Genomic DNA, 115,000 nt, shown 5'->3' with positions numbered 1-115,000 from the left:
CTTAAAAACAAGCATCACCAACTACGCCTTGCATGGATCTGGAGCGGTAGGCGCACTGGCTAGTCACCGATACGACGAAGAGGAAATGGAGAGAATAGACACTTTAGCCGAACTAGATCAAAAAGCTTTCTGGAAAATTGTCAACTCCAAATGCTCAAAAAGCAAACAAAATGGTCGTGAACTCGATTTCGATGGGAAGCGGGAGACAACCATCGATGGGGTGCTCCGGGGTTGGAACTCCCACTTCAAGCGCTTATACTCATTGGAAGGGAACCCCAACTTCGACCCTTTTCACAAAGAACTGAAAATTCAGTAACCAAGTACCTCAAAACTCCAGACGTCGATCATGACTACACAGAGTTTGCCTACGAAACGAACATTACGGAATTGGATCAAATAATCAAGGAACTACCAAACAACAAAAGCGCATCACTCGACAACATCACATATGAACACCTGAAATATGGCGGCCCAACCTCAACAGAGTGTATTGTCAAAGTCTTCAACTCGATATTGACCCACTGTCAAGTACCTTACGGTTTCAAACATGGTCTTATTGTCACCCTGCATAAAGGAAAGGGGAAGATTACCGACTGACCCCAACAGCTATCGGGCTTTATCACTTATTCCAGTGATCGCAAAACGTTTTGAAAAGCTGCTAATGAAACGCATAGAAAACACCTCAGCATGGTCTCAACACAATAAGCTACAATACGGGTTCAAGAAAAACAAAAACTGCAAAATGGTATAATACATGCTACAAGAGGCTCGCGACTACTGCTGCGAACGTGGAAGCAGTCTCCACGCGTGTTATCTGGACGCTCAGTCAGCATTCGACAAAGTCTGGATCAACGGGCTGGTTTACAAACTTCACCAGCTTGGTGTCCGTGGGAAGTTAATCCGAGTTATCTTTGAGTCAATCTAAAATTACACCAGTCGTGTACTCTCACGTGGATTTGTCTCGGAACCTTCCCGCTGAACAGGGCACACGGCAGGGAAGCAAATGTGCACCATTCTTTTACATCGTCTACATAAATGACCTGCTTAATGAACTCACGACATCCCCATACGGCTTTAAGATCGGCGACCAGTCTTTATGTTTCCCAACCCAAGCTTTAAACCAACAGTTTATTCCCGTCAAAAGAGAAATGGAAATCTGTATGTAAAAAGGCAGTGTGTCAATACGAAACCAGTCACTGGCGAATGAGGCTCGAACAACATAAAGATTTTTCGCTTTTCAAAGAAGTTCACAAGAGCCTGGAACCGGCTACCATATGTAGAGTCGCGAAGATCCGCCCAGACAGCCTATCGCTAATAAAGTTCCTGTCTCGTTTATGTTGCAATAAACCTTCTGAACAACCCGTCCTATGCTCAAAGTACACACACCAGTACATGCACATCGAAGTGGTACACGCACTTTTGAGTGCCCCTTTACCGACTCGCGACACGTCTACAAACGTTCCTAGAAACCGTTCGGCTACTAAGCGCACCGCTGCACGAACACTTAAAAAACGCAGAACCTGCAACACTGGTGTTGTACCTCATATCGATGACGTCATATCAGACTTGATGCCTATAGAACTCTTCCCAGAGTTTCTGATTAACTGCGCCAATTTTCTACAATCGGTACTCGCGGTATAGTCATCAAGAGAACTCCACGCATGTCGTCGAACCCTAAACCTGGCACTTCCAAATTTCGCTATATTTTTATTAGTGAAGTGCACAGGACGCTGATTAGGGTATCAATATGACGCGTTCAAAGAATTGAGAAATAAAGTACACCTTTGCAATAACCAAGGGTCATGCTTGGAAACTATCTATGTATTTACATGTTTATATATATTTATAACAATATGACTTAATATCTACTTATTTACATTGAATGTCTTTTGTATGTGTGCTATGGTTGTATCGTTTGTTTGTATCATGTACATCTTCAGAAAATGGAGGCAATAAAGATATATATATACTTCTACCAAAAAGATATATATATACTTCTACCAATTACACTACTATTTCAACTACTACTTCTACTATTACTTCAAATAATGTTGCTATTTATAATGATAAGAGTATATTGTTTATAAACATAACATCATAATCATCTTAGTAGGCATTATCGTAATAAAAAGACAAACGTAAATAGTCGTTATCACGTCTACAATCATCAGTATTGTTATTAACATAGCATTCATAAATATAATAATAAGAGACAATCATACATCACGCTGGTAATGCGGATACTTCGATAACAAATGGCACTTCGATAACAGAGAACATCAAAAGCCACACGCGAGAGATAAGTTCCTCAGTTTTTTTTTTCAAAAGTTATGTCCTAAAGATTAGTTTTTGGGACAAGGCACATGGTTGAGTTAATAAATGGTGTATCCCTGTATATTTGGAAGAAACAAATCACGGTAAAATTGTAGATTTGTGCACCAAAAATAGAAAGTTCGGTCGAAAAACAGCATAAACGGGGTGAACAGTAAACATTTCAACACAATAAAACTACTTAGAAATATTTCAAGAAATTGTTTGCTATTCCAGCATGTGGAGTAATCAATGTGCTTCAAATCCTGAAATTTTGATAGTATTCAATGAAATATAAACGAAGATAGAGCATTTTTAATAGGTGGTATTCATGAAGTGGCGGATACTTTGATTCCCGATATAGGACACGTCGGATAACAGAGACTTTCAACAAATTGGGCACTCTGATAACCGAGTTTTACCTTCTACCTGAAATGCATTTATGTATATGATTGCTATTCTTACTAAACATTTTGAAGTACGAATCAATTTGAATTGTCCAGCGCTACACAGTTGGAATCTTATAATGCATAACGTAATTACATACACATGTGAAATATAACCAATGGCGTTGTTTCATTTCAAAAATCTCATTACTATTAATTTATACAATTAATATTATAATTGCAATTTTTAAATAAGCTTCAAATGCTTATTTTTGGAATAATATATTTCAAGTGACAACCAGAAAGAATTTTCTACATAATGAATTAGTTTTTGGTGGTAACTTGAGATTCGGAGATGAAAACACAAAGGATCATGTGGATTAAAACGATTGGGTTTAATTTCTATTATAGCAGGCCTCTATATAACGGGAGCAAAGGGATCCTACAGTGGCAAATACAAATGTGTTCTTCATAAAATCCTATGTAAAGTAACACTAAACTTGGTGAATAAGATGCAAATACAAAAATGTCGCTACTTGTATACAAACTGCGCCTTAATTAATAAAGTAGACTTTTTAAATGTACAAGTATATACTGGTAAATAATGATGAGAAAAGCGATTGCGACTTAATAATGCGGTACACATGTGTCTTCACGATTGTCAGATCTTGTTTTGAAAATTAAAAAAAACTTGAAAAAAGCAGAAAAAATACAAACAAGCATGCTTAATTACATTTAAACCTGATCTCAGTAACATCATATTGAGCTGACTAAGTGAAACAACAAAACAAAAAAGTATTAAAGGGGCCTTTTAACGTTTTGGTAAATTGACAAAGTTTCAAAGTTTATTGGCAATCGGCAATAAAAACATGCCTTTAGCCATTTACAACATAATTATGGCAAAGACAAAAAGAACGGTTAAGTAGTATCATCACACACAACAAAGTACATATATACATATTCAAGCATAATATACATGCATACATAAAATTTATTTATGTAACGAAACGTTGATATACTTTGGATTAAGGAACAGATAGTTCAGTAAGGGTATTATTTCTATATAACATAGCTTCTTTTAGGTATTTACAAATTCCTAATATTGACAACATTTAAAAATCAAAGCGCTGTAGGCGCTGAAAGCCTGTGGCTAGGTTTAGTGTGACGTAAAAAGCATTTACGATGTTTTGTCCGAATTTCTCCCTTTGTCCGAATTTATACGGATTGACCCTAGTGGCTGAGTGCAGAAGCTCAAAGACTGTAGACAAGACAATAGTTGTGTATATACTACAGTGTACATAGACGATGGAGGACAATACGATACTGGTTGTGGGAACGATAACCTTTTGTTCAACCCTACAGATCTGGTAGAGGTTCGTCTACATAGGCGGTGAAGATATACAACATAAACAACATGGCCGCGAAAAACTGTTATTGTTGGCGTCAAATACATCACTTTCAATAGCCTAAAATAGCTTTCTATTATATAATTAACAGATCAGGAAAACACTCATACTTCCTTTGCAATGTGTATACAAAAGAAAATCCACTTAAGCCCAAGTCTCACTTTTGCCGGTAGAGCCCCGGTCCATCCCGGTTTGCTAACGCCGGTCGACCGGCGAGGACCGGGATGATTTGTAGAATTTTTTTAACGCAGTCAGACTATTTCCCGGTGCCGCCCCGATTGAAGCCGGTCAACAGCCCGGCAGAGTCCCGGTCAACCCGAACTGACTACGGTTTATCCCGGTGAATCCCCGGCAGAGCCCCGGTTGTCGCCGGTAGTGCCCCGGTGAAAGCCAGCAGCGTCCTGGCATAGCCCCGGTTGTCGCCGGTAGTGCCTCTGGTGAGCCCCGGTGAAAGCCGGCAGAGCCCCGGTATACCGTATTACCGCCGGCACTCACCGTGTCTATACCGGCATCAGACCCCGGCAGAGGTACGGCAACGCCCCGGTTTTACCCCGGTCGTCGCCGGTCATGCCCCGGTGGAGCCCCGGTGAATGCCAGTGGTGTTCCGGCAGAGCTCCTGTTTTCTTATATACCGTAGCTATACCGGGACTCTAACGGCATTCACCGGGGCGTTGCCGTAATTCTGCCGGGGTCTGTATGGGCCCCGGTGGAGCAACGGTGCCGTCCCGGTTGTTCCCGATGCCGTCCCGGTTGTTCCCGGTGCCGCGCCGGTTGGTGCCGGTCCTTCCTGGTGACTCCCGGTTCATCCCGGAGGTATTAAACATTTTAAGGTAGCGCACCTCTAATGGGCACATATCCAAATAAAATTGAATTAATTATTTTCCTAATCAGCATCATTTCACTGAACAACATGCACATTTTTAGGTAGGCTTTCCATGTGTTTTTTTAAATATACCGATTTTTTCAAAACCACCCTCACGCTTGGCTTTTGTCCAGTTTATTTTCACCTCTGGGGTATATAAATGTTCCATAATTCATTCAAATTTCCAAATATGGGCATGCAGTTGATGTGTACAGATGCAGTAAAGGTGTTTAAAATTTAAACAAGATGAAATAAGTATTCTTTTACAGACATTTATTTTTTACAAATTTTTATCTATGGAATAGCGCCAAGAAATTTTAGTGATTTCAGCCAAGTAAAAATTGGGTCGGTTAAAAACAAAGTGTCATAAAATTCAAAATAGTATCATTTAAGTTATATTTTAAACTATTTTTTTTATAGAAACACTATACGTGTATACAGCAAAAATACCAATCAATAGACAGATTTACCGTTTACGTTTTGAATAAAAATAAAAATGCAACATGCATCATTCGTATTTTCAGCAGTAAATTTGCCAATTTAGCCATAACGTTGTTTTAATTTTAAAAATTGAAGGATGTGCATACAATTTTCAACATATTTAACAATAAACATAGCTTATATGCTATATTCAATCAAATTACGTTAGAAAAGAAATAAAACGCGTCGCAAAAAGTTTGCGATGTCGGCAGGATTCGAACCTGCGCGGGAAGATCCCAAAAGATTTCTAGTCCATCGCCTAAACCACTCGGCCAGGCCATCTGCAAATCAGTGCAACCTTAAATTAGATACCCATAAGTAAACAGGTAAAAAGGCTCGTCGAACTTTGAAGAAATCGCGAAATCGTATTTTTCAGATGATAATTGGATCAAAGTCAATATTTATAGTGAAAATAATGTATTCTAAATAAATTAGGTAAACACATATCAAAATTCGAAGTTAATAAAATTAAAATGCATCTCTTGGAAATAACCGATCATTGAAGTTCGCGGCAATGATCGTAAAATAAATCGCGGGGAATCATTAGAGTAGCGCTACCTTAATACTTTCCCGGTGGAGCCCCGGTTTTCCCCGGTTTATCCCGGTCGTCCCCGATGGAGCCCCGGTTCATCCCGGTAGAGCCCCGGTTCATCCCGGTAGATTCCGGATCACGCAAAGGGCTCCGCCGGCATCATAGTGAGACTGGGCCTTTATAGGGGTATTCCACTACGACCCGATTCCCCACGATTTGTCCCGATTTCCAATATTTTGAGGTCGGGGACATTTGTAACTCAATCGGCGAAGGTCCTAACTCATTCGTAGCTAGTCGTGGGTCGATCGTAAGTGATTCCTGCAACTCGTGAGCTCCCGAAAAATCATGGCCAGATTTTAAACGTGTTTAAAATTTGGCCAGGACCTCCAAGACTAAATTTAATCGCAGTTGACTCGTAACAGCGTCGTAGTGCGTTCTTGGGCGTCGTAATGGAATCGTTGGTAATTCGTGACTCAATCGGGAAATCGGTGATCACGTGATCTGTCTACGAATCAGCTACGACTTTGTCAAGACTCTCACGAGTTGACTCCGAGTGAGTTGCGAGCCAGCTAAGTTTCTCGCGATTTAGTTACGAAACAGTTACGATTTTCGGAGAATGGGTGTGGTATATAAACAGAGCTTCTCGGTTTTCAGTCATTCAGTTGTTAGGGCTTTGTATAAATAACATGCAATTTGTTTATAATCAAAAATGGCAAGAAAAGGCAAGGGCAGGGGGAAGATAAGAAATAATACAATAGAAAAATACTACAGCTGCTCTTCGTCGAACTTCCAATTTTGATTTGGCGCCAAAAAAAAAGTAACGGAGGCCATGTAGACAGAAGAATGTAGGTCACATTGTAAATAATGATCAATATCAATAGATATTGGCGCCTAATTCGTTGGTGCGTTCGGTGAGGTCCTAGCTTAGTCGTGACCGATCTGCATCGTTTGTAGTACAGTCGCAGTAGACTCTTACACATCGTATTGAAGTCCCGACCCTATTCGCAAAAGTTCAACCAAACCCCACGATTCGTCGTAACACAATCGTACCAGTGTAGTAACTGAATCGTAGACTGTCACGAGTCTTCCCGTTTCAATAAATGTGATAAATCGTAGCGAATCGTGGGCTTGTTTTCGTAGTGGAATAGGGCCATTACCTATGACGTACCCTTTGGGTCAAAAGTACAGATACGCCAACAGCTTAAAATAGATATCACAGCGGTGACAAAATTGTTACCGCGGTGACATTTTTGTCACTGCGGTAATAAATTTATCACTGCGGTGATATATTTGTAACTGTTGTGATACTTTGTTTGACCCAAACAGTTTGATAAGAGCTAAATCGAACTAACCAATGAAACAACGTCTTGCAAAAAGGCAAATCGGCGAATATTTACTGCGAAGTTTTCAAGATGTCTGCCTCCATGGATACTGTAAACAACTTTTCAGATCATGAGTTTGGTAATTTTAATCTTCGGACACAAGAATGACGACAATTAAGGTATACTTACATAATCATTTATCGATTAACATTCCTAAAGTATTTCCCTAACCTAATCCTTCAATACAATGGGCCCTTACCATAAATACGACACGATAAACTCTTCGTTAGTAGGCACGTCCAACCTCTACGAGGACAACAGCTTGACTACCCAGAGTGACGTCAATCCTGGGATAAAGTCCGAGCCAATCCAACTATGAGGTTACACCGCACCAACTATTAGTGGAAATCTACTTTCCACTACACTCCCTCCCTCTTTATCTTGAAGGATTCGTTGATGTCGCTAATTTTCTTTCCAGCCTTAGACTGAATAAGTATTCCTTTTCATCGTTGTGGATCCTGTCGTATTATGGACAGAATAAATGTTAACTCAGACTGAAATTACTCAGAACTGATCTGAACTGGAAAAGAAAGACAGAGCTTAGGCGTTATATAAACGTCTGGCATTGGTGTTAGCCAGCGTTAAGACGTCAGTCCAGTCCATCCCCCGTATCCGACTGACTCCGGCGGCCACACCTCCCAGATGACATGGGCAGCTATATTGGCCCCTGGAAGAGAAGTATGGGGAGTCCGTTTCAAGCAGAAGCTTGTCGTCTGGAATGCGACAAACTGCCTGCCTCTCTGCCTCACTCCTAGCAACCTTGGTCAATCCAAAGTGTACATTGGGGAACTCTTTGATCCACAATTCCACAGCCATTATACTGCCGGTAAAACAGTGGACATGGATCTTCTGTTCTCTGGGGATCACTCCTTTGAGATGATAAAGGAGCTGTAACATATCGTCTCCTTCTTTATCTTGGGCTCTTCGGTTATGTAGCACCAGTACCTGATCCGGTCTCAGGAATCCCAAAGCCTTGTCTAACACAACGTGTTGTTGTGCCCAATGGGTGGGATCTTCTGTATGGTCTATACCGACCTCCCCGAAGACTGTGATTTCAGGCAGAGATATCATCTTCTCAAAGGCTTTCCAATCAGCTTCGCTAAGGGAAGCTGCCCGACGTGGATGAATTCCAACTGCGGATATCACCCCCTGGGATTTTAACCGGGTAACTTCCTCCAGAGAAGGATATGATGGAGGATCGCAGAAGACGGCTACTCCTCCACTTTGACTTGGTAGGATTTGTCACCAGGCGTCAGGTTAGCAGCTGCTGCCAGACTTAATTCCGTCAAACCCGCCCTAGCAAGGGTTCGATCCATATGGAAGTGACTGTCCCATGCTTCCGGCCATTCTAGTGGTTCAGCTGCTGGAAAAGCATCTCTTAGCTCCTTGGCTCTGCGTTCCCCTAACAGACCGCATATGACCACCTGAACTCTCCAATGCATCAGAAGTCCAGGTGCAGACATTTGGGAAAGGGAGAATGGATTTGTACCTGTAAAGTCCATAGCAGTATGAATGTCCTCAATACTTTTCTTGAAATTCAAGCCTACTTGAACTTCCCCCTTTCCAATATCTTCTGAGAGGTCAACGAATCTCATTAGGGCCTTCAAATCAGGAGTGTGGTTCAACCACTTGGCGCACAGAGTTAAAGCAGTTAGACGTCGTGTGGTTACCTTTGGTGTAAGTTGCTGCCCTTCATCAAATATTCCTGCTACGTGCTCAGCCATAGCATGAGCGCGTGTCAGTTTTTGTTGACAACCTTCAACACAGCAAAGCCTCGATGACTCTTTATCCATAGGTCTAATTCTTTTTGCCTTTGAAGAATCTACCGGACTAACCCACCTTTTGTAATGATAGGAACGAGTCTTCTCCGAATATCCGCTATAGCCAACTCGACTACTGGTTCTAGAGCTGTCCCTTGAGGGCTGCTTTCTAGCAGCATACTTGCTATATCTTTCATCCCTATGCGACTCCCTTGGCTTTTTCAGAGGACTAACCCTGGAATCATGGAATTTAGTCGGCGATCGCTTTCTAGGAGATCTGCGCAATGTAGGACTTACTTCCAGGATAAATTCTTTACCTGGATCCGATTCGCTCTTCCGCTTCTCGGGACCTTGGTCATCATCATCACTTTGCAATAATGCTTCAACCTCATCATGGCTCATTTCCATGAATTCTTCACCTTTCCCAAAGTCCGCCACATTACTGGCCGCAACAATGGGAATTGTTGTTTCAAGGAATCTGATGTCCTTTGATGGTTGAGTTGCTGGCATGTTGCTGGGATTGTTAACTCTACGGTGAATAGGATGAATGTTGTCACTTATCCATCGAGGTGTTGCAGCACCTAGCTCATCGCAATCTCTCGCCACAACTCTCAGCCATTCAACATTTGGTCGTTTCTTGGCCAACTCCACTTGTTGAAGTAGGACTCGCATTCTCTCTTGGCCATTCTCACAAGAAAGGAGCAGGTCCCTGACAAGATGACGAGAGCTCATCAGCCTCCTACACCTGTTGGCTTCCACGATTTTCTGATAGGCTGCCATTTCAGTCATCTGAAATAGAGAAAAAAGCTATTAATTACTAGAGCAAACAGAACACCAAAATTCATCTATCGCCACAGCCTCGGATGGTGTGATATTTACACATGATCCATGAAACCATTCTTTACATCTGTCACATTGTATCATGAAACGAGACTGCCATGGTTTTCTACAAAAACAATAAACTTTGTCATCCCTTTCCTGTTCTGTCTCATCACTAGGATTTTTAAGCCACTTAATAACCCAAGCCGGCAATTCCCTATCCCTACATGGTTTCATCCTATCATGATTGACTACAAATATTGAGTTTCGCAATTTGACCTTATAAAGTGCAGCTGATATCTTTTTTACTATAATTGCTGGACCCTTCCAGGGAGGAGAAAGTTTTTTGCACTTGCCTTTGAGTACAGCAGTGTCCAACAAATACACTATATCACCTTTTTGATACGGCCTTACCAATACTCGGATATCATAATCCCTTTTCATCCTCTTCAAGGATGTTCCTAGTTTTTGGCGTGCCAATTCATTTGCTGATTCAATATTTGTTAATAGAGTTGCCACATACTGATTAGTAGTGCCATGATCGGCCCCTAAGTGTGGAAACATAAGGAGAGCGGGGGTATTCACTTCTCTACCGAGCATGAGCTTGTTGGCCGTAAACCCAGTACTTCTATTCACAGCACTGCGGAGTGCACCTGCTATTTGTGGCAGATGTACATCCCACTGGTTTTGCGAATCACCAATGTAACATCTTATGGCTTCCATAAGTGTTCGGTTGTACCGTTCAACCTGACCGTTCGCCGAAGGGCGATATGGTGTTGTCCTTGCTTTATGAATCTGAAGCACCTCACACAATGATGTAAAGAGCTTCGATTCAAAATTCCTGCCCTGATCTGAGAAAATCTGCAGTGGGTACCCAAACCTTGAGAAAAATTGATCTACCGCAGCTTTTGCCGTGATTTCAGCCGTTTGAGCAGGTAGAGGTACACATTCAACCCACTTGGTGAATTGGTCCACCATCATTAGAATATATTCGTTCCCCCTTGGTGTCATAGGTAATGGTCCCATAAAATCCAGGTGGACTCGTTCCATTGGTTCACCTGCTTGATATTCTTGCATGGGAACATGACCATATCTATCAGACTTCTTATGTCGATTACATGTCGCACAAGTAGCAACATAATTGGATATGTCAGAGCTCATAGTGTACCAGTAAAATTTCTCCTTGACCCGGGCTTTGGTTCGAGCTATCCCTTGATGTCCTGCTGACGGTAAATCATGGTTTAACCGTATAGCCTCTTCTTTTAAAGACTTTGGAATAACTAAGTCCTTTTCTCCGTCTTCATCTCGTTGTCTATAAAGAATTTCATCTATCAGAAAGAATTGCTCTTTGTTGAGCCAGTATGCTTTAGCACACTTATTTGCCAGTATTAAGTCTTTTTCATTGGGTTCCTCCGCTTTTATTAACCACTGAAAGACAAACTCTAAATCTTTATCACCCATTTGTGCATCTTTGATTTCTTTAACATCTATTCCCCAACATGTATGAATGTTTGGCTGAACTCTTACCCCACAGATCTGTATTTTTAATTCCTCTTCTGCACGACATATTTCAATGAAAGCATCCGAGTCCCAAGTGCTGGGACATTGCCTGTCTGTTTGACTCTGCGATTTACTATTCCTGTATTGCAAATTTCCACTCTTGGAACCCAAGTCAACCTCCCTGCTCTGGGAGGACCTCGGCTGTTCCTTAGTTATCTTTGGTTTCCGTTCCAAAGATGCTGATCTCGTGTGCAGATCGCCACGTAAACCCACGTCATCCTCCTTAAAGGATCGCGGCTGTTTACTTTGTAAACCCACGTCATCCTCCTTGAAGGACCGCGGCTGTTCACTTTGTAAACCCACGTCATCCTCCTTGAAGGACCGCGGCTGTTCACTTTGTAAACCCACGTCATCCTCCTTGAAGGACCGCGGCTGTTCACTTTGTAAACCAACGTCATCCTCCTTGAAGGACCGCGGCTGTTCACTTTGTAAACCCACGTCATCCTCCTTGAAGGACCGCGGCTGTTCACTTTGTAAACCCACGTCATCCTCCTTGAAGGACCGCGGCTGTTCACTTTGTAAACCCACGTCATCCTCCTTGAAGGACCGCGGCTGTTCACTTTGTAAACCCACGTCATCCTCCTTGAAGGACCGCGGCTGTTCACTTTGTAAACCCGCGACATCCTCCTTAACGGACCGTGGCTGTTTACTACTTGCACTGACCAAAAATGCTGTAGTATCCAGCTGAAAGACACCACTGGTTATTGGGTCTAGAACAGTTGTACTGTTCTGGTACCCAGCACCCTGTGACTTCATCTGGACTACATAATCCATCTCCCGGGTGAAAGAACCCCATTGGTCATCAGCTTTCACACAGTATTTGCAGCCTCCACATGGAAGTTCTGTGACCTTCACATCGGCATTATACAGGTTACAGTAATCTATTGGAAGGGGTCGACGAGAAAGCGCGTCTGCATTCCCGTGCTTTTTACCAGCTCTATAAACAACAATCATGTTGTATTGAGACAGTTCTTTTAACCACCTCGCTATCTGACCTTGTGGTTCTTTGAAATTCAATAGCCACGTTAAACTCGAATGATCAGTCCGAACTCTGAATGGCCTACCTAACAGATAGTGACGAAACTGCCGAGTAAATCGTACTATAGACAAAAGTTCTTTTCGAGTAGTGCAGTATCGACGCTGCTCTTTCGTCATTGCATAACTACCATATGCTATCACTTTTTCCTCATTGTCCTGAACTTGCAATAACTCCGCTCCAATAGCTAAGTCAGAAGCATCCGTGTCAAGAATAAATTATCCGTCCTTTCTTGGCAGCGCAAGAACTGGCTTCTTTGTTAAAGCCTGTTTTAACTGCTCAAAAGATTTCTGCTGCTCTTGTTCCCAATGAAACTTATTCTTGCCTATTATTGCATACAGAGGTTCACCTAATTCTGAGAAGTTTTTAATAAAGTTACGATGGTAGTTTACCAATCCCATAAAGCGCTCAACATCCTTTGAGCACTTTGGGGTAGGCCAGTCCGATACTGTTGCTATATCTGAATGAGATAAAGTAAGTGTATTACCACCTACTATTCTCCCTAGGAACTCCACTTCTTTCTGAAAGAATATGCATTTCTTTGGCTTTAATTTCAGACCATAACGTCTGAAACGTTGCAATGCTTCCTCTAAGTGGATTAGATGGGTTTCAAAGGTTTTACCCATAACCAGGATGTCATCGAGGAAAGCAAGTATAGTTTTCCAGGTTAACCCACGTAATACAAGGTTCATCACCCTTGCAAAGGTCGCCGGTGCATTGCATAAACCAAAACCCATTTTTACATGCTCAAAAAGACCGTATTTTGTGTGAAAAGCGGTCTTTTTACGGTCTTCAGGTTTTATAGTTATCTGCCAATATGCAGAATTAGCATCAAGCTTAGAGAACCAAACATTGCCGGAAAGTGTATCCAAGCAATCGTCTATCAAAGGTAACGGAAAGACATCTTTTACTGTCACGTTATTGACAGCCCTATAATCCAGGCACCATCGCACTTGACCGTCTCTTTTGCGTATCAAGACTGGGCTTGATGCCCAATCTGATATTGATTCTTGTATGACCCCCGCTTCTATCATTTTCTTCAAATAGGACTCTTCTTCACCAGCAAAGCATGCTGGAGTTCTGCGCATTCTTTGTTTTACTGGTTTCGCATTACCTGTATCTATAGTGTGTTCGATTTCCGTGAATGTACCGAGATCAAACTCATCTTTTGCAAAGACATCTTGATATGATACTAGTAAACTTGCCAGTTTTTCAAACTGTTCTGATGTAAGGTTTTCTTTAGACATCTCCAGTGTACCAAGCAAGTGATCTGGCATAGCCTCTTCTGATGGAGTATGTTTTTCTGAATGTTCTGCACATTTCTGTACAGAATGTACCCTAGGTTGTTCGATATGCGCTTGAGACTCTGTACCCATAACATCTGCTGGATATGCTCTGCCTACTTCCTTACCTTTCTTGAGGAGCTGGTAATGATCGGTTGCGTTGATTATACACATCACTGGCGATGCGCCAGCTTTGCATATAACTCTTGGGCCAAATACTTTACCATTTTCACAGGGTTCGATGATATACTCTGACGTGTACCCTTCATGCTCCATCTTACAATTTAGCTGCAATATGGAATTGGGTGGAACTACACAACGTTTTGCCACCGTTACTCTTGCCACAATTGGTTGGTCATGTATCTTACCTGTACTCATGGTTATCTCATGGTCATCAAAGATAAGTGTGCCTCTCCCAATATTAAGGACTGCATTACCCTTTACAAGTAAATCCACCCCTAATAGCATATCTTGTTCAATCGGCGCGACGTAAATAGGTCCTTTGTGGCAATATTCACCTATTTTAAGATGCAATGGTTCTGCAATGAATGCTGACATTGATAACTGACGTCCGGCTGTGAAAAGCCTAACATCTTTGCGCTTATCTGGAGGATTCTTAAGTTTTGAAAATACTCTATCAGAGATTATTGTTACCTCCGCAGCAGAGTCCACAACAGCTTCTGTCCACACGTCACCAACCCGAACAGGGATAGAAAATGATGACATTGATTTTACCATGCATACTGTTACTGGAGCCTGATCATCTAGACAGGTTAAACTTACCTCCTTTTCCAATGTCTGGTTTGTTGTGTCCATTGCCTCCTGTTTGAACTCTGTATTATCAGAGCTCACTGTTGCACAAAACTCTCCCACTTCAGGATAAGAGTTTTTCACTAACACATTTGGATGGTCTTCAGCTACCAGACTAGGCCCTATATTTGTATGTACAGCCGCCTTACTTACTTGTTGGTTACTGGAGCCTGCTCTGACCTGGGACCAGCATCGGCTCTCTGACTGGACCCTTTGAAGTTTAAAAACTCCTGTTTATAAGGGCATTTTGAAGCAAAGTGACCCGTTTCATCACATGCAAAGCATTTCCGTTCGTTCACCCTAGATGGTGTCCTGTTTTTTCTCCATGGCCTTCTTTGTTGACCTACCGCTAAATCATTGAGTTGTTCTTTTATTTTAATTAATTCTTTCTGTAATGCGCTTAAGTCAGAGATAGATTCTTTGTCTGATTGTGATTGTACAGAACAAATATAAGCGTTTGTATCATTATAATCTATAGCTGTTTGTGTGACTTTTGTACGACCACCTAACATAGCACCCTTAGAATGCTGAAAAAGCCTTATGTCATTCATCGCAGCTTCAATTGTACGATGTCTTTTCATGAACGTGTTATGTCCCGCATCAATGTCTAATAAACCTTGACAAAATCTATCAATGGCTTGCTGATTACAGAAAGTTTCCGGTAAATCACGGAAAGCTTCAGTGGCAAGGGCTTGTACTCTATCTCCCCAGTCCTCCATCGATTCGCCTTTCTTTTGTATTACTGTGACAAATTTAGCTTGAGCTGATTCCGCAAGCTCAGCGCCAAACCTCCCTTCCAGTTTATTTAACAAAATTCTGTATGGCACTTCAGGATTGCTTTTCATTATCCGTGCGCAATAATCTAGTGCTGTACCTGACATACAGTGCAATAGGCACATCTTGCAGTCTTCTGCAGTCCACCCAAAAGACCGCGCGTACTGCTCGAACTTCATATGGAATGATTGCGACCTTGATTTTCCATCATACACCAGGTTCTTGGGAATATCCCGCAAAGCCGATCTTGATAATGGCTGCCCTCTTTGAAACGGAGTCCCGTCACTGCCAAGTACTGGTTGAGGTAGCTTACTAGCTGGCAGATTATTTGAGTAGGCCATTGCACTACTCGTTCTGTGAAGAATCGGTTGATCCTCCTCTTCTGATGACACACCCCTTCTTGTGTCAGTGTGGTGTGTAACCTTCTTCCTGTACATCGGAAATGGAGTCCCGTCACTGCCAAGTACTGGTTGAGGTACCTTACTAGCCGGCTGATTATTTGAGTAGGCAATAGCACTACTCGTTCTGTGAAGAATCGGTTGATCATCCTCTTCTGATGACACACCCCTTCTTGTGTCAGTGTGGTGTGTAACCTTCTTCCTGTACATCTTAGCCTGTGCATTCTTTCTCTTTGGAATTCCGGATGAGGATTCCAAATCATCGTCGCTGTCCTCACGGCGACGAAGATTGTCTTTAACAAAGTGCAGTTGTTGTTGCGCATTTGTTAAAAAATCGCTAAATGCGCTGCAGTCACCTTGTTTTTTGGCTGCAACTAGTTTTTTAGCGGTGGATAATACCTCCTGGACATCTTCCCACTGTGCTAATTCTGCAACCAACTTCTCTGAGGCATCACCATCCGTTTGTTTATCGAATTTAGGTGATTCTGGTATGGGGCCCATAATTTTCTTAGGAATAGCGCCTAACGTTATATTAGGCGATTGTTGGGATCGATCTTTCCCCAGCTGCATATTGGGTGTAAAATCTAACAACTGTGTCAGACTTTCAGAAAGTGATTGACGCGTCAATGTTTGGAACGATTCTGACGTTAAGTTCCCAAACCGGTTTCTGACATCAACAATAGTCGATGCCAGTCTACTGCCTATACCTGGGACAGACCTTAACTGCTCTTCTGTCAAAAAATTAACGGGCTGCTTTGTAAGAGCCATTTTGCGAAGAAACTATTTAATGTAGAAGAATTTAATGACAAATACAACTACAATAAATATTAGGATTTGTATTCAATCTGTGTAAATTTAAATACACAAGGTGTCAGCTGCACTAGTTGTTACAATCAAGAGTATTTTTTACAAATACATTTGATATACTTACAAGGGACGGTAGCCGAGCTGTGAAGGTCACACTCTTTTATTTCCCCACCCACTGCCAACAATGGACTCGTCCAAGTCTGGAAATTGCTGCAATTGGGCTTAAATGTCATATAAACAGGGAAAATAACCTCTGTTGGTGTAAATTCATCTACCAACACAAAAAAACTGTGACCCACTAGAGGCAGAACATACCAACTAGTCGTATGGTTTGGCCAAAAAATCCAGAAATAGGTGGTTATCGAAAAACGGCGGGAAATATTACCCACAGAAAATACTCAAATTCTGGTAAATTCTGTTTTGGAATGGGTTTAAATAATCACCGCTGCCACCAATAAAGTATTTCCCTAACCTAATCCTTCAATACAATGGGCCCTTACCATAAATACGACACGATAAACTCTTCGTTAGTAGGCATGTCCAACCTCTACGAGGACAACAGCTTGACTACCCAGAGTGACGTCAATCCTGGGATAAAGTCCGAGCCAATCCAACTATGAGGTTACACCGCACCAACTATTAGTGGAAATCTACTTTCCACTACATTCCTACATAAAGTTTATAAGAAAGTGTGTCGAACTTACGCTATGATATTGTTTTTTATGTATCACGATATCGACAAATGAAGTCTTTATTGTAAATAATCTTGTTTATACTGGTTAAATTATATTCTAGATTAAGTACTAGATCTGCGTTTACCCTTTGTTATGGTCATGATAATAATTGATGCCCGCGATACAATTCATTTTGGAAACAATAGTGACAACCAGGTGATTTAACATACATGTACCATTGTCAAAATTAAGTTAAATCATGTTGACATTGGTGGGGTATCATGTACATGTAAATTCATTGGGCCCAAATTGCAGAAAACAAATTCAAGCAAACAACTGTACAGTTTAAATTGAAAAAAAAATGTGTAGATGAAAGACTGTCAGTCAGCCTGACAACAATTTTTTTTTAAACCTATTTATTTAAGCTCGATTGCATAGAAAGCCTAAAAGTAAGGAATATTTGAAACACTCTCGAGTCTGTTTCCTGTGTTTCAATGGGGGAGATCTAAAGAACGCTCCCACAGAGGGGTTCCAACCCTTGACCTCATAATCGCTAGGTGGACACCATATCCACTACGTCACGGCGACAAGAACATTTGATACCACTACCAGTTTTTATATCCAGGGCCCTCAATCCATTTTAGGGTAAGCGGGTCGCTACCCTCATGAGGGGGAATTTTTGCGGCGTTTCCATTTTTGGGGGATTTTTTTACTACTCTCTAATTATTACATTTGTACATGTTTGCACTATATTCATTTCTTTTCTCATAATAAAGTATGTTTAACAAGATTAAATTGAAATAGAATTGAGATATAATAATCATGATACACATCTTTAAAATATATAAAAAAAATTAATCAGGGGGAATTTTTCCCCCCAAAAGGGGAAAAAAATATACTTTTCAGGTGGGGGACTGCGGCCGAAATTCAGCCGCAGATTTGATAGATTGAGGGCCCTGAATAATCATTTATTCAAATTATGCCTTTATTTATAACGGGGTATAACAAGGATCCATCTTCAACAACACTATTCAATTGTAAAATACATTGCATCAAAACTGTTTCCTGTTACTGTAGATTTTGACAATTGAGATGCGTTTGTTTAGTCGGAGTCAAAATTCTGTCAGACTGTTTTAAATTTTGCAAACAATGTTGCAGGATACAAAAATGCATTTTTTTTATGTTCCTTACAAACTAAAAGAGTCTCTTGTTGACAATTTACCTTTAAGGATTACATGTATAGTCACTAAGTGTTTGTGTTCATAGCTCATTATTGAAAACGGTACTCATTATCTTGATAATATTTGGACTAAATTAATTGTGACAATAGTGGTTAAAAACTGCACAATAATGTTAATTTTACTAGTGCGTACAAAATTTGTTTGTTTCCACTAATATTGCAAAACAAATATTTCAATATGATTTAGAGTAGGTAGGTTGGCATTTCCTTTTTTAAATGATTTTTATTTTATACACAAGCTATTCCTACTGAAACAAAGATATCCAGAGACAAAAATCTCCCAATTGCCTATATAACATTCTTTCCATATACTAAGAAGTTGGCCAAATTATGTTTTTGAGATATGATAAAATGTAAAAAAGAAATAAAAAAAAAACAAGTACTTTTTATTTCAAACGGCAATAAAATGCTTAGGGTCTGCTCCGCACACAAAAAGGGTCCGTCGGCTTTTGAAAACAATTTTTTTCTCGGCCTAGTTGTTCCTGTTGTGGATTACCCAGTTGCTGCCTGTTTTGAGTTTTATTTGTTATCCCAAAGCCCTGCTTTAAATCTGTGTGGGACTATGTTTTAGCTTTGCAACTTGAAACTTGCTAATTTGATTAAACACCTATTTATATAATTATACTCAATGGCGTTGTACAAAACATATTTATGTACATTCAATTGATAAAATATAAGAGTGATTGATACTATTATGCAGCATTACTTAAAGGATTAATAATCTAAAATTGTGTGATATAAATAAAAATGCCGTACAAAACTTAAGCAATTAAACTATACTGGCTACAATATTAAAACACAGTAAAAATAAAATAGTATGTAATAGATTGATATAACTAGGTTTAAGACAATAATTATAATGATATTATGAGCAAATTTTTGGCAACATAAAGACACTGTATTTAATTAACTTTAAATAAACATTAACATAAACATTAGCTTTAATTAATAGTAAAACAGTATAGCTTTAATCAGGACATTCCAATTTCTATTAGGCAGTTTATGTCTGTATTTTTTCAGAGATATAAGACATGGTGTTCAAATTGAGTATGCATGTTAACTATAACCAGGGGAAGCATATTTCCCAATGGCTATTTGCAAAAAAATTAACAATTTCTACTTTCCAACATTGAGTTTATTGCGCTTACTCTAAAATATCTTATTAGTTTAAGTTATATTATCTTTTTTTGTATTTATCCATTCAGTCATTTTATCTCAATAAGATTGCCACATTTTAAACAACTCTCTTTTATACATTGTTCTGGTGGACTGTATTACTGACACTCAAAATAGTGTAAAATGTTGTAAATTGTCATAAAACATTTCAACAAACAATTGTAAAACAGTTGTAAACAATCATGTTCAACTAAATTTGTTTTTATACATTAATTTAAACATTTGTAATGGTATAATAGAGAGTCCTTAACAATTGTCAAATTATATTTTCAGAGTCCATCAATGGTTGTGAAATCAAGGATATTCCATTGGAAGGAAAGACATGAATGCATTCAAGTTTCCTGTGAGCAATATGATTTCCTGACTTTGCCTTACAGTATAAAACAAGAGAGTTAAACACTTGAAACTTGAAAAGATGTGGTCCTAGAACCTGAAATGGCAACTCCAGCTCTCTACAAAAGCATCATCTGGAATCCAACTATGTACAATCAAAAAATTAATGTGTGTCTTAATTTTGTCTTTTTAGAGCCCTGGCGGGTCTTAAGATATCAGATGTTTTAAAATTCATTGTGTTTGTGCTGCAAGTTTTATGAACTGGTTATAAAGCTTATGTATGAAGAACCGTTTACTGCCTGGTTAGCTGCAGTAGAGCACTCATAGGAATTGGGAGATCTGTGGAATCCCTTTGTGGCTTGCAAATTTCAACCTGTTTTCAAAAATTGCTTAGTTGGTCAGTGTGTTAATATTTCAATTTTCAGGTCTGGTAAAGAAAGTTATTTAAAGGCAATGTGCAAGGTTTTCCTTAATAATAGCATGTACACAGGAAAAAAAAGCTTAATATTAGATATTTTGTTATAATCAGTTTGTGGTCCGTCCATAGCTAAACATGAACATAGATATTTTTTACTTTTGTTAGTACTATATACATATTATAAATAAAAGGTTGTATCTTGCATCTTCTAATCCTTAAAGTGGCATGGTGGCCTAGTGTGTGTGTTGTTTATCTATGAAATTTATACATGTATACTAATATCTAGGCTACATTATGATGTACTTCTCAAAGAACAGTATGTTTAAAAAAAAAATGCAGGTTTATACTAATTTAAATACAGGTACAAATTAATCCTGTGTTGTATATAGCAGAATGTCCCTTATTTTCACTGTTATCTTTTAAAACTGTTCAGGTACACTTCACCTGCATAAAACTAGTTCAGATATATATGTCCCATAGAGCAAAACAATTGTCACTAAATCATTGTATAATCGTTATTGGCAGTTCACTTCTGTAGTTTCTGAAATGAAAAATTGTTGTTACCTACCTTCACTCTTAATTCAGTTTTAGTGGAATGCTTAATTTCATTTTTTTTTCTTTATTAGTTGTAAGTAGTGGGCTCTGTGTTCTGATTAGTTCCTAAATTGAACACATGTTTAAACGTCGGTTGTTAAATTGTATAACATGTTAATGCAGAATTGTACCATAACATGAAATTGTATTTTTTGCTTTGTACATTGTTTGAAATGTTACCATCTTGTTTCTAATAAATGTTTTTTATAATTCACCATCTAGTCCTATTTGCAAAAAAGTGAACCATTCAAATATTGTATTTAAAGTATACACCCGTTAGCCTTACTTAAGTCGTGAACATTTCGTAGGCATTTGTTATCCCCAGTAATAGGCGGAGGGATATTGTTTTGGCGCTGTTTGTCCGTCCTTCCGTCCGTCCGGCACTTTTGTGTCCAGAGCCATATCTTGTTAGTGCTTTAGCGGATTTCATTGAAACTTGGTATGAGTATATTATATGGATAAGAGGATGATGTACACTTTGTATCTTGAAAAAAATGCTTTTTAATATAATCTTAGAGCTTTATCTTCACTAACACATGAGCCAGAGCCATGAAACTTGCCATAGTTGTTCTCAATCATCTAGGGGTGCTTCACATTCAACATCCATAATTCTAGGGGCTAAGGTCATGGCCCTTTGTATCTTGAAAAAAATGCTTTTTGATAGAAGCTTAGAGCTTTATCTTCATTAACACATGAGCCAGAGCCATGCAACTTGCCATAGTTGTTCTCAATCATCTAGGGGTGCTTCACATTCAACATCCATAATTCTAGGGGCTAAGGTCATGGCCCTTTGTATCTTGAAAAAAATGCTTTTTGATAGAAGCTTAGAGCTTTATCTTCATTAACACATGAGCCAGAGCCATGCAACTTTCTATAGTTATTCCAATCATCTGGGGTTGTTTCACATTCAACACCCATAATCCTAGGGGCTAAGGTCAAGGTCACACATTGAGGTCAAAGGTCACAAATTTGAGGAATTATTCATTAATTGGTAATTCCTTTACTATGCATCAAGGAATTCTGTTATAACTGTCACAATTGTTCTCAATTATCTAGCTGAGTTTCAAATATAAGATCCAGGTTTCTAGGGTCATGGTCAAAGTCACACACAAAGGTCAAAATCACACATTTTGATCATATATATATATATATATATATATATATATATATATATATATATATATATATATATATATATATATATATATATATATATATATATATATATTAAAACTCAGACCCCACATAGATTGCAACCGTCAATATTTTCTACACCGAAGTACCATTAAAAGACCAGTATTGTTAGTGAGTATGCACATTAAGATCTTATGCTGAATGTTCAGTTGGAGTATGAATGCTATTCCAACCACTATTTCACTTTTAAAATATGTAACCACCAATTGCGAGTCCGCATGCAAAGATGTATTGTATTTATTAAATTTAGAATTTCTAAATTCTGGATATTATTTAGAGTAGCAGCAATCTCAACATTTCTTACACAAATTTTATTCTGTTAATAAGACGTGTATAGTATAGTGCAGGTTATAATCTGTTTTTAAAACTATTATATCTAAACATGTAATATACTTTTCTATTATTGCATAAAAATAGTCATGTATTAGTTTTAATACATTTTAAAAGTACATAGGTGAGACTGTATCAATTTACTGATGTTTTTATCAGTGTAAATAATGAATAACATGTATGTACATTAAGGTCCCTTATAAGTCTTTTGTTGAACGGTCATATAGAATGCAATGTATCTATTTTATGAATGTTGAAAGACATTTGTACAATACATTGTATATAGACTGGGACTATAACAATGAACTAAAATTGCTTGCTAAAACATTTGAATGAAGTTGAAGAAAGGTAACTCTTTAGGGCTTAAAAATGGTTGGCAATATGGTTCGAGTTACTTCCCTTCAAGCTTACGTGTGGCTAGCAATTTTACTTAATACATTATGAAAACTGATTTTAAGTTGATATTACATTGGAGATTTATATTATCACCACGATTCATCTTAATCAAGGAATGACCATGGTAATTGGAAGATCTTTTAAGATGTGTAATTGTTTGCGCAATAATGCATTTTGTAATGACGGGCACTATATTGGAAGTGTATGGCATTCTTGATAGGGTCGGTGGTGGTAATGTAGTTTTTACCATGTATAGTCATGATAGTCATGTAACGTACATTGATAAGCGTTGAATAAGTCTCTTATAATTCCTTTCATGAATGGCCAATGTTGTATCTATAGCTTTATGTTTTATATATGCATTGTGAAAATTGTAAATATTGGTTGAGACTATAATAAACTATAAAACGTGCACCTTGACGCTCATGTACATTTCATTCATAAATATTTTACCTTTACGTGTACTACGATTTGCTTGTGCCTGCGAAAAATTTTCCGGGAACAACGTTTTATGCCCCCGAAGGGCGGCATATAGTGATCGCACTGTCCGTCTGTCCGTCCGTCACACTTAGCGTTTAGGTTTCGAAAAATATGTATGCCCCCCTTCGAAGAAGAGGGGGTATATTGCTTTGCTCATGTCGGTCGGTCGGTCGGTCCGTCCACCAGGTGGTTGTCGGATGATAACTCAAGAACGCATACGCCTAGGATCATGAAACTTCATAGGTAGATTGATCATGACTCGCAGATGACCCCTATTGATTTTGAGGTCACTAGGGCAAAGGTCAAGGTCACGGTGACCTGAAATAGTAAAATGGTTTTCGGATGATAACTCAAGAACGCATACGCTTAGGATCATGAAACTTTATGGGCAGATTGGTCATGACTCGCAGATGACCCCTATTGAATTTGAGGTCACTAGGTCAAAGCTCAAGGTCACGGTGATTCGAAATAGTAAAATGGTTTCCGGATGGTAACTCAAGAACGCATTCGCCTAGGATCATGAAACTTCATGTGTAGATTGATCATGACTCGCAGATGACCCCTATTGATTTTCAGGTCACTAGGTTAAAGGTCAAGGTCACGATTGATCATGACTTGCAGATGACCCCTATTGATTTTCAGGTCAAAGGTCAACGTCCGCCCCCACCCCCCCTCACCCCATCACATTTTTTTTTAAACATCTTATTAAATTAATTACTTCATCCCGAATTATACCCCCTCTCACCCTTATCCTCCCACGCCCCAACCCCCCCCCCCCCAATTTTTTTTTGTTTTTTTGTTTTATCAAGAGGGCATATTTGGTATTGCTGTTTGGAATAAATTACAATAACATGTAGCAATATGCATCACACCACTTTGTTTTCTCAATCACATTGCAGTGTAAAAAGATGTAGCATTTAAAAAAAAAAGAACATTTTTCCAAACTTATTTTTTTTTTCTTTCATATTCTTGTTCTTTTGTGTCTTTCTTATCCAAATTTTGTTTCTCCTAATTTTTTCGTATGTTCAATTATTTTACTATCCAAAATGTCCAACAATCGTACCAAAGTCAAAATCTGTTTAAGACTACTTATAAAACAATGCAAATAAATATGTGGGACTTTGTTCATAAATATTTGTACATAAAGGAAGTGGAATGCATCTAATTAAATACAGCTATTGTGTTTATGCCAATATACATGTAATTTTCTAATGCACTGGAGAGCCTGTTGTTTGATCTTTAGATGAGCCAAGGTTACCAACTGTGTTTTGTTGTATCAAATGAACAGTTCAATGAAACTGTTTCGATGGCAACTTTGATTTCAGTACAATGTACTGCTTTACCAGTCAATATTTAGTGCAGTTTATAACATCCATCCATAAAGGAGACATAACATTGATAAATTGCTTGCATCTTTTCACAATAGGGTGTCATTATTTTGATATGTGTACATACAGTCCTACTCAGTTACTCCCAGGACGGCTAGATTTTAGCCATCGGCTTATCAGCAGAACTAATAAGTGTTAACTGTTCTGTGGTCAACTGCCAGTAAGTCATTAATAACATAACTCTGTAATATCATAATCTATATATGTCATGTTTATATTCAAAATGAAGCATTTTCTTAGAGGAACATGAGGGTGCTAATTGTTGTTTTGTATTTGTTTTACTCTTTTTTATGCCCCCCTTTGAAGAAGAGGTGGTATATTGCTTTGCTCATGTCGGTCTGTCGGTCGGTCTGTCGCTCTGTCCGTCCACCAGGTGGTTGTCAGACGATAACTCAAGAACGCTTGTGCCTAGGATCATGAAACTTCATAGGTACATTGATCATGACTAGCAGATGACCCCTATTGATTTTGAGGTCACTAGGTCAAAGGTCAAGGTCACGTTGACTCGAAATAGTAAAATGTTTTTTTGAATGATAATTTTAGAATGCATACGCGGCCAACGGGGCACACTCTGAACAATATTACTGCAGCAACTGGTCTGTAATCATAAATCTATAATTATCAGTCCAATGAAACATCATCCTTTTAGTAAAATACAGTGGATCAGTAAAAATATTATCAGAATATGAGAAATTTGTGTATATTTTGTATATTAAATATTGTGTTAATGTTTAATTTTGTTGATTAATATAAATATAAGCAGGACAGGGGAGGTAATACACTACAGGGGAAACAAATGCAATAAGTTTAAATTTATTGTTACAGATTTGCCTCCCTTGTAATATATTTAAATTTTACCAAATGTAAGGCTAACTGCATTTTTGTAATGCATACTACTACAACTACTACTACTACTACCACTACTACTACTACTACTACTGCTACTGCTGCTGCTTCTGCTACTACTACTACTACTACTTCTACTACTACTGCTACTACTACTACTACTGCTACTACTACTACTACTACTTCTACTGCTATTACTACTACTACTACTACTACTACTCTACTACTACTACTACTACTACTACTACTACTACTACTACTACTACTACTACTACTACTACTACTACTACTACTACTACTACTACTGCTCTTCTACTTCTACTACTACTACTACTACTACTACTACTACTACTACTACTACTACTAGACTACTACTACTACTACTACTACTACTACTACTACTTCTACGACTGCTCTTCTACTTCTACTACTACTACTACTACTACTACTACTACTACTACTACTACTACTACTACTACTACTATTTCTTTTGCTACCACCACCACCACCTACTACTACTACTCTATTACTACTACTACTACTACTACTACTACTACTACTACTACTACTACTACTACTACTACTACTACTACTACTACTACTACTACTACTACTACTACGACAACACTACTACTACTACTACTCTACTACTACTGATTCTACTACTACTACTACTACTACTACTACTACTACTACTACTACTACTACTACTACTACTACTACTACTACTACTACTACTACTACTACTACTACTACTACTATTCCACCACCACCACCACCACCACCACCACCACCACCACCACCACCACCACCACCACCACCACCACCACCACCACCACCACCACCACCACCACCACCACCACCACCACCACCACCACCACCACCACCACCACCACCATTCACAGTGACAAAAAACGTATTCAGTGACAAAAAACGTATTCACATAATGGCTGCTACTACAACTTATAGCCCATATTGGGCGCATGCATGTTTTACAAACAGCCCTTGTCATTTTAACTTTTAATTGGCTTAAGATGTAACATTCATATTTGGTATGCATGTGTGTACGGACAATGCCTTTCCATACGCACACACATTTTGACCCCTTGAACTTAATGTCCGCGTTTAGGTTTTGAAAACTGCGTTTAGGTTTCGAAAAATGCTCATAATTTCTATCAAATTTATCGTGGGCATATGTCTTCCTAGAATATTTAAACAACAAGGCATGTGTTTTGAGAAATTAATAAATAATTTTATTGTAATGGATAAATTTATTTAGAAATTAAAATACCGTCCAAGCCGTCGATATGCCCCGTTTACAATGCGATATATTTATCACCATTGTTGTACACTTCAAGGGACGATTAAAATCATCACAGAAAAAATACTAGCAACGTTATTGAGGTATAAAAAAATATTTTTTAGTCACAAATATTTCGGAGGCCTTAGATAATTTACAATTATTAATAGCGCTAAGCTATGGCAAGCGGTTCGACGTATAATCCCAAGATTAGGTTCTCGCTTGAAGATTGCATATGGCTTCCAGAACTCAAGTGTTTATTCGATATCATAGGTTTTCACCAGAACCCAAGTAATAATAAACTGCATCAAACGGTGATAGCCTAGGTTCTTATTTGAAAACGAAGGTTTCGACATACGTTAAATACACGGGTCCGGCTATGTGCTTATGCCTACTTTCGAGAATCATCGTGAAATTATTGACGTACTTAACGAACAAACATGCCTAAGCTTATTGAATTAGAGAAAAAACAATCAAAACGGAAAAATTAAATGTTCATGCATATGGCAATGTAAAATTACGTCCGTACACTTAACATCATTAACTTAGGAAAGGAAACAACGAAATACAAAGTTTGGTATGATATACATGTATCATTAAAGATCAGGGTGTAATTAAAGAGCATGTCAAGTTTTGAATATATATATGCTGAAACGTTATGTTATAATACACAAATGTTTTACTGTAACATAACTTTTTTTACGATAAGTGGTACAGAAACTACACGCCGAATATCTTTATAAAGATATTTCTTGTTTTTGTTAATGACTAACCATAATTCTTGTACAGTAATTTACCATCAATAACAAAAGAAACTCTATGGATATATTTTAATATACTAGTATGCTACTAATATATGTATGCAGAGCTCCAGATCAGACGCTTAAAGTCGTACAAAATGAAAAAAAGGTTTAGTAACAAACTTACATTATGTGCGTACGGTAACACATTGAAAAAATAAAATAAGAATTCAAAATTTGCGATCATGCGTAAAACTCAGTATCAATGCATATATTGTAAACATTTGATCAATGAGTTCTCACTCGTCTAGGCCCACATTAAACGTTATTATGAATTACAGACCATCTTTAAAACAGTAAAAGCCAAACGTTTTCCATTATCTGGTCCTTTTTTCGCAAATAGTCTGCTGTAACCCGGAAATTGTCATGAGCTCTTCTTAGACTATACACCTAAATGCTGATGTGCCAAAAATTATACTTACCGGTAAAAACGAATTAATAATACACTGTAAGGCTGGATTTTTTACTAGAGTGTAAACCAAGATTTTGCTGAAGAAGTTATCTGGAACTCTGTATGTATGTTGAGAGGAATGCCATTACTTAATTTCAAATTTACTAGAGTACACTTATATTGCACCACATAAAAGGCTATAAAACTATAAAATTGAAATGCACATATAAACTTAAATATAGATGGGTAGGTATTTCGTGTCAATCTCTTTCACATATGAAAGAGCAGTCGGTCATTTGGAAGTCATGCTATGCTGCTTAAAGTACATATAGATGCATGACTTAATTTAGATTAAGGAAACTAAAACACTAGGTATTTGCCAAGATTCATAAGAGTCAAATATATACGAGAAGTAAGAGCGTAATCGTGCGCAGCGAGACTTGACATATAGAATTGAACCTCTTATTTCTTTCTTTTGAATAGTTTCATGTCTCCGAACTAATATGCAATACGCCCGGTGTTTTTTATATGCGGATTAATACTCCGTTTTAGAGCCATAATTAATGAACGCATCAATATTTTCAAAAATAAACACAGGATTAATGTTCACCGACATTTTTCATACAGTTTTGATATAAACATTATAGAGCTGAACAAAAAAAAATACATTAAGCCCTGTTTTCCCGGCACACGTCAACAATGACGGTTGAAATCCGTGCGTGGGAATTTTTCTAGTAACCAAGAGCGACGTCAACGTTCATGAAGCGTTTCATTCATAAATATGTGCGTCGGATGTCAAAACCAGCTCCACCAACACATCGGCTCCGTTATGTCCTGAATAAAATACATGTATATTTTCTTGAGTACCAACTGCAACTTACAAATATAAAAAACATTCACGGCAGTATTTTTTTGTGCAGGCCTACTGGTCTTAATGGCAATTATAAACGCATTTAGTTTAAGGTTCATGTAGAGGCTTCAGTTTGAAAAATGTGGAACCCCTAGCATTAAACTCAAATTTGACTAAACGAAGAGTGCCACATTGAAAATGTTTACATATTTGCTTAAAAGGGTGGTTTTCCTTCAAACTGCTACCAATTTTGTGCAGCAAAATCTTATACCATCGACAAAATCAATCAAAATAAAAAGCGATTTTAACGCAAAAATAGACATTATTTTCAAAAATCTGAATGAAGTTTATTCAACGTTTTTCGGCGGAAAATTATATAACTAGTTAATAATATCGACATTGATGAGGGCAAGTTACGCTTAAATAATGAAACTTAATGGAGATTATTAAACAAAGGGAACTAACTCAGCTTTTTCAGTAAAGTAGTCAAAATGGATCGTATGTTTTCTCTTTTTTCATTTATTTAACATACGGAAAATAAACGTGCGCCAACTGCTGTCATAATTTTGTCACTTGCATTCTGCGTAGTTACATTATGTTTACTGTCTGTTGCTAACTGCCGTTGTTAATGACGCTTAGTGGCATATCCGATTATGACTGGTTACAGGAATAATGAACACACAAACATTGGAAAGTCACCAAGCATGTTGCAACAATCATCAAGTATAACCGAAAAGACAACAAGCATGTTCGAATTTTCATGAAGCATATTAGAATTAACATCAGGAATAATGTATATATTCACCATCAATGATGTAATGTTGCCACAATCATAAAGTATAAACGAATAGACAACCGGCATGTTTGGAATTGTCATGAAGCATATTAGAATTAACATCAGTCATAATGTAAATATTCACCACGAATGATTTTTACCGAAATACCGTTCCATATATACCCATGAAAAGGAATATAACACAATTTCCTAATGAGTCATGATGTATTAAACTATCTTGGGAAATTATTCCGCTTGAAATGTCTGGCTATTGATGAGCAGTTCGGAGTAATGTTGCACAACATCTTCAACTTCGCGTGGCACTTCAGCCAGCGTCAACACCAGGGCACATGTGTTAACCCGAAGCGTGTCCCCAAATTCCACATCAATAACTTTATGGAAGCCCACTGCCGGCATTGTCGCTGATCCCGTCAGCCACATCAGCACGTCATTCGGCTGTAGCTTAACCCCGTTGACAGATGCAGTTGATCCTGAAATATAAATAAAATTGCGTTTTGTACAATAATTGTTTCCCAGTTGTGTGTGTGTACATGCGTAAACGAGCGCTTACTTCGTTTTGGAATTAGCTATAATTATATATCAACAACATAGCATAAAACATATAGAATGTCGGCAATATGATTCTTAAACTTGGACGAATTCATTTAATCTATCATAAATGTTTCACACCAAAAGTCCATTATGCTTTATTTAAATCCCTTCATTGTAATGCTGTAGGTAAAATTGACTTCTTTCTACCACATAACAGTTAAAAATTGTTTATTTTGGTGGCCGTTTCTAATTTTGGCGGACATTTTTGGTCTGTAAACAGTATTAGATTGTGTCATTCAATTTAACATAGATATGTAGCAAGTTTAAGCTTTATGTAATAAACATAAGTCCGGCAACGATTATACAAATCCCGACAAATCAATAAGACTGGCTATACTAAATTGTAATGCTGTGCCTCGTATTGTCATACAGTTTAGCAGTATTGCAAAATTTTATAGAAATGACTTAAGCACGTACAGGGCAGAATCCCCTGGTATTTTGCATGTAAAACATTGACACATTAACATACTTAAATAATTATATAAATTAATATGGGTGCTCTATTGCATTTCAAGGCCTGAAATGAATGAAATTATGTGCTATTGCAATGATAACCAATTAATGCAAGCACTCGCGCTTATAATGATACTGTTAGTTGCAACAATATATCTTTTAGTTGCCACAATATATATATATATATATATATATATTGCAATACGATTTCTATGCAGAGAAATATATAACAAAACGTTTTGCGCGACAAACCCCCTTGTTAAGATTTTTCGTTGTAAGTTAATATTTGGACACACTGTGACAGTCATCCCATGTGTTCATAATGTTACATAATACGTATGATCTACGCTGTAAACGTTTATTATCTACCTTTGGTAGCTCGGAGGAACGTCAGAAAACCTTGAGCTGTCTGCTGATCAGTTTCTGCATGATTCCCAGTCCGATATCGGAAATGCAAAAGCAAGCGAACTGCTTCTACAGTCACCGGTTTTGTTCGGCCGCTGAATATGCAGTAGCTATCATCAGGCCTCAAACGCAGCAACTCAAGGACCTAAAAACATTGATCAGCAATGTGTTGAACTTGATACGATTTACTAAATCAAAAAGTTACAAATCAACGAGCTATTTTTCACAGCGGGGAGCACAGCCTCTGGCTGGGACCTCCGGCAAAAGATGGCGCTATTCTTCTTTACTACTTAGTAATTTCGCACGAAGAGAAATTTCAATGGATGCAGAAGGGTCAAATATGGGAAGGATAAAGTAAAAGGTTAAGCAGTTTTTTTCAAAATAGGTGAAAGTGTCATTGTTTGTATGACTTATTTTAAAGAGTTCGGCATTAATTCAATTAGCAGTAGGCTGAAAGACATATCTTACCATCGACAAACTGGTCAAGCTCAACCCGACTGCTCTCAACCAGGTTATTGACTAGGGCACCAACCAGGGCTGGTATGAAGCTCTTGTTGAAGCTGGTGGATGGGATTAGAAACCCAGCAGTACAAGCTTCATCAAACATCTGTTGGAAGAGTGTTTGTGCTGCAGCGTCACTATCGGCCTCCTTCATCTGAAAGTTCATACGATCGACATTACACGGTGCTTCCATTCTTTACTTACATTATTGTAACTACACATGGACGTTTTCAACTAAACAATTACAACCGTGCCACCCGGCAGCGCAGCGGTAAATACATCCAAAACTAGAACATGGACACTCCTGCTCAAACCGACCAAATAGAACAGAAATGAGACAAATTCACAAACAGAATAATGCTTGGCAGTTAACCTCCAAACAATTAAATCTTCGGAAGGAGACCTATGTCCGGTTTCGAGCCTATCCTTGACCGTTCTGATAGCATAGGCGGCCCTGCAGTGGGAGCCACACTACCATATCCTGACTGTTATAAGGCATGCAGTTATATAACTATTTACTATATCGTCACAATTTCAGACATCCTTCTGCAACCATCACATGCAAAGTAGCATAACAAATATACAACCGTATACACAAGAAAGCAAAAAAGACACAGTTACATTTCAACTATAGTTACCCTGAACTTGTTGACGTTCTTATTTCAGGTACCTCAGTGTCTCCATATTCGTCTTCTGGTTGAGAAACATCCCTTAAATGAAAGGAAAAAATAAAACACAGCAAAATACTGTTTTTACTCTATTGGCGAGTTCACTGTAGCATAATTGTATTATTTATCTAAAAATACGGTACCAGGTTTTTAAAACAATGGTTACAATGTTATTTCATAGTTAACCCTCACGGATGGTTTGTTAAAGAATTAATGGACAAGATGATGTAAATGTTAATTGATACGGTGCTTTCATATTCTCTATAAGGCTAGTACACACAATAATCCGAAATTGTGAGTATATCTAGATTCTAAATTTAATTCATTTTAACCAGAAATAAACCACTTAATATGCATATGTCTACAAAATTCAAATAACAGAGGACTTCGTTTTCTTAGGGTATTACTTTGCTCTAACAGGTTCAGTTTTAGCGCGACATTAAGCTAGTTTGAAGTGGAGAAAGACACATGCTGCAGTTAGTCATCTGATATCATTTATTGAAAATTAATCCCAATCCGATATCCAAATATAACCCTACGTCCCTCCCGGAGTCTTTCTTTCAATGAAAATCTGATCGTCGTCACCGGAGTATGTTCATACATAGAGAGAAACAGTTGTTCACAAAGCAATCTCGGACACGGGGGACCCCCTTCCTCTTGGGCACGAAATTTCACCCAATGGCCGGAAAAAAGTTAAAAAAAACACATTTTTTTATCGTAAAAAACAACAACAACATTTACCTAGTCACATCTATCAACGTCCTTGTGGAGACCCGGAACTGAACTGTCGGCGTCCCTGCGTCGACAAACCCTGTAGACTGAACAGTCTGGTGCTGTTGTGTTGCCTGTTGTATAGAAATGTATACACTGAGAGTCAAAAGTAAATTGATCAAAATACCCAAGCTTTCTTTAATTAAAACTATCTTTAAGTGAAATTGAACTATGCGTGAGGTGATCCAAAATTAAATGAGGACTACGCCTATATTGTATTATCACTACAAATAAACGTTTTTACAATGGAAATAAACATTTTGCAACGTAATTTAATACTTACAGACTAAGCTTATGATGCAAATTCTACACAGTATTTACACATTATTTGAGACGTATAATAAGCGTTACTAAAGCAACATCAGGACGTCAAGGTGGGGAGCGTCTTTTGATAAGTTTTATATAATATACAATATCGCCTATTTGAAAGCGGATGAAACAACTTAAAAAGTTACATGCGACCTCTATGACGTTACCGACAACATGTGCTAAAATAACAGTCTGAATTCGGCACTACTTGGTAACACAACAAGTTGCCAGGTGTTATTTAGATTGCCTACAATTTCGCTTTTTTAATGCTAGTCGGTGTGTTGTATGAACTATGCATCAATATACAACATAACACACCTATTGTGTTTGAACCTCATCGAAACTGTACTGTAACATAGCAGCGGGGAATGGATCGCTTCAAACTAATTTTATCAGTATTATTTAAATATCTGGAGTCTGACTCCCAACTATTGGCCTTTTTCTATCATGATGTTTGACAATGTCTAAAATATTATCAATTTATTGTTCAAACTAGTTCGAATAGAATCAGGTTAGTCGGAAAATATTAATTTAATAAGCTGCAGTACGGTAGCCTCAGTAGACATGTTAATACAGTGTCATGACGTCGTCCTGCTTTTACGCCCCCCCCCCCCGCGTTCCCGTACATGTACCATACCATGTATGTATATTTCAAGATTCATGCATTTTTACATGTCTATCAAGTATAATTAGACCGTAAAATAAGTTACCTGCTGCATTCGAGCGGCTGCATTTGATTGTAGCGGTCTTGACGTTGCCGTCGGCGTGACAGCCGTTGGTTGTTGCTGTTCTGCTGCGTCTGTCGTCTAAAGAAAAATAAGTATATGTTCCGTAGGGATGTCACCCTTTATGTACCAGTCCCCTTATGTACCACCCCTTTATGTACCACTATCTGATCCTTTATGTACCATATATATAATATATAGAGATAAATAGTATATGGTTTAATATGAAGGTGTGTTAATAATGAAATGTATTTTGTGACATATTATTTATGAATTTAGAGTAATATATTGCCATAGATTATATTTTATGCCAGCTTGTGTGTCAGTGACTATCTTAGTATAATTTATTAGCCCCAGTAGTAATATTCTTACCTGAAATTAAAGTATATTATAAAAATCCATTTGTCACTATCTTATCCTGACTAAGTCTAACTAAACTGTAAAAAATAAAATTATTTCCCTTTTTAATCATATTTAGAGAATGACCTTAATTTTCAAACTGTGAAAAATCAAAAAAAATCCTTTAATCATGTTTACAAAAAATATAACTGGTGGTGTCATCAAAGGATGTCTATTTGTGGTATAAATAAAGTTATTAGGTACCTATGTAATTATAAAATTATCACGTTCATTTTCAAATAAAAAATCAAAGACAGGATAAAGAGAAAGTTTTCACAGGTTTCAAGTAATTAAGGTAAGTGTTGTTGCTCAATTGTTAAAGTGTGTATATATGCTGGTGATATTCAATATGTAAAACCATACCAACATTATTTTTTATGTAAAATTAAATAAAAGTATAAAAGTTTAAATGTTGTTGTTAATTGGTCTAATTATTTGAGGAATGTGTCACTTCTGAAGAAGGACCCATTTGGTTTGGGATGTTTACTAAAAAAACATGACATTTCACACCTGGCATAGGTGAGGAATGTAGAGCTGTTGACCACCAGACAATGTCATTAGTCTTCATTAGAGATACTGTAACCATTGCATAAGGTTCATTTCATTTAGCTTTATCATTTTATTTTTGCTATTGGAAATAAAACAATGTATGAATGTGAACAAAATTTCAATTCTTATTCATATTGAGAATTTTTATTTTATTTTGTACATGTACATTTAAAATTCAAATTTTTGGTTCTTTACAATTGAAACAAAATTAGAAATAACTACTTCTGTGAACAATTTCGACTTATAATTCTATTTTTTAATTTGCTACAGTTTAGATTCAAATATAGATTCAAATTTTTGGTTCTTAACATTACATTATGAATTGCAATAACAAAATAGATGTAACATATAATTTAGAAATATTTTACTTAGTAAGAACTGAGTTACTAAGTTACTCAGTTTTATTTAACTTTTTTTTTGGTTCTTAACATTAAATTATGAATTGCAAAAACAAAATAGATATAACATTTAATTCTGCAATATTTTACTTAGTAAGAACTGAGTTACTAAGTTACTCAGCTTTATTTAACTTTTTTCCACATTTTTAAAACTTTTCTGATAGCAAGAAATAAATGATTCAGTACAATGAATTGCAATGTTATAGTAGACAATATTTGTTTAACTCAAATTGACTCAATCAACACTTGTATTTGCACAGGTAATTAATGCCCATTCATACTGCTATGAATGAATGGACAACACCTACACAATATATAGGTGGTACATAAAGTCTCAAAGTGGTACATAAAGGGACTGGTACATAAAGGGACTGGTACATAAGGGGTCACACCCTTCCGTAGTTACAAAGAGGTTAAATTTTAGATTAACAAGTATCTAGACACGCCTCGTGTTCGCCCATTTTCACCAAGGAATAATTAATCAATTTCCCTTGGAAAATACACATTTAGATCAAATAAAGTCCATGTACATATTGTGTGTGTGTGTGTGTGTGTGTGTAAATGGTGGAAACCCACTACCCGCCTTACGTTACACACCAAACAACCCACTACATATTGGCAACTCACTACACAAAACCTGGTAGTGACTTTGACATTTTGCTTTTTCCTGCTAAATTTGACATTTACTTAAAAATAAATGTATTTTGACCATGGAATTGACTTGGCGGTTTGACTTGACTCGTTATAAACCCAAGGTAGTATAAATATGCATGAAATATAACCATTTATAACTAATTCAATCCGTTTACACCCAATAGAAACGCAAATATTCATATATATAGCGAGAAATTGAGTGCTTTTCGGTTTCCACATGAAGTGCTTTTCGGTCGGTAATTGCCGATATTTTCCATTTTGGGCACAATGTAGTATAAACATACAATCATATAACCATTTATTACTAATAAAACTCGTTAACATACACTAAAAACGATATATTGCATATATATAGAGAGAAATTGAGTGCTTTTCGGTGCTTTTCGGTGCTTTTCGGTGCTTTTCGGTTATTGTATGGACCGGCTAAACAACTTTGTTGCAGACTTAAATGTTTAGTGCAATAGGTAAATTTACAATTTTCCATCAGGTTCTTCTTCTTCCATGTGATACAATCATGTCTGCAATGAGACCTCAAAGAAAGAATTTCAAGAACTTGAGGCGATAAGTGGGGCGGACTTGTTTCTAAAACGAGATGAAGAAGTGTTTCCAGGCACCCAGAAAAAAGGTATGTGCATCAATGAAGGAAAGCATTTAATTGTGTGCAGATTCATCATATAGACAAGTTCATTGTTATATAGACGAGTTGATTGTTATTGCTTACAATCAGTTTTTCTCGCATGCACAGTCACTGGTTGGCAAAAGCGCTGGTTACTGATGTGGAAAATATATGCAGTTAGTCATGTTTTCATCAGAAAATAAGTAAGAACTTCTAAAATGAATGCGAAAACACAATAAATGAATTTAAGAACTATATCACACCACACCATAGTCTTTGGAATAATTGTATTGTTATTTTTTTAAAGGGGCCTTTTCACAGATTTTGGCATTTTTTAACTTATTCATTAAATGCTTTATATCGATAAATGTAAACATTGGATCGTAAAAGCTCCAGTAAAAAATCAAGAATAAAATTTAAAAAAGGAAAAGAACATAGCCCGGACCAGGTTTCGAACCAGTGACCCCTGGAGTCCTGCCAGAGTCCTGAAGTAAAAACGCTTTAGCCTACTGAGCTATTCCGCCGAGTACACATAGCTGACGTATTTTATACCTTATATAAGCAATCTTCGTAGTTTCACAAAATTTAACGACAAAAACAGAACTCTCCAAATTATTCAATCGTTTCGCGTTGCAACGCTTTATAATTTTTAGGTTTTAAAATCGTCAAAAGATGCATATAATGGCTATATTAGACCATGGTAAATGTTCAGTATTACTGTTTTCTCACAAATATCATAACTAAAACGAAAATTTGCGAATCTGAAACAACTTTTTTCAATTTTGTCAATTTACCAAAGCGTGAAAAGATCCCTTTAAATAATTAGCCTAAATGATTGAGGTTCACCGTCCATTGGTCTTCAACTTGGAAGCCCTGTCAAATGTTTTGTGCATATTAAAATCGTAATTGTACGTCTAATGTTTAAAATAAATGCGTAAACCTTCATGAAAAAGCCGTATTTATCTGGAGCTCTGTTAGTTTAAATATACTTGTAGTTCAGTGTGTATTTGTAATACACAAATGTAGGATGTAAATTAAAGAGTAAAATGAACTCTAGTGGAGTGTAACCTGCGTTGGGTTCATCTTTCGTTTTAAGAAGACACAAACTCACTAACTATTCCTTCCAGCTGAGAAACCCTAAACCTATTTGTAAGATCTGGTATTGAGGCAATTTACACAGAGTGTGCCAGTATTTTCTATTCTTACTGCCATAACAGATCTTGGGCCACACTTTGTTTTGTCACATATTTTCGCGACCTTCAAAATATACTTTCTAAATTTGCGTACTTGTTGACGTCAATCCCCTACACAATTCACTCCATACATTAGACACACACGCCATCACCATCACATGGCATACCAAATACCACTCAAGTCTTAAGGGCTTAAGGTGTTAGGTTTTGCACCTTTTTTTATCACTGTTGATTTTCCTGAGTGGATTGAGTAACTCGGGTAAGCTATCAATCTATTTCTTTTTAATCCCCCACGCATGGCCATAATGTATCAGTATTGAACATTATTATAAAAGAAGAAGAAGAACTTACAAAAGTCAAATAATTCATCATATTAAAATAATTACATCAATATAAAACATTATTTTATCCTTCAATGGACAAATAAATTAATATATATATAAATTTGGCGCATTGTAGTACACATATATACATATGTAGCAATGATTTCATCATTTATGTGTCAACAACTTACTCGATCAAAATAAATACCACTGATGTACAACAGGGATGGCATATTGACCGGTCAATTGAGAATTGACCTGGCCGGCGGTCAATATCCGGTTAAAACCGGTCAATACTGGTCAATATTGGTCAATACTGGTCGATTGAAAATTGTAGCATTTAAACATGACAAAGGAAGAATTTAAGCTATTCTATATTAAATCAATCATTGTTCTGTAATTGATAAACTTTTTTTGAGTTAGTAAAAGAAATCTTTAAAGCTGTAAAAATACTTCTTTATTATTTATGGAAACAGTCTCAAATACAAAAGAACTAAGGCATACATGCCAGACGTCCCGATCTGGGCGGGACAGTCCCGCTTTTGGGCCCTTTGTCCCGGCGTCCCGATACGAGACGATTTTTCCCGACATTCGTTAAAAACAATATAAGGTCTATAAGTTCCCCCAAAAAATCGCTTTTTGAGCTTTTTCTGGCTAAAACTTATCATCGCTAATCCCTTTATTGCCCCCAATTAACAACCCACTTCTACTACTCGAGTGCACTTGTGTTGTTTTTGACACCTTATCAGCGATTTATCGGCAACTTATTGATTGAATCAGCATTCACACCATGGTGTTTTTATGATAGGGGTCGCTAATTGCTATCGAAAGATGTATCGTACAGAAATTAACGCCACCTGCGTTTGTATTTCATTGCCCAATCAAGTCCAACAATACTTTTATTTTGTGTATTATACAACCTAAGGTGATAAATCCTGTCAAAACACCGATTTTGTACATCAAACAAATTGAATGATGACCAATATACATTGATGTTTTCAAAAATAACCTTTCGTTTTCGACTGATTTTCAGAAAATAGTTTGTACATATTGCATCAATCTAAATTTAGAGTCAATTTACGATTGGTTGAATAAGAACAGTTATCGATGCACTCACATCGTGTCACGCGATTTACATATGTTCAAGGGGATATCCCTGTACCAATTGGATGTCAAATCATTGGGCATACAGGGATACCCCTCATTTTAATTTATGGAGTGTGTTTACTCCCGGAAAATGGAGAACGTCAGTGTTCACGAAATTCTGAACACACATTTATCGTCAAGATTGGGCAGAAATTTAGAGTTTTTGTAAGTAATATACTAACTGTTGAGTATATAGAAAAGGTGAAATGATTGATCGTTTAAGGTGTCCCGCTTTTTGGTAAAATGTCCCGACAATAGTTTATGGAAAGTACCGATTTGGACACGAAAAATTATGGCATGTATTACTAAGGCAATATCTTTATCTCAGTGTATCACATCTGTTACTGAAGTATTATTGCTATTGTAGTTACCATAGTATTTCACTGATCTATTGATAGATCTATTTGATAAGCTGATGGACAAACAGAACTCTTGTGGTTTCTTGGGTCATTAATGATCTGGCCCCTAAGCCTTTATTGGTAATAAAATGCATGCTCTGATAGTGACAATGAAGAAAATCTGCCCTTAGGCTATTTCATTTCACTCAAACAAAATGAGATAACTTGCTATTATTGTTATTAATTTAATAGTTACTTCTAACTTGTCTCCTTTCTATATTGAGAGGGTTATCATATTTTAAAGTTCAAATGGTCTTCAAATGAATAAGCAATCAAAGTTCTTGATTTTGGCAACAAATAATGTTTACAATTGTGGGTCTACTCTAGACGCGTCTTTTCAATAATTTATTTCTTTTAATAATTATTTCTTTCAATGTTTTTTTTTTAATTGTTGCCGGCCTAGCTACGCGCAATTTGCGTACTTTGGGTTCGACGACAAACTATCGAATCAATCGAGGTTTAAAGTTTTAATAGATCGATTAAGGTATCTGAAATAGAAACAATTAATACATGCAATTAGGTATATAATCAAGATAATATATGTATGCATTCAAATGAAATACACATTAATAATGACTAGCGTTGCATGGCGGTGTGAATATTACTCGCAATAAGTTATTTTAATAAATAACTAATAAACACAACCGTAACCGTCAGATGTCTTAAATAACAATACAAACAATTGACAGATAAAATAAACAAAAGATTCAAATAAGTTACCTGCATGAATATAAAATGTCCTACACAAATAATATAATGTTTCAATCAAAGATTGAATGGCTGTCTGAAGCAACCTTCAGCAAACATCTGAATAAAGGATGGAAAGTGTATGATTGGTTGTTACGTGCACGTGCTAAATTAGGTTAAATTCAACTATATGTTAACTATAAAATAACTAAGACTACAGACTTTATATCAGAGTTACCTAAAACTACTCGACATGAATAACAAATAACTCACTAACGATAAATATGAATTTATACCCTGTGACATATTCCCCCTGCTTTAGAAATGTCGTCTCGACATTAATTTATATATGTTCTATAAATTTATAGAACTCGCGGTGATAAAACATATACGTTCATCACGTTACTACTTCCAAAGTTTGCAATAACACAAACACATGTTATCAATGATAAGTTTTATTATAAAACATTCAAGTACAATAACTTGCACATTTTTGTTCGTAATAACACAAACAAATGGTACGTATCCATCATAAATTTTATTATACAAACATTTAAGTACAAAATATGGCAATTTTTATAAAGACACATATTCACATCATTTTTTTTTAATAACTATTACTTATGCCACACTTCAGTCTATTAGCAAACACTTCACATTATCATATCACTGTTAGTCTTAACCGTTCATAGATAACACGAACCCGCAACATAGAAGTTCGGCGCTTTACATTGGCGATTCGAGCGACGTACACTACCGTCGTCATAGTTGTCACGTGATTGTGTCCGTCGTTGCGGTATAACGTATCTCGGAGCTTTTTGCTCTTTATTTTGATGTTGCTCCGTTATTCCTAATGGCAGCAACAAGTTTCAGTGGACACGACGTATACGTTTGGAGTGAGGTTGATCCTTCTTGACGTCATACACGGGAATTTCAGTATTTGGCTGGTCAATTACCACATATGGCACATCTTCCCACTTGTCAGCGATTTTCTGTTTCCCGCGTTGAGTCACATTTCTTACTAAAACCAAATCACCTGGAATGATTTTAGTGGCTCTAGCTTTAGTGTCATATACCCTCTTACTTTTCTCTGCATTTTGAAATGCGTTCTCTTTCGCACGACTATACGCAGTCGCCAATCTGTCGCGAAAATTGCGGCTGTACTCATTCTGGAACACCGTCCCATTATCGTTCGACGGTAAATCGAGTAGTGCGTCGATCGCTAACCTTGGGTGACGTCCGAACATTAAGTAGTACGGCGAATAACCAGTACTGGTATGAATTGTGCTGTTGTACGCATGAACCATCGGTGCAACTTCTAGTCGGATTTCTTGTCCTCCTCGAGTGTGGACAACATGTGCAGCAATGTCTGGTTAAATCTCTCTGTCATCCCATTACCCATAGGGTGATATGGAGTTGTTCTACATTGTTCAATTCCAGCTAACTTGCACAGTTCGCTTATAAGGCCAGACATAAAATTGGTACCTTGATCACTGTGTAAACGCGCCGGAAAGCCGTAATGCACAAAAAACTTCTCAAACAAAACTTTCGCTGTTGTTCTCGCTGTCTGATTTGTCGTTGGGAACGCCTGCGCATATCGCGTAAAATGATCGGTGATAACTAAAATATGCTCGTATCCACCTTTTGATTTTTCTAAACTCAAGAAGTCTATGCAAACAAGCTCCATTGGTGATGAGGTTGTAATGTTCACAAGAGAACTAATTTCGGCTGGAGTTTTGCTTCTTATGCATCGGGCGCAATTACTAATCTTGTCTTTTACAAAGCTTTCCATGCCAGGCCAAAAGAATCTTTGTTTGAATAATGATAGTGTCCGATCACGTCCTTGGTGGCCGAGGTCATCATGCAGGCTTGAAAACACTATCTCCCGTAATGCTTCTGGCAAAACTAATTGGCTGTACTCCTGCTCACATATCTTAGTTCTTCGGTATAAAACCCCATCCTTCAACTCAAGACTGGGCCAGTGTCTGCTATATTTCAAAACACGGTACATGAGTCTGAGGAAGATGATACAGAAGGTCTTGTGCCAGCTTGTAATTTATGAATAACCTTGGAAATTACTGGGTCGGCCAGCTGTGACTTTCTCCAATTGTGAGAACTCAGGGCGTATGTTTGCAAGACATCTTCTGGAACTTGATCACAAGCCTCAGGTTTGTCTTTTACAGGTGCGGATGTACTGAAACAGTAGGGCGCTTGTTCAATCCCTGCTGTTACGGCAGTTGTAATAGCAGCTATTGTTTCTGGTTGCACTACCATCCTGCTTAACCCATCTGCGTCGGCGTTGTTTTTACCTGCCCGATAACGTGTCGTAAAGGTGTAGTTTGATAACGCAGCAAGTCATCGTTGCCCTGTCGCGTCCAACTTAGCACTTGTTAGCACGTAGGTAAGTGGGTTATTGTCCGTTATGACCTCAACTTCCGCGCCGTAAAGATAGTCGTGAAACTTTTCCGTCATTGACCATTTCAACGAAAAAAATTCCAACTTGTGCGCAGGATAATGCTTCTCTAACGGTTTAAGTGAACGGCTTGCATAGGCTATGACCTTTTCGTGGCCGTCTTGGCGTTGATAAAGTACAGCACCCAATCCCTTTTTAAAAATTCTGTCCTCAGAATCAGCATGTATCTGGAATGTTTCCTCCATCTTCTTAGTCAACCAACTAAGTTCCTCATCTATTGAATCCATGTCACTTTCATAATCGTTGCCATGTTAATCATCAGTCTTTAATCCAACAGTTAATCCAACAGCACCATCAACATCATTATCATGGTCAATTTCAGTCCTCCTTTCATGTTCCATTTCTTTACAGTTGTGCTGTAATCTTTCTCCAACAGTTTCTCTTCTTAATTGTTTATGCTTAACATCATTTGCATCATTCACATCGCCATGTTGGGCTGTTTTGTTTTCTATTCTCATCTTTATCAATTCATCTCTTTGTCGCTGAATTTCACGAATCTTTGAGTCTCGTTACGTTATTTTATTCAGCATTTCAATGTCCTTTTGACTTTTCAACTCTTGTTCCTTTAATGTTTGTTGTTCTTTATGTTTCTCCCTTCTTTGTCTCCTTAATTCTCTATCAGAATCCATTTTCAAATAGTTATATTCACACTCATACCAATTTCACACTAAGCACTAAGTTATGATATTGATCCGAACCATATGCAGATATCAAAGTCTTCTCTTTAATTCACTTCTCTTCACAATATTCTTTGCACTTTACAACACAAAACAATTCATTCAAAACTAGTATGTAATTAGTATTTGTTCAACTTCACTCACTCTAGATTCAATTTCATAATGTCAACCAGTAATATTAATCACTTGTCGTTAATATTACTTTCAATGCAACAATTCACAATTAAAACTAATCTCCCAGTGACTATTTCACTTCAGTCGTACGCACTAATCTTTAATAACACTTTATAAAACACACACTTCAATTTCATCAACCTTTAAATTCACAATTCATAACTTCAGGTTTACAACAGTTGCCTTTCTTTTCAACTCAAAATAATACAATATACATGTAATACAACACTAAATCACTAACTTCAATAGTGACCAATACATCTAATTCAATTTTAACACCTATGTATAATAGTAACCTTACCTGTCATATAACACAATAATGAATAACAAATAACTCACTAACGATAAATATGAATTTATACCCTGTGACATTATCAATGGAAAATAAAATATTGTTTCACTTTTTTGTTAAAGAAATCCAGGCAAGAATACATGACAAGTAAGGGTTGTGTCAAAGGTGCGCTGTAAGGCCCTATTATCAGTTTTGGGTGCCCTAACCTGTATAGGTGAGAAGACTGTGAAAGACTGCGGAGACAGTGGGGCATGAGGAACAACTAATACACAGTAATTGTCAGGTTCTTGTTGAATCAAGCACAGAATTTTCTGAGCATTCATAATTCGTTAGAATTGAAAAAAAAAAATCCAATCGACTAGAAAAATCCAATTGACTAACTTGACTCATTTGCACAATTTTGAGAGATTGGCCTACAGATAACATGAATAGGTATAAAATAGTGGGTATTAATAGCTTAAGACATTATTGGCAACATGTCTGTTTAATTTATATTATCAATATTGTTTAATTAAGCATGGAATATTAATCAAAATTGGGGGTAAAGTTCAATCGACCAGTAATGACCAGTTTGGGAGTATTGACCGGGGCTGTTTTAACCGGTTTTAACCGGTAAAAACTGCCAGTTAAAACTGGGGGCGGTTGATTGGTGCCAACCCTGATGTACGATGAGCCTTCTATGTTTGTATTAAGGATAATTTTGAAACTAGAATGATCGTAATAATTATATAACATGCTTACAAGGTCATCCTTATATATTAAAAAAAAAACAGAAAGATACAGGTTATCTATACTATATGAGTGATGATGGTGATGATTATGATGATGATGCAGTTGATGATGATTAAAAGTGCAAGCATTCGCTGATTGCATTAAAACATTTATGTTTACTGAACCATCGGCTCCGTTATGTCCTGAATAAAATACATGTATATTTTCTTGAGTACCAACTGCAACTTACAAATATAAAAAACATTCACGGCAGTATTTTTTTGTGCAGGCCTACTGGTCTTAATGGCAATTATAAACGCATTTAGTTTAAGGTTCATGTAGAGGCTTCAGTTTGAAAAATGTGGAACCCCTAGCATTAAACTCAAATTTGACTAAACGAAGAGTGCCACATTGAAAATGTTTACATATTTGCTTAAAAGGGTGGTTTTCCTTCAAACTGCTACCAATTTTGTGCAGCAAAATCTTATACCATCGACAAAATCAATCAAAATAAAAAGCGATTTTAACGCAAAAATAGACATTATTTTCAAAAATCTGAATGAAGTTTATTCAACGTTTTTCGGCGGAAAATTATATAACTAGTTAATAATATCGACATTGATGAGGGCAAGTTACGCTTAAATAATGAAACTTAATGGAGATTATTAAACAAAGGGAACTAACTCAGCTTTTTCAGTAAAGTAGTCAAAATGGATCGTATGTTTTCTCTTTTTTCATTTATTTAACATACGGAAAATAAACGTGCGCCAACTGCTGTCATAATTTTGTCACTTGCATTCTGCGTAGTTACATTATGTTTACTGTCTGTTGCTAACTGCCGTTGTTAATGACGCTTAGTGGCATATCCGATTATGACTGGTTACAGGAATAATGAACACACAAACATTGGAAAGTCACCAAGCATGTTGCAACAATCATCAAGTATAACCGAAAAGACAACAAGCATGTTCGAATTTTCATGAAGCATATTAGAATTAACATCAGGAATAATGTATATATTCACCATCAATGATGTAATGTTGCCACAATCATAAAGTATAAACGAATAGACAACCGGCATGTTTGGAATTGTCATGAAGCATATTAGAATTAACATCAGTCATAATGTAAATATTCACCACGAATGATTTTTACCGAAATACCGTTCCATATATACCCATGAAAAGGAATATAACACAATTTCCTAATGAGTCATGATGTATTAAACTATCTTGGGAAATTATTCCGCTTGAAATGTCTGGCTATTGATGAGCAGTTCGGAGTAATGTTGCACAACATCTTCAACTTCGCGTGGCACTTCAGCCAGCGTCAACACCAGGGCACATGTGTTAACCCGAAGCGTGTCCCCAAATTCCACATCAATAACTTTATGGAAGCCCACTGCCGGCATTGTCGCTGATCCCGTCAGCCACATCAGCACGTCATTCGGCTGTAGCTTAACCCCGTTGACAGATGCAGTTGATCCTGAAATATAAATAAAATTGCGTTTTGTACAATAATTGTTTCCCAGTTGTGTGTGTGTACATGCGTAAACGAGCGCTTACTTCGTTTTGGAATTAGCTATAATTATATATCAACAACATAGCATAAAACATATAGAATGTCGGCAATATGATTCTTAAACTTGGACGAATTCATTTAATCTATCATAAATGTTTCACACCAAAAGTCCATTATGCTTTATTTAAATCCCTTCATTGTAATGCTGTAGGTAAAATTGACTTCTTTCTACCACATAACAGTTAAAAATTGTTTATTTTGGTGGCCGTTTCTAATTTTGGCGGACATTTTTGGTCTGTAAACAGTATTAGATTGTGTCATTCAATTTAACATAGATATGTAGCAAGTTTAAGCTTTATGTAATAAACATAAGTCCGGCAACGATTATACAAATCCCGACAAATCAATAAGACTGGCTATACTAAATTGTAATGCTGTGCCTCGTATTGTCATACAGTTTAGCAGTATTGCAAAATTTTATAGAAATGACTTAAGCACGTACAGGGCAGAATCCCCTGGTATTTTGCATGTAAAACATTGACACATTAACATACTTAAATAATTATATAAATTAATATGGGTGCTCTATTGCATTTCAAGGCCTGAAATGAATGAAATTATGTGCTATTGCAATGATAACCAATTAATGCAAGCACTCGCGCTTATAATGATACTGTTAGTTGCAACAATATATCTTTTAGTTGCCACAATATATATATATATATATATATATATATATATATATATATATATATATATATATATATATATATATATATATATATATATATATATATATATATATATATATATATATTGCAATACGATTTCTATGCAGAGAAATATATAACAAAACGTTTTGCGCGACAAACCCCCTTGTTAAGATTTTTCGTTGTAAGTTAATATTTGGACACACTGTGACAGTCATCCCATGTGTTCATAATGTTACATAATACGTATGATCTACGCTGTAAACGTTTATTATCTACCTTTGGTAGCTCGGAGGAACGTCAGAAAACCTTGAGCTGTCTGCTGATCAGTTTCTGCATGATTCCCAGTCCGATATCGGAAATGCAAAAGCAAGCGAACTGCTTCTACAGTCACCGGTTTTGTTCGGCCGCTGAATATGCAGTAGCTATCATCAGGCCTCAAACGCAGCAACTCAAGGACCTAAAAACATTGATCAGCAATGTGTTGAACTTGATACGATTTACTAAATCAAAAAGTTACAAATCAACGAGCTATTTTTCACAGCGGGGAGCACAGCCTCTGGCTGGGACCTCCGGCAAAAGATGGCGCTATTCTTCTTTACTACTTAGTAATTTCGCACGAAGAGAAATTTCAATGGATGCAGAAGGGTCAAATATGGGAAGGATAAAGTAAAAGGTTAAGCAGTTTTTTTCAAAATAGGTGAAAGTGTCATTGTTTGTATGACTTATTTTAAAGAGTTCGGCATTAATTCAATTAGCAGTAGGCTGAAAGACATATCTTACCATCGACAAACTGGTCAAGCTCAACCCGACTGCTCTCAACCAGGTTATTGACTAGGGCACCAACCAGGGCTGGTATGAAGCTCTTGTTGAAGCTGGTGGATGGGATTAGAAACCCAGCAGTACAAGCTTCATCAAACATCTGTTGGAAGAGTGTTTGTGCTGCAGCGTCACTATCGGCCTCCTTCATCTGAAAGTTCATACGATCGACATTACACGGTGCTTCCATTCTTTACTTACATTATTGTAACTACACATGGACGTTTTCAACTAAACAATTACAACCGTGCCACCCGGCAGCGCAGCGGTAAATACATCCAAAACTAGAACATGGACACTCCTGCTCAAACCGACCAAATAGAACAGAAATGAGACAAATTCACAAACAGAATAATGCTTGGCAGTTAACCTCCAAACAATTAAATCTTCGGAAGGAGACCTATGTCCGGTTTCGAGCCTATCCTTGACCGTTCTGATAGCATAGGCGGCCCTGCAGTGGGAGCCACACTACCATATCCTGACTGTTATAAGGCATGCAGTTATATAACTATTTACTATATCGTCACAATTTCAGACATCCTTCTGCAACCATCACATGCAAAGTAGCATAACAAATATACAACCGTATACACAAGAAAGCAAAAAAGACACAGTTACATTTCAACTATAGTTACCCTGAACTTGTTGACGTTCTTATTTCAGGTACCTCAGTGTCTCCATATTCGTCTTCTGGTTGAGAAACATCCCTTAAATGAAAGGAAAAAATAAAACACAGCAAAATACTGTTTTTACTCTATTGGCGAGTTCACTGTAGCATAATTGTATTATTTATCTAAAAATACGGTACCAGGTTTTTAAAACAATGGTTACAATGTTATTTCATAGTTAACCCTCACGGATGGTTTGTTAAAGAATTAATGGACAAGATGATGTAAATGTTAATTGATACGGTGCTTTCATATTCTCTATAAGGCTAGTACACACAATAATCCGAAATTGTGAGTATATCTAGATTCTAAATTTAATTCATTTTAACCAGAAATAAACCACTTAATATGCATATGTCTACAAAATTCAAATAACAGAGGACTTCGTTTTCTTAGGGTATTACTTTGCTCTAACAGGTTCAGTTTTAGCGCGACATTAAGCTAGTTTGAAGTGGAGAAAGACACATGCTGCAGTTAGTCATCTGATATCATTTATTGAAAATTAATCCCAATCCGATATCCAAATATAACCCTACGTCCCTCCCGGAGTCTTTCTTTCAATGAAAATCTGATCGTCGTCACCGGAGTATGTTCATACATAGAGAGAAACAGTTGTTCACAAAGCAATCTCGGACACGGGGGACCCCCTTCCTCTTGGGCACGAAATTTCACCCAATGGCCGGAAAAAAAGTTAAAAAAAACACATTTTTTTATCGTAAAAAACAACAACAACATTTACCTAGTCACATCTATCAACGTCCTTGTGGAGACCCGGAACTGAACTGTCGGCGTCCCTGCGTCGACAAACCCTGTAGACTGAACAGTCTGGTGCTGTTGTGTTGCCTGTTGTATAGAAATGTATACACTGAGAGTCAAAAGTAAATTGATCAAAATACCCAAGCTTTCTTTAATTAAAACTATCTTTAAGTGAAATTGAACTATGCGTGAGGTGATCCAAAATTAAATGAGGACTACGCCTATATTGTATTATCACTACAAATAAACGTTTTTACAATGGAAATAAACATTTTGCAACGTAATTTAATACTTACAGACTAAGCTTATGATGCAAATTCTACACAGTATTTACACATTATTTGAGACGTATAATAAGCGTTACTAAAGCAACATCAGGACGTCAAGGTGGGGAGCGTCTTTTGATAAGTTTTATATAATATACAATATCGCCTATTTGAAAGCGGATGAAACAACTTAAAAAGTTACATGCGACCTCTATGACGTTACCGACAACATGTGCTAAAATAACAGTCTGAATTCGGCACTACTTGGTAACACAACAAGTTGCCAGGTGTTATTTAGATTGCCTAAAATTTCGCTTTTTTAATGCTAGTCGGTGTGTTGTATGAACTATGCATCAATATACAACATAACACACCTATTGTGTTTGAACCTCATCGAAACTGTACTGTAACATAGCAGCGGGGAATGGATCGCTTCAAACTAATTTTATCAGTATTATTTAAATATCTGGAGTCTGACTCCCAACTATTGGCCTTTTTCTATCATGATGTTTGACAATGTCTAAAATATTATCAATTTATTGTTCAAACTAGTTCGAATAGAATCAGGTTAGTCGGAAAATATTAATTTAATAAGCTGCAGTACGGTAGCCTCAGTAGACATGTTAATACAGTGTCATGACGTCGTCCTGCTTTTACGCCCCCCCCCCCCCCCCCCCGCGTTCCCGTACATGTACCATACCATGTATGTATATTTCAAGATTCATGCATTTTTACATGTCTATCAAGTATAATTAGACCGTAAAATAAGTTACCTGCTGCATTCGAGCGGCTGCATTTGATTGTAGCGGTCTTGACGTTGCCGTCGGCGTGACAGCCGTTGGTTGTTGCTGTTCTGCTGCGTCTGTCGTCTAAAGAAAAATAAGTATATGTTCCGTAGGGATGTCACCCTTTATGTACCAGTCCCCTTATGTACCACCCCTTTATGTACCACTATCTGATCCTTTATGTACCATATATATAATATATAGAGATAAATAGTATATGGTTTAATATGAAGGTGTGTTAATAATGAAATGTATTTTGTGACATATTATTTATGAATTTAGAGTAATATATTGCCATAGATTATATTTTATGCCAGCTTGTGTGTCAGTGACTATCTTAGTATAATTTATTAGCCCCAGTAGTAATATTCTTACCTGAAATTAAAGTATATTATAAAAATCCATTTGTCACTATCTTATCCTGACTAAGTCTAACTAAACTGTAAAAAATAAAATTATTTCCCTTTTTAATCATATTTAGAGAATGACCTTAATTTTCAAACTGTGAAAAATCAAAAAAAATCCTTTAATCATGTTTACAAAAAATATAACTGGTGGTGTCATCAAAGGATGTCTATTTGTGGTATAAATAAAGTTATTAGGTACCTATGTAATTATAAAATTATCACGTTCATTTTCAAATAAAAAATCAAAGACAGGATAAAGAGAAAGTTTTCACAGGTTTCAAGTAATTAAGGTAAGTGTTGTTGCTCAATTGTTAAAGTGTGTATATATGCTGGTGATATTCAATATGTAAAACCATACCAACATTATTTTTTATGTAAAATTAAATAAAAGTATAAAAGTTTAAATGTTGTTGTTAATTGGTCTAATTATTTGAGGAATGTGTCACTTCTGAAGAAGGACCCATTTGGTTTGGGATGTTTACTAAAAAAACATGACATTTCACACCTGGCATAGGTGAGGAATGTAGAGCTGTTGACCACCAGACAATGTCATTAGTCTTCATTAGAGATACTGTAACCATTGCATAAGGTTCATTTCATTTTAGCTTTATCATTTTATTTTTGCTATTGGAAATAAAACAATGTATGAATGTGAACAAAATTTCAATTCTTATTCATATTGAGAATTTTTATTTTATTTTGTACATGTACATTTAAAATTCAAATTTTTGGTTCTTTACAATTGAAACAAAATTAGAAATAACTACTTCTGTGAACAATTTCGACTTATAATTCTATTTTTTAATTTGCTACAGTTTAGATTCAAATATAGATTCAAATTTTTGGTTCTTAACATTACATTATGAATTGCAATAACAAAATAGATGTAACATATAATTTAGAAATATTTTACTTAGTAAGAACTGAGTTACTAAGTTACTCAGTTTTATTTAACTTTTTTTTTGGTTCTTAACATTAAATTATGAATTTCAAAAACAAAATAGATATAACATTTAATTCTGCAATATTTTACTTAGTAAGAACTGAGTTACTAAGTTACTCAGCTTTATTTAACTTTTTTCCACATTTTTAAAACTTTTCTGATAGCAAGAAATAAATGATTCAGTACAATGAATTGCAATGTTATAGTAGACAATATTTGTTTAACTCAAATTGACTCAATCAACACTTGTATTTGCACAGGTAATTAATGCCCATTCATACTGCTATGAATGAATGGACAACACCTACACAATATATAGGTGGTACATAAAGTCTCAAAGTGGTACATAAAGGGACTGGTACATAAAGGGACTGGTACATAAGGGGTCACACCCTTCCGTAGTTACAAAGAGGTTAAATTTTAGATTAACAAGTATCTAGACACGCCTCGTGTTCGCCCATTTTCACCAAGGAATAATTAATCAATTTCCCTTGGAAAATACACATTTAGATCAAATAAAGTCCATGTACATATTGTGTGTGTGTGTGAGTGTGTGTGTAAATGGTGGAAACCCACTACCCGCCTTACGTTACACACCAAACAACCCACTACATATTGGCAACTCACTACACAAAACCTGGTAGTGACTTTGACATTTTGCTTTTTCCTGCTAAATTTGACATTTACTTAAAAATAAATGTATTTTGACCATGGAATTGACTTGGCGGTTTGACTTGACTCGTTATAAACCCAAGGTAGTATAAATATGCATGAAATATAACCATTTATAACTAATTCAATCCGTTTACACCCAATAGAAACGCAAATATTCATATATATAGCGAGAAATTGAGTGCTTTTCGGTTTCCACATGAAGTGCTTTTCGGTCGGTAATTGCCGATATTTTCCATTTTGGGCACAATGTAGTATAAACATACAATCATATAACCATTTATTACTAATAAAACTCGTTAACATACACTAAAAACGATATATTGCATATATATAGAGAGAAATTGAGTGCTTTTCGGTGCTTTTCGGTTATTGTATGGACCGGCTAAACAACTTTGTTGCAGACTTAAATGTTTAGTGCAATAGGTAAATTTACAATTTTCCATCAGGTTCTTCTTCTTCCATGTGATACAATCATGTCTGCAATGAGACCTCAAAGAAAGAATTTCAAGAACTTGAGGCGATAAGTGGGGCGGACTTGTTTCTAAAACGGGATGAAGAAGTGTTTCCAGGCACCCAGAAAAAAGGTATGTGCATCAATGAAGGAAAGCATTTAATTGTGTGCAGATTCATCATATAGACAAGTTCATTGTTATATAGACGAGTTGATTGTTATTGCTTACAATCAGTTTTTCTCGCATGCACAGTCACTGGTTGGCAAAAGCGCTGGTTACTGATGTGGAAAATATATGCAGTTAGTCATGTTTTCATCAGAAAATAAGTAAGAACTTCTAAAATGAATGCGAAAACACAATAAATGAATTTAAGAACTATATCACACCACACCATAGTCTTTGGAATAATTGTATTGTTATTTTTTTAAAGGGGCCTTTTCACAGATTTTGGCATTTTTTAACTTATTCATTAAATGCTTTATATCTATAAATGTAAACATTGGATCGTAAAAGCTCCAGTAAAAAATCAAGAATAAAATTTAAAAAAGGAAAAGAACATAGCCCGGACTAGGTTTCGAACCAGTGACCCCTGGAGTCCTGCCAGAGTCCTGAAGTAAAAACGCTTTAGCCTACTGAGCTATTCCGCCGAGTACACATAGCTGACGTATTTTATACCTTATATAAGCAATCTTCGTAGTTTCACAAAATTTAACGACAAAAACAGAACTCTCCAAATTATTCAATCGTTTCGCGTTGCAACGCTTTATAATTTTTAGGTTTTAAAATCGTCAAAAGATGCATATAATGGCTATATAAGACCATGGTAAATGTTCAGTATTACTGTTTTCTCACAAATATCATAACTAAAACGAAAATTTGCGAATCTGAAACAACTTTTTTCAATTTTGTCAATTTACCAAAGCGTGAAAAGATCCCTTTAAATAATTAGCCTAAATGATTGAGGTTCACCGTCCATTGGTCTTCAACTTGGAAGCCCTGTCAAATGTTTTGTGCATATTAAAATCGTAATTGTACGTCTAATGTTTAAAAATAAATGCGTAAACCTTCATGAAAAAGCCGTATTTATCTGGAGCTCTGTTAGTTTAAATATACTTGTAGTTCAGTGTGTATTTGTAATACACAAATGTAGGATGTAAATTAAAGAGTAAAATGAACTCTAGTGGAGTGTAACCTGCGTTGGGTTCATCTTTCGTTTTAAGAAGACACAAACTCACTAACTATTCCTTCCAGCTGAGAAACCCTAAACCTATTTGTAAGATCTGGTATTGAGGCAATTTACACAGAGTGTGCCAGTATTTTCTATTCTTACTGCCATAACAGATCTTGGGCCACACTTTGTTTTGTCACATATTTTCGCGACCTTCAAAATATACTTTCTAAATTTGCGTACTTGTTGACGTCAATCCCCTACACAATTCACTCCATACATTAGACACACACGCCATCACCATCACATGGCATACCAAATACCACTCAAGTCTTAAGGGCTTAAGGTGTTAGGTTTTGCACCTTTTTTTATCACTGTTGATTTTCCTGAGTGGATTGAGTAACTCGGGTAAGCTATCAATCTATTTCTTTTTAATCCCCCACGCATGGCCATAATGTATCAGTATTGAACATTATTATAAAAGAAGAAGAAGAACTTACAAAAGTCAAATAATTCATCATATTAAAATAATTACATCAATATAAAACATTATTTTATCCTTCAATGGACAAATAAATAAATATATATATAAATTTGGCGCATTGTAGTACACATATATACATATGTAGCAATGATTTCATCATTTATGTGTCAACAACTTACTCGATCAAAATAAATACCACTGATGTACAACAGGGATGGCATATTGACCGGTCAATTGAGAATTGACCTGGCCGGCGGTCAATATCCGGTTAAAACCGGTCAATACTGGTCAATATTGGTCAATACTGGTCGATTGAAAATTGTAGCATTTAAACATGACAAAGGAAGAATTTAAGCTATTCTATATTAAATCAATCATTGTTCTGTAATTGATAAACTTTTTTTGAGTTAGTAAAAGAAATCTTTAAAGCTGTAAAAATACTTCTTTATTATTTATGGAAACAGTCTCAAATACAAAAGAACTAAGGCATACATGCCAGACGTCCCGATCTGGGCGGGACAGTCCCGCTTTTGGGCCCTTTGTCCCGGCGTCCCGATACGAGACGATTTGTCCCGACATTCGTTAAAAACAATATAAGGTCTATAAGTTCCCCCAAAAAATCGCTTTTTGAGCTTTTTCTGGCTAAAACTTATCATCGCTAATCCCTTTATTGCCCCCAATTAACAACCCACTTCTACTACTCGAGTGCACTTGTGTTGTTTTTGACACCTTATCAGCGATTTATCGGCAACTTATTGATTGAATCAGCATTCACACCATGGTGTTTTTATGATAGGGGTCGCTAATTGCTATCGAAAGATGTATCGTACAGAAATTAACGCCACCTGCGTTTGTATTTCATTGCCCAATCAAGTCCAACAATACTTTTATTTTGTGTATTATACAACCTAAGGTGATAAATCCTGTCAAAACACCGATTTTGTACATCAAACAAATTGAATGATGACCAATATACATTGATGTTTTCAAAAATAACCTTTCGTTTTCGACTGATTTTCAGAAAATAGTTTGTACATATTGCATCAATCTAAATTTAGAGTCAATTTACGATTGGTTGAATAAGAACAGTTATCGATGCACTCACATCGTGTCACGCGATTTACATATGTTCAAGGGGATATCCCTGTACCAATTGGATGTCAAATCATTGGGCATACAGGGATACCCCTCATTTTAATTTATGGAGTGTGTTTACTCCCGGAAAATGGAGAACGTCAGTGTTCACGAAATTCTGAACACACATTTATCGTCAAGATTGGGCAGAAATTTAGAGTTTTTGTAAGTAATATACTAACTGTTGAGTATATAGAAAAGGTGAAATGATTGATCGTTTAAGGTGTCCCGCTTTTTGGTAAAATGTCCCGACAATAGTTTATGGAAAGTACCGATTTGGACACGAAAAATTATGGCATGTATTACTAAGGCAATATCTTTATCTCAGTGTATCACATCTGTTACTGAAGTATTATTGCTATTGTAGTTACCATAGTATTTCACTGATCTATTGATAGATCTATTTGATAAGCTGATGGACAAACAGAACTCTTGTGGTTTCTTGGGTCATTAATGATCTGGCCCCTAAGCCTTTATTGGTAATAAAATGCATGCTCTGATAGTGACAATGAAGAAAATCTGCCCTTAGGCTATTTCATTTCACTCAAACAAAATGAGATAACTTGCTATTATTGTTATTAATTTAATAGTTACTTCTAACTTGTCTCCTTTCTATATTGAGAGGGTTATCATATTTTAAAGTTCAAATGGTCTTCAAATGAATAAGCAATCAAAGTTCTTGATTTTGGCAACAAATAATGTTTACAATTGTGGGTCTACTCTAGACGCGTCTTTTCAATAATTTCTTTCTTTTAATAATTATTTCTTTCAATGTTTTTTTTTTTAATTGTTGCCGGCCTAGCTACGCGCAATTTGCGTACTTTGGGTTCGACGACAAACTATCGAATCAATCGAGGTTTAAAGTTTTAATAGATCGATTAAGGTATCTGAAATAGAAACAATTAATACATGCAATTAGGTATATAATCAAGATAATATATGTATGCATTCAAATGAAATACACATTAATAATGACTAGCGTTGCATGGCGGTGTGAATATTACTCGCAATAAGTTATTTTAATAAATAACTAATAAACACAACCGTAACCGTCAGATGTCTTAAATAACAATACAAACAATTGACAGATAAAATAAACAAAAGATTCAAATAAGTTACCTGCAGGAATATAAAATGTCCTACACAAATAATATAATGTTTCAATCAAAGATTGAATGGCTGTCTGAAGCAACCTTCAGCAAACATCTGAATAAAGGAGGGAAAGTGTATGATTGGTTGTTACGTGCACGTGCTAAATTAGGTTAAATTCAACTATATGTTAACTATAAAATAACTAAGACTACAGACTTTATATCAGAGTTACCTAAAACTACTCGACATGAATAACAAATAACTCACTAACGATAAATATGAATTTATACCCTGTGACATATTCCCCCTGCTTTAGAAATGTCGTCTCGACATTAATTTATATATGTTCTATAAATTTATAGAACTCGCGGTGATAAAACATATACGTTCATCACGTTACTACTTCCAAAGTTTGCAATAACACAAACACATGTTATCAATGATAAGTTTTATTATAAAACATTCAAGTACAATAACTTGCACATTTTTGTTCGTAATAACACAAACAAATGGTACGTATCCATCATAAATTTTATTATACAAACATTTAAGTACAAAATATGGCAATTTTTATAAAGACACATATTCACATCATTTTTTTTTAATAACTATTACTTATGCCACACTTCAGTCTATTAGCAAACACTTCACATTATCATATCACTGTTAGTCTTAACCGTTCATAGATAACACGAACCCGCAACATAGAAGTTCGGCGCTTTACATTGGCGATTCGAGCGACGTACACTACCGTCGTCATAGTTGTCACGTGATTGTGTCCGTCGTTGCGGTATAACGTATCTCGGAGCTTTTTGCTCTTTATTTTGATGTTGCTCCGTTATTCCCAATGGCAGCAACAAGTTTCAGTGGACACGACGTATACGTTTGGAGTGAGGTTGATCCTTCTTGACGTCATACACGGGAATTTCAGTATTTGGCTGGTCAATTACCACATATGGCACATCTTCCCACTTGTCAGCGATTTTCTGTTTCCCGCGTTGAGTCACATTTCTTACTAAAACCAAATCACCTGGAATGATTTTAGTGGCTCTAGCTTTAGTGTCATATACCCTCTTACTTTTCTCTGCATTTTGAAATGCGTTCTCTTTCGCACGACTATACGCAGTCGCCAATCTGTCGCGAAAATTGCGGCTGTACTCATTCTGGAACACCGTCCCATTATCGTTCGACGGTAAATCGAGTAGTGCGTCGATCGCTAACCTTGGGTGACGTCCGAACATTAAGTAGTACGGCGAATAACCAGTACTGGTATGAATTGTGCTGTTGTACGCATGAACCATCGGTGCAACTTCTAGTCGGATTTCTTGTCCTCCTCGAGTGTGGACAACATGTGCAGCAATGTCTGGTTAAATCTCTCTGTCATCCCATTACCCATAGGGTGATATGGAGTTGTTCTACATTGTTCAATTCCAGCTAACTTGCACAGTTCGCTTATAAGGCCAGACATAAAATTGGTACCTTGATCACTGTGTAAACGCGCCGGAAAGCCGTAATGCACAAAAAACTTCTCAAACAAAACTTTCGCTGTTGTTCTCGCTGTCTGATTTGTCGTTGGGAACGCCTGCGCATATTGCGTAAAATGATCGGTGATAACTAAAATATGCTCGTATCCACCTTTTGATTTTTCTAAACTCAAGAAGTCTATGCAAACAAGCTCCATTGGTGATATGGTTGTAATGTTCACAAGAGAACTAATTTCGGCTGGAGTTTTGCTTCTTATGCATCGGGCGCAATTACTAATCTTGTCTTTTACAAAGCTTTCCATGCCAGGCCAAAAGAATCTTTGTTTGAATAATGATAGTGTCCGATCACGTCCTTGGTGGCCGAGGTCATCATGCAGGCTTGAAAACACTATCTCCCGTAATGCTTCTGGCAAAACTAATTGGCTGTACTCCTGCTCACATATCTTAGTTCTTCGGTATAAAACCCCATCCTTCAACTCAAGACTGGGCCAGTGTCTGCTATATTTCAAAACACGGTACATGAGTCTGAGGAAGATGATACAGAAGGTCTTGTGCCAGCTTGTAATTTATGAATAACCTTGGAAATTACTGGGTCGGCCAGCTGTGACTTTCTCCAATTGTGAGAACTCAGGGCGTATGTTTGCAAGACATCTTCTGGAACTTGATCACAAGCCTCAGGTTTGTCTTTTACAGGTGCGGATGTACTGAAACAGTAGGGCGCTTGTTCAATCCCTGCTGTTACGGCAGTTGTAATAGCAGCTATTGTTTCTGGTTGCACTACCATCCTGCTTAACCCATCTGCGTCGGCGTTGTTTTTACCTGCCCGATAACGTGTCGTAAAGGTGTAGTTTGATAACGCAGCAAGTCATCGTTGCCCTGTCGCGTCCAACTTAGCACTTGTTAGCACGTAGGTAAGTGGGTTATTGTCCGTTATGACCTCAACTTCCGCGCCGTAAAGATAGTCGTGAAACTTTTCCGTCATTGACCATTTCAACGAAAAAAATTCCAACTTGTGCGCAGGATAATGCTTCTCTAACGGTTTAAGTGAACGGCTTGCATAGGCTATGACCTTTTCGTGGCCGTCTTGGCGTTGATAAAGTACAGCACCCAATCCCTTTTTAAAAATTCTGTCCTCAGAATCAGCATGTATCTGGAATGTTTCCTCCATCTTCTTAGTCAACCAACTAAGTTCCTCATCTATTGAATCCATGTCACTTTCATAATCGTTGCCATGGTAATCATCAGTCTTTAATCCAACAGTTTATCCAACAGCACCATCAACATCATTATCATGGTCAATTTCAGTCCTCCTTTCATGTTCATTTCTTTACAGTTGTGCTGTAATCTTTCTCCAACAGTTTCTCTTCTTAATTGTTTATGCTTAACATCATTTGCATCATTCACATCGCCATGTTGGGCTGTTTTGTTTTCTATTCTCATCTTTATCAATTCATCTCTTTGTCGCTGAATTTCACGAATCTTTGAGTCTCGTTACGTTATTTTATTCAGCATTTCAATGTCCTTTTGACTTTTCAACTCTTGTTCCTTTAATGTTTGTTGTTCTTTATGTTTCTCCCTTCTTTGTCTCCTTAATTCTCTATCAGAATCCATTTTCAAATAGTTATATTCACACTCATACCAATTTCACACTAAGCACTAAGTTATGATATTGATCCGAACCATATGCAGATATCAAAGTCTTCTCTTTAATTCACTTCTCTTCACAATATTCTTTGCACTTTACAACACAAAACAATTCATTCAAAACTAGTATGTAATTAGTATTTGTTCAACTTCACTCACTCTAGATTCAATTTCATAATGTCAACCAGTAATATTAATCACTTGTCGTTAATATTACTTTCAATGCAACAATTCACAATTAAAACTAATCTCCCAGTGACTATTTCACTTCAGTCGTACGCACTAATCTTTAATAACACTTTATAAAACACACACTTCAATTTCATCAACCTTTAAATTCACAATTCATAACTTCAGGTTTACAACAGTTGCCTTTCTTTTCAACTCAAAATAATACAATATACATGTAATACAACACTAAATCACTAACTTCAATAGTGACCAATACATCTAATTCAATTTTAACACCTATGTATAATAGTAACCTTACCTGTCATATAACACAATAATGAATAACAAATAACTCACTAACGATAAATATGAATTTATACCCTGTGACATTATCAATGGAAAATAAAATATTGTTTCACTTTTTTGTTAAAGAAATCCAGGCAAGAATACATGACAAGTAAGGGTTGTGTCAAAGGTGCGCTGTAAGGCCCTATTATCAGTTTTGGGTGCCCTAACCTGTATAGGTGAGAAGACTGTGAAAGACTGTGGAGACAGTGGGGCATGAGGAACAACTAATACACAGTAATTGACAGGTTCTTGTTGAATCAAGCACAGAATTTTCTGAGCATTCATAATTCGTTAGAATTGAAAAAAAAAAATCCAATCGACTAGAAAAATCCAATTGACTAACTTGACTCATTTGCACAATTTTGAGAGATTGGCCTACAGATAACATGAATAGGTATAAAATAGTGGGTATTAATAGCTTAAGACATTATTGGCAACATGTCTGTTTAATTTATATTATCAATATTGTTTAATTAAGCATGGAATATTAATCAAAATTGGGGGTAAAGTTCAATCGACCAGTAATGACCAGTTTGGGAGTATTGACCGGGGCTGTTCTAACCGGTTTTAACCGGTAAAAACTGCCAGTTAAAACTGGGGGCGGTTGATTGGTGCCAACCCTGATGTACGATGAGCCTTCTATGTTTGTATTAAGGATAATTTTGAAACTAGAATGATCGTAATAATTATATAACATGCTTACAAGGTCATCCTTATATATTAAAAAAAAAACAGAAAGATACAGGTTATCTATACTATATGAGTGATGATGGTGATGATTATGATGATGATGCAGTTGATGATGATTAAAAGTGCAAGCATTCGCTGATTGCATTAAAACATTTATGTTTACTGAACCACCATTTTATTGGATAAGTATTAGAAATATGCAAAAACTTATTGTCTTTTGTTTCTTCAATATTATAAAACTTATTCATTAAAATGAAGAAAGTGATTAAACAACGCACGACTGCATGCATTTTTCAAGGTTCAAGATACAAGTGAAAGCATTATTAATCTTGCTTATAATTACTGGACAATCGCCACCTGTTGGGAGGGGGGGCAGGCACTTTGGGTCACTAATGTTTATGACACCCATGTTAATAGTAAGTATCTGCCAAACAAAGGGCCACTTAAACCTCAGCACGAGTGTCGACGCTTGTGAACACATGCAAATCATTAGCTAAAAATTTCCCAAAAGGAAGGCATATTCCGTCAATTTTGTTCCAAAATTATTTGCAAGTAAACAAATAAAATGAGCACTTACACTAAACACTTAAAGCGAAAATGAATGTAAATCAGTATTTGAGTAGATTTTTTCTTTTGATATCAAGCAATTAAAACAACCTGTAATTCCCAATTGGAACATTTCACAACGGGAATTTTCCCAACTTCAGGGTTTTTCGCGCTAATTTTTTTCAATTGGCATGGTACAAGTACTTTTCCCAATTGGGGAAGAAAAATCACTGAAGTCAGAAAAACTCCACATGGTCATGTTACAAATGTAAATGACTGTGTTAAATTTTCAAAATTTCCTATATTTTGGGGAAAAAAATTACTTTATTGTTCCTTTATTTTCTTGGTTACGATGTTCACAGCCTGTTTTTTCCCCCAAGATGCGCATTTACAATGTACCTGGATGCTTACAAGTATTTTTCACCTATGCCAAATTTATTGGGATAATTCCTTTAAACCATAGACCCCTAAAAGGCGTTTTCACCTTATTAAACAGAGGCCTATTTCAGAATACTTCACAATTCCAAAAAGAAGTGTTTTTTATCACAATACTGAGCTAAACATTCTCAACTGGAATAAATAAATGAACACTCAAGAGTATAAATTTTCATGTATTTGATCTTTTATCTTGGGCTCAATAAAAATGCATGTGTGTGTTATCATAAAGATAATGGTCAAAGTACTGTGCCTATTTCTCAACCATGTTTATATTGTTTCTAAAATTTTACAATTTTGAGAAAATAACGTGCTTATTTTCACAAAATGATCAGACTAGGGTTTCATCACAAATTTGGGTGATTAACACCTGCCCTAGATTGTAATTATAACAATAATATGTTTTCATGTTCTTTAATTATAGGAAGATGTGTGCATACACATTCCCACATCGAAAAGGGGGATATTTTTCTGAAATATGAAGGGATGTTAACAAGGAAGGAGCCGATTGGAAATGACACATATGTGTTTGAATTCCGATTCAAAGGGGAAAAAGTGTTGGTATGTACAAATCTTTAACACAAATAATGTTTTTTCTGTAAACCCAGTATGGCCAAACATGTTCTTTTTCTGTAGTGTATTAAAATATGTTATTTTGTCATAGAAATTTATAAATTCATACACCATACTCTGATACTGTTATAATCATATTACAAAAAATATTGTTATGTGATGGTAATCGTTACTTAAAAATTATACCCTCACAAACAAAGTTTAGGTGGGATATCAGGCATTTCCCCAGGCGCTTTAAGCATCAGGGAGCCCTTGGGCCATAATCTTAAAAGACTTTAATTAATTAACGCACTAACGATGCTCATCAACTTTTGTTGCTGTGATTCTTCAACGTGTTTTTAAAATCATATAAAGACACTGTGGAATAAAAAGATTCAACAGCTTTTCAAGAATGTTAAGTTTAAATTTATATGTTCAATAATTGTACTTATTGTCTTACTTAAATTGTACTGTAAGATTTGATTTAGTACCTTAAAATTAAACAAGTTGAATGGTTTATATATATATATATATATATATATATATATATATATATATATATATATATATATATTTATATTTATATTTATATATATATATAAATTTGGAATCATTAGTGATATTATAGGCATTTTTCACTGTTGAACAAAATTGTGTCTTTGTGTCGTATGAACAAATCTGCATGAAAACTACATTTGGACTCAAATCGTACATCAAATCATTTCTGTCGTCAGTTGTCAAAACACCTATATACTGTTTGATTCCAATAATGTCGCTTTAATGGAATTACTATTTTTATATATTTGATTCTTCATATTTAATCGACTAAACTTGTTTTATTAGGGCATTTTTTTACTGTTGAACAAAATTGTGTCTTTGTGTCGTATGAACAAATCTGCATTAAAACTACTTTTGGACTCAAATCGTACATCAAATCATTTCTGTCGTCAGTTGTCAAAACACCTATATACTGTTTGATTCCAATAATGTCGCTTTAATGGAATTACTATATTTATATATTTGATTCTTAATATTTAATCAACTAAACTTGTTTTATTAGTAGTACAATTTTGCAGTAGCCCCCCCATTAATAGTTTTATTATTACTTTACGGTACCGCCCCTGGATTTTTTTCACGTCATTGTATCTTCGCCTGTCAATTACGTCATAACTCTTTCTCTGTTCCTGGGTACATGTAAGCTACATGCATAGGTCATTGGGTTTATAACGTTCAATTTTATTTATATTTTCTCTCTGATAGGCGTTTCTTTTTAGCTCATCTATTTTTTGAAAAAAAATTATGAGCTATTGTCATCACCTTGGCGTCGGCGTCGGCGTACGGTTAAGTTTTACGTTTAGGTCCACTTTTCTCAGAAAGTATCAATGCTATTGCATTCAAACTTGGTACACTTACTTACTATCATGAGGGGACTGGGCAGGCAAAGTTAGATAACTCTGGCGTGCATTTTGACTGAATTATGTGCCCTTTTTATACTTAGAAAATTGAAAATTTTGGTTAAGTTTTGCGTTTAGGTCCACTTTTTTCAGAAAGTATCAATGCTATTGCATTCAAACTTGGTACACTTACTTACTATCATGAGGGGACTGGGCAGGCAAAGTTAGATGACTCTGGCGTGCATTTTGACAGAATTATGTGCCCTTTTTATACTTAGAAAATTGAAAATTTTGGTTAAGTTTTGTGTTAAGGTCCATTTTATTCCTTAAGTATCAAAGCTATTGCTTTCATACTTGCAACACTTACTAACTATCATAAGGGGACTGTGCAGGCAAAGTAATGTAACTCTGACTGGCATTTTGACAGAATTATGTGCCCTTTTTATACTTAGAAAATTGAAAATTTGGTTATGTTTTGTGTTTAGGTCCACTTTATTCCTACAGTATCAAAGCTATTGCTTTCATACTTGCAACACTTATTAACTATCGTAAGGGGACTGTGCAGGCAAAGTTATGTAACTCTGACTGGCATTTGGACGGAATTATGGGCCCTTTATACTTAGAAAATTGAAAGTTTGGTTAAGTTTTGTGTTTTGGTCCACTTTACCCCTAAAGTATCATAGATATTGCTTTCATACTTGGAACACTCGCAAACTATCATAAGGGTACAGTAAAAGGACAAGTTGCATAACTCTGGATGTCATTTTTATGGAATTATGGCCCTTTTTTTACTTAGTAACTTAGAATATATGGTTAAATTTTGTGTTTCGATCCACTTTGCTTCTTAAGTATCAAGGCTATTGCTTTCAAACTTCAAATACTTTCAAGCTATCATGAGGTTACTGTACCTGGCAAGTTGAATTTTACCTTGACCTTTGAATGACCTTGACTCTCAAGGTCAAATTATTAAATTTTGCTAAAATTGCCATAACTTCTTTATTTATGATTAGATTTGATTGATACTTTGACAAAACTACTCTTGCCTGACATACCACAATAGACTACACCCAAACCGTCGCCTGTGCCCCCCCCCCCCGAATCCCCCCCCCTTTTTTTTTTTTTTTTTTTTTTTTTTTTTTTTTTTTTTAAGACCATCTCACAAATAACCACCACACCCTCACACTATACTCCCCCCCCCCCACCTCACCCCCCCAATTTTTTTTTAAACGGTTAAAAAACACAAATATTTATTTTATTATTTTATGATTGAAATACCGTCCAACCATCGCACCCAAGAATCCACCCCCCCACCCCCCCTTCCCGATTTTTTTTTTTCCTTTTTTTGGCATTTTGGAAGATAATGTAATAAATGTCCACACCCCCACACAATGCACCCCTCTTCACTCCACCCCTCCCTCCTTTGTGATTGAAAATGAGAGTCCCTTCACCTTTAAAAAGAAAATAGATGAGCGGTCTGCACCCGCAAGGCGGTGCTCTTGTTTTATTTAATTATTATTAATATAATGTTTAGCAGTCACATAAACAACCTAGCAATGTAATATGGAATTTTTACACCCATTATTGCTGCTTCTTCCTGTATTTGCGTGATGATTATCTGAACTATTAACTCAATGACGCTATATTTTTAAATCTTTTTCTATAAAGAAGAAATGTAGTTGACACTTGTTTGTAGTTTCATTTTATCGTTCGTCAAAAAGTTGTAACTCTGTTGCACCGGTATCTTCAATACCATTGAGTAATTCAATTGTAATTAAATTGAATGTGTTAAATTCCCTTTTATTATTGTTTGATTTGAGTTACAATGCTATGACATTAGATTTTATTTACACTTAAATGTATTATGAATATTGTTGGGCCAAGTGTGAGGTTGAGCGCTCTATAACCGGTTTAAACCCCCAATGCTTTGCATTGACCGTTCCAAGGCGGTGACCCCAGCTTTATTCATATTTTGTGTTTATGTTGGTTTTTATTGTGCTGTTTTGTACTGTTTGGGCAATCGGTCACTTGCCTTAAATAAAGGACCAACTAATTGTTTTTAATGAAAATTCAATACTGCTCCAGCAGCTGGAGTTTCGCTTCTTTATATTACATAGTGTGTGTGCCACTGTTGTGACTTGCATAGTTTTTATGTAAATGTAGTAACTTCCATGGTTTTTATGCCAGTGTAGTGACTTGCCTTGTGTGTATGCCAATCACATGACGTGCATAGTGTGTATGAAACTGTCAGGGCCAAAAAAACCTTCTTCGCAAGGGGCCTTTTTTTCTAACACTGAACCAAAAAGGCCCTTTCCCCTACAGAAATTTCTTTAAAAGCATGCATTTTTCTCAAAATTTCCAATCTACCTCAGTATTTTTCATTTCCCAAGCCAGATATTTGTGTCTTTTTTTCAAAAAAAAGACTGGCCCTTTCCCCAAAGTTGGTGTTTTGGCCCTGGTAGTGACTTGCATAGTTTTTATGCCAATGTAGTAACTTCCATAGTTTTATGCCAGTGTAGTGACTTGCCTAGTGTGTATGCCAATTTCATGACTTGCATAGTGTGTGTGCCACTGTAGTGACTTGCATATTGTATGCCAATGTAGTAACTTCCATACATTTTAGGCCAGTGTAGTGACTTGCCTTGTGTGTATGCCAATTTCATGACTTACATAGTATGTGTGCCACTGTAGTGACTTGCATAGTTTGTATGCCAATGTAGTTACTTCCATACATTTACATGTATGCCAGTGAACAAATGTAGTAACTTGCCTAGTATGAATGCCAATTACATGACATGGATAGTGTGTCTGCCACTGTAGTGACTTGCATAGTTTTTATGCCAATGCTGTAACTTCCATAGTATTATGCCAGTGTAGTGACTTGCCTGGTGTGTTTGTCAATTTCATGACATGCATAGTGTGTCTGCCGCTGTAGTGATTTGCATAGTTTTTATACCATTGTTAAAACTTCCATAGTTGTATGCCAGTGTAGTGACTTGCCTAGTGTGTATGCCAATTTCATGACTTACATAGTATGTGTGCCACTGTAGTAACTTGCATAGTTTTTGTGCCAATGTAGTAACTTCCATACATTTTATGCCAGTGTAGTTACTTGCCTAGTGTGTATGCCAATTACATGGCATGCATAGTGTGTCTGCCACTGTAGTGACTTGCATAGTTTTTATGCCAATGTAGTAAATTCCATAGTTGTATGCCAATTTCATGACTTACATGGTATGTGTGCTACTGTAGTGACTTGCATACTTTGTATGCCAATGTAGTCACTAACATACATTTCATGCCAGTGTAGTGACTTGCCTTGTGTGTATGTCAATTTCATGACATGCTTAGTGTGTCTGCCAATGTAGTGACTTGCATTTTTTATGTCAATGTTTCTTTCATAGTGTTATGCCAGTAATGGCAGTATAGTAACTTGCCTAGTGTGTGTGCCAATTTCATGACTTATATAGAGTGTGTGCCACTGTAGTGACTTGCATAGTTTGTATGCCAATTTCATGACTTACATAGTGTGTGTGCTACTGTTGTGGCTTGCATGCATACTTTGTATGCCAATGAAGTAACTTACTTAGTTTGTATGCCAGTGTAGTGACTCACCTAGTGTTTATGCCAATTTCATAACTTACATAGTGTGCGTGCCACTGAAGTGACTTGCATAGTTTGTATGCCAATGTAGTAACTTCCAGACTTTTTATGCCAGTGTAGTGCAGTGAAATCCAAACTAGGCATATTTTTACAGGACAGTAGGTCCTGTTAAATGGGAAAAAATACAGAACCTTCTCTTTTTTAAGACCTACCGGCTACAGAATATAAAAGTAAAATAACTTTTCATTGATGGGATCAAGGTGTTTATGATAAAAGAACATTTGCCAAAACAAAAGTAGCCGATACTTGTTTACCTAGGCTTCGCTTAGAGCGCATGTCAGTTAGGAGTCTGGTCAATACGGCCTAATCCGACGACAGCCTCGATAAATGAAAACGAGCTTTTTTGCACGCATGGACATTGACAGCGAAGATAATAACGGTTCGAATGACAATGATCATTATTATACATTACTTTTGCTCTTACAACCACACAAATTGATACCTGTATCATTTAATGATTATATTTATGATTATCTTGTTAAGCGACTAGGCCGCCATGGATTTGGACCGTCCTGACCGGCATTTGTAAGATGCACAAAAATGGACCAATCAGGTGCCCTTGGAAAATTCTGTCAGCAGAAAGAGCATTGGCACAGAAAAGCATGTGTATAAAGACACTATCGCTTTTTTGCAGCTCTGAAAACTTTCAGAGAAGTAAACGAAACTATACAATAATACAAACTAACAAATTGTTCTCTTTTTTTACGAACATTCGGTCCAGTAAATTTACAGGACCGACAAGCCAAACACTGTCCTTATTTGGGGTCAGTAAGATTGGATATCAATTTTTATTCACACAATACTGATGAACATTTGGTCATTTGTATAAATTCTAATTTTCTATGTCCCTTAATAGTTCAATGTTCAAATCTTCAGGACGAGTTTGCCATATGCAGTCGCTGATGTTGGAACTTGGGACAAGTAGTTTGAATACATTGCCCAGCACAGGCAGTCTGAAATGCTGGAATAAGACATATGGGGGTGCAAAACAGCATGAAGCAAGGTATTCTTTGGTGTGAAACATGTTGAAAAAAGGTTTACATATACATCCAGCTAGTTCTATTATTTTGGAACTGGTTGATCAATCTCACATGCACAAGTTGAATGACAGTGACAGTCACAATGTTTACATTTTAAAATTAATGTATGTGTCTCAATCTGTTTTCTTATCTAATGTTGTTACATGTACTGTCATGAGTCTGCATCCAAAGTTCCATTGGTTACCCTCTTGGCAGCTACGTATGATTCGGGGTAAAGTCGCCATGGTTAGCCCAGGCAGCCTTCCGGCACTTTGTCAGAGGCCAGATCATCAGAGATGTGATTTAGAGTCATGAGGTAGCTGCTGTCAAAGATTGGGCTCGAATCTGACAAGCAGCCAATAGTTTGCCTTTTAAAGAGTGCGGCATATCATTCCCACAAGGTACATTTTATAACAAAATGAATAAATACTTGTTATATACATGTGTCACCATTATTCAATCGAGCTGTTCATAATGTTATTATATTTTAATAAGAGTGAACTGCAACCTCAGTTTTATTGTACTTTCACCTATATGGAACATGTGTTTGTAAATGTTTTTAATGTTTCTTATGATTCAAGACAAATAGTGTAAGCATTTTTTTTGTTTGTTTTGATAATACTATGTGTAATTAGTTAAATATTTTAGAAAAATATGTACAGTACTATATGATTGAATGCATATACTTCACTTTCCTTATTTTATCCGAAGAAGAACTTCAATGTTGAGTTTGTAAATATGTTTTAACATGTTTGGTATTCATATTAGTTGTTGCTATTTTATATGTGTTCTGTTCTTGTAGTAAGTTCATGTACTGTAATAAGGTATTGATAAGAAAAGTTCATTGGTTTGGTTTAAAAATGTATTAAGCATTTAGATGATTAATTACTATTATGTATATCTGTCATAGACTTTATAACTGGCAATTTGTTTTAGATAAATAATGTTGGATTAATTGTGGCTTCAAGGCACAGAAGACATCCCAGATACAGATGATTCCTTGAGATCCAACATCACATGAAATTATTTCATTTTTGATTGGTAAATGTTTGGACACTAACAACTTTATCAGGATTTAAGATCAAATAAGCAAGCATAGATATACACATATATATCCAGTTCAAACTGTGTTTGATTTCAGTTATTAGTGCTATGTTCATATTGTATAAACCATTAACTTCAACAATTACAGAAGACGTGCATTGCCCCATCTTCTTTGTCCAGCCACCTGGCCTGACTTGTAACAGGTATCGGGATTCCCTGCTGGAGTAGTTGTGTGCTAACTTCTTGGGTTCAACCACCAATGATGGATTTCCCAAGGCTACAGCTACATACTGAAGATGATAGTCAACAGTCAGCTTGTGATGTAAGAAACGGGCATTCAGCCGACGAATATAAACCAGCACATCTTTACTGCTTGCTAGGTATATAGTTATGAGTACATGCAACTGTTTAGTTGTTGAAACTTTTTAATTGTTTTCCCTTGTGTCATCAGTAACAGCATTTAGCCAATGTAAATTTTGATGTATTCTTAATTAAGTTATCATGGAACCTTTGAATAGAATAATGTAAGTGTTAATATCTGTAACATTATTGTTAATTTTATTATTAAGCTAAATAATTTTTGTGTACATTATTCTTTCTTGAAGAAATTTGTGATAAAATGATTTCGCTTTCCAAGCACGTGTTCTTTGTACACATGTTCATGTATTTGACTTTATCTGTTTGTTGTATCTGTTTGTTGTACATTGTTATACTAGTTGGAAACTGTGTAGCGCTATGATTGTAGCAATTATATTGATAATTTGATAGAAAATGACTGTTCCACAATACTATTTAGTGTCTGTTCATGTCAATCTAGTCAATTAAATTTCATAGTGTTGTGTTAAAATTATTGGAGATTATTTAATGCATGTTATATCAATTAAAAAGTGATATTTCTTACAGTACAAGTAATCCAACTATTATTCTCGTTAAGTGTTACAACTCTGATTGTATATGAATATTGAAAAGTCATATAGATCTAAATATATTTTATGCTGCACAAACTTTGTGTCATGTTGAGTTATTTCTGTTACTATCCTAGTATAAGAAACATACAATTGTAGTTCTCTAGAATTGGCAGTTATTTAAATATTTGTTTTGTTTTATTTGTTGCAGTTTCTTACTGCCTCAATTGTACCAACACATGTAAATAAATACGACAAATTTGCAACACGCTGCTAGGTTATCTGTTGTGATTTGCAATCCGGAACAATAATCAATTAAAATAAGAAATGCATTTAATTGTTTCTTTAACAAAAATGTGTAGTGTAAAAAGGTCAGTTGCCTTGGAGATGGGAATCCACACGAGATCCTGATCCAGGGCAGCTCTAAAGGCGAGCCCCTATGGTACATGTCATAAATAAAGTGACATCTGCCTTCAAAAGCAGATGAAGAATGAATTTTGTATAAAAGAGCTTTAAACAAGTATTTCAACATTTATGTATCAAGACTTATGGAAATAGTTAATGTAGATGACAGAAATAATTGTAAGCAATATTGCTGTTACTGGAAAAATCCTTATAGTGTAAGCAAACATACCTTTCCATATGGAGAGGAAATCCAGGTTCATATCCTGGTGGGGATCCCATATCAGCAGCAACTCGCATAATGTACATATAAATTATACAAAGAATAGTATGTGTTGTCATAGTGTATGATATTTAATATTCATATTAAAATAGATATTAAGTTTTTGATGATTTTTTCTATCACACACACACATATGCAATATTTATATGTATTTTTACTTTATGCGATTTATCATTAGTATTAAGACACCATCATTAGTTCCACGCTACAAAAAAGGCCCATCACTTTGTCCTGGCAATATATATATATGTGCATACAGTGGGTGTCTACCTTATTCTCCATACAGCGTGGTATAACATGTGTTGATTTTAACATTTAACAACGTTTTGCAAAATTTTAAGTGAATGCGTCGGTTTGTTTAAGGTAGCGCACCTCTAATGGGCACATATCCAAATATAATCGAATTAATTATTTTCTTAATCAGCATCATTTCACTGAACTACATGCAAATTTGTAGGTAGGCTTTCCATGCTTTTTAAAAAAATATACCGATTTTTTCAAAACCACCCCCACGCCCGGCTTTTGTCCAGTTTATTTTCACCCCCGGGGTATATAAAAGTTCTATAATTCATTCAAATTTCCAAATATGGGCATGCAGTTGGTGTGTACAGATGCTGTAAAGGTGTTTAAAGTTTAAACAAGATGAAATAAGTATTCTTTTACAGACATTTATTTTTTACAAATTTTTATCTATGAAAGAGCGCCATGAAATCTAAGTGATTTCAGCCAAGTAAAAATTGGGTCGGTTAAAAACAAAGTGTCATAAAATTCAAAATAGTATCATTTAAGTCATATTTTAAACTTAGTTTTTATAGAAACACTATATACAGCTAAAAAACCAAGAACTAGACAGATTTACCGTTTACTTTTTGAAATAAAAATAAAAATGCAACATACATGGTTCGTATTTTCAACAGTAAATCACCCAATTTCGCCATAACGTTGTTTTAATTTTAATAATTGAAGAATGTGCATAAAAATTGCAACATATTTAACAATAAATATAGCTTATATGCCATATTAAATCCAATTACGTTAGAAAATAAATAAAACGCGTCGCAAAAAAGTATACGTCGTCGGCAGGATTCGAACCTGCGCGGGAATATCCCAAAAGATTTCTAGTCTATCGCCTTAACCACTAGGCTACGGCACCTAATAGTAGGCTCTTCAACCTTCGAAGAAATCGCGGGAAATCATTAGAGGTGCGCTACCTTAAAAAAACACGAACTGTTATGTGATTATTGTGTCGATCACAGAAACCATCTAAATCTTCAAATATATTTAACAAAATCGCGTCACTTTATTTTATTGTTCAGGGACCAATACAAACATATAGGTCCCTGCATTGTTCTTCAGTACCAAGATGGCGGCTCGAGGGGCGGTAATCCGGGAGTAATCGATTTCTGGGATTGTCTATATATGGGAGAGGTATAGGGCGCACTCATTTTAGTTCTTTTAGTACCCATGCTGGGAGCATATCTGGGCCCGGTGCCTTTTGGGGATTAAGCTTCATCAGCAGCTTCAGCACTCCATGGGGCGTAACCTGGATTTGTGGCATGGTTGGTGCTGGTTCCCCATCTGGGGTTGGATTAGCATTACTGCCCTTGTCAAGGGTGACCACTGACTGATGTTGTCGGTTCAGTAAGTTGGCCCTGTCAAGAGGCTCATTATTATTCATGTTATGATAAAATATCGCATATTCTATATATACATCGCAGCTAAAGAACCTTTATGTGTTGGTCGGTAAAAGGGTGGTGTCAGTATTTTTTGAAGAGTTTCGACTTTTTGTTATTTTTTAAATGCCTTTTCATTGTGCATGTCTTATTTAATGAGTGAAAGTTCGATCGATTGCAGCTAAAAACACTCAGTATATTGTCTTCCAACAGTCCCATTGAAGAGATAGCTTTAAAGCGATGCTTTCATGAGCTCTCATGCCGGACATGTTTAAGAACAGTGTGGTTTAATAAGTACAAATGAACATTTTTACAATCTATATTTTAAAAAAGGTACCCACAGATACGCCCAGAAGACAGTGCGGGTCTATGTTCTTATGGTGTTATCACACGTGGGTTTATCCGCAAGACCGACATTTTACTGACCTTTCAGACGTTAAATCGTGGTGAGGCTTTTCTGTGAAAACTTACTTTGCAGATATGAACAATCATATCACGTTGATAGGTCTGAAGAAAGAGATCGGTTATAGCTATACTCGAAATCAGTCGAATCACGTCGCAATGTGCACCCAGGTTTCGAAGAGCAAATGCGTCTCTAAACCTAAGATAATATAAGAAAACAGTTCATTTTGTTTCGAAAAAAACATATCTGAAGATCAATCGCACATGGTGACTGTTTGTCCTCTTTGACTGGACGTCTTGCTCATGTTTGTTCCGCGTAAACATGAAAACTTAAAGCAGTAGAGTGTAAGTGTAATGTTTAGCATTCGTTTGATAACCTTAAATACTGAAAACAACATTGAAGTTGGACAAAAAAGTTGTTTCAATATAGGATAATATTTAAATGTCATGAGAATTCGAACATACCGGTAATATCTTTCGACAAGAGGCGTACCGATTAAACAATTCCTATTTCTGCCAAAATTATTAATGAAATCAAAATCAATGTTTAAGCTTTCAAATAATTAATGATATGCTTCATTCATGAAAAAAGGCAATATGCCCAACACTCCACATGTAGCACAAAACAACGACGTCTGTAACCGATTGATGGTTAGGCATGTTACGCCATTTAGATATCTGTACATGCATATGGTAAGTTGAAGATGCAACAACATTTTGTTTTGATTATAAAATACGTTCGGAAACAATGTGAGTAAAAAAATAAACTTACCTTTATTTGTCCGATTCTTTAAATAAAAAAAACATTTTTATTTGTGCGCAAAGCTCACAAATAATGCAGACGCAATTTTGCAAATCAGTATGCCTTAGCTACGGTAGGACCCGTAACCTATGACTGCCTGTGTGGATAACTCGAGTACAATTTAGCAGACGACAAATGCTTAAAGCGTTTGGTTTAACCACCTCATCTGCCTGTTCTTACTGGTACACTACAAAGTGTATTTAACAGCTTGTTAGACAACGTTGGCCAGTCTAGTGTTTATCATTGAAATCTGTACATTGGCTGCTTTCAGGGAAAACGGGGCTTAATGCACGTCAAATAAGATAAGCCTGTGCACACTGATTAGTTGTATCAATGATTTGAAAAAAACAATACATCTCGACCTGTGCTTTAAGAACACTCTTTAAAAATTTGAATGGGTTGTGGTCATTTCAAACTTGCAATATAAAAAGCTATAAAATAATTTTGAAAACTGAGTTGCGTCTAAGATTCTACAACAGCGAAAAAATTCATCGCCTTGAGCGCTTTGATTTTTATTTCGCAGTCTCATGAGAACGTTGCATTGTACACCAGCGGCAAGGTTGATAACTCATGTTTAAAAGTTATAATAGTATACAAGAGTTATCTCGTTATTACCACTGATCATCACTAATGGAGTTTCTTGTGTTTGAAAATCCGACACTAATATCACTAAACATGTACATGCAATATCAACCTTGGTTCTCTGAATCATATTTACCTATTTTTCTTTTTTGCAACAATGCATTGTGTATTATCAGTTTTATAAAGTGAACTATACTGATTACGTACACCTAACTATATCAATCTATTTAAATCTAACCTTATCAAGCGTGTTTATCAATTTTGTGACATACTGTGCATTAAGCTCATTGTATGTTCATTGTGTGGTCCATAAAATACCTGATTTGGGATTAGTCGGTATTTTCAAGCTGTTTAGCACCCAGTGTTTAATTTAATTTCGATTTCAAGTATTTCATTTATGTCACACGGAGCGTTGCGAAACTTCGTGCGTTTAATTCGATTAAGTTGAATTCGAATGAATGAGTTAAAGTTTTACTACTTACAGCACATTGAAAGTTAACTTAACCGATTTAAACTGAATTATTTTATTTTGATTTCAATAAATAAGGATTAACGTTTAAAGCGAGGTAACAAAGTGGTTAGTGTTTAACATAATACAATTGTCTTCTGCTTAGCAAGCGGAGGAATATATCGCACGATTTCTCAGACACGTGGTCCGATCTGATAGGAGATGTAAAAAGAAAAGTGAATTGATAGATCCGTGAGAGCAAAAAAATCGACTGGAATCGAATTCATTCAGTGCTGTGGGAGAGGCGAGTTTCACGTTTGCTCAGTGGTTACACTGGAATGAAAACTCCAGTCAAGCGTGAGGACTAGTTGTGTCACCGTAATACCGGACGCAACGGAGCAGACGACTTTGTTACGCGTTTCGTTTGCTGTGTGTCGACTGTTAATTCGGACAGCTCAGCTGGGTTTAGAAAACTCGTATTGATTTCAAATAGTGGTGTTTTCTTACGGAAGGAAATAAACTATTTCTTCAAGGCTATATCAAAGGCTGTTTCGAAAGTGTATCCAAAATGGATTTTCGCTTTTGTTATTACGGATTATTTTGTCTTCTGCTACAGACGGTAAGTTGTCATCCATTTACATAATTTATAATATCAATATTTGCTTATCACATATGTATTAGGAATATGAGCTGATTTCATATAATGAAAATTCCGTACATTTGATATATTTGTATTGATGACGAAATAATTTAAATGTGGTAATTTTTTAACCGAGCATAAAGGAAATACCGATTTTAATATAAAAAAATCCAAGAATAAGTCGTACTTGTAGAAGCAGCGCGCATTAACTGTCGATGCAGTTATTGTATCAGTAAAACATGCTTGTAGTAATGATAGTCTACATGTAAGCCGCTTTCTTTTTTATCTGTAAAGAAATTGGTATCAATTGTATGACATTATTGTTACACAAATTGTAGGTTTTGACGACCATTGCCACCACAATATCGGTAGATAACCGTCATTATCTTCATTTAAAATATCAAGTTAAGGGGGGGGGGGTCAAATTACATTAACAGGAATAAAGTGCTCAGATAATGTGCATTTAGGCCACTGGGTTTAGCAATTTCACGTTGGTAACACATGTTTTCCATTTTCTTGTCATTGACACCTAAATAGTCCTATATGTCTGATGGTTTTTGGTTGATAAACGTTAACATACAATTTGCATGTATTAATTTAAAAAAGTTGTCATCTCGACACTAAAACTTAAACGTTGGTGATGATTTAGTAAATGTATCATTTGTCGGTGTTTAAATTAAATACAGTTTGGTGGAAAAGTAAATCTGTTTGCAAATTTACACTTTCGAAAAGATGTATGAAGCAAACGTTCTTAAAAGCCAAGCACACGTTTTCGTTCGATCCATCCTTATTGTTAATTATAATTACTAATTTTTTGTCACGATGCCAAAAGAACGATATGACAAGCATATATTACATCGGCATATTGCATATAAGTAATGCCGGACTCTATCATTCGAACAATGGTCACAGCTCGGTTTTCTTGAACATCGTTTAATCTGAAATAATATGATACATAGCCACTCTTGTTTGATCCAAGTTTCAACCCGTACAGGACCATTGCATGTGTTGGCTGATTGCTCTCGTATGTGACGCATTGGGCATCCCATCAAGGTTTCGTCTGTACCAAATAATTATGGTCCTCGTTTAGACACCATTGGTCTTATTAAGTTTTGTTAAAACCAATTCATTTAAGCTCTTTTGCATCGAAATTATATCGAAATTATAAGCTGATTGATAAGTGTCGTGTTCTTCTCCAGTCCAGGATGGACCGTCTTAATGGCGATATGATGAGAACACTCCCGAAGTACGGATCAAACTCGGAACATCTCTCGATCTATTGGCAAACACTATTTCTACTGCAAAAACGCGACCTGTTATCAGTGTACTTGATATAAATCCTTGCTATATATTCCTTGCAGCGACCCAAACGTGTTCCGAAACTAATACATTTTTAAGTGACCCTATCAGTGTACTTAATATAAATCCTTGCTATATTTTCCTTGCAGCGACCCAAACGTGTTCCGAAACTAATAAATTTTTATGTTACCCTAACTTGTCATACGTGGATTTTTTGACTGAGTCATGCTTTTTCAGACATGTACTAAATTGATTTATGTAAATGTATTATATTTCGTCAGTAGGGATTTGTTAAGTTAAAAAAATACCCGAATTAAGTGCATGACGGATGTGGAAAAGCTACAAATGGATGTGCATTCTAAAAAAAGCACAGACGCATAACTTATCTTATAGTGTTGCGATTGTTGAAGCTTTACTCGAGAATGCTGGTCGTATTATGTTAAGTTTTCACGCTTCCAGGCTTAGGTCGAGGGTCTTGCTATTTCCGCACATACATTGTCTGACGCCGACAAGTATCATGTAGCCCATATATCTTGAGAGTGTTTTACATGAGATAAGGCACAAAAGAAACTCTAACGCGATGTAAAGAAAATGAACTTTATCTGTAACACGCATTTGTCGATTTTAATATTGATATTATGATGAAATGTTAATGCAACCGGAAACGTCAAGGTTGAAGAGAATGTGTGATTTATCAGTGATACGCGTCTTGCGAAAATGTATATTATGCCATATGCAACCAGCATAGCTTTATACGAGCTGTCAGTCTGGTACGCTGTCGGCTATTAAGTCCCGCAAGGTTCCGTTTTATCATTAGCGGACTGGCAAGCTCTTGACCAGACTGCGTGGATGCATCGGCTTGTCTGGAGCTACTCTGACCACGTAGCGCATGAGAACTATTTTCGGATGACGCGGATCCAGTATGCACGCAGGTCCACTTTAAGTGACAGGTTTAAACGATTGCATATGTTAAATCACTAACTTTAGACAACGGTCTTTAACTGAAACTTGAAACCGCTAGATGAATGTTTTAAGGATATTGAAACTTTACGAGATGACAATAATAGCGGGAATTGTTTTCAGAACAAAAGGTTAATAGAACAATGGCTCATGTGTAACACACAGGGTTGTCACGGGCCTCGTCGAAGCGGACGTTAACGGCGTGTGAGCGCGGCTCACAAAGATCGGTCTCAGGGAGAAGTGCATCGTAAGTCTGTTTGCCACGGCTGACAGTTTGTACAATGACGGAACAATGGGATAAAATGGTATGCAAACGTTTTTCTTGAAGTTTCGCGTTCCGGGCATCCATTTACCAATTAATCTGAGCAAATGATTGCGTGATTCCGGATCATCGTTTAAGCGAAAGTTGAATCACTTCCGGCTATGTTACGAACGCGGCGCAAACACAGGAAAGAGCAGCAATGCTGATGGCACTTTTGTCTTAAGAAGTGTCACAATGCTGTCGCCAGAATGAGTCACTGTGGTGTTGACTTGTTTTCTTAAATGCCTAACAGGGTTTCGCGATTGCAAAAAATAAATATTTCATAGAGGGGTTGTCCTTAGACTTGTGTTAATTGTTTTTAGGTTTGGCGGTTGAGAACCTGATAAGCTGTAAAACGTTGTCAAACTTTTTTGTAGTTTTGATGCATAGGATCAGTAAAGCTTCCGCTGTTGTATTCGTGAGTTCCTGGTTTTTGCTTGATTTAACAGTGCGTTGATGCTTTTTGTTAATAGCACCATTCTCAACGAATGTTTTTTTAACATAAACGTTTTAATGTGCATATACAGTATCATGTAAATACTACGTATTAATTTGGGCGAAGTTTTGTTGGTAAGCAATTTATTGAAACTTATTTTCTATGCAATCTGACAAAGCGGCTTGAGGGAGAAAGTAAGACATGACAATGAAAGTTCTAGTTTTTAATTGGTTGCTATTTTGTTGAGACTGTCTATTGCCAGTGGCTAGTGATATGTATCAATCCGATTATAATGGACCATCTTTCACGCGCTAATTTATTATAATTAATTAGGATTTTTTTTGTAAATTTTATTTTCCTGGGGCTCCGGACCTCTCGATGCAGAATCCATCGTTCTACCACTACACCACGCAGGCTTTCGAGTTTAAACAGTAGTCTATACTTTCACGCTTTGGTAAATTGACAAAATTGAAAAAAGTTGTTTCAGATTCGCACATTTTCGTTTTAGTTATGATATTTGTGAGGAAACAGTAATACTGAACATTTACCATGGTCTAATATAGCCATTATATGCATCTTTTGACGATTTTAAAACCTAAAAATTATAAAGCGTTGCAACGCGAAACGATTGAATAATTTGGAGAGTTCTGTTTTTGTCGTTAAATTTTGTGAAACTACGAAGATTGCTTATATAAGGTATAAAATACGTTTAGCATGTGTACTTGGCGGAATAGCTCAGTAGGCTAAAGCGTTTTTACTTCAGGACTCTTGCAGGACTCCAGGGGTCACTGGTTCGAAAATTGCTCCGGGCAATGTTCTTTTCCTTTTTTTAATTTTATTCTTGATTTTTTACTGGAGCTTTTACGATCCAATGTTTACATTTATCAATATAAAGCATTTAATGAATAAGTTAAAAAATGCCAAAATCTGTGAAAAGGCCCCTTTAAGGTAGTGCACCTCTAATGGGCACATATCCAAATATAATCTAATTAATTATTTTCTTAATCAGCATCATTTCACTGAACTACATGCAAATTTGTAGGTAGGCTTTCCGTGCTTTTAAAAAAATATACCGTTTTTTTCAAAACCACCCCCACGCTCAGCTTTTGTACAGTTTATTTTCACCCCTGGGGTATATAAAAGTTCCATAATTCATTCAAATTTCTAAATATGGGCATGCTGTTGGTGTGTATAGATGCAGTAAAGGTGTTTAAAATTTAAACAAGATTAAATAAGTATTGTTTTACAGACATTTTTTTTTACAAATTTTTATCTATGGAAGAGCGCCATGAAATGTAAGTGATTTCAGCCAAGTAAAAATTGGGTCGGTTAAAAACAAAGTGTCATAAAATTCAAAATAGTACCATTTAAGTTATATTTTAAACATAGTTTTTATAGAAACACTAAATACAGCAAAAATACCAAGAAATAGACAAATTTACCGTTTACTTTTTGAAATAAAAATAAAAATTCAACATGCATCATCCGTATTTTCAGCAGTAAATCACCCAATTAAGCCATAACGTTGTTTTAATTTAAAAAATTGAAGGATGTGCATAAAAATGTCAACATATTAACAAAAAAACATAGCATATATGCATCATTAAATCAAATTACGTTAGAAAAGAAATAAAACGTGTCGCAAAAACTAAGCGATGTCGGTAGGATTCGAACCTGCGCGGGAAGTTCCTAAAAGATTTATAGTTCATCGCCTTAACCACTAGGCCACGACAACTTCACATTTGCGCAAGCTTAAATTAGATATGCATACGTAAACAGGTAAAAAGGCTCGCCAATCTTTGAAGAAATCGCGAAATCGTATTTTTTCAGATGATATTTGGATCAAAGTCAATATTTATTGTGAAAATAATGTATTCTAAAGGAATTACGTAAACATATAACAAAATTCGAACTTTGAAAAAAATAAAATGCATCTCTCGGAAATAACCAATCATTGAAGATCGACAATGATCGTAAAATAAATCGCGGGAAATCATTAGAGGTGCACTACTTGAGCTGGCAGAACGACTTATCGGGAGATCTGCTATGCAGCTTTTTGCAACGTGAATTACAATAAAATATGTCTTCACACGCATTTTAATGATAAAAACTATTACGGTAAATAATTTGAAATTCAGTGAACAGTAATAAGACACGAAACATGATTATATCGTTTGCTACGTATGTCGATTGAATAAAAGAATAATCAATAAAAAAACGCTTACCATTGATTCATAATAAGATCGTTAGTTCGCCTTACATCGGTAGACGGCTGTATGCGATGGACATCAACTTCTCAAACAGAACGTCATGGAGACGAATTAGTATTGCTTTGTTTGTGATGTCCATGGCTCTCAAACATACTCCGGAATAACACGATATTACACGCAATGATTATGAGGGATGGAATACCTTTTTTCCCGATCTTTCATTCATGGCATTTCCCCTGCTTAAGATTTCATTTTAAAATAAAGATCGCAAATGTGTTAATAGTAACAATTAACACACTTTTTGGGAAAGAATTTGTGTCTACATGGTCACCATAAACCAAAATTTTATGTCGAAGCATGCATACAATTATTAATCTACAACAATTCACAAAGCAAAATATAAATGTTGCTAAAATAGGTGAAAATAACCATACATTTTGAATAAAATATGCCCATTCATTTTTGTTCTAAAATCGGAATTCAATGTTCATTTTAAACACATATTTTACTCAAATTGTTTTGTAAAATTTACAGATTTGTGCTGAGAAGTTTGCAAATTAGTGTTATCTTATCAAAATCTTTATACATAATTGAGTCGCGCATGACAAGTTATAACACATAGGATAAGGATAGGCATCAAACAAATGCAAATTAAAAGATCTCTGATCGGGGTGTAGTAATTTCATATTGTGGTGCCAAAATGATCGTTAACTAACTAAACTTTGGATTAAAGAAACAAACACAAGGATTATCAATATATGATGTACATCAAATATTTTTATAATAAAAGTATTGTAAGAAGAACATTTAGTTGCGAAAAAAAAACAATTGAAGAAAATGAGGCTCGAAATGAAGATCTTTAGATCTGCAAGCAAATGCGTGACCGCTTGGCTTACTTACTAATAAGTATGACTGTATACATGTATGAGCTTTAATCAAGTACATTAAGTTACACAAGTATATTGGTAATTCACGACTCACCGACAAAAGCAAATGAATGCCAGATCAATGTTGTCGGATCATACTTTTCTACACAAACAACAATTAAAGCGATATATAACAAAGTCTCTTGTTTATTTAAACAAAACGCTGTATTTATTTTATGCCGAAGCTTTCGACCTTACGGTCTTCATCAGCGGCCATTTTTTATTTCAAGATGTTTCAAATATGTACGGATATGACGTCGTGCATTTCCGGCGTCAACGTTGTTTTCGCGCCCTTTCATGTCTTCTTATTCTTGCACGTTGATGCCATATGGTCGGTATGTCCTTAGTTTTGCCTTGCATAATTGCTCAATGGTCTTGCGATACTCGTCCGACCCGTTTAGTTTTTCAAGTCCCACTATTTGAAAATCATCCATGGAGTGTCCGTCTGTGTAGAAATGTTCAGCTACCGGGTCACTGCTGTGTGCGAATACGCGACAGATTCAACAGATGTCGCTGGTACAGAGTTCCGCCGGTCTCTCCCCCATACACGTACTTGCGACAGCGACGACAGTTGACCGCGTTCACAACATTGGATGATTTGCAATCAACATTGTTTCTCACGCTGTACTTTCTGCCGCTGGGATCTGTGAAGTAGTCCGCCGTCATCATGTACGGGCAAGTGGCGCACCTCTGCGCCCCACAGGGCCCGCTCATGTTGGGCTTCCGGAAGAACATCCTATTGTGTTTCTTGTGTACTAGGATGTCTTGCAGGTTGCAATCCCTTCTGAAGGCTGCTAATGGGGGCTCAGGCACACTTCCTTTATTCGATCAGACGTGTGCAGCGTGTGTAGATGTCTGCGGATGATACGGCCGATGTTCGGTAGTGCGCGCGAAAACGTAATCACGAGCGGAATCCTCGTATTATGTTCCAAGTTTTTCTTTTCGCGTAGAAGGTCCTCTCTCTTTTTATTGTTAACCTTTATTAATTCGGTCACTACAAACTCTCCGTCATATCCACGGTATGCGAGCTGTGCTTTCACCGCCTGTCTGTGCTTCAGGTAGTCAGCCTCCTCTGAACGAATTCGTTTTGAAAGCACATCCAGACCATATGGTATCGCTTTTTTTGTAGAATCCGGGTGCGAAGAATCCCTGTGTAGGTACAGATGTTTATCAGTAGGTTTAGTATATAGGTCGGTTTGAAGGCGCCCGTTTTGTATTGATGTCACCGTGTCCAGGAACTCGGTAGAGTTTTTCCGAAGAATAGCGGAGCTCGAGTTTAATGCGAGTGTTGATTTCATTTCCTTGTGTGTTGAAAGTTTTACGTGTCTTGATACCATGCGTCCATAAGCCCCACACATCATCCACAAACTGGAAGTAAATATATATATATATATATATATATATATATATATATATATATATATATATATATATATATATATATATATATATATATATATATATATATATATATATATATATAGTCGTGATCAAAGCTAGACTTGTATTGCAGTTATGATTGTTTCATACAAAAATTCTTATTTATGCCTCGGTCACGCTGTCACGAATCAGAGCTACGAACGAGCTACGAATACTTTTTGGCACAGTTGGTAGCTATCCTTACTGGACCGTGGCTCTCCGTACTTAATCCGTGATCAGTCGTAGTAGTTTTTTGATGTCTGTAGCGACTCTTGACAAATTTTGAACATGTTCAAAAAATTGCTTCGAATTTATCGACCGTAGCGTATCCGTAGCAATCCGTACTAAACCGTACTGATCCGTACTAGTTCATAACGACACCGTAGTCGTCCGTACCTTTTCGTAGGCCCAAAGATGTTCAAGAATTTCTACGGATTAAGACGAAGAACTACGTAGCGGTACGGTTACGCTACTAATTAGCTACCATTATTCCACGGATATACTACGGAAAGCCACGGTTCTAGTACGTTGTACTACGGATAGGCAGGAATTTGCACGATCTTGTACGATGTACTACATTTCAGCACGAAACAGTACGGACATGTACGGTCCAATACAATTGCTACTGAAATACATCATTGAAAATAAATCAACCGTACACGCATTTGTTAAGTTAACAATCATGAACCGCCAGCAAATTGCGTTTGCGATAAATTTGTTACACTTGGCTATTGATATGGCACAAAATGCAGAGGCCGTAGTCGAGCTGCTTGACGATATGCACAGAGGTAATAATGATTCAATATCGTATAACTAGTATAGCTTTGTGCTAAAGGTTGCGTATTTAGAAAATATTAGAATTTGAACTTACTAGTAATACATTTATTTTATTTGCAGTCACTGCCTCATATGCCTTTTGAATCTTGCTCTAATTTTTACGTGAATTAATACTTGTTAAATTAATAGCCGACATAATAAAATACAAAATTAATAATACTTTCCTAAGCATAATCTATATTTATACATCAATAATTACATACTTTATCGGAGGTGGTGGATAAGAGACTGGCTTTTAAGACGACCCGCTCTCGGCCAAAACGAGACTTTGATGGCCGAACTGATGGCTCAAGATCCAGCGGCTTTTAGAAACTTCACCAGAATCGGGCCTGATATGTTCCATTAGCTATTACAGGTCGTTGGTCCCAGGATCACGAAGAACCACACCTGGTTCAGACAGTCTATCAATCCAGATTTGAAGTTGGCAATTACCGTAAGGTTCTTGGCCACAGGGGGCAGTTACCGTTCATTAATGTATGGGTTTCTTGTTGCACGCAATTCGATATGTAGTATTTTACAGGACGTTTGTGAGGCCATAGTTTCAGCATATGCTGGGGATGTTATCCAGACTCCTACTGAGTCTCAGGAGTTGAAGGCCATAGCCGATCAATTCGCGGTTAAATGGCAATTTCCACACGACATTGGAGCTCTAGATGGAAAGCATGTAGCCAAACGATGTCCCAAGAACGGTGGCTCATTATACTATACATGTAACTATAAAGGTGACCATTCTGTTGTGCTGATGGCCCTGGTGGACGCCGATTACCAATTCATATGAGTAAATATTGGGTCGCAAGGAGGATGTTCCGACGCACAAATCTGGAATCAAAGCGACCTCACGTTGACAATCGAAAGGGGGTGGATTGGCATGACAGAAGCAACACCTCTTCCAGGTCACGGCAGACCAATAGGATACTACATTGTGTATATCATCGCAGATGATGCATTTGCCATGAGGACATTGCTCATAAAGTCATTCTCACGACGAGGCCTTGAGAAGGACGAGCGGATTTTTAACTATCGCCTGTCTAGAGCCAGGAGAGTTGTGGAGAATGCTTTTGGTATTTTCGCTCAGCGATTCCGATACTTAATGTCTATTCTGCCACAAAGACTCTTTCCCAAACACGGCTGATTCCATTATTTCTGTTACGCGCTGTTGCTGCCGTTTGGATGTTCTCTTTTTGGGAGGCATTTTGTGTATGACAATACATGAGACTGTGGTCGCAATGTTCAATCGTAGTTCGTTTCTAACTGTCCGTAACAGTCCGTCGCAATTCCCACTGCTTCGTAGCGGACCGTTCTGGTTCGTATTTACCCGTACAAGACCGAAACGCGTCCGTAGTTAGATCGCACTGATTCGCGTAGCATCGTACGTAATCGTACCAGACCGTAGCGGATTCGTAGTTTGATCGTACCGATTGGTGGCGCTCCGTACTAAATCGCGTCGATCAGTAGCAGTCCGTACCTTTCCTTGTTCGTTTTCCAACATTTTGATGGTAGATTCGTCGAAATCCGTACTCACATCGTTGTGCTCCGTACTGAAATTGTAGCGGCCTACGAATTGTGACAATTTCATAGTCATTCGTAGCCGATTCAATCGTAGCTCATTCGTAGCTCTGATTAGTGACAGTGTGCCCGAGGCATTAAGTATTCGGATCGGAACGGTTTGACAACAAGCTGTATATCTACTAATTATACTTCATCGAATATCGAGATTTTGAACAAGTGCGTGTATAAATGGCTTTGTTTGCCTGATCAATCTAATAAGTATTGCTTGAAAACCATAGCGTCCAGTAGTTATATTTTGAGATTATTTCAAGTAGTGAGTTGTATGGGAAATTGTGAGTGTACATGTAGTGACAAACTAGTGTGTATAAATGTAGTGATTCACCCGGTATTTTTTTCAGAAGCATGTACATGTATGTAGTGGGTAACATGGTAAAATATAAGTTTGTTAAAATACATTAAAATGAAATAATAAAATCATCGTTCAGTAAAGCAGCCCATTTGACATAATATTTCCAAATATTAAATCGCTGGCATAGCTAGATCTAGTGGTAGTGGGTTTCCGGGAGAAAATGTAGTGTAGTGACTTGGCACCATTTGCACGTGTGTGTGTGTGTGTGTGTGTGTGTGTGTGTGTGTGTGTGTGTGTGTGTGTGTGTGTGTGCGCGTGCGTGCGTCTCAAACTTCAAGATAATTCTTTAAAATAAGGGCCTTGCTACTGGTCACTCATCATTGAAGATTAGGTTTTATAGAATTTAACCAATAGCGCTTAATAATTGTTATCGTGGACATCTCATGAAACTCAAAGTTGAGATGCCATACTCAGTCTTTAATATGTATTTTAATTTTATGTATTTCGCTTTAATAAGGCAATATTAACATTTAAAAATATATTTAAAGAATTCATATTACATCAGCTCGCAATTTTAACTCCTCGACCAATAATACTTAAAAAAAATCTTTTTAACCATGTGGGTAACAATATATTTGGAATTTCTGTTCAAATTCGTATGTTTCCACAAAGATCTAATTAAAATTATGAATGTATGCAGATTGAACGATTTATAGGAATGGACTATTATTTAAAAAAAAAAGATATTATTTGGTATTGAGCATGGTTTACCTCTGAAGGTTCGTCTACCCGGTGGAAAAAACTGACTCCATCCTCTATTCGGTCTTCGGCTTCAATCGGGGTGGTTGCCACTGGCGAAGACGAAGCGCCCAACGTAGGCGAGGTGTCCATGTCCGGAATGCGGCTGGTGCCCATCGACGGCTCAGTCCTGTCACCTGGCCACATGGTCGCGTTCTGTTGTTTAAAAGAAAAAAGACAATGTGCAGTGCATGTCCATCCTAATATTGATAAAACGGTCGTATGTATGTTATGCTGATATTTATGCTTACCTCTGCCGATATAATGTATGTCTCTGGCAAAACCCATAGACGGGCGAACTCTGCTCCTCGGTTGCTGCTTCTTATCGCACCAAGTGTTGTACTGGCATCCAAAGGCAACAACTTATTGCCCCGTTTCCCCTCTACTAAGTCGAAGGCAATCCCGTTCAGTACAGGGAACAGCTCTGTTGCCTTCCTCTTCAGGTCGTCATACGTTGTGGCCAACGGCAAAATGACAGTGCACTCCGATCGCCTCCCTAAAGTAATTAAAACGTCTAACAATATAACGTCACTTAAACATGATATGCTTCACAAATAAATGCCGCTGAAGAAGACCGAGAGGTCGAAAGCTACGGCGAATTTAATCAAAGAGTTTTAATTTATAAACGGCTAGAAGCGACTTCGTTTTATAATATATATATTATATACATATATTATATATTATTTATTTATATTTATATTTATCAGGTCAGTAGTGTTTATGTCAAACAATGTATGGGGCTATTAGGGATCAGCTATCAAGCCAACAATTTATCTACAAATGAATCAATTTTAACATAACAGACAATTTCATACGAGCAAATACGCAAAACAGACAATTTCATAAGAAAAAATACTCTTTTTACAGTTCAATGACGTCATCTATAGAACATTTCATAATTTTAGCGGTATTATTTCAATTCAATCACATGTATTGCACAGAAAGTTAAGAACAATGATAATTTTATTTCTCGACCGTTCAAGATTTAAATGCCTCGCAATTATTTTTTTGTAAGTCTCATGTGATATATTTCAAAATGATGGGCAGTAATCTGTAATTCTTTTCTTTATACGCCCTACTCTGGTCAGGCATGTTACATTACATGTGATAACTTAGTTGTATAACATGACGGTTTGCTTTTGTGAAATAAGCTTACCCAAGCCCTTGGCTAAGAGCTTACCCATGTCAATCCCAGCAGTAGACCTGTAATCTGGTCTGTCAAGGGCCGTAAATCGGACTTTGATTGTTGTTGTCCGCCTTCTGTCGCCAACATCGACCCGGTTTATTATTCCCCTCCTTCGTCGAATGGTTTCTGTTGGGGTGGTTCTCGCGTAGTACGCAAGAGTTGGCAGTCTCGACACCAGCTCCTCGCCGTGTCGTAACGCCGTTACATCGTCTGCAAATGCTGTCGTCTCGGCCATGGCTGCGTTGATATGTCGTCTAAATATGTCCGCTTTAAATAATCGATTATAAAGCATGAAAATCAACTTTCAAACAACATATTTATTTAGAAAATATATTTTTGTTAATTAGACATCACTTAAGTCATTGATATTGTCGTTTTAAATGATAGTACGTGATTAATGTATTTCATACTCGTTAAATTCATTGGTAAACAAATAACAACCAGCTGAAGTCTGACATAAATTGTACCCGGGTATTTGAAATTATCACATGTCTTATGGTAGATTTGGATATATGGAGCTTTAAGTATATTTAAATTCGCAGAATGATCCATACATGTAAGTAAATAACAGTTAACATATGAACGCGAAGTATGAAGAGGTTGCGTTGTGCGCTTTTACAAAATCAGATTACAATAATGAACATCGAAAACAGAAACGAATCAACATTTACCGGCATTTCTCGGTGTGTTCGGAATCCGGAACTCATCTAAATCCGAATCAACGGAGTTTGCCATCTCGCTTTCCACTGAAGAATTGAAAATTTAAATTGAACGAACATCCGAAGGTTAGCAACTTTGCATATTTTGAGGAACAATAACTCATTTCTTTAACCTCAATTGCATGGATATCATAAGCAGGATCTAGTGGAGATTGAACCAGCAACCTAATTATGGCTTCTGTCGTCACATTGGATACATTTGGATAGTGGCATGTAGTCACATCTTACTCCAACCCCTATAGATCTTAGAAAATGTTCTGTCTGTAACGAGATGAGTTTCATCACAGATCTTGAATTCTATTAAAATTACTCAGAGCAATTTACAACCCGAAAACAAAAGAAAAATGTTAAATTGATGTAACTTATGATATCTGAAAACCAACATTTTCTATTATTACTTTTCGGGGAAACCATTTACCATGCTCTTAAATATCTACTATATGCATCTTTTGGTGATATGAAACGAAACGAAACGATTGAATTAATTGTTAAGTTCTGTTGTCGTGTTATTTTGGGATACTACGATGATTGCTTATATTGGCAAAAATACATCTACTCTGAGCATGAGCATTGATGGCCGAGTGGCCTAGTCTTTTTACTCAAGGACTCCATAGGTCAGTGGTTCGAGACCTGTTGAGGCTTATTTATTATTTTCCTTTTTTAACTTGAATTCTTGTGTTGGTTTTTAACTGGAGATTTTTAGTTCAAAAGTTTAAATTCCTCAATATAAATCATTTCATGTCAAGCTTCAATACATGCCAAAATCTGTTGGACGGACCCTTTAATATGTATTATGTACATGTTTTGTAGAATGATGTGTACTTTACTTGTAAACATGTCAACTGTTAATTCTGATTGTAAAAGAGTTGTAACATTCTTACCAATAATGTACTAACAGTCTGTATTCAGCGTCATATAGTCTAATAAGGCGTATACAAACGAACTTTGCGATCGTTTCATCATACAATGCTTTTTTGTTATACATGTTACCAATAGAAGATAGAAGTATTTAGCACGCGTAGTTTTATCATGATGTCATTTTCCACATGCCTGTCAAGTGGTCTTGTTCAGACTTTTAAAACGATTTTACTTCTAGAGAAAGGCAAGTCAGTCATTCTTTGATATTTTTTGTTCTAAAAAGTACTTTCTGCAATGCATGCTATCTTTTTTGATACGTTAAAAAGTAGTACGATTCCTTTTACCAAAGTATGAACCATTCTCTGCACTCATGAACTTCAAATTATGTCACTCTAAATGAGATACTAATAGACTGATCGTAATGACATCGATGATTTCGAAGAATTTGTATGTCTTACAAGTACACTATACATGACATGCAGGCATCCTTCGTTTATTTTATATATGAGCCGCGTTCAGAGAAAATTGGGCTTAATGCATGTGCGTAAAGTGTCATCCCTGATTAGCCTGTGCAGTCTGCGCTTGTATGATATTTTTAGTTTCAATAAAGTCAATCCTTACAGAAAATCTAATTTAGGCGGACAATGTCGTACCTTATAAGCCTGTGTGGACTGCACATGGTAATCTGGGATAACATTTTACGCACATGCATTAAGCCCAGTTTTCTCAGAACAAGGCTCATATATTTATTATAACTTTTATGATGAATTATTCCTTAAAAGGCAAAGTCATACGGAAAAACTTTATTTAAACTTTACGGATATAAAATACGGAAAAATCATGGTTATTATAATATATCATTCCTTCACTCAACTGAATAATATATCTTTGAATAGCTGTCAATTTTGTAGTTTTAATTTGAAATGATCTTACAGAGTATATTGTATATTACGATTTTGTAGTGACTGTCATGTTTTATTGATAGCAAACACAATGTACCCATATCCGTTTTTTTCATCATTTAAAGTTTAAAGTTTCAATTGGTTGAAAACTATAAGTTGGTTTGTTAACTACTTTTAAAATAAAAATGTTTCCTAAATTGACAATGGGCGTATAAACAACAAATAACGTCATTTTCTGCAATTTCTTATACCTTAAGAATTGTCAAACTGTTCAATAAAGATACATGTTTGGCCAATTTCAATAAACAACATCAGTGTGACAATCGCTCCGTGTTGCGAGTAAAAATTGGTTATGCACTTTTTTTATTGTCGAACTTAAACATTATTGGAAAACGATCTAGTATATCAACGGACTATTAATAAAGAAATCTATATTGATAGATCTTAATGTATATTCAAAAACTTAAATTATTGTTTGCGTGATGCGGGTATGAATAAGCCAATCAAACATAATTATTTCGTTAAAATTGGTTACGCACGTAATTTCAATTTCAATCGTAATTGTGAAATGTTTACGGATATAGCCGAGATACATTAATGCATTAAATTGTGTGTGCGTAAACGATTTTTTTGTAAGAATTATAGCTTACCTTCAAACTCTAATCCAAATTCAATGTCGAATATAACAGAAAACAAGATATAACATGTAACGCGTTATTATCACGCAAACTTTCGCCAATAGGTTTCCAATCAGATGGGTGAACAAGTGTGTCTTAATTGGTATCGAGAAAATTGTACTGACTAATTGGATAGGACCACTGCATTTATAGTGTCGAATTATGAGCTATAACAACAGCATGTCATGAATGTTCGTGGATAATTATCTGCACCCTTTTTCTTCAGGAGGTCGCGAAGCCCCTTTCCTACCAACAGGCTCCTGTCAACTGTAGATTATTGTAAAAACAACATGCCATCGATTTGTTAGTTGTCACCAAAGCAATAATGGTAACTGTTTAAAATAGTTAATAAATAAATAGATGAATGAATAAATAAATAAAAAGAAGTTTGCTCTATCTGATGATTGGGGACCTTTCATTTTCAAGAATCACGAGAAAACAGTTTTACATGTAATACACGTTTATTCTCAACATAATTTAAAAATGCATACTATGTATTTTAATCTGTATACAAGTATGTGATAAAATACTGCAGAAATCTGCGATTGTCTCCATCAATATCCTTGTACTGAAGACAAGCGACCGAAAACTAACGGGTTACGGACATAAGCCGTCTGGGACATTAGCCCCTTCAAAAGTGTGCACTAGGACGTTAGCCCCCAGGTGTTTTTAAACGTTCATAACTTATTTTAAAGGAAGTATTTTTATTCCATTTTCATTTCATATGTAAATACATACAATTATTATAAAATGTTGAAGTCTTATATATATTTTTTCCAATATATAGCTTGTACAACACGTATTTTTTTGTGTTTTTTACAATTTCTTTACTGTTTTAATTTTTTGCAATAGTATTATGATCTTGAATAATTGCCCCCCCCCCCCCCAAATAAAAAAAACACTCTTTGATGCCTTTTTTTAAATAGATTATAAGTAATTACATGTGCTTACACATACAGCCATTAATAAAGGTGTGAATGCATAATGATGTTAAATGCATAATCATTTTTCAACAAACACCAATACAAGACAAGACAGTTTATTTCAATCCAATAAGGCATTTAAGCCCACGAGGACATATATACAATACAAGTATTGGCGAACAGTGCATACAAGAATACAAAAATTTAACAAAAGTTGCAGTTGTATGTTTCCAACATTTGGAGAAGATCGCTTTAAGAACAATATTTCAAAAACATACATGCAAGATATTTATGGAACGTATTCTAAGCATTTAGCCAATAATACAAACTATAATACAATACAACTATAATACAATATGTTCTCATCTCATCTTAGAGTTTTATTTTAATTAATAAATTCGGGTAGTAAGGCTGCCTTTATTTACTTTAGTCTTGTAACGATCACTTCTGCTTCTGCTGAATACGGTGAAGGGCCAGTTACGGCGTAGTACACCGGGGAGTGCGCCTAGTCAAAATGGAGGGCAGCTTTAAAGCCCTCAACTGTCTCTGCGTGGACCACTCTACTGTCTAGGTGGTTCCACTCTAACACGGTTTTCACAAAGAATGAGTTTTTAAATTGACTACTATTTGAGTTTTTCACTACAAAGCCTCTGTCATTATTTATTACTTGTTTATCTATTATATTGGATGTAACACAGTCACTATATTGTTTCGCCTTAATTTGCCTTTTGACCCTTGCTGGTTTCAAGTAATCGGATGCTGGTATAGCTGGCACCAGCCCCTCGGCCACTTTGTAGAGCATCACTAGACGGTTGATTTTACGCCGTTCTTCTAGAGGTGGTAATTCTAGATGTTTTAACATGTTGGTAACGCTGCCTGCCGTTCTTGATTTGTAGTCTCCCGTTATGAAACGGGCAGCTTGTTTTTGCACTTGTTCAATTTTGTCAATGTCACGAATTAACTGGATGATATTCTATTAATAAAGTAGAAAACATAGAAATTGGCTTTTAAAAATGTAGCATATATTTATCCTAATTTGTTTCGTGCTATCAAATATCATCATATAACCATGATAGCGTGTTGTTTAAAGAAGCCTTTTGAGGCTGTATTCGAAACATACACGACGATTTCACACACAATGACAACAGAGTACTCATATATACACATTAACATAAATATGCTATATTACACCACTTTTTCCTGCATTAAAGGTTTCTTTACATCTGCCTCTTCACATGTGCATCTACCGGATATGTTTATAATTTAGTTCGATTTTACTATTACGAAAAACAAGTAAAACAACCAATCGCAGAGAAATCTTTAATTACAAAGAGATAATAAAGTTTAATCATTCAGCTTGTATGAATTAAATATCTATCACAGATGGTATTTTATCATCTATAGAATAACATTAAGAGTGCCATAGATATATATGCCTTACCGAAACCAAAATGTCAGACTTATATCATTGGCAACTGCTATCACTAACATCTGGACAAAACTTAACACTATATATTCACTTGTCGTATATTTGTCTTACCGAAAGACAAATGTTGTGGAAACTAGAGTTATAATGACACGTTATAATACATTAATTGTAAGATCTTAAAATACCTTATGCTTTAACGAGTAAGACATTATGGATGTTTTTGTCATATTTATTCATATGATAGAACGGTTACATGGTATGATATTAGCATAAACATCAGAATCAATTCTGCATTTAACAATTTCAAATTAGGTCACTAAAATACTAGTTGTACAGAGCAAATCTATTATAGCCTTGTAACTATAATAATACAAAGGGGCTTAAGGCAACATGTCATATCTATTTATCGTAATACAAAAAGCATGTACAGCGAGCAATGTGCTCGTATTTCACTAAAATACATTACAGTTGTAAATAGCAAACACTAGCATAGTCTGGTTAGACTTAACACTTAAAACGTCATTAAGGCCTCATATCATACTTTATTTTCCCATATTACAAAATGTATGTAAAAGTAACCAACAAACATGCAAACATAGTTTGCGTATGGTTTCTGTATTATACCAAGGAACATACATCATACATCAGATATATTACTGTTTCTGCAGAAACACATATAAAACACATAGAAAACATGAAATATAAACAATTCAAGTACAAATAAACACATAGAAAGCATGTATTTACAGTATCGCAAGGAACACACATTATACATAAGTCAGCCATCTGCTATCAATTTGGCAGGGAAGACAATAGATACTTTCAACCTTGGATATTCGGCACCAATAATAAAATAGTAAACTGTAATACCAATTAACCTCATAATGTACTTGAATTAGTTGATGCAACACATATAGTACAGATTATGTAATACTATTGTTTTTTATCCAGTTGCTAAAATCTTTAATAACTTTTTCTTAATTTTTAATCACTCTTAAAATAACACAATTTCACAGTAGAACATGATTATTTATACATATTAATTAAGTGCTCTGTTACTAAAAATCTTATAAAAGATATGTCAATCTGATATTTTTAGCATCTTCTACCTTTTAATTGCATTTTATTTTTAAAAAGATGACATTTAATACCTAAGAAATATTTAAAAATGGGTAGGGGCTAACACACAAAGGGCAAAAAGTCCTATGGGCTAATGGGGCTAGCGTCCTGAGGGGCTTATGTCCTAGGGGCTAATGTCCAAGAGGGCTAATGTCCTACACTCAAGCTAACACGGTTAATATCTATAATTTGAAATCTCATTTACATACATATTGCTTAACAAAACTAAATCATTTATTCAGAAAACTTTCAAACATCAAAAGCTAGGAGCTATAAAATTCCAGATATCAAAAGTTAATTGAAGACAATATTAAACATTACATTCATAACGTTTACTAATATTCCTGATTCTTCAGATAAAATCAGAATAGATAACACATTTTCAGCATTTTCATTTACATCCATCTGTGAATGTCTACCAGATAAGTAAGTCACACTTTGGATCGTGTTTGTTATCTTTTTTTTTCTATCTGCAATCTACATCAATTGAGTATACAAATTGGAATTAAACATTCCCATGCAAAAACAACAACTAATTCTTTTAGAAATTATGTTAAGTTAAACCTCAATAAAACGCTACAAAACTTTAATATTCAACATGTATTTACTTTTTACTAAATAAGTACGACAAATTAGTCCTTTGAGGAAACTTCATACTGGTGTTCATATGTATAACAATATACATTAGGTACATCAATCAAACACTAAGTGTATGATAGCTTACAGGTGTGAAAGCGGGAATATGATTGCAAGTTTGTATCCCCTAACCCTTTGGGGGGGGGGGGATGACAACTTGTTCAACCACGCAGGGCAAGATAGAGCATGCGGGACGTGGTCATCGAGGGTGGATGACGTTCTTTGAACCTCAGAAAGAACAACTGAGTAGATGAGGAAGCTACTGAAACTTAGAAAACGACGAAGCCAGAGGTGTCCTCTGTTACAACCCATTGACCACTTAGAACTGTTCAGTATACGTCATTATATGTTTAATGCCTGCGAACAAAAGGACACAGCCTGTTCAAACAAGTCAACAGCCAAACCATCCTCTGAATCCAAGGGTCTTATTCTATTAGTTAGTTCTGCCATTTGTTCATGGTCAATGGGTGTTGTAACAGAGGACATCTGTAGCTCATCGTCATTTGCTGAGGCTACAGGAGCTTCCTCATCTACTCCATAGTCCTCCTCTGAGACACTCAGTTGTTCCTCCAGAGGTTCAAAGAACATGTCATCAACCCCTCGATGACCACGTCCTGCATGCTCTATCATGCCCTGCAGATAAAGCTGGGTGGGTGTTCTGCCCCTCTCCTCACTCAGTCTGTGGCAGTTCCATCCGTCACGGAAGCGGTCTAAGGCCCGCTGAATGAGTGGAACATACACGAGGTGTAAGCACCACATGTGTACTTCCGAGCTCAGGTCCAAGCGACCCGTCTCCTCTAGATGTTGGAAGAGCTGGTGGAACACATTGGTACATGCAGAATACATGTCCCTCCAGAGCCGCTCGATCCTCTGGTTGTGGACGCTCTTCCCAGTAATGAAGGATCCACGACCAGGGCCTCGATAGGATATCATGAAGGCTCCAACTCCTGTGTTTTCCAGACCTTTATCAGATCTCACTCTGGAAGGTACACCATACTGCCTAGTACCATTTATGAAGGCTTTCGTCATCGTGGTTGCACGGTTGTTGGTGGATACTTTCAGGAAGACACACAGTCTCGAGTATCCATCAATCCCACCGTGGACGACAAAGCCCCATCTGAAGATAAATAATTGGCTTTGAAATGACAGTAATATGTAATAGCGACATTTGCATGATGCAATATAAATTGCAACATATAAACATGATAGTAATTACATATTAATTCAATAATGATTTATTATATGCCTTTTGCTGCTTCAGCGGAAATGTGTGGCTTAAAATTTTAACCACACATATCTCTCTTTACAGCACCAATAATAATTACTACCTACATGTATCTAGGAATTTATACCAGTATATAACATAGCTTTTTGCTATCAGATAAAAGGCGTATAGAAGATGTTTATTTTATATTCTATGTAAAAATAAAATATATTAATTAGGCATGTCAAATCCATAACTAGTTAACCTGTTTTGGTACATGTATTTTATTGTTAACCAATTGTCATCATTCCACGTAAATACCAGAAAAAGTAAAGAAGGATATGCAAATATACCCTGTCTACTTGATTGACTTGAATCCGTATTATCTCATCGATTAAAAATGTTTGGTACTAATTTTCATTGATTTTGTTGGACACTTACACCATGATTTAAAATTCATTCTTTATTTTATACATTTGGAATCCTAAAAGGATTTAAATTTTGCAATACTCCACATCCAAGAGTTGAACAAGAGCTGTCAGAGGACAGTGCGCTTGACTATTCGAGTGCTTGACAGTATAACGTAAGCCATCATGGAGGAGAGGGGGGGGGGTATAATGAGGGTGTGTGGTAATTTAATAGATGATCTTTCAAAAATAAGGAAAAAAAAATATTATTTTTATTATTTTTCTTTTAGGGGGGGGGGGATTCTGGGGTGGAGCATGGGGGATGGTTTGGGTGGAGTGCATTGTGGTATGTCAGGTAAGTGTTGTTTTGTCAAAGTATGAATCAAATGTGATCATAAATAAAGAAGTTATGGCAATTTTAGCAAAATGTTCAATTATCTAAGTATAAAAGGCGCCATAATTCTGTCAAGATGCTTGATACAGTTGCCTGCTCTTGTTTATAGATTGGGATCATATTGGTAAAGAAGTATGCAAAATATGAAAGCAATATGTCAAAGGACATAGAAAATATTTGAGGTGGTACGCAAATTATTGATCAATCTAAGTATAAAAGGGGCAATAATTCTGTCAAAATGCTTGATACAGTTGTCTGCTCTTGTTTATAGATTGGGGTCATGTTGGTAAAGAAGTATGCAAAATATAAAAGCAATATGTTAAAGGACATAGGAAATATTTGGGGTAGTACGCAAACTTTAACATTTGATGCATATTCTAAGTGGAAAAGGGGCCATAATTATGACAAAATGCTTGATAGATTTGTCTGCTATTGTTTATAGGTTGAGGGTCATGTTGGTAAAGAAGAATGCAAAATATTAAAGCAATATGTGAAGGGAGAATGAAAATATTTGAGGTAGTTCGAAAACTTTAACATTTGCAAGCGGACGCAGACGCTAACGCTCACGCCGACGCCGGGGTGAGTAGGATAGCTCCACTATATATATTTCATATATAATAGTCGAGCTAAAAATGAAGGTTTTGATGCTTCCAAGCCTGCTTTGTTGGAAGTTTGGAGAACAAAACTTGAGAATATTACTCTTAAATTTTCCTTAACAATAACCTTGCAATACTCAATATTTCTAATGGAGGACTGACTTTTTTTTAGCTGAAATAAGGCCCCATTCCCCCAGCAAAATATATATTTTTTCCCCATATTAAATACAAAATTCTCCCTTCACTTAAGCAAATTGATTGCCATAGACTCCAACTTGTCAAGATGTAGAACACAGTGTTAAAATTAAATAAAATTGTAATACCTGTATAAGGTGTTTCATATAAGCAGATTGTGGCTAAGTGGTAAACAAATACTCTAATAATATTACGTTCTATGATCTATGCCTCATTTAACCCTTTATCACTTAGATATGTATTTTGACGCATTTGTAGTCTCTTAGAAAGTTACATATAATTAAATATCTTTTTAAATGTATTCAAGTTTTAAAGGTTTCATTTCCAACCCTGAGATACTGATGAGCAGCAAACAGCATAAAACCTGAACAGACTGCGAGTTACTCGAAGGCTGTTTTGGTTTTATGCTGTTTGCACAAAGTGATTTTCTTTTTTCTTCTGAGTGGGAAATGGTTATTAAACGTTAGCTGTTTTAACCTGATTAACTTGTGGTTTCCATCAATATGCCACAATGAATTTGGTGCTGCAACCTTGTAGACCCGTCGTCTTATGGAATGAAACCATCTCAAAGCCACTGCTGCGGCATCAACTCGTATTAGGCTGTCAGCAACTCTCTGCCTCTGAACTCTATGTCCTCGGCTCTGCAGCAGGCCTTGAACCATTCTCTGACCAAGGGACGGGTTCCCTTGGGTCACTTCTCGTACAAGATCATCTAATGCATTATTTGACAGCACCGAGTATGTCTGCCTCAGCTTTAGACCAAAGGATCTGAAACAAATTCAGCAGGCTTTCAGCTGGTTTTTTCACATGTGTATCATGCAAATTGCATTTGAATAATGATAGACACAATCTTCACTTTAGCATTGTTGAACAACTAGCCCAAATCTTTATGCATTAATAGAACAGATTAAAATACCCACTAGCCCGATTATTTGAATCTGGAAATTTTAATAGCCAAAATTACATATCACTAGCCCCGGGCTGTCGGGCTAGGGGTTAGCGTCAAGACTGTAGACATATTTAACTATAACCAAAACTATTAAATTTACTTAAAACTAGTTAAACCATTTCTTTGTAAATAAATCTTGTCTAATTTATCAAAAAAGGTTCGATCTTATCCAAGTTCACCAACCAGACATGCACACAATAATTCATTGATCAATAAAAAGGGTTTAATAAGACCATTAATTATGAAATAAGTGACAAAACATTAGACTCAAACCATGGTTTAATGCACAATCACAAACTGAACTACTCAATCTGTGTCTATATCAGGGGACTCTCTGTTTTTGGGGAACAGTACCTGTACCCTCAAGCAGGTGGAAATTATGCATTATTTATCCAAATAGGGGAATTTAAACCAAAAATATAATGAAACACAAAAGTATGTTTTTAAATCTCTATTTTAAATCTATAATTATATATTTTTTACCACAAACAACTAACATGATGCAGTGACACAGGCCTTCAGATTATCTGGGAAATTTGTGAAATGAAGGGTGCTTACAGGTAATCATTATAAACTTTCTTAGGTAACAGGAGAAACTTCATGTAAATATTTCTTTCAAATTTCAAATATTATGCACTATACCTAAGCCTTCGCTTGACCGATGAGTCAGACACATGCAGAAGATCTGCCATTTGTCGTCTTGTAAAGCCAGCTTCAATGAAGAATTCCAGCTGTTCTCGAGAAATTACATACACAGGACGACCTCTTGTCCTCTGTTGATTGGCAGAAAAGAACCTGACCGATGGAAACGAGGAACTAAAATCAGATAAAAAACACTTTGAACTATTAATAAGCAATGCTCCTTAATCATATGTCAGCATTCGTTCCCAATTACCTGGAACCGGACCTATTCCAATTATTGCAAATTAAGAACAATCCAAAAAGAACACATAGTTATACGAAAAAGGCTGAATACCAAAAAGACTACAAACATACCACAAAGGCAGAAAAATGGTTTTGGGTTTTGATTTTCTGCCTCTCTGGATCCCAATCATGCCCATTATCTATATTGATACATGTATGCATACTCATGATAATGTAGTGTTTCCTTCTGCAAAAATATTTCCATTGACAGTGAACATTCAGAATAAAAAACAACATGATGTGTTTGTAAAACAATATGTCGCCCATGTAATTGACATTTGACCTTGAACAAAGACCTTGACCTTTCACCACTTAAAATGTGCAGCTCCATGAGATACACATGCACGTCAAATATCAAGTGGCAAATATCAATATCGCAAAAGTTATGGCCAATGTTAAAATTTGATGCAAACCAACACACCAACAGACAGGGCAAAACAATATGTTCCCCAGTATAGACCGGGAGACATATAAACAGTGTTAAGGCTTTTGGTCAACATTCACAAAATGAGTAACCGCTGCATTGAGCTGGGAATCCTGGAAGAACTATGCAAATAATATGTTGTTGATTAAACATAAAACTTATAACAGTGTCCAAATTATAAATACGAGCTACATCTATTTAATATTGTCGTCGGATGTTTCGGGCCCCAGGTGTTTCCACCATGCATGTTTCCCCCTTAGTCATTTCACTTCAAACTTGAAGTGTCATTGCATGGCATGGTTTACCAAGTATCTTTATCTTCTATTTACAATAAGACGTTTACGATAAACTAAACTGTATTTGTTTTAAAAACGTTTTATGTGTCATTTCATGCTTTGTTTTGAATAAACTATACACGAAAATAACAAAATTAACAATAGCAAAGTAAAATAAATGTTGTTTTATTTAAAAAAAAGCGATAGCAAAGTGTAATCAAATTTGTTTAATGTATGCGAGTTAGTTTAAAAGTAAGTTTCAAAATAACACGGGTCATACAGATATCTATTATATGCAATGTTTAATAATAAAGAGGAAGTGGTATTTTGCTTTCTTTTTTTATTATTTGTTTTTCTATTTATTTATACGTATACTGTGTGTATGTACATTTCTGTATACTTATTTAAGAACGCGACCGATTAAATTTTTGGCAATCGATCTATTGTCGACCTTTTAATTGTACATGTAGCTTCATTGGTTGTAACTTAAGAATTGTTACTTAAATTAATGTAACTAACTAATGGGGTTGTCTACCCTCGGAACTTCAGTTAAAAACAATTGCCCGAGCACACTGCTTAACATAGATAATATACTGTGCGTTAAAAAGGCCGAAAACAGGCCATATGGTCAGCTCAATTTTACTGGGCTGAGCCATAAACATAATAGGGTTCTTTGCAGCGTTGATGCGGTGCTTTAATAACAAGGGCTGTTTGTAAAACATGCATGCCCCCCATATGGGCTGTCAGTTGTAGTGGCAGTCATTGTGTGAATACGTTTTTTGTCAATGTGACCTTCACCTTTGACTTAGTGACCTGAAAATCAATAGGGGTAATCTGCCAGTCATGATCAATGTACCTATGAAGTTTCATGATCCTAGGCCTTATTATTCTTGAATTATCATCAGGAAACCATTTTACTGTTTCAAGTCACTGTGACCTTGACCTTTGACCAAGTGACCTGAAAATCAATAGGGGCCATTTGCCAGTCATGATCAATGTACCTATGAAGTTTCATGATCCTAGGCGTATGCATTCTTGAGTTATCATCCGGAAACCATTTTACTATTTCGAGTCACTGTGACCTTGACCTTTGACCTAGTGACCTGAAAATAAAACGGGGTCATCTGCCAGTCATAATCAATGTATCTATGAAATTTCATATTCCTAGGCCTAAGCATTCTTGAGTTATCATCCGGAAACCATTTTACTATTTTGAGTCACTGTGACCTTGACCTTTGACTTAGTGACCTGAAAATCAATAGGGGTCATCTGCCATTCATGATCAATGTACCTATGAAGTTTCATGATCCTAGGCCAAAGCGTTCTTGAGTTATCATCTAGAAACCATCTGGTGGACGGACCGACGGACCAACATGAGCAAAACAATATACCCCCTATTCTTTGAAGGGGGGCAAACAAATCTAATAAATTTAAAAAAAACTTTACTTTAACAATGAAATATATAATATAACAAGATACTCAAGAATCTATGCATATAAAACTACGCTAAGAGACAAGATTTCCTATTTGCTGACTGCATTTTAAAAACATGGCGTTGATTGGTCCGAATTCCTTAACTTGCAAAAGCAAGTAGGTCAATCTGTTTTGAGATGAAAAATTTGCACAATGAAAGGCCTTGACATTAAGTTTACTATCTATAACGTAAACAATGTAGAATTTCATGATAGGAAATATATGGAACAAAAAAAGGATAATTACATCCATTAGTACTTAAATTTATTTGCATTTAGAATGATTGTTTTATACTGTTAAACTACCATGAAGGTGTTATATTGTTATTTTCATTATAATTATTATCATTATTATTCTATTGATGTTATTTGTGATAAAAAGAAAGAGGAAGAAAGAGAATAGCCCAATTTATATAAGTAGTGATGGTGAAAACACATACTATTATAAGTGGCATCATCATTACTAGACCCATTGTTCAGCGTATGCTGCAATGGAGTTGTTGTTGGAGTCTTTTAACTTTGTGATCTGTGTTTTTTGATGTTATTATAATATGAAATTATTTATAGTTTTATATAAATTAGAAAAAAAATTCACAGGTGTGTACTTTATTTAAAATAAAAATAATATTAATAGTTTTGGAGTTTTCCAGACCACAAAGTGGTTCAACAATGCCACTATTTGTTAACAGACATTATATGACTAATGATAAGTATAAATCTGATGTTAAGGTTATATTAATGCATATAAAGTCATAAATTTACACCGGTTGTATTAATGTATATAAAAAAAATAGACAAACATGGAAAGTTTTTTTAAAACTTTATTAAATTATGCAAGTAGAGCCTGGTAAAATAGCTCCCCTTTATAGTATCCCTATTGCTTAAGTGCATTAATTTATAAGGAAAAATGGTAAATATTGTATTTATATTTGTATTTTAGTACATAATTGTATGTGTATTGTAATTTAGTATATATTTATAGAGTGGTATAATGTTGAACACTTGCAGACAGGGAATATAGCGGTAATGCTCCAACATAAGATCCTGTCTGTATGGGACTTAGAGAGAATGGGGCTATGAAGAAGAAACATCCCCCAGAGTGACGTTAAGACAATATTTAAAAGAAAGTTAATAATAATATTTATATATCCAAAGGTAATGACGTACTTGTCGCCATACAGTCACCTTTATAGGGCCACATAACAATTTGAAAGTAAAACAATGTACATGTACTTTACAGTTAAAAATTAAACAAAATAACTATTTTATACATAAAAAAGGATTATTTACATTATGTACAGTACTATATGCATTTATTTATAAGTTAAATTCCAGTTACTACCCTGGGGGCTAAAAGGGGAAGTTTTGGAAGTGTAGGCAGGAATGAATGGGGGGTTTCCACTTTCCATCAGGGGTAATACCACTGGGGTGATCTAAGGGAGATAATTTGTATAGGAGAACTATTTTAGGATGGTTTTGTCCCCTGGACCAGAGGGAGTGCATGGTAAATAGAAACTAATAAGAGTACAAATGGAAAGAAAAATAAAACAATATGATATTTGAGGTACTGGCATATTTCCGATAAAATATAAAATTGGTAAAAAGACCAAATTATACTTGAATGATGAAAAAAAACACAAAAAGCTCTTATCCCTCCAATATAACTTAAATATAGGGGATAACAAAAGAGAAAATAGTACAAAAGTACCTTATTTGCTATATAAAATAGCATTTTTAACAAAAATTAAGGAAAATACAAAGGTACATTATTGGCTATAATGAACAAGATAGCAATATTAAGAAAATCTACAATAATACCAAGAAGTTGGCATTACCCCGGAGAGGGCTAATTAAGGGTTTTGCAAGGTATAAGGCACTGCACCGTGCACTCCAGTCTGACATGGCTCTTCGCATTTGAAGGGGAAAGGGTGGGGTGTCAAAGGGCAAGGGAGGCGGTGCAATGCAGCCAACAAACCCGGTTTACTGGACAGCCTCGTCCCTTCTTTTAATAAAAGCTGCCATAAAATATGGTTGTATTAAGAAACTGAAAAATGTAAATGGCAATCTAGCGTTATACTAAATTAAAAAAATGTGTTAAAATAAAGAATATCAGGTCAATGCCATTGGCCTGATTTAGAAAGGGCGGTGGAACAATAAGCCCAATAAAGCTAAAACAAAGTTGTGTCAAAGTGACACAAATCCAACACAATTACAATAGGATTATGTCAGATTTGTGTAAAGATTACACGGTTTAAAAGAATCAGTCTCATGACTGTATAATTGGGTGGGGATTGTCTGCTCTCCCTCACCCAATGACCTAGATCTTGTCAGTTATCTGACAGTCTATAAGGTATTTGGCGAGGGCAGAGTAGACCGGGCCCCTAGCTGCTCCCTTGGGGTCTAGCACCTTGGAAAGGTTAAAACTAGTCCATGGGAGTGCAATGCAGCTTCGAGGTGGTCCCTCTGCGTCTTATGGTTTTGACATTGCAGCAGCATGTGGGGCGCAGTGAAAAATTACGGCAATTTAGAACTTTTCTTTTTTTCGTTAATTGTGGTTGACAATCCCATTAAAGTCTTTATGATCTGAACAATTTTTAATATTTCATTATTTTGCAAAGTACTGAGCAAAATAAGATATAATGGTCAGGACAAGATGTTTTTGGGTCAGGACATATGAAATTTTGGTCCCTGGTGCGACCAGACAACTGGCTTCAAAAGTTTATGTCGAGCCCTGAAATGTACGATTAACTGACCATTTATTTACTCAAACCGATAAATATGACAAACTGTCACAAACACAAACAGCTGGCGATCTCTATCAAACTCTTAAAAAAGTTGGTTTACTAAGAATAAATCTATATCAACTTAAACTTATCAAGTACATGTAGTTAATTATTATTTGTTTAAAAGATCCATGTATGAGTAATTAAACTTTTGTAGACCACACTAGACAATGAAATAAAGCTTGACATGATTTTGATATACATGTATGAGAGTGAAAATGTAATGTAACACTGACCCGATCTTATCCAGAAAATGAACTATAAAAGCGCTAGATGATCCAGAACGATTGATTGGACATCCTGAGTGCATGTGAAAACTGTTCAGACCACCTGAGTGTACTAAAGTATCAAACAATATTATTGATTACAATCTGCGATTTATGTTATAACATTACACACTAAATGTCCAATAGTGTAATTGACATGAAAACTACAGTAACAAGTATCAAATTTTAAAAAAATGGGGGCGAAATGATCAGGGAGGAAAAACCTTGGGAGCGAAACAAAATGCGAAAATACTTCGGCGCAAAACGTCCACAAATCTTTAACATAACAGTTAAGCAACTCCAAATGGAGTTATTGTTCTGCGCTTCGCAACAGTGAAAATAATATCTATGATCACTCAGGTGGGCAAGACTGAACTTTAACTGTACGCAGCTGTTTACCACTATCAACAAAGCAGGGCTTTGGGGGCAGAAGGCTATAAGCCCCAGATACTAAGGAATTATTTAGGATAAAAAGGGTTATTAGGTGTTGCGTTTTGTGTTAGGTGTTGCATGCTTAGCAACGACGAAAGTATATGCTTTTCCATTATTTTTTTACGTACTGGTTAAGTTCAATCGTCCCCACTCATGAAATAAAATAATAAGCTACCCTGGTCCATATAAACATACTCCCAGAGCCTTTGATGATTTTTGCTATGGCGGCTTTGGGTTATACAGCTGAAGGTTGATTTATTGCAACTTATGCTACCCAAACCAACAAAAATCCAGACATAGTATCAGCCATAATTAACACTGTTAGCCATATATTTGAAATGATGGTCATCAAAATATTCAGTGACCTATTTATCAGACCTATTCACACACCCATGTGCATTGTCACTTTAAATATGTGCCAACACAATTAATCATATAATCATTAATTCAATTTATTAAACAAAACTCACTTCTTATGTTGCTCTATGGATTCAATCATACGGACAATGATGTTAGCAAGTTCTTCCATCCTCGGATGTTCGGTGCACATTCTCCTAACATTTAGCAACAACGAATTAAGGGTAAGGAGAGAGTCGTCCAAAACATTCCTACTTTGATCACCAAGTACAATTCTACCGCATGATAAAATAATTTCTTTAGCTCTCTGAACGAATTGCGCCGCCATTTTCTTCGAATATAGCATTTACTGCGGGGTCAATATTTCTTTTTTCAAATTATTTTACTTAATAAAATCATTAAAGGACAAAAACATATGAACACACACATGAATAAGCTCATTAAATATCTTTATTCTTCCGTATTGATTTTATTTAAATTTATTGTTAAATATTTAATTATTTTCTTTTAAAAAATCTCGGTTTGTAGAGGCAAAAATGATTGGTTGAAAAATGACCCAAACAAAAAATGTAACAGCAGGCATAAAAATATACCAACAGTCATAATTTGTGAACGCTGTGAAAAAATTGTAACCGCAGTGACAAAATAAATATCACCGCAGTGATAAATTTATTACCGCAGTGACAAAAATGTCACCGCGGTAACAATTTTGTCACCGCTGTGATATCTATTTTAAGCTGTTGGCGTATCTGTACTTTTGACCCAAAGGGTACGTCATAATTACCCTGATAAAGAACGGTGTACAGATTGTGTACGTTGTCTCACGTAGAACTTTTCGCGCTCGATTTGCGCGCTCGATCTGCGCAGTGAAATATCATATCCGGTAACTTCGTATATTTCCGAGAATTATCATGAATATTTGTTGTTGTTTTTTTTTCATGTTATTTTTTCTTGAATGAGACATTCAAGAAAAAAGAATAAAATAACTCAAAATAAAATAACAATAGCTTAAAATATCTTTATAAATACTAAATGTAATGTCTTCAAAAAATGTATCAGAAAAAAAACATTTTTTTACTGTCTCCGTAGAATGAATATGCAAACAATAATAAAAACTATGTCGTAGCCAATGCTTAGCAATTTTGCTTCAATAATATTTTCTTACACGTTTTATGAAACTGTCATGTTATATAGGGATGTTCTGTATTTACAAGGCGGGTTATTGAGATCTGCGAAGAACTTCTTTGATTGCGCATGAATTACCGCCAAGTGGTAAATCGGACTTTTGGGAATTCATTCATTCGTGGGTTTTTGCAGCCAGCCAATTCTGACTGTCTCAGAAATTTGTATCATTTCTATGGCCTTAGGGCTACGCCCCAGGCCAAAAATGTTTCAGATTCGCACATTTTCTTTGTAGTTTACCCTCGTTCCAGAATCATTTGACATGTCGTACACCGAGCGTGATGTACTTTATATTTTGTTTCTACAGTTTCTGCGTGAAGATTTATTTGTTGTTAATTTAAAGAATTGTAAACAATAGAAAATAATAACGATTGTTAAAGTAACCTTACTACTCAAAATCAACGAAAATTTCGTACAATTGTTCGTAAAATAAAACTAAACAATTAAACATCAGTGTTCCTTATGGCAATTACCGAAATTTCAACGCCAGATGTGGTCTGGTAAAATAGATGTTTGTAGATACAAAATGCTCGTTTTTATTATTGTTTTGCATATCATACGACACATGAACCCTAAAATGGTGTTCGTGTGTCGTATGAATAGATATATTCGCGGAAATTAATTGTGGCCACAAATAAATAAAAACGAGCATTTTGTATCTACAAAAATCTATGTAATCATACCACATCTAGCGTTGAAATTTTGGCTATTGCTATAAGGAACACTGATTGTTAAGGTGGTAACTTTATTTAACGAAATACTTAACGAAATGTTCGTTGATTTTGAGCGTTATAGAGACTTTAACAATCAAGTTACAATGTATACAAATGTACATACAAATGTAACAAAAATTTCTAGAACTTTGCAAAAATTATACGGTCTGCAATATCGAAATATACATATTCATTCACCAAGGCCGCGGTGGTCCACCGCGATCATGGTGGTCCACCGTGAGATCATTTGACATGACGCCTTATCTATGATCGCTCCGCCCACTAGAATTGATCCACCAATCAGCGATCGATTAATCTGGCGCCCTCGTTAGCAACGACCTGTCCGCCATTTTCTAGACAAGCTACATGTTTAGGTTCACTTTTATTCCAACGAGTTTCTTTGTTTTCCTCTTTAAAAAACGATTAAAAATGGTTAAACGGTGTCAATGGGGATTATGTAACTCGGACAATCGATATACTGAAAGATTAGTTGGTGACATTTAATTTATATCGTTTCCAAAGCCGAAAAGAGATCTTGAGAAGTGTAAGAGATGTATAAATACATGCGGTCGTCACCACGAACAACTGAACGTCAACACTGTCAAAGACAATTATAATATATTTTTATCTGATATACTAGCAGATTTAAATAGTTTATGTTATCGATCTGATTATCACATAATATTTCACTTTTTTAAAAATAGTTTAATCAGTTACTAGGTCAGAAGCGAGGTTCATCTCTCAATAATTTCAATCCCATGGCTGCCTTAGTCTGCAAATCACTGAATCGGGTGTCCATTTCGTTCACAAAAGTGTTACAAAGGGAGTCATTAGGTTTCTGTGTAGTTTAATTCGGGTGTTGCTGCCTCGATGTTGTCACGCTTTAAGAAAATGATTTAGTTTCATATAGCAAAGTAATTCTTCATTTTTGAGTCTTTTTTAATTTTAAAAAGTATGGATGAACATCAAAGCAGTTAGCCCGATTTGTAAAAAAAAAAATTAATCAAAAAAATAATTGCCATTCATTAAGAGTGCAGTTGAATTTCACTGGCAATAACTTGTTACTCAAAAGATTATCACTCTAAAGAGCTAATACCAATAAAATTCATCAAAGAAATTACCGAAAAAATAGTTATGATTGTCCATTGCGTTCGTCTAAACTCTTTAATTGCTACAAATTGAAATATTGTTTTTCACAAGTCTCATGCGGCAGCCATTTGTAAACATTTATCAATAGCTAAATGTATGGATGAATTTCATTAGTTGAATGTATCTTCTTCAGCCAATCAAATAGCGCAGTTTTTTACTTACAGTCAATGAAGCGTGCACGCTGACGAAGGTTAGATCGTCTGTACACATGCCTGGGGGCTAATCACACAAATCGACAGCTGTTTATGGCTTAATTAGGGACATATGACAGGAAATACACAAGTGGACTGAAACTGTAAGGGGCTCATTTTTATTAAAAATCGTGTCTAGCCAGCCAGCTGGGGGGGGGGGGGGGGGGCTTTAGCCCCCTAGCCCCCCACCTAAATACGCCTCTGATCTGCATTACTTAAAGAGAAATAAAACCCAGCATGAAGCCTAATTCATGCTGTGTTTTATTACTCTGATAGTAATGCATTTAATTGACATCATACATGTTATTTGAAGGTGGCATGTGATATATTATCTTATTAACGGTATCTACACATTTGCACTTATGTGGTGTCACCAATAAACGCTTTTAATCCACACTAGAAACTCGAATGCCTAGATCTCATTTTTTAAACGAGTTTCGTTTATTTTGTTCGGACTAAAAAACGGAAATGAAATATGGCAAAAACGGTGTAAAAAGGGTTAATGCAACTCTGACATTTGGTATCCAGAAAGACAAGTTAGATGAATTAAATTTATTCCATTTCCAACGCGGCAATGCGGTCTTGACAAGAGCGAGTGGAAGCTTCAAGAATAACCGAGATCCCCTTTATAGAACATTAATTTATTTCACTAACTTGAAATGTCATATAAGCAATAACTAAGCATTATTAAGTATGTATTATGTCACGTGTGCATGTAAAATAATTGAGAATTTTGGGTACCAAATTCGTGTAACTTTACGAAATCCCCGTTAAAAATCGCGTTTCTGTGTGTCAGAAACAAGTGAAAACCATTTTGTTATTATTTTAATAAAGACGAATCGATTAATGCTATTGTAAAACAGTTATTATTACTAATATAAGTTAACCAATAAATGCGGTAACTTCGGGGAAGTCGGTACCCTGCGCGAGCGTCTGATATTGGTAGCCTTATTAATTTATAATAGCCTGCCCGTATTCCATTTCGTACAACGCTAATTTTATATCAGACAATGTCCAACTTACTGTGTTATTTTTGCGCTTTAAATTATAGTGATTGATAAATGTCCCATAAGCAATGTTTAATATGATTAATATCAATTTTATACGCAATACCATGTGGGATTGAGGTACCCACCGGCGTCAGAAAGCGCGTAAAACTTAACCGAATTCCCAGTTATAAAGCGCTATTTTGTGTCAAAATACACGGGTAGGGGGGATGTTTCGGTAATAATTTTGTTAATAACACTGGTAAATACCGGTGAAGTGTTAATTTATTGCAAATACCACCATTACACGTATAACGGGTTCGATTTCGGTAAGCGCGCAAGCGTTTGAGAGCGTGTTTAATGTACCGATTTACTCGTTATAAAATAGCTGATGTTCTCTTTAATCGTATATTTTTGCATTTGCAGAATAACTAAATGGCATCAACCCCTTTACAAGTGTAATATTGGTGTTAAAACAAGTCCATAAAATCATCCGAAATATCGCGTAAATCTATATGCAGTCTATAGGCAAAGAAGCCATTTTGGTGTTAGCTTGTCTAGGTTTTCTTCCCCGCTGAGCCACGTGATTAAGTGGGCGGAGCGATCACTGATAAGGCGTCATGTCAATTTCCCGATAACGCAGAAACTGACACCGCAAATTCGCCACGGCGAAATCACCGTGTTTCACAGTTGTATCGTGGTGAGATAGTAACGGTCCACTCTGGGCTGAATCACGGTGATGCGATGTGGGTGGCAGAATCGCGCTAGACGTAGTGGTACATGGCAAAATCTGTTAAAAGGCCCCTTTAACAAAATATCAGTTGTGTACTTATCTGATACTTGTGCTTAAATTAGATATTAAATTTAGATATGTTATGAAATCTTGTATGCGTCATTTGTGGAAAGAAACGAATAAAAGGTAACATTCATTAACTCCGATTCGCTCATCCTGTAATATATACTTATGTCATGTATATCCAAGCTCATATGCAGAATGTGTTGTCTTGATATTAATAACAACGACGCAGTTGCAGTTTTGGCAGAGTATGTTTCATGACATGCTATCTAGTATATTATATGTAAATGGTCTTAGTACCTTCATTAGGACATCATTAAACATGCTTTAAATAAGCCGTTTCGCTACAAAAAAATGTAATTTAAAATTGTTTAAGATCGTGTACTAAAATCCATCTGTTGGGTGACTCGAAAACTGGAAAATGTATGGTCATATAGACTGTACTCATCAGACATATCGAATTATTGTCATATCTATCTTTCACATTTATACAAAACCACAACCATATTCCAAAGGGATAAAAATATTTCGATAATTCTTTTTAATTTACGCCAGTGCATACATTTTTATGTATCGCCTGCTTACTATAACAGTATTTCACAGCGAATTCTGCATTTCTGACTCATTAAATAGAGTGTGTTATATCTGGTAAAAAGTGTCGAGTAATCTGGAATACAAGTGCCATTGTCATTGAGATGGTCGGTAAACGAAGTTTCAATGAAAATTCGGCATCCGACTCTTTTAAACATTTGAATTTCCTAAAATACGTTAGTAACTAAAATGTAACATGTTGTAACATAAATGGACATATTGATCTTTTATTTGGAATAGTTGGCACGTTCTTGATTTATTTCAACGTATTTTTATTTTCTTGAAATACGTACTGATCATCTAAATCATGATGATTATCGATGGAATTTTATCATTTTTTGTATAAAATCCACCGTTTTTCCACGAATTTCTTTCTTCGCAATTTGAAATACTATACATTAATCGACCAAACAATGTTTCGTTTCTGAACATCAAATGAACAGAACATAAATGCAAAAAAAAACCTGAAGAACTCGCCGCTCGCGCGTGGCTTTTGTTATTCTCTGTTATCGAAGTGCCATCTGTTATCATAGTATCCGCGTACCCGGCGTGTTCATAGTAGTATAGTGCAGCTGTCGTAAATATAAGTAGTTAATGTTTTTTATGGCACCAGCCATGATAACGTAACTTAAACTGGTAGTGAGCAGTATGCACACTTAAGTTGAGAGTTTGTATGACATTTTTATCTTGTAGGGAGCTAATGTAAGGAATAAGGCGTTTTAACGTGAACACTAAAGGTTTTTCAAAACAGTGTGTTAATCATAGGAACGTATTGTAAACAAACTGGTGAGTTACCATTTGATTTAATTTCTTTTCAACAAGTTCATTAAAAGATTACAGTGACAATATTTAAACTCGTTTCGTTGATCAAATTAAAAAAAGGAAATATATTTCATTTGGCGGGAGAGTCAGGGCCGTACCCAGGATTTTTTTACTGGGGGGGCCAAACCGGGGAGGGTTTGGGAGGGTCCCCCCTCCCTATATATATATATATATATATTATATATATATATATATATATATATATATATATATATATATATATATATATATATATATATATATATATATATACTTTTTGAATTTGGCACTGTAAGGTGAGTTTTAATGCTTATAAAAAACGCATTTTGTGATATGAATTAATGGCATATAACATAAATCAGCACATTTCGGAAGTCTTAAACTTAAAACATTGGTGTGAATTCACAACAATATTAAAAGATTTAGATTTCCGAAACTTACAGGTTTTAACTGACAATTATCCACATCAACTCTCGTATTGGTTCCACCATTTTTTTTACAAATCAATAACGTCACAGGTTTTTTTTAAATCTGATTTTTTGGGAAAGACCTGGTCATTTTTGAGGAAAAAAAAATGCGCGAAACGTCTAATATTTGGGGGAATTAATGAAAGTCTTAAATAATCAATTTAACATATTGACTGTTTTCAACAAATTCAAAGAAAGAGATGATTTAATTATACAATATTTTTCTACACTGGATCAGGTTAACTTATATAATGAGATCAATTTGTTGTTTCAATTTTCATTTTTTTACCAATGAGCCATTAATAGGTTGATATACTCAATTCTCGGTACTCAATTATTTTAAATACTGAATTCTGCCAAATTCTTATCTATAGCTCGGCAAATTTATAATCTGTTTTTCTTTTAAACAAACATGTTAACTATCTCATCGTTGTCTTTTTCAGTGATTTCCTTTCAAAAATATAAATACTCAGTTTTAATACCTTTGTCAGTGTTTTTGTTCCGGTTTAAATTCAGGGCCCTATTCTCAATGCAAAAAGTATATATTGGGACCTAAAAATTCCCAATGAAAGGTTTAAAAAAAACTTTTAGAAGGGAAAAATACGTTTAGGGCCTTCTCAAAGAAGAAAAAACTTGCGACGGCAATTATCAGACCATAGTCTACGAACTCCTGTAGCAGTTGCTTCCATTCGCTGCACGTATCATAATACATGTTACATCAACCATCGATAGATGGAGCATTCATGATCACAATGGGGGACTGATCGGGGATGTGTGTACAAGGCGATAAGTAAACATTGCCTAGAGGCTTATCTCGATTGGCGAGCGTTAATACCCTTGTTTATCAGGGACAATAAAACATAGCTGCTCTTTTGTTTTGAGGGAAAGTATACTGTGGACCCTTGCACGAGAGAAAAAATTGCAGTGGGCCGATTATTAAAAAAAAATCATAGTTCATCAGCCAGCTGGGGGGGCCGGGCCCCTGGGCCCATGGCCGGGTAAGGGCCTGATCTGAGTTCATATGTTCGCATGCTAGCTGGTGGTCGTTTTCAAGTGAAAACAAGAAGAACACACGCTGACACTGTATCGTACTCATGCTAAATGAATTCTCATTTAATATCAGTTTAGTGGAATAACCTGTATAACAACTGTATTGCCGTAGGAAAGGTAAATACAAGTCTTTATTATATCATTAATAAAAGTGGTGAATAAAAGTAAGATACACACATTCACACACTGCAGCTGATGTAAATGCAAAAGCGTGCTTTCAGCGCGTTAAAACGCGTTATATGATCCAAAACTCCATTGTTTAATCAGCAGCATGCTGCAATCCGATATGCAAGCGGTAAGGTAATAAATGTCAGAAATGGAAAATGGATATGACTCACCTGCATCATTCGATGCAAATCTAGCAATGTTAAACCAGGTCAGGGCAATATTGGTTGCACTAACATAATACATCATCAAGCATGACTGGTTTTGATTTCGCATTTAAATGCGCACATGCACTCAAGTTATAAGTGAAAAAACCCATTTCATTGCCATGGTTATGCATGCTGCATCTTTGTTCAGAAACTTAAAAATATAAGCATTTTATATCCAAATGCACAGAAAATGTATTCGCATATATAAACCATGTGTGTCTTGGTTTTAAATCAGTACAAACACAATGCTACTGACATTCATTTTTCCTGCTATATTCTTATTGCAATGGATGTTAATATTTTATAATTTGGTTTTAAGTAATGCCGAAAATAAACGGTTGAAGACAATTAACAATCAATGACTCAATTTTTGTAAGAAGAGCTGATGGAACAAACTTGTGAGAGATCGCAAACCTTCGCTTTTTCCAAAAAATTAGTTCATAGAGAGAAAACAACAAAGCAGCTGATCCGTATATTTGGCTGGTTATTATTATTTTGAACGAAATTGAGAAGAAAAATGCCCGATACATTTTGCATAACTGAAAAGATCAATAAAAGGAAGCATAATAACCAAACATTATATTGTTATTGGTTGATGAAT

The 115,000-nt window shown here is 36.0% G+C and overlaps 3 protein-coding genes and 2 long non-coding RNA genes across 8 annotated transcripts; 2 read left to right on the top strand and 3 right to left on the bottom strand.

Moving 5' to 3' along the window:
- Positions 1 to 7,898: 7,898 nt before the first annotated feature.
- On the bottom strand, positions 7,899 to 8,429 carry LOC127869801 (putative deoxyribonuclease TATDN2). The gene has a single exon (XM_052412461.1). It carries the CDS (start codon positions 8,427 to 8,429, stop codon positions 7,899 to 7,901), a length of 531 nt encoding a protein of 176 aa, XP_052268421.1.
- A 21,273-nt stretch (positions 8,430 to 29,702) lies between these two features.
- LOC127869800 (uncharacterized) lies at positions 29,703 to 31,954 on the bottom strand. Its single transcript, XM_052412460.1, has 3 exons — positions 31,754 to 31,954; positions 31,225 to 31,405; positions 29,703 to 30,281 (listed from the first exon to the last, which is right to left on the bottom strand). Exons 1-3 carry the CDS (start codon positions 31,952 to 31,954, stop codon positions 30,037 to 30,039), a joined length of 627 nt encoding a protein of 208 aa, XP_052268420.1. The 3' UTR covers positions 29,703 to 30,036.
- A 445-nt stretch (positions 31,955 to 32,399) lies between these two features.
- On the bottom strand, positions 32,400 to 106,479 carry LOC127867563 (uncharacterized). 4 transcript variants are annotated; one of them, XM_052408836.1, is made up of 7 exons: positions 106,213 to 106,479; positions 99,809 to 99,982; positions 98,695 to 98,985; positions 96,096 to 96,538; positions 50,438 to 50,533; positions 49,382 to 49,485; positions 32,400 to 32,471 (listed from the first exon to the last, which is right to left on the bottom strand). In XM_052408836.1, the coding sequence occupies exons 1-6, from the start codon at positions 106,443 to 106,445 to the stop codon at positions 49,382 to 49,384; spliced, it is 1,341 nt and encodes a 446-aa protein (XP_052264796.1). In that variant the 5' UTR covers positions 106,446 to 106,479; the 3' UTR covers positions 32,400 to 32,471. The 4 variants fall into 4 exon arrangements, with proteins under 4 accessions (XP_052264796.1, XP_052264795.1, XP_052264794.1 ...); XM_052408835.1 differs by lacking the exon at positions 49,382 to 49,485 and adding an exon at positions 33,171 to 33,274; XM_052408834.1 differs by lacking the exon at positions 32,400 to 32,471 and adding an exon at positions 48,610 to 48,681.
- On the top strand, positions 52,922 to 68,392 carry LOC127867567 (uncharacterized). Its single transcript, XR_008043559.1, has 3 exons — positions 52,922 to 53,058; positions 62,547 to 62,683; positions 68,212 to 68,392. It is a non-coding gene; the product is annotated as an uncharacterized LOC127867567 (long non-coding RNA).
- Positions 68,603 to 70,967, top strand: LOC127867566 (uncharacterized). Its single transcript, XR_008043558.1, has 3 exons — positions 68,603 to 68,731; positions 68,964 to 69,148; positions 69,940 to 70,967. It is a non-coding gene; the product is annotated as an uncharacterized LOC127867566 (long non-coding RNA).
- Positions 106,480 to 115,000: the final 8,521 nt, after the last annotated feature.

This window comes from Dreissena polymorpha, chromosome 2 (genome assembly GCF_020536995.1).
Source record: "Dreissena polymorpha isolate Duluth1 chromosome 2, UMN_Dpol_1.0, whole genome shotgun sequence".
In the NCBI taxonomy this organism is placed as follows: Eukaryota; Metazoa; Mollusca; class Bivalvia; order Myida; family Dreissenidae; genus Dreissena; species Dreissena polymorpha.
This window is presented reverse-complemented; position numbering and strand designations above follow the sequence as displayed.

Coding starts and splice junctions, on each gene's coding strand:
- LOC127869801 (XM_052412461.1), bottom strand. CDS start 8,429: ATGATATCTCTGCCTGAAATCACAGTCTTCGGGGAGGTCGGTATAGAC.
- LOC127869800 (XM_052412460.1), bottom strand. CDS start 31,954: ATGGAAGCACCGTGTAATGTCGATCGTATGAACTTTCAGATGAAGGAG. Junction 31,406..31,753: donor ACCTGGTTGAGAGCAGTCGG/GTTGAGCTTGAC, acceptor CAATGTTTTTAG/GTCCTTGAGTTGCTGCGTTT. Junction 30,282..31,224: donor GTTCCTCCGAGCTACCAAAG/GTAGATAATAAA, acceptor TTTATATTTCAG/GATCAACTGCATCTGTCAAC.
- LOC127867563 (XM_052408833.1), bottom strand. CDS start 106,445: ATGCTATATTCGAAGAAAATGGCGGCGCAATTCGTTCAGAGAGCTAAA. Junction 98,986..99,808: donor TCGGTCAAGCGAAGGCTTAG/GTATAGTGCATA, acceptor AATTTGTTTCAG/ATCCTTTGGTCTAAAGCTGA. Junction 96,539..98,694: donor GGAAACCACAAGTTAATCAG/GTTAAAACAGCT, acceptor ATTTATCTTCAG/ATGGGGCTTTGTCGTCCACG.